General features: G+C 43.5%; 2 protein-coding genes across 4 annotated transcripts; both read left to right on the top strand.

The window, feature by feature from the left end:
* Positions 1-9,700: 9,700 nt before the first annotated feature.
* Positions 9,701-35,507, top strand: KPNA7 (karyopherin subunit alpha 7; the record flags this gene model as incomplete). Its single annotated transcript, XM_081091885.1, has 10 exons — positions 9,701-9,763; positions 11,656-11,784; positions 15,162-15,244; positions 15,677-15,945; positions 17,301-17,383; positions 20,571-20,834; positions 22,215-22,448; positions 23,856-24,038; positions 27,188-27,334; positions 35,469-35,507. 10 exons carry the CDS (start codon positions 9,701-9,703, stop codon positions 35,505-35,507), a joined length of 1,494 nt encoding a protein of 497 aa, XP_080948011.1.
* Positions 35,508-57,768: 22,261 nt separating this feature from the next.
* Positions 57,769-143,865, top strand: SMURF1 (SMAD specific E3 ubiquitin protein ligase 1). Of its 3 annotated transcripts, XM_081092133.1 has the most exons (19): positions 57,769-57,865; positions 114,166-114,204; positions 115,315-115,423; positions 117,126-117,259; positions 117,409-117,474; positions 118,736-118,811; positions 120,262-120,503; positions 121,240-121,324; positions 121,854-121,931; positions 122,840-122,986; positions 124,066-124,264; positions 127,907-128,010; positions 131,255-131,369; positions 132,545-132,723; positions 134,422-134,559; positions 135,515-135,635; positions 136,583-136,784; positions 138,080-138,164; positions 140,765-143,864. In XM_081092133.1, exons 1-19 carry the CDS (start codon positions 57,811-57,813, stop codon positions 140,862-140,864), a joined length of 2,274 nt encoding a protein of 757 aa, XP_080948259.1. In that variant the 5' UTR covers positions 57,769-57,810; the 3' UTR covers positions 140,865-143,864. The 3 variants fall into 3 exon arrangements, with proteins under 3 accessions (XP_080948259.1, XP_080948258.1, XP_080948257.1); XM_081092132.1 differs by lacking the exon at positions 121,854-121,931 and having other exon boundaries at positions 138,089-138,164; positions 140,765-143,865; XM_081092131.1 differs by lacking the exon at positions 121,854-121,931 and having other exon boundaries at positions 140,765-143,865.
* Positions 143,866-144,179: the final 314 nt, after the last annotated feature.

Here is a 144,179-nt window from a genome sequence, read left to right as displayed (position 1 = left end):
CACAGGGAGGACCAGCGGATGCCTGGCTTTGGGGCCAGCACGCCCACATATGCATTCAACCAAATAAGGAGCAATGACTCTTCCTGGCAGTGGGGATAAAACACAAGTGAGACAGATAACACCCCTGCCTCATGGAGCTTACATTCTACTTAGGGTGGGGGGACAAGCAGTAGTAAATGCATTGCATCTCATGCATTGACAATGGTGCTGGAGAGAAGAATGAAATGAAATAAGTCAGATGGGAATGTAGGGTTGGGGTAAGGTTTGATTTTAGACTAGGTGACCAGGAATGGTCTCTATAAACAGACCTGAATTTAGGAGGTGAGGGAGGCATGGGGAACAGCAAGTACAAAGGCCCTGTGGCCAGTTTGGGCCTTGGTGTGTTGAAAAGACAGTGAGGAGGCCAGGGTGGTTGGAGCAGGACAGTGTGGGAGTGAGGTCAGGAGGAACAGGATGGGGGGCAAAGCAGAGTATGAAGGGCCTCATAGCTGATTATAGAGACATTAGAGGCCCAATGCACAACATTCATGCACTGGTGGGGGGGGGGGGCGTCCCTCAGTCCAGCCTGCACCCTCTCATAGTCCGGGACCCCTCAGGGGATGTCCAACTGCCAGCTTAGGCTCACATGGGCCTAAGTTGGCAGTCGGACATCCCCCAAGGGGTCCTTAGTGCTGCCGCGGAGGCGGGAGAGGTTCCTGCCACCACTGTTGCACACACCAGCCATGAGCTCAGCTTCTGGCTGAGCGGTGCTCCCCCTGTGGGAGCGCAATGACCACCAGGAGGCAGCTCCTGCGTTGAGCATTTGCCTCCTGGTGGTCAGTGCACATCATAGCAACCTGTCGTTCGGCCATTTGGTCAATTTGCATATTAGGGTTTTATTATATCAGATTGGGGAGCACTAGATTGTTCAAGTAGCAAAGTAGTATAGCCTGACTTAAATGGAAAAGCCTGTAGGCACATGGGCCAAAGCAGGGATAGCTGTAATGAGGTGAGAGAATGCCATGATGGAGGTGGAAAGAGGTGGGCTATCTCAAATGCTGCGGGAAGAACTGGGGGGCCTGGGACAATCTCTCATGAGAGCCTTGGGCCCTGCAGAATCAGGCCTCCACAAGTCATCCCGAACTCCCCTCTTCTGGCACTACCTCACCAGCCACTTCGGTTTAACACCATGGCATCAGCCATGTGACTGTGTTATTGTCACCCACCTCCCCCTCCAATGGGTCACCGAGCCCTGCCCAGCTCTGACTGGCCTGTGCTGCATCCCCACCTCGATGTCCTTTAGGCACCTGAGTGTGAGGACCCATCCCTGAACTCCACGTTTTACCCTCTCAGAGCCCCCACTTCTCTGCACCCCTCACTTCCTGTGACCACAGCATCCTGGGGTCAGACCCTCCTGCTCTCCACTCTTCCCTCCAGCCACCTCTTATCTGCTCCTCCTCCACTCAGCCCCACCCCAGAAAGAGTCCTTCTCTTACCGCCCCAAGGCTAGCCTAAATATTCCAAAATGGTTTTAGTTTTTAAAGTCTTATCTGTTAGAGATTTGTTCTGAACATTTATGGGTAACATGATAGGATGTCTGCGATTTCCTTTAAAACACCTCAGCAAAAATCAAGAAGGTGGGAGGAGAAGGAAAAAGATGATGTTGGTTGGACCTAAGTGGCAAGTACTTGAGGATTTGTGCGTATTGTTCTCTCTGCTTTTATGGATTTAGTGGAAAAGTAAAAACAATGCAAAATAGGAGCACAACCCTGCTGAGGCCTTCAGGGCCTCCTGGTGCCCTCAGCACAAAGTCCAACCACCTTCAGAGAGTGAGGAGCAAGGTGGGTGCAGCTCGTCAATGCTGTTCATAATCCCTGGCTCCTGGTGATAATTAAAAGCGCCTACAGACAGCGCAGCCCTTCCTGCCTGGACCAGCATGGACAGCCCCCACCACCCCTTCCCCTGCATACCAGCCCATCTTTGCCCAGGCACCTGACCCCATTGTTTCTCTGGCAATCCTGAATGGCCTGTGTTCCCAGGGGAACCCTGGCCATTTTTCTTGCCTCAGTGCCTTTTCCTGTGTTGTTCCCTCAGCCTGGAGCATCTTTCTCACAGTTTTTCACCCACTAACTGCTTTTCCTGAGGACTTGGCTTTAGCACTGCCTCCTCCAGGAAGCCCTCCCAGACCTCCCTGGCCCTGTGTTGTCCCAGTTGCTGTCCTGTGTCCACTGTGCTGGGAGAGCCCATCTCTGCTCTGGATAGGAGGGCAGGGACCAGGTCATCTTGTCCCTATCACATGTCTGGGCCTGGCACACAGTGGGCACTCAATAAATATTTGTTAGAAAAATACATGAAAATGTGTTCCTATTTCCATTTCAATATTAAGCAAAACCACCACTCTCTCTCCTTGCCTACCATGGGAATAAACATTTGTTAACTGCTCAAAGTCAGCTTTAAGCCAAATATTCTGATTTTTGGAAGGGGCCTCTCAATCCAGCCATCCCAGAAGCCTTAAACACTCACAGTGCTACCGTTCCTGGACGGAGGTTCCCCTGCCCCTCACCTTTAATAGTTCGTCTGAGGGTCTGAAAAGGCTAAGCTGCGTCCTGGGCCTCAGTCTGGAGGCCCGGGGTGCTCTGAGGCTCCTGCCTGTACCTCACCCGGACATGCAAATCACCTGAGGCTGCCCCATCCCAGACCCACTCCGTCTGCGCTAAGGCCCCGGCGCAGAGGGTTCAGCGCCATCACGTGATTCCAATGCGCACCCAGCGCTAAGAACCATGGGCTTAAGTCAGAAACCAACCCCGTGGGGAAGGGCCAAACGCCTCAAAACACCTGCTGCCTGCTGAGGGCATTTAAGCCCCGCCCGGGGTGTGGGCTGCAGCTCCCTGCAGGTGAGTAATAAGCAGGCGGTGCCCATCCTGTGTGAGGTGCCCGGCTCCTGGTGTGGCCGTGTCCTCCCTGAGCCCTCTTCCCAGGGACTGACCAGACACCTTGCTCTTGTTCAGGTAATGAGCCACGAAGCCTTTTGGGGACCCTGGCAGGGTGCTGCCCTCTTCCCTTCCCAACGCCAGGGGCTCCCCGAGGGCCTCAGCGGGTTGAACTCAGCCTCGGTTTACAGAAAGTGTTGCCAGGATGGGTGAGGAGGCTGTGGCAGATGGCGGGTGTCCGTTTACTCTGTAGAGCCCAGAGGGGAGCTTACAGGTGCGTGGAGCCAGGTGTGACCACACCGCAGCCTGTGGATCTGTGTGCCCTGTGCCTTTACTTGTGTTCTCTCTTCCTGAAATAGCCCTCTGGGCGTTTTCACCCGATTTGGCACCTCCCACAAAGCCTTCCCAAGCCTGGGAGGTGGGACCACCCGGAAGAGGGCCTGGTCTCCAGCCTCCTTCTCTGCTCTGACACCTGCCTCCCCTCTGGGCCAGGGTGAGCCCTAAGGGAGGCCTGGCTGTGCGCCTCCCTGCATCAAACGTGGTGTCTGCGTGTCAGGCCCATGTCGGCAAAGCCCTGTGGGGAGCCAAAGTATGCCGAGACGGGGCCTGTTCCTGGGGCCCGCAACCCCTGCCCAGAAGTCCCACCCCAGCCCTGGCGGTGTCTGCTTGCCGGCCTGTGCACCTTGGAGTGTCCACAGTCCAGGCAAAGAGGAGAAACGTGTCCCAAAACTCTATCAACTTTCCCCTTCTGTAATTAGCCCCTTGGAGCACGTGCAGATCACTGGGGCAGGTAGAGGTGGTTAACTTGGAGGCGGAGTGGGGTTACTGGGAGTTAATGCTCAACACATTTCTGAAGGCTGTGTTAATTTAGAGTCAGGAAAATACTGCTTTAGAGGAGCCAGCTCTTGGATGGTGAAATATATCTTAATTTAACACAATTCTCAGTTCATGAAAGATGCTCAGAGTCAAAGATTGGCTCCATCGAGAAATTCATAGAAAGCAAAAAAAATGTCCTGCCCCTGGCCAGTGAGGCTCAGTTGGTTGGGTGTCATCCGTGCACCAAAGCATTGCTGGTTCAATTCCTGGTCAGGGCACATGCCTGGGTTGCAGGCTCCATCCCTGGTGGGGGCTGCAGGAGGCAGCCTATCGATGTTTCTCTCTCACATAGATGTTTCTCTCCCTTCCTCCCTAAAAATCAATAAAAATATTTTTAATGTCCTATAATGCCCCAGCTAGAAAAGGTAACTCGGGACCATTAACAAGACTTGGCCAGGGTCCCTTGGCTAGGTCTCTGCCACCTGACACCCAGGACAGGGGTCCCTGTGTGGGCAGCAGCAGGGCTGGCCTGACGCTGGGCGCGCGCGCGCTTGTGTGTGTGTGTGTGTGTGTAGATAAAGCCCTTTAGTTTGTGGCATTGGTGGCGTTTGCCTAAATAACAAGTGTGGTTTCTCTGGAACTCAAATTCAGAAGCTACTGGTGAAGAATGACAGGGTAGCCCGCCCTCCCGGCTGCTGCAAAGAGCACTGTGAGGGAAGGAAGCCCACTTTGAGCTGTGACTAGAGAAGCTTGTGAAAAACAGAAGGGTTTGCTTTGCAGCTGTTTGTGCAGGATGGCCCCCAACGGAGTGGTTTGGCCAAACCTATGACTTTCAAACTGTTCCCTCCAGACACCTCAGGGAGAGGAGAGGACCCTGTCTGATCTGAAGCTGAGTTTTCTCTGCTTGTGCCATCTCATCCTATATAATAAAAGCTTAATATGCAAATTGACTGAACAGTGGAACGACCGGTCACTATGACGCGTACTGACCACCAGGGACAGACGCTCAATGCAGGAGCTGCCCCCTGGAGGTCAGTGCGCTCCCACAGGGGGAGCTCCGCTCAGCCGGAAGCCCTGAGCCGGGCTCAGGACTGGCAAGCACGGTGGTGGGAGCCTCTCCCACCTCCCCCACTCCCCGTGGGGAGTGGCCTAAGCCATCAGTCGAACATTCCCTGAGGGTGCTGGACTGCAAGAGGGCACAGGCCGGGCTGAGGTACTACCTCCCCACCCCCGCCCAGTGCATGAATTTCGTGCACTGGGCCTCTAGTATTTGATATTTTATTTGAAGGAATGTGGCAGCCATCTGAACCCCTGGATCCACTTCCAAAGCTCCTTATGGCTATACATCCTGGAATGTGGCCGAAGGATGAATGGTCCTAGAGTTAGGCACTGCCTTGGGCCTCCTCAGAAGCAAAAGCATTTTATCTCCTGACACCAAACTGGCCTCTTATGTGCATTCAGACAGCCCCATGAACTGAGCTGGTTGGGTCTTACGGTGGATGAGCAGCAATGAGGTGGCAGCACATAGCCGAGTATTTTGGAGGTGACCGCCACTGTTTCCATTGCCTAAAACACATGCTTTTCTATTTTCCAACTTCTCATCTTACACATTAAGTGCCGGTGTTTTCCTAATCGGACCTTTTTCACAGGTTGTTTGCTTAGTGATCCAAAGCATTGATGCAGGAATCAGACAGATCTAGGATGAAGTCCTGGCCCTGATGCGTAACAGCTAGAGGAGTTCTGGGTGTCTGTGGGAAATCATGTCTGAGATGGTTTCCCCACCTACAAAATGGAACTGTCTCTACCTTACTATTAATGTTGCTTCATTTAATCCTACGTGTCCAACACTCCTGGCCGGTAATCAATGTGTTTGGGCCATTGCTCCCTGAAATGGGCCCATAATACTAGTGTACTCCGGACTTACAAAATGCCATATGTCTTCTGTCTTGGAGATGTAGGATATAGCTTCTCCTTAAATCTAAATCTCAGTTTCCTTTTAATAATCCTCTTCAAACTGGATATTACAACTAGGAAACTTTTTTGAGATGGTGTTTTAAAGGTAGCAATGACTTACCTTTCAGTCATAAAAAGAAACTCTTTTCTTTATGAGATTACTTAAGAGTAGATGAGAGCCCTGGCCAGTGTTGCCCAGTGGATAGAGCATCAGTCCATGTACTGAAGGTTTGTGGGTTCGATTTCCAGTCAAGGGTGTGTACCTGATTTGTAGGTTGCATCCCTGGCCCTGGTGGGGGTGCATGTGGAAGGCAACCAATTGATGTGTCTCTCTCACATCGATGTTTTCCTCTCCCCCCTTATTCCCTCTTTTCCACTCTCTCTGAAAAGCAATGGGAAAAAAATATCCTTATGTGAGGATTAACATTTTTATAAAAGTAGATGGGAGGATAGGACATGGTTACTCTCTGGCCTGAGCTTGCAGGGCTGAGATTGTCCTACAATACAGGTAAAGGTACCTCCTGCTTGAACTTTTAATTGAATTAACCTAAAGCCTGATATTGATTTAAGCCAGTTTCTGTGAGGTGTTTCTCCTGCTAATATACAGCAACTGAAGGACTATGGACATCACAGAGGCCCCTCTACCTCACATGGGAGGTGGGGGTTAGGGAAGTCGCCAACATGACCCTGTCAACAGAATGGTTGAGAGCTTCCTTAATGTCCCTTTGAATGGTTGTATCACAGCTCCAGATGGAGTGGTGCTGGGCAGTGTGGGAGGGATTGGTCAACTCCAAAAAGTAATTTGCATTTTTCATTTGCGGATTTACAGACAAATTGTAGGCTATTCTTGCCCATGCTCCTAAAGAGGCTAATGCTTTAAAACGGGTAAAGGCACCACAACAAAGCCTCAGTCAACATGTCTCCTATCTTGCTGTGGCTGGCTGGTGGTGCTTTGGTCTTGGGACTTGTCCCTGGCTTGGTAGCCAGCTATTACCAGTAGTGCCTATTTCTGAAACTATATTCTGTTGTTCTGTCTCCAAATCCATTCTTTCTCCTGGTCTTTTGCTGGTTCTTCATTCTCTTGGGCCCTAATATAATGTCACCAAGACACAATTCTTGTTCTGTTCTCACATAGAGTTCATCTCTCTTCTTAAGACATCAGTTTTGTCTCTCTACTCACTTATGGAATTCTTCAAGTTGTGTATACGATTGGTTCCAAATTGATATGTCTAAATTAGTCTTTCCTATCAATATTATTCTCTCTTCTATAGTGTAGTCATGCCCATTCTATATACTTGGAAACAATATTCATTACACACTTTTAAGAAATGTCATTCCCTGCGGCCTTGTAGAAAGTTCAAACTTGGGCCTGATTTTAATAACCTCCTCTAATTGAGGACCAACTCCCTTTGTGACCCTATCACCCACCACCCTCATCCAACAAATATGTGAGTACCTACTTAACTATGCCATGCATTGTGAAGGGCCTGAGAAACTGTACCTAAGACATACATAATCCCATTATCACTGGGAGTACTGGGAGACAGATACACAAGAAACAAGAAAATATTTGGTGGTGGTAAAAAGCTATGGAGAAAATAAAACAGACTGAGTGGGAGATAATTAGATTCTTGGGTGGGAAAGAGTTAGAGAGGGAGTGGGCTGGGACCAGCTCACTCAGGGCATCACAGGGAGTTTGGGTTTTCTTTTATGATCAACTAGAGGCCCGGTGCACAAAAATTTGTGCACTCGGGGGGGGGGGGGAGGGGGGGTTCCTCAGCCCGGCCTGTGCCCTCTCGCAGTCTGGGACCCCTCGGGAGATAACGACCTGCTGGCTTAGGCCTGCTCCCGGGTGACAGAGGGCAGGCCCAATCCCTAGGTGCAGCCCCTGGTCGGGCTCAGAGCATGGCTGATTGGGGAGTTGGGGCGCTGCCCCCTGTCATGCACAGAGCAGGGCAGATCGGGAGGTTGCGATGCCACCCTCAGTCATGCTCAGGGTAGGGCCAATTGGGGGGTTGGGGCACCGCCCCCTATCACACTCAAGGCAGGGTTGATGGGGAGGTTGCGGCGCCACCCCCTGTCAGGCACAGAGCAGGGCCGATCAGGGGGTTGAGGAGCTCCCCCCTGTCACGCACAGAGTAGGGGCGTTAGGGGAGTTGGGGCACAGCCCCCTGTCACACACCGAGCAGGGTGGATCAGGGGGTTGGGGCGCTGCCACTGTCACACTGAGGGCAGGGCCAATGGGGAGGTTATGGCTCTACCCCATCACACACAGAGCAGGTCCATGGGGTGGGGGTTGGGGTGCCGCCTTCTATCACCCACAGAGCAGGGCCGATCAGGGGGTTGGGACGCTGCCCCCCGTCACACACAGAGCAGGGCCCATGGGGGGGTGGGGGAGTTGGGGCGCCGCACCCTGTCACACACAGAGCAGGGCCCATCAGGGGGTTGGGGCACTGCACCCTGTCACACACAGAGCCGCAGGGTGATCAGGGGGTTGGGGAGCTCTCCCCTATCAGGCACAGAGCAGGGCTGATCAGGGGGTTGGGGTACCTTCCCCTGTCATGAACAGAGCAGGGCAGATAGGGAGGTTGTGGCTCCGCCCCCTGTCACACACAGAGCCGCAGGGCGATCAGGGGGTTTGGGCGCTGCCCCCTGTCACGCTGATCCTGGTGCCGGGAGGCATATTACCCTTTTACTTATAGGATAGAGGCCTGGTGCATGGGTGGGGGCCGGCTGGTTTGCCTTGAAGGGTGTCCTGGATCAGGTTGGGGGTCCCCACTGGGGTGCCTGGCCAGCCTGGATGAAGGGATGATGGCTGTTTGCAGCTGGTCACACACCCTTCAGGGTGGGGTTCCCCACTGGGGTGCCTGGCCAGTCTGGGTGAGGGGCTGAGGGCTGTTTTCAGGCTGGCAGGTGACTGAAGCTCCCAACCGCTCCTATTTTTCATTTTTCATTTTTTTTTTATTCTGGGCCAGCTTTAGCTCTGAGGCTTGCTCCAGCTCTTAGGCCTCGGCTGCTGAAAGCAGGTATCTGGTTTGTTTGGGATCTATAATCGAAACACTGTTTCAACTCCAGCTCTGAGATCCTGGCTGGCTGAAAGCAGGTTTCTGGGGTTTTGTTTAGCTTCTATATTTGTAACAATGTTTCAAACTGCAAGCTCAGAGGCCGGCAATGGCAGGCGGGGAACGTTGGAGTCCTCCATCACTGAAGCAAGCAAGCCTCATGTTCGCTTCAAGCTGCCTGGCTGCCGGCTGCCATCTTGGCTGGCAGTTTATTTGCATATCGCCCTGATTAGCCAATGGGAAGGGTAGCAGAGGTACAGCTAATTACCATGTTTCTCTTTTATTAGATAGGATGGGCATCCAGTAGAAGGTTTTTAAGTGGGAAAAATTACATAATCAAATTCTTGTCTTTAAAAGATCATGTGGTTTCTATGTCGAGAACAGATTAGAATAAGGCAATGGTAGAAGCAGGATGAATCATTGGGAGGTGGTTGCATAGTGAAAGTGAAAGATGGTGGCAGCCTGGTTCAGGTGGAGGCAGTGTACAAAAGAATTAAAAGGAGTGGGTCACACTTGAGACTGTCTTGACCCAATGAGCTGGTGGATTGGGTGTGGGAGGAGAGGGCCATCTGCCTATCATAGCCTGGTTGGATTCCTTACTGTCCTGCACATACACTCTGTATACAACCCTTTGGGCACACCCACATGGAAGGGTTCAGTGCTTTATTTCCATCCATCCTAGCCATCAAGGGCCCAGTTCAAGCCAAACTCCCTCTGAAAGGTTTCCCTTCCATATACAGCCTAGGACTGGTCCCCTCTGAGCTCCCACAGGGCTCATCACCTATTGAGCTGGTGTGGTGATGCCTGTGGAAGCAGACTTCCTGATTCTGCTCTCCATTCCACTGTGAGCCCTTTAAGGGCTTAGAACCCGGGTGGCTTTAGCATAGTAACCACACACTGGATACTGAACATCGCTTTGTGACTGTCCTACCTATAGGTGGTCTGCTTCTTCCAGTCAATATGTCGTTAGAAGCTCCAGAAGACAGGATGAGAAAATTTAAATACCGAGGCAAAGATGCATCTGTAAGTATGAGGCAACAGCTTCACTTTATCAAGGACTAGTGCAATAAAACTACGTGGTGGAAATGCATCAGATATAGAGTGGAGGGTGGGGAAAGGGGGTGACAAAGAAAATATAACAAAACGTTTCTTGTGGCCCAGCCGATGTTGCTCAGTGGGTATCAAACAATGAATCAAGAGGTCACCGGTTTGATTCCTAGTCAGGGCACATGCCTGGCTTGTGGGCTCGATCCCCAGTGGGGCACATGTGGGAGGTGGCCAATTGGTGTTTCTCTCTCATCAATGTTTCTATCTCTCTAGGTGCTGGGCTGAGCACAAGAGCCTGGGGCAGGGAGCCTGAGCTGTGTGTGGATTCTAACTCTCATTCAGCTTCTCTAGGTTCAGTTTTCTGGCTCTAGCTCTGTGTCCTACATCTATGTGCTTTCACTGCCATATCATACATGGTTGGGTATGCCTAACGAATCTGACAGGCAGCTGAGGATGGGAGAAGCCACCTGGTTAGGGCACTGTCCAGAGCCAAATCATTCTTACACCTTTTCCAACAAGCATGGCTGTCTGGCTTCCAAGATTAGTGCAGATTAAAGGAAACCAATTAGAACAAAGGAACTGAACCCTCTACATGGAAAGCAGCAGGAAGGGCTAAGAGATGAGAAGGGAGAATACACAGTGAGGGGCCACTTAGTGATGGGCAACAGTACAGTGGACGCAATGGACCTGACGGTATTCCTGCCTTGTCGTCTCACACCACAGGGACCCTGTTCTCCAGCAAGAATTATAAGGCTTGTTTAAGGATCATCTAACACATACATGTACATTTTCTTAAATTAAGAAAGTCTTCAACCTAAAACTCATCCGTCTGTATAAGTTAAATCATTTCTCCAGGATTCTCAATACTATGAAGCCTGAGTTTCTCTTGATATGAGAAAAGGGTTGTTTTTTACTTTAAATTTTAATCTCCCTCAGTTTGGTGGCCAAGTAAAACTCATGAGACTGGATTAAGATTTGAATGACCTAGCTCAGCTGGCATGGCTCAGTGGTTGTGCATCAACCTTTGAACCAGGAGATCATAGTTCAATTCCTGGTTAGAGCACATGCCCGGGTTGTGGGCTCGATCCTCAGTGTGGAGTATGCAGGAGGCAGCCGATCAATGATTCTCTCTCCCTCTCCCTTCCTCTCTTAAATCAAAAACAAACATATATTTAAATATATATTTGAATGACCTAGAGCAGTAATGGCGAACCTTTTGAGCTCGGTGTGTCAGCATTTTGAAAAACCCTAACTTAACTCTGGTGCAATGTCACATATAGAAATTTTTTGATATTTGCAACCATAGTAAAACAAAGACTTATATTTTTAATATTTATTTTATATATTTAAATGCCATTTAACAAAGAAAAATCAACCAAAAAAATGAGTTTGCGTGTCAGAGGTGACATAGGTTCGCCATCACTGACCTAGAGGGTGATTCCCTAACAGTGGAAATGGCCGGGGACACCTGGGCCTGGGCAGTCTGTTCATAGCCCAACTGGATCCCCATAGTTGGGAGTCCCAGGCCTTCTCCTCAGAATCTAATCAGCACCAATGAAGACATGCTCAGACTCAGGGCAGTGGGACACTTTGCTCAGATGTCACTACAGCTGATAGTCCTGGTCTGCTAAGGGCATACGTGATCTCCCTTCACTTTGGGAGGGAGATTGACTATCCTTTTAGATACGTCGTAGTAGAAGACGGCAGAGGAGGTCATCAAGCCGGGCTATTTACTAACTGTGATGTTAACTCTTCCGGCTGCTGAATCTGCAGTGAAGTCAGATGCTTTCAGTGTGTCCTGAAGGCTAACATGGTAACAGCCTGACTTCCCAGCTCTAAGTGCCCCGGTTCTTTCTTTCCCTCACTAGATGATTCGACAACACCGGATAGCAGTCAACGCGCAGCTCCGAAAGGCCAAGAAAGATGAGCAGGTCTTAAAGAGGAGAAATATCACCAATCTCTGCTCTCACTCCGCTTCTGGAGAAGAAACCAAAGGGGTACGTTGGGAATGTGGCGTTTAGAGCAGTTGTGTACAAAATACATCCTTCGTGAACTACTCTGGCTTGAAATGTTTGGTTCAGAACTTGCAAGCTCTAACGGAGGGTCTTGAAGGAAAGGGGTGGAGAGATCATGGTTAGAGCTACACTGGTGTTGTCAGAAAGCGAAGGGTCATTGCCTCTGTGGCTGAGAGTCGGAGATCTAGATTCTAATGGAGGGAAGTGCTGCTTCTAACGGAAAATCCACTTGCCGTCACTCAGCCAGAAGCAGGGAATGAGGGGTCATGCAGGTTACCTCTCGGCAGAGGCATCTAGTTACTCAACATGTAAAGTCTTGCCTAGGACTTGAATGCTGCCCTCTGTGTCCCTTCTCCTTCCACCCTAACCTTGCTCAATACATATCTTGGGTTGAGCCCTTGCTGGTTTGGCTCAGTGGCTAGAGCGTCAGCCTGCAGACTAATGGGTCCCGGGTTCGATTCCGGTCAAGGGCACATACTTCAGTTGCAGGCTCCTCCCCGGCCCAGGCCCTGGTTGGGGCTCGTGCAGGAGGCAACCAATCTATATGTTCCTCGCACATTGATATTTCTCTCAGTCTTTCCCTCTCTCTTTCATTCTCTCTAAAAATCAATGGGAAAATATCCTTGGGTGAGGATTTAAAAAAAACAACAACCAAAATAAAAAAAACACATTTCAAATCCTGAGTTGACTTTGAGGTCAATACTGTTTTTTTGTGACCTTTCCAGAATGCCCTGACCAGGAGGTTTCCCTGGAGCCCCAATAGTGTCGTATCTACATGCCTTTGTATCTGCGTGCCTTTTATGATCCGCCACTGTGTGTGTCATCACTGCACTCAGCTCAGCTAAGGGCTCTTAGAGGCAGAGTGGTTCAGTCCGGGCAAGTGGATTCAATGATGTGTTACCGGCCATCAAACAGAGGAGCTGTAACCATTCTCTGAATTGCCGTAGGACTTTGAACCATATCTCTACTCAGCTTCATTTATCTAGAATAGTCCCCAGGAGTCCCCCATTCAAGGAAGATGGAACTATGAAATGAGAGAGTTGTTTTCCTCTTATTCTATATTACTATGCCTTTAAAAAAACTAAAATATAATTCATGGACCATGGAATTCACCTTTTTTAAGTATATAATCAGTGTTTTTTGGTATACTCACAAGGTTGTACAACCATCACCACTAGCTAATTTCAGAATATATTCATCACCTCAAATAGAAACCCCATACGCACTAAGCAGTCACTCAATCCTCCTTCCCTCTAGTTTCTGGTGACTAAGAATCTTTCTGTCTCTGAATTTACCTATTCTAGATATTTCATATAAATGGAATCATAGAATATGTGGTCTTTCATGTCTGGCTTCTTTCACTTACCATACTGTCTCCAGGGGTCAGCCATGTTGTAGCAGGTGCCAGTCCTTCATTCCTTTTCTTGCTGAATAGTATTTCATTGTATGGCTACACCACATTTGGTCTATCCATTTATTACTTGGTGGGCATTTGAGCTATTTCCACATTTTGGCTGTTGTGAATAGTGCTGCTATAAACATTTGTGTGCGAGTTTTTCTGTGAACAGGTTTTCAGTTCTCTTGGGCACGTACCCGGGGGAAGAATTACTGGGCCGTATGGTAACTCTACGTTTCACTCTTTGGGGAACTGCCTGTGGTAAGCTGAATAATGCCTCCCCCCAAATGTCCCCATCTCCTCATCCCCATCATACTTTATATGATGAAAGGGACTTTGTAGACAGGATTAAACTAAGGATCTTGAGATGGGGAGATTACCCTTGATTCTCTGGTGTGTCCAATGCAATCACATCAATCCTTAAAATACGAAGGATGAAGACAAGTCAGAGCAGAAGGGGATATGATGACAGAAGCAGAGATTGGTGTGCTAGGCTTTGAAGATGGAGGCACAAGTCACAAGCCAAGGAACACAGCAGCCCTACTAGAAGCTGAAGGGCAAGAAAACAGACTCCCCTCATAGGCTCCCAGAGGAACCAGTCCTGCCATCACCGTGACTTTAATCCAGTGAAACTGATAATGAACTTCTGACCTCCAGAATTGTGAGAGAATAAGTTTGTGTTGTTTTAAGCCACTAAATTTGTGGCGATTTTTACATTAGCAATAGGAAACATGCTGCCAACTATTTACCGAAGTAGCTGCACCATTCATTGTACAATCTGATATTCTAACCAACTGTTATTATTGTCCATTTTGGGATGGTAGCTGTCAAGTGCATGCAAAGGGCTCTATTGTTCTGATTTTTATGTTTTTCTAATGACTAATGAACAGTTTTTTCATGTTCTTATTGGCTAGTTGTTTATTTTCTTTGGAGAAATGTCTATTCAAACCATTTGCACATTTTTTTTAAATCAAGTAATTTGTCTTTTATTCTTGAGTTGTAAAATTTCTTTATATATTCTGGATACTACACCCTTACCAGGTATATGATTTGCAAATATTTCATCCTATTTTATGAGTCATCTTTTCACTTTTGATAGGATCCTTGAAGCATAAAAGTTTTTAATTTTGAAACATTCCAATTTATCTACTTTTTTCTTTGGTTGCATGTGCTTTATTTTTTAAAACAATTCCTCTTATTTAATGTATTTGTATTGATTTCAGAGAGGAAGGGAGAATGAGGGAGAGATAGAAACATCAATGATGAGAGAGAATCATTGATTAGCTACCTCCTGCATGCCCCCTACTGGGGATTCAGCCCAAAATCCGGACATGTGCCCTTGACCAAAATCAAACCTGTGACCCTTCAGTCCTCAGGCCGACACTCTATCCACTGAGCCAAACTGGCTAGGGAGGTTGCATGTGCTTTAGATGTCATATTTATGACTCCATTGCCTACTACAAAGCTACAGTAATCACATCTATTACATATGTTAGACATGTAATTCAGTGGAAGAGAATGCAGAGTCCACAATAAACCATCACATTTATGGTCAATCAAAGTTTGACAAGGTATTAGGACCATTCAATGGGGAGAGAATGGTCTTTTCAACAAATGGTGTGAGGACAACTGAATATACACATGCAAAACAATGAAATTAGACCCCTACTTACACCATTTTTGGAGGTCTTTACTTTGTCATTTTTGCAGACATCCACTAGCACGTTATAAAAAGGTTCTGGGATCCAAGTGATGATAGGAATTACCTCACCCCCAGAGCATAAGGAATATCCCAGAGGTCTGTGAGACCAGCAAATACCCTTCTCTCCCTTAGTGTAGACCAGCATGCAGATTGGGACCTACTGTTAAAGCCAGCCTGTTTAAATCAAATAGATGGCTAACTAGATGACCTTCATGGTTCCTCTTAGCAGAGACTCTGACCTGAATGTGTGTCTCCTTGCAGGTCAAGCTCACGCTGGAAGAAATAATCAGTGGTGTGAATGCCTCAGATCCCATCATATGTTTCCAGGCCACCCAGGCAGCCAGGTATCACCAACCAGACCGCTGCTGTTTATAGGTTCATAGTTAGAAATGATCTCGAATGACCTGTTTGGTTTCTTGGCAAAATGCCCACACAATGTAAGAAAAGGCTTTGTAGGTGATGGTCCATCCAAAAGTGAGACTCAATATCTCCTCTATACTGTCCTTGAACACAACCTAAGATATACAAGTGTTGTCAGAGATGAGCTGCTTCATTTAAATTGGCCTCCACAGGAATCTTCGTGTAGATAATACCTGAAGGGGGAAATGTTGCTTCATCACTGCAAAGTGCTATGAGCTCAACTCTAGGATGTCACGTAGCTTTTCCCAGCTGTTTGTCTCATGTGATGGTTAGGAATGCCGGGAACATCTATAAAGGAGGTTCTTCATTTCTGCTTCACGTGACTTGCTTTTCCTTTTTTCTCTTTCATTGCGAAGGAAAATGCTGTCCCGGGAAAAGAACCCTCCTCTAAAACGGGTTGTTGAAGCAGGACTCATTCCAAAGCTGGTGGAATTCCTGACGTCATCATTGCATCCGTGTTTGCAGTTTGAGGCAGCATGGGCTCTGACCAACATTGCTTCGGGGACCTCAGACCAGACTCGAGCTGTTGTGGAAGGAGGCGCCGTCAAGCCCTTGGTTGAGCTCCTGTCTTCCCCCAACCTAATTGTGTGTGAACAGGCAGTGTGGGCCCTTGGTAATATAGCAGGTGAGACTCTCCCCTCAGGGGACTAAGAAAATAGTGGGCCAGGCGTATGGCATGCTATAGGAGTTCTTTGGGGAATATTGTGGACTTGATACTCTAAGTAGAAATGCCTAGAAATGCTGGTGAAAGTACAACAGGCTTTTCCAAAATTCAGAGCCAAGTTCAAAGGGCATAAATTGAAGCCGAAACAGGATAATGCAGTATGCCCTGAGGCTACAGGCTCCCTGGGGACATCTGCCAATACCAGGTCCTACACCCTTAGGTCTCAGTAGCTTCAGGAACAAAGGACAAGCTTTTTGGCTTATTCAGTGCAGGGGGTTTTAGCAAACACTTATGTAATCCAGACCCTAAAAGAAAATTCTGTCTCCAGAGAAAGTTGCCAATGGAACATACAAAAGTTTGGGGTAAAAGTTTCCCCTGAAAACACCCTAAGATTGGCCTTATAGATTTGGAACTTGACACTGTATTCCCTGTGAGGTCCAGGAAAGCAAAAGCTGGGGAGTTAATGCTGCAAAGTTGGGAGCTCCCTGATTTCTGGCTGAATAGAAATATAATGCTTTTGGGGGGGAACTAACTCAACTGGGTCCCTCGGGATTTTGACAAAGTAAGATCAGCCAAATATTAGCAATTTCAAGTTCAGAGAGCCAACAACCCACCGTGACTGAGTTAGCAGAAACCATCATTATAATTACACCCCCATGGACTTCAGATATTGGGATTAGCAAGCACCAAATATAAAATCTGCTTTTGAAATGCTCGCAGAAGTAAAGCACCTATTGCAGAGACTTTGTCTCTCATTTTGACTGGTTCAACAAGAAACAGGCAAAATTGGGTGGTATAATATAACTAATGCCTTGCCTGATGTTTAAAGAATTACAAATTGAGATTTCTATGGTCCAGAAATACGGTATTCTAGCCAAAGTCACAGACAGCTGATGCCTAACACCTGTGCATCTCCCAGACTTTGTTCTGAGTCACATCTGGAAGTTACTGCCCTATGCCAGAATCTTCTGGGAAGACAGTTTGGTCTGCAATGGCCTTGGTCTTCCTGAGAACCATGCTATAAAATTATATTAGCATTTAGAGCGCACTGCCTGGGCCCAGTTGGCTGGCTTCTTTATGCATCCACGACTACTTACGGCATTTGCTGCTGTGTGGGACCTGCTTTCACACCAGGCCTAGCCACCCAACCAACATGTTAAAGACTCAGGATCAAGTTCATGACTGCATTCTCTACTTGCCCAACCTGGGAATGTGTTTTGGCCTCTTACCCTTTGCACAGACTTTGAAAAATTAGTCACCTATCCCAGGATTCTCTTTGTTCTCTCTTTGAATGTCCTGTTCTTATCTATTTGTAGGTGATGGTGCAGAATTCAGAGACTCTGTTATCTCGAGTAATGCCATCCCACATCTACTGGCCCTGATATCATCAACCACACCAGTGAGTGTCTTTCAATTAGGAAACCTAGCTGGTAACAGGTTCCCAAAATTGGGAAATTGAGGAAGTACAGTGGGGCCTTGACTTACAAGTGTCCCGACTAACGAGTTTTTCAAGATACGAGCCGTCTCTCGGCTGATTTTTTGCTTTGAGTTGCGAGCTAAAATTCGGGTTACGAGCCAGCTTCAGATACACCACCACTAGTTGGTGCAGCGAACGTCACAGTGAATGCCACAACATCAGCCCAGCATCACGTGTCTCACTCGTTCACAATTGATTTGACATACGAGTAATTTGAGTTACGAGCTCCGTCACAGAACGAATTAAACTCGTAAGTCAAGGCCCCACTGTATTTCCAAATCAATGCCTGGCCCCTTATGATGGTCATTAAAAAGAAGGCCTAGAACTGAATATCACGTTGGGTGAGAATTAGTCCAAATTTGTCCTCAGCAGGCAGTAGTGCTGATCTTTCTTTTGAAAGCATTGGGGAAAAATCTGTGAAGATTTTTATGAGTTTACAATCTTGCAGAATTAGATGACTAAACCCTGCTCTTCAAGGAGCACAAACTGAATTAGTGGCTCGCCGGTTCTGTTCCTAGTAATAAAGTTTAGGTTTGAAGATTAGAGTCAAAGTCAGCTGATGTGGTGCGCTGGCCAGGTGGCTCACTTGATTGGAACCTCGTCCCAAATATCAAAAAGGTTGTGGGTTCTATTCCTGGTCAGGGCACATACCTAGATTGCAGGTTCAATCCACTGTCAGGGCGCACGCACGAGGCAACGGATCAATATTTCTCATATCAATCTGTCTTTCCCCTCTTCCCCTCCCTCTCCCTCTCCCTCACCCTTCCTCTCTCTCTAATCAATAAACATTTCCTCAGGTGAGAATCTTTTTTAAAAAAGTGGATTGATGTGGCAACAATAGAGGAGTCCCTGGATTAAAAATTCTATTTGGCCCTGACCGGTTTGGCTCAGTGGATAGAGTGTCAGCCTGCGGACTGAAGGGTCCCAGGTTCGATTCTGGTCAAGGGCATGTACCTGGGTTGTGAGCACATCCCCAGTCGGGGCTGTGCAGGAGGCAGCTGATCCATGTTTCTCTCTCATCAGTGTGTTTAACTCTCTATCCCTGGGTCCCTTCCTCTCTGTAAAAAAGCAATGAAATATATATTTTTTTAAAAAGAAATTAAATTTGGATTTTAGCTTTGTCTCAAACAAAACTGAAGAGAAACCCTGGCCAGTGTGGCTCAGTTGGCTGGGCGTCATCACATACACTGAAGGGCGCTGTTCGAATCCTGGTCAGGACGCATGCACGAGTTGCAGGCATCTATCCAAATGGGGGTGTGCAGGAGGCAGCCAACCGATGTTCTGCTTTCACATCGATGTTTCTCTTCTCCCTCTCCCTTCGTCTCTCTCCAAAAATCAATAGAAAATCATTTTTAAATGACGAGAAAATAGCTTCCAAAACTGAGGGAATATACACTCAGCCCTCAAGGTGGGATAAAAGCCTGACATGGTTGAACCAGAAAAAAGGCTGGCATGACCAAGGGAGTTTGCAAGAAGAAAATAGTGCAATATGAAGGTCGGGCAAGGGACCTAGACATCATCCTGCTGGCAAAGGGGAGCCTTTGGAGGATTTCAAGGCAGGAAACAAAGTGGTCCGATCTTTCAGAAAGACCCTCCTGGCTGCTTGTTGGAGGGCCGTAGCCCAGGGAGATGGTGAAGCAGATGGACCTGGGATGCTGCTATGTTGGACATGGAAGTGAGACAGAAAGAAGCCAGGATGCCCCAGGTTCAGGGTTAGGTTATTTTAGATGACTGTCCTCTTAGAGAAATGGGGACAATGGAGGGAGAAAGAACCAGAGTCTTAGTTGTCCACATTAAGTTAAAGTGATTGAGAGGCACCATTGCAGCAACGTCACGTAGGTGGATATGCGGGTCTAGATACTCATGGACACATATGTCATCCAGCTGGGCAAGGTCAAGAGCAGGGGTCAGCTGCTTGCTTTTGTAAATAGAGTTTTACTGGAGCACAGCCATGCCCATTCACTCACACGCAATTTCCTGTGTCTCTTATGGTGTTACAAGTACCACGTTGAATAGTTGTAACAGAGTCCCTGGGGCTCACAGAGCTGAAAATGTTTACTGTCTTTACTGTCTGGCCCTTGACAGAAAATGTTGCCAATCCCTGGCCTGGAGTGCGAGGCGAGTCCAGAACCAGGTTCTAGGGTCTCTGACATTCAGAAGTCAGGCAGCGCCAGCCAGGAAAATTGAGGAGAAGCATCCCATTTAGCAATTTAAAAAAAACCAAAAAACCCAGGTTTGGTGTCACAGGTGCCAGAGGGAACAACTGGCGACTAAACACAACGGAGAGGGACAGTAAAGAAGCAGCTATGGGGTTAGAGAGTTGGAAGAAGATGGTTTCGTCACTAACCATAGAGAAGCAGGGTCAGAACCAGACTAGGAGGAGGAGAAGCGCAGATGGGAAGCACACCGCAGAGAGGGAATACAGATGCCTCCTTGAGGATAGACTCTGGAAAACAGAAGTGAGGTGATGGCTGCAGAGGTGCCAAGGGTAAGGGGTGAAGGTCACAGGGTGTTCTGTGCTGTGGGAGTGATCCAGGAGAGAGAGGTGATGCTGGGGGCAGAATCTTTAAAGGTGGAAAGTGGTGGAATTCAGAGGCAAGGTAGGGAAGACGAATCCTCGAACAGAAGATCGGAAATGTGGTTATGACATGTTGGTTATAGCCTGGTGGGAGGAACATGAAACCTCTTTGTCTGGCCAGTGAAAAATGAAATTAGGTCATCAGTGGAGTCGAGGGGAAGGGTATTTTGAAGAATGTAAGGAAATATCCATCTAACATTTGAATAGGAAGCAAAAAGCTCATTCTCTCTGTCCCTAGTATACGGGGGGGGGGGGGCGGGGGGGGTGTATATACTTTAACAGCTGATATCGCAATTTTGAAAATGAAATGTATTTTCATAAACACTGCCTTTATAATTATTCAAAATGTGTATATACAAGTTTGAGGACACCCTATATATACATCACTACCTAGAACAAATTGTTGTTTGCAGCTCCAATTCTTTGGTTCGTGCTGGTCAATAATACTAGTGATCAATGATGGCAAGGACACACTGCCATTTGCAGTTTTTCTTCTTTGCACCTGATGCTAGAAGCAGTCTCTTGTTACAGATTACATTTCTGCGGAACATCACCTGGACCCTGTCCAACCTGTGCCGAAACAGGAACCCGTACCCCTGCAAAAAAGCCGTGGAGCAAATGTTGCCCGTCCTCTCCCAGCTCCTGCAGCACCAAGACAGCGAGGTGCTCTCTGACACCTGCTGGGCTCTGTCCTACCTCACCGAGAGCTGCATCGAGCGCATTGGCCAAGTGGTTGACATGGGGGTGCTGCCCAGGCTGGTTCAGCTCATGACCAGCTCAGAACTCAATATCTTGGTAAGTGCTCCAGGTCTTGTCTGTCTCTCTATGGGCCTTTCGAGTCGTAGGTACTTTAGCAAGTTCTACTCTTTCCTCACCCCCTGGTTTCCACACTCAGCTCTAATCCTTTACCTAGAACAAGGCTTAATCATCTGCATTTCCCTGGTCTCTGATATTCCCTAGCCAAACACTTGAATCTATTTTGACCCAAAATCCTAGTGGGTATTCAGTAACATATATTTTTTTTTTGTTAATCTGACAACTAGAAATATAGAGAGCACCAAATTAAAATTGACTATGATTCCTTCACCCAGTGAACTACCCTTTTGTGGCCTTTCCTTCTAGTGGTCTACGTGTGTAGATGTTAACAAGTTGGCTGATACAGAATGTGTGTGTATTAATGTAAAGCCCATGTAACATTTGAATTGCTTACTCAAATATAAAAGAAAATTCCTCTTATCCTCTCCCAAGTTTGTTCTCTAATACTATTTCAGATATAAGTGAAACGTAAGTAAAACCAACATGTCACTTACATAATATTCTTGAAAATGTCATTTAAAAGATGGGTGCCCCTTCTGATTTCTATGCCTAATACTATGTATTATGCAGCCTTAATGATCATCTGCTTTGAGATTAGCATAGTATTCCTCAGATGTCAAGGTTAGTTTGAGGATAATGCTGGTAGCATGCAGGATACAAAGAGAATATCTATAAGAAGTCGCTTATCCTGGGAGCTTCGGGGCAAATTGCCAGGTTTGGCAAGGCTGTGATTGGCCTATAGCACTACTTCTATATCTCACTGGATTAGCAGATACCCAGCATAATAGGCTAGGAAAATTCTATCACTGTTATTTCTCACTAAAATGCAAGAAAACCAAAATAAATCCTAAATCAACCCTCCAAGGACAGTTGTCTGGAGCCCAATCATAGACCCATCCTGGGAACCGTCAGAGTTATTGAGAAGGGGTTGTGAATATATCAAAAAGTGCCATTGGGGTCTCACTGGCTCCAATAATGTGTACAACAGAAACTTGACCCTGGTGCTAACTATAAACTCAGTAGACATAATTACGTTATAAACACTACAATCAACGTAGCAGTTTCCCCCAGTGTAGGGATATAAAGGGGAGAGCATCATTTCTTGATACAGGTATCCCTTGACCTCTATCCCACTTGAGCCACCACTGCTGGGAAGCTGGCAAGTACCTTCAAGCTATAGAAGCAGCCGTCCATGTGCCAAATGAATAAGGGCCATGGGTATCACCGTTGTTCCCAGGCTTCCAGAGAGCCGTCAGCAAAGCATGACTGACGTTTGGGAGGCACAGATCTTGTGTGACTGTCACTTCCACTGTGATAAGTTTGCAATACTCGGTTACACTTCTAGCCTTGTTCTTCCAGACCCCCTCTCTCCGCACTGTGGGGAACATCGTCACGGGAAGCGATCACCAGACCCAGCTGGCCATTGAGGCGGGAATACTGAGTGTGCTGCCCCAGCTCCTGCTGTACCCCAAGTCCTCCATCCAGAAGGAGGCAGCCTGGACCCTGAGCAATGTGGCCGCGGGGCCGCAGCAGCACATCCAGCAGCTGATCGACTGCAACGTCCTGCCGCCCGTGTTGGCTCTGCTGAAAAATGTGAGTGGGACACTCTGTGTCTACGGCAAAAGGCCACTTCCCAACTGGCCCGGTGTTGAACTCCTTCAGTAACTCACACACAGGCCCTGAAGCAAATTAACTGAGACCACAACAAAACTATGAAACATTAGTACCCCAGCTCTCCCTTAAAAAAAAAAAAAAAAAAAAAGGAAGGTGCATCCTCTTTGGACAACCCATGGAAAATTTGGAAGACTAAACAAGCGTTGTGTAATGAAAAGGTGGCCCACAGCTCAGATATCCAGAAAAATTTTGAGCTGGCAAATAGTGTTTAAAGAATGTGCCATCTACTCTCTACTTGCCAAAAGAGGTTTTGTTCTCTTTCAGGAGGAAAGCCATATCCGGTTATACTGATATTATACACTGGAGAATGGTGGCTTTTTCAGCACACAATCACGTTGGTTAAAGTGGTAATATACACAGAAAATCCAAATCTAGAAGCAGAAATACAATAAGCCTTCCTCTTTCCTCCTGATTCTCTCTTCCCTTCCCAAGGACAACTACTATCATCAGCATTTCTTTTTGCCACCTTTTAATGGACAAGCTATGTTTTTCTGCTTTTGTGTTTCTGCTCTGAGGTTGGATGGTTGGTTCCCAGGTTTTCATTAAGTATTAAAAGCTAGGCCAGGTGTGCAACCCAAATCATAGCATCTTCCAGTCAATTAGACACTTCCTATCGTGTTTTACTGTGAATCTGTATGTATACTATTCAGAAATATTCAGTCATGAATCAAGAAGTAATCTTAGTTCAAACTGTGCCTTTTGAACTATAACTTGCTTGGAGCCATAAGCTGTTTGGCTTTTTTATTTTTGTTTTAAACTGTGGTCACAGTTTCTCCCAGCCACAAAATAATGTCTCCTGCCCAGGGGCAGTAGGATCCATGATCAATTAATCCCATATCTCTGGGTCAAATGCCTTTTATAAATGCAAGGATGCATTGAGTGATATTTCAGTGGCCTTCCTCGGTAACCTCTGAGCTGTCTCAGTCCCTAAGATCACATCTGTGTGCTTAGCTTTGTAGCTATGGAGCTTCTTATCCAGATTTTCACTAGGGCAAAAAGACAAGAAATGTAAACATAGGCCCCTAAAACGTAAAATCCCAAGCGTAATTCCTAATCTATGTTGATTACCTGGATTGATTTATGTTGTTTCTGTTTTTCCCATAACCTGAGTTAATGAACTGAGTCTGTTGGAACTTAGGACCTCCCTCTAAAACCCCATATGAATCTACCTGCCTCCTTCTTGACTTCAAGTCCCCAAGGTGTTCTCTCTAAATTGCACAGATAGTCCTGGCTGTCCCCAACCTACCTAGAAACTGAACCAAGCTAGCATCCCTATATTTAAGTTCTTCAGGATCTGTAAAGAATGTAAATGTTCTCTTTCTGCAGGGAGAGTTTAAAGCCCAGAAGGAGGCTCTCTGGGTGGTGGCTAACTTCACAAATGGGGGCACCGTGCGTCAGCTGATCCACCTTGCCTATTCTGGAGTCTTGGAGCCACTGGTGAACCTGCTCACCATCCCAGATGCCAAATTTGTTGTCATCATCCTTGACATCATCTCTTTTCTCCTCCAGGTGAGCTGTTCTGGACAGGTTGGTTTCTCAGTAGCAGTCTCCAAACTTAAGACATTTCATTTCATTCTTAAAACCCAAGTAGGACTCTCTTTCTCCCCAACTCCCCTATCTCCTCCCTCTGTGCACACATTCTATGGATAATAATAACAAGAGGCTTATCAAAGAAGGTATTATCGTCATTTTCTCAAATGAGTGTCACTGTTATCGATGCTCAGGATGTGGCAGGTGAACGTCCTTGCTCGCACAGAGCTTATGTAGTAGTGGGGAGGAGAACAGACACATCAGGTAGGGAGGTAGAGGTAAATCTATCTGACAAAGAGGTAGTCACCGATAGCTCAGAGTGAGGAGGGGAAGGTGATCTCTTCTATTCAGTAGTCAGGAGAAACTTCTCTGAGGAATAACTTTTGAGTAAGGGCCTCAGAGAAGTGAGTGGGTCTTATGGCTATCTGGGGAAGAACATTCTAGAAAAAGCAAGGAAGCTGGTATGGCCAGAGCAGAGTAAATGGATGGAAAGTGGTGGGAGATTAGGCTCATGGCACCTAGGGGCCAGATCACATAAGGTCTGTGAGAACTTTGACTTATCCGAGTGAGAGGGGAAACCAATCAAAGGCTTGAAGGAGGGAAAAAATAGTCAGTGAGCCCCATGGCTGACTCTTTTAGAAGACTAAAACAGCCCTAACCGGTTTGGCTCAGTGGATAGAGCTTCAGCCTGTGGACTGAAAGGTCCCAGGTTCAATTCCGGTCAAGGGCATGTACCTTGGTTGCGGACACATGCCCAGTAGGAGGTGTGCAGGAGGCAGCTGATTGATGTTTCTATCTCTCTCCTTTCCTCTCTGTAAAAAAATTTAATAAGATATATTTTTTAAAAAAGAAGACTAAAACATAGGATATTTGAAGGAGCAGCAAGAAGTTAGCAGAGATATATGTTAAGAGGCCAGACTAGAATTCCTTTTATATTCAACTGTATAACTGGGAAAATAGACTGAAAAGCCTTGAATTACAATTCTAGAAAAGTCTTATTTCTGAAAGAAAGGTAAGGTAAGACACTATTTTTATACTATTTGTCTTGGTTCTGTATTGCTACATAACAAATTACCCTTTGGTGACTTAAAACAAACATTATCTCACGTAATTTATGGGGTTAGGAATTGGGGAGCAACTTCGCTGAATGGTTCTGGCTCAGGGTCTCTAATGAGGTTCAGGATGTCATTTGGGGGCTTCAATCTCATCCGAACGTTTGACAGGGGCTGAGGGTCAGCTTCCAAGACGGCGCACTCACGTGCCTGCCACGTTATTCTCACCACATGAACCTCTCCCGGGGACTGCCTGGGTGTCCTTGCATGATGGCAGCCGGCTTCCTCTGGAGCAAGGGATCTAAGGAAGCAAGGTGGAAGCCCCCATGTATTTAGGATCTTTAAAGGAGGTCATTTCAACAACATCCTATTGGTTACACACGTCAGCCCTGTTTAACACTCACACTAACACAAGGGCATAAACACCAGGAGGCAGGGTCACCTGGGACCATCTTGGTTAAGGTCTTTTTATATACAACTAAGCCATTTGGAAAGTTTCAAAGTAACACGAGGGAACCCCTTTTGAAAACTCACTCGAAGCACTCTTTTCATGTAACTGTCTTGGAAAGAACTGACCTGAGTCAAGAACAGATTTGAAACACAGCCCAGCTAGACACTAAGACTTGAGCAAATCACACAAACAAAGAGCAGAGACTTGACAGCCAATAGACGAAGTTGGACGTAACAAATCTGTAAAAGCAAATTTGGGATAGAGATGTTTAACTTCGTCTGCTTCATTTAAATATTTGGGATTTTTTTTCTCAGAAGAGTCTGGGCAAATCCCATCTGGTGGATCTGTGCACCCCCTGGATCAGACAACGGCCGTGGGGGCAGTAGGTTAGAAAGGTCAAGACGAGACAGGAACAAGTTCAAATAGGCAGCAGATGCAGTTGAGGTTCTTTGAAGTAACTTTGGGGCCATTTACTGTTCAGGTCCAAAATCCTGGGCCCGGGCTCCTGCTGCCCACAGCCCTGTTTTCTTTCTGAAGCTAATCTAGCATGTTGCCTCCTGCCCTACTTTCTTTACTCAAATCTACTGACTCATAGGACGAGAGGGCATCGAGGCTTAGACATACAGTGCAAACTGTCATCAGGTCAATGAGGTGGCCTAATGAATTAGTTGACCCAGAGGAGGTTATTTTATTACTGCTCACAAAATAGCAAGTAGAGCCCTTCCAGATATGACAGCCAAGTTTTTCATCTTCCTCCACATCCCGATATGCTGTTTAGCTGAACTGTTATTCCCTCTTCTCATAACATGCAGCCTTTCTTCCTTCAAAATGTTGTCCCCGATGTTCCTTCTTTTGGGAATGCCGGTACCCTATGGTTGACCCGGCACAGTACTGCTCATTAAGGACTCGTGTTACTTTTCAAGCATCCTGTGCACATCTGCTATAATTTAAACTTCTGATCATTTACTAAATTAAACTTTCTACACCATCACCTTTGTGTACTTGTCCCTCCTGATAGTGTGAGTTCATTACAAAAGGCCTTCTCTAAATCACGTCTGTATCTCCGTTCTGTGTGCCTCGCCCATCATATGTGTACACATGTGTGAGTGAATGAAGAGCCCTGGGTGGTAAATCCAGCGACCAGCATTTGGGTTAAATCCTCTCGTGTTCTCTGTTTCCAGGAACTTCATTACTTGCTGTGGGGGCTCTTGTGACTGAGGGTCTCTTGTCTTACCTTTCAAGGCTTTTAGGGAGTGCAGGGCCAGAACCTCTGTACTTACATAGCATCACTTAAACGTTCTATATTAAAACAATTTCCTTTAGAAGGGGATGTCTACTGAATAGTGGTAGTGATTTGTTTATGGATGACAGCATATTTAGCAAAAGAAATATTGTATTTTTGCAATGAAGAAAAAACCTACACACACACACACACACACACACACACACTTGTATCACATAAATATCCAAAGTGGAGGAAGAGCGTGCAAGTTGAAATCACTTTGGGAAACGTGAAGCTGCGCCTGCCCATCCGGGGACAGGGAGCCTTTGGTCGGGTTCCACTGGTGAGGCTCCCTGTCCCCGGGCTTTTGCCCAGGCCTCACTTTCGCTCCTGTTGCCCCCAGGCAGCAGAGAAGCTTTCGAAGAAGGAATGCCTGTGTCTTCTGATCGAGGAACCTGGTGGGGTTGACAGAATCAAAACCTTGCAATTTCATGAGAACCCTCACGTTGCCCTGACTGCTATGAACATTATTGAGAAGTACTTCTCTGAGGTAGGTGACTTCAAGTATAAAGTAGTGTCCGTACCTCCTGGCAGGCCACTCACAGGTGAACACCTGGCTGCCGCTGTTAAGGGGGGTGATCGGACAGGTGGGCCCCTGTCGGGACTTAGCCGTGGTGTAGGGGCTGCCTTGGAGTAGCAGCTTTCTGGCTCCTGGAAACTGCTCTAATCCCTTAGAAGTTTGTCCTGTTAACCTCTGGTTTCAAATATTACTCTTTTTTTCCCACTTGACTTTTTTGCGGGGGAGGGCAGTAGTACAGGAAGGGATGTGATGTTAAAGTGGCTCCTTATTGAAAAAATGCAGACAACTAAGGCAGGCCCCAGCTTCTGAAAAACCATTTTGCTGTTTACTGCATCTTTGTCTCTTTCTAGAATAGGGTGTTTGGGGATGAACTCTACAAAAGACTTCTAAGTTTTCTGCAGGAGCCAGGAATAATGATCAGATAACATTAGACATATTTTTGAAACTTTCTTTTATTGTGGTAAAATATGCGTAACATAAAATTTAGCATTTTAACCATTCTTAAGTGAACAGTTGGTGGCATGAAGTATATTCTCATTACTGTGCAACTATCACCCCTGTCCATCTCAGAACTTGTTTATCTTTGCAAACCAAACTTTGTATCTATTCCCCATTCCACAGGCCCTGGTAGCCACCATTTTACTTTCCAGACTACTTCCATTTTTATTTTTTTTAAATATATTTTGTTGATTTCAGAGAGGAAGGAAAAGGGAGAGAGAGATAGAAACATCAGTAATGAGAGAGAATCATTGATCAGCTGCCTCCTGCACACCCCCTACTGGGGATTGAGCCCGCAACCCAGGCATGTGCCCTGACCAGGAATCCAACACTGACCTCCTGGTTCATAGGTTGATGTTCAACCACTGAGCCACACCAGCTGGGCACCACCATTATATTTACTGTCTCTGTTTGACTATTCTAAGTACTTCATTTAAGTGCAATCATATAGTATGCATCCTTTTATGATTGGCTTATTTCACTTAGGATAATGTCCTCAAGGTACATCCATGTTGTAGTGTATGTCAAAATGTCTTCTTTTTTAAGACCAGAGAATATTTCAATGTATGGATATACCACATTTTGTTTATCCATTTATCTATCAATGGACACGAGTTATTTAACTTTCTGGCTATTGTGAATACTGTTGTTATGAGCAGGAAAGTACAAATATCTGTTCAAAGTTCCTGCTTCCAATTCTTTGGGGTATAAACCCTGAAGTGGAATTGCTGGATCATTTGGTAATTCTATTTTTAATTTTTTTTATGAATAACCTACTGTTATCAATAGTGGAAATACCATTTACATTCCTACTGGCAGTGCACAAGGGTTCCCATTTCTCAGCATCTTACCAATACTTATTTCTTTTTATTTTTATCATAGCCATTCTAATGTGTGTGAAGTAGTATCCAATTATAGTGTTGATTTGCATTTTTATTAGATATTTTTTATGTATGGAAGGTGCACTCAAAGTTCCTAAGTGGCCAGGTAAGCATGGGGCTAGGAGTTAACAGAGTGAGTGATACCCTGTTAGGTGTCAGACTAGATTCGTCAGCAAAATCAGAGCCTTACAATAAATATGACCATGGTGGTGGTTGGTGCTAACCAGAGGCAGCTAATCTTGGTTTGGAACCAAGAGGATGCTCTCAAAGCAGAGAAGACCCAGAACAATGATTAGCATCTTTTGAATTTGAAGCTTTTATGAAAAGCTTGTAATTAGGAGACTTGTCCCTTAAATAGGGTTTGTATCCATAGGACTCATCTAAGGGCTCCAGTTCAAATACTTCTGTTCAGGCCAATTACAACTCTACCCCTTCATGAGTGACACACTCAAGGTGGGGGGGGGGCGTGTGAAGGGGGGGATTCGATGAGCTACACCCATTGTATCCTTACTCACAGTAAAGCTAGTATCCTGTGTATCAAAACTTCATTTAAAAATAAGCCAGACAGGCTTCCAGGTCAAGATGGTGGCATAGGTAAACTTGGTACTTACTGCCTCCCACAACCACATCAGAATTTAAACTGAAATACAGAACAACCACCATTCAGAACCACATGAAATCTAGCTGAACGAACGTCTTACAACTAGGGAATTTAAAAAGAAGCACATTGAGACTGGTAGGAGGGGTGGAATTGCAGAACCAGCTGATCTCACCCCCACATGTGGCAGTTTAAAATTGGAAGGGATATCTTGGCTATGGAGGTTTCTCTGAGGAGCAAGGGGCTCCCTGTCCCACACCAGGCCTCCAGCCCAGAGTTCCAGTGCCAGGAAGAGAAGCCCCCACAACTTCAAGTTGTAAAAACCAGTGGGGATTGTGGCTGAGTGACACTGAGGATGTGAGAGTCCCAGGCAATTCCTATTAAAGGGCCCACACATGGGCTTACTCGAACTCCCTCTGAGCTCCAGCACTGGGACAGCAGCTTGAAAGGAACCTCAGGAAGGAACTAACCTGTCTGGAATCAGGGAAAGAGCTGGAGGAGCAGCTTTCTCCCAGACAGAAGTGCTGGCAGAGGCCAGTGTTCCTTTGCTGAGACCTCCCTGCTACAGAGCTGACAGTCTGTGCCATATGTAAATCTCCATCAACCTGGTTCACACTTTTCACTCTGCCCTGGTGATTCCCTGAGACTCTGTCCCTCCCTACTTGCAATTTCATCCAAGCCATTTCCAGTGGCTTTTCCATATAACTGGCTTCTTTTGCCTCATGCTTTGGACATTCCTAAAATCTCTCAAAGAAGCAGTAGCCAGCATCAATGTGCCCCCTACCTATCAATAAGTGGCCCCAGGTCTGACATTAGCAGTAGCCCATGCTGGTTCACAGTTTTGCCTCTCCTGAACACCTCCAAGCTCAACACAAGTAGCAGCCATCTGCAGAGCACTGTAGCTCAGGCTGGGTGGTTCCAGGCAGGGCACAGGCAGAGGCTGATTTTGCACCTCCTGGGAGGCCCCAGAGCCAATGTACCCAGTGGTTAACTTCAACCATGCCAATTACAACTCTACCACCTTCGTGAGTGACACACTCAAGGCAGGGATTCAATGAGCACCAAAGCCCCACTGAAGGAAGTCCTGTTCCATAGGGGCATCTCCTGCACATAGCTCTTCCGCTGTAGTTGCAACTAATCCTTGCAACTGATTGACCTGAGGGTCAACCCCTCCCAGTGATGCCAACATAAATCAAAGCTCAACTACAATAGGACAGTGCACACAGCTCACACAAGGTTGTACCAATTCACAAAGGAGTACCCAACTCAGGTGACTTGGGAGATCAGTGGGCCCTAAAGTACACCCACTACACAAGGTGACTCTACCAAATCCAGGAGACATAGCAAATCTACCTAATACATAGAAACAAACACAGGGAAGCAGCCAAAATGTGGAGACAAACAATTCATAAATGAAAAAAAAAAAAACAGGAGAAATCTCCAGAAAAAGAGCTAAATGAAATGGAAGCAAGAAAAATGCCAGATACAGAGTTCAAAACAATGCTTATAGGAAGCTCAAGGAACTTAATGAAAACTTCAAGGAGCTTAGTGAGCACATCAACGACATAAAAAGGGACCAGTCAGAAATGAAACGTACACACCAGCTTGGGAACCAAGATGGCGGCATAGGTTAATGCAGAGTTTGCTGCTTTGAACAACTACTTCAAAAGTGAAACAAAAAACGGAAGGTACATCACCCAGAACCACAGGAACGCTGGCTGAGTGGAAGTCCTACAACTAGGAGGAAAGAGAAACGCATACAGACACTCAGAGGAGGCGCAGTGCTGAAGTCAAATTCTGAGGTGCGGAGTGCGCGGAGCGGGCTGGCGGCAGAGGGCGCGGTTGGCGTTTTCAATCGGGAGGGAGTCGCAGACTCTGAGCTCCAGATACAGGCGAGTCTTTAGGGACCCAGACTCAAACGGGAGAAGCGGGACTGTCTGGCTTCGGTCAGAGCGAGTGCAGCTTTCTCTCCGAGGTTTGCAGCCGTTGCTGGGACTCAGAGAGGCAGAGCCCCTGGGGACAGGACTGAGAGCGGCCATAACTGCTCTCTCCGGCCCACCCTATTGATCCTGTGCGACCCGCCCCACCCAAGCCCTGCACAAAGGCATTTGCCGGATAGCCTCAGGCAAAGGCTAGATTAGCACCTCCCTAGAGGACAGAAGTTCTCTCACTGCTGACACAGCTGATTCTCATAGCCACTTGGCCTGGAGGTCAAACCCTCCCTGGTATTAACTACAAGACTGCACACAAAGACCACTAGGGGGTGCACCAAGGAAGCATAACAAAATGCGGAGACAAAGAAACAGGACAAATTTGTCAATGGAAGATATAGAGTTCAGAACCACACTTTTAAGGTCTATCCAGAACTGTTTAGAAGCCGCCGATAAACTTAATGAGATCTACAAGAAAACTAATGAGACCCTCGATCTTATATTGGGGAACCAACTAGAAATTAAGCATACACTGACTGAAATAAAGGATAATATACAGACTCCCGACAGCAGACCAGAGGAGCGCAAGAATCAAGTCAATGATTTGAAATGTGAGGAAGCAAAAAACACCCAACCGGAAAAGCAAAATGAAAAAAGAATCCAAAAATGCGAGGATAGTGTAAGGAGCCTCTGGGACAGCTTCAGGTGTACCAACATCAGAATTATAGGGGTGCCAGAAGATGAGAGAGAGCAAGATATTGAAAACCTATTTGAAGAAATAATGACAGAAAACTTCCCTCACCTGGTGAAAGAAATGGACTTACAGGTCCAAGAAGCGCGGAGAACCCCAAACAAAAGGAATCCAAAGAGGACCACACCAAGACACATCATCATTAAAATGCCAAGAGCAAAAGATAAAGAGAGAATCTTAAAAACAGCAAGAGAAAGAAACTCAGTTACCTACAAGGGAATACCCATATGACTGTCAGCTGATTTCTCAACAGAAACTTTGCAGGCCAGAAGGGAGTGGCAAGAAATATTCAAAGTGATGAATACCAAGAACCTACAACCAAGATTACTTTATCCAGCAAAGCTATCATTCAGAATTGAAGGTCAGATAAAGAGCTTCACAGATAAGGAAAAGCTAAAGGAGTTCATCACCACCAAACCAGGATTATATGAAATGCTGAAAGTTATCCTTTAAGAAGAGGAAGAGGAAGAAAAAGGTAAAGATACAAATTATGAACAACAAATATGCATCTATCAACAAGTGAATCTAAGAATCAAGTGAATAAATAATCTGGTGGTCATAATAGAATCAGGGACATAGAAAGGGAATGGACTGACTATTCTTGGGGGGGGGGAAGGGGAGTGGGAGATGCTGGAAGAGACTGGACAAAAATCGTGCACCTATGGATGAGGACAGTGGGTGGGGAGTGAGGGCGGAGGGTGGGGTGGGAACTGGGAGGAGGGGAGTTATGGGGGGGAAAAAAAGAGGAACAAATGTAATAATCTGAACAATAAAGATTTAATTTAAAAAAAAAAAAGAAAAAGAAATGAAACGTACACTAACTCAAAGAATAATTTTCAGGGGATCAATAGTAGAGTAGAGGATGTTGAGAAACCAATCAAGAATTTGGAATATAAGGAAAGAAAAAACACCCAGAAAGAACAGTAAAAAAAAGAAGAATCTAACAATATGAAGATAATACAAGGAGCCTCTCAGACAACTACAAACATACCAGCATTCGCATCATGGGGGTACCAGAAGAAGAGAGAGAGCAAGAAATCAAAAACCTATTAGAAAAATGACAGAAAACTTCCTTTACCTGGTGAAAGAAATAGACATACATGTCCAGGAAGCACAGAGAGTCCCAAACAAGAAGAGCCATACTAAGACACTTCATAATTAAAATGCAAAAGGTTTGTCCTAGGGGGTGGGAGTGGCCAGGGAGGGGTTGATGAGAGGAAAAGAAGACATATGTAATACTTTAAACAATAAAAAATTAATTAAAAAAATAAAATTCAAAAGGTTAAAAAGAAAGAAACTCTTAAAAAGCAGCAAAAGAGCCCTAACTGGTTTGGCTCAGTATCCATCTGCGGACTGAAGGGTCCCAGGTTTGATTCCAGTCAAGGGCATGTACCTTCGTTGTGGGCACATCCCCAGTAGGGGGTATGCAGGAGGCAGCTGATCGATGTTTCTAACTCTCTATCCCTCTCCCTTCCTCTCTGTAAAAAAATCAATAAAACATTAAAAAAAAAAAGGGGGGGGGGCAAGAGAAAAGCAGTTACCTACAAGGGAGCTCCTATAATACTTCCAGCTGATTTTGCAACAGAAACTTTGCAGGCCAGAAGGGAGTGTCAAGAAATATTCAAAGTGATGAAAAGCAAGGACCTACAACCAAGATTACTCTATCCAGCAAAGCTATCATTTAGAATTGAAGGCCAGATAAAGAGCTTCCCAGACAAGGAAAATCTAAAGGAATTCATCACCACCAAACAAGTAGATCATGATATGTTAAAGGGTCTTCTTAAAGAAGAAGGAGATGGGGAAGAAGGGGAGGAGACGACAAATAAAAGATCAAAAATATGAACAATAAAGTGTAATAAGTGCATATCTATCAACAACTAAATCGAAAAATCAAGATAAATGAACAAGAAATCTAATGAACAACATTAGGTAATGAATAAAATAGAACCAGAGGCATGGAAACATGGAATAGACCAATGAAACTCAGAGGGAAGGGGAGAGAGGGACCAGGAAGAGATTAACCAAAGAACTTATATGCATATATGCATTACCATGGATACAGACAGTAGGGTGGTAAAGGCCTGGGGCAGGGCAGGAACCAGATGGAGAGGGTCAATGGGAGAAGAAAAAAAGGGGGGGGGGGACTTCTGTAATACTCTCAATAATAAAGGTTTAATTAAATTAATAAAAACCAGACATAAAAGTACAAATACTGTATGATCCTGCCGGGAGCTGGTCCATGCTTGCTGTTTCAAGGGACCTGGCATATATGGCATACTGTTCTTAATGTTTGCTCACCTTCTAGGCACTATGTGTTTTAACCAAGGTCTCTGAGAAAGGTTGTTTCCCCAGGTAGGGATTTTCCCCTGAAGTTAGGGAGGGAATAAAACCTCTTAACTAAGTGCCAGGCGGGTAATTAATCACTTTAACTACGAACAATCATGCTTAAGCTACATAATCTTTACTCCCTGGAATGGAGATAAGAAACGCCCTAACCTTTGTAATAGAGATTGATAGGATTGAATCAACTGGTATAAATACAGATGTAACAAGACAGCAAGAGACAGAGAGAGACAGAACCTAGGCACTGAACCTACACAGAACGTTCTCTAGAGACAGAAGAACTTCGCTGGAGAGAACATGGCAAAAGATCCTGGACAGAAACTGGCCTCAGAACCTACAGACAGAACCTAGCGAGAGAACATGGCAAAAGATCCTGGACTGAACCTGACTACAGAAATTGGCAAGAGAACCTGACTAGAACCTGGTGACTGAACCTGGCTGGAGAACCTAGCAAGACAACATGGACACAGAACCTGGCTGGAGATCCAGAGCAGAACCTCTCTGGAGATCCAGACCAGAACTTGGCTGGAGATCCTGGCTAGAGATCCTGGCTAGGCTGCTGATCAACTGAACACTGTCGCCGTGTCCTTCCTTCTTCGCCGACTCCGTCCACACCTTTGGGGGCCCCTGGACCCGCTGGGGTTGGACCCCGGCATGATCCCACTTACATGAGGGATCTAGAGCAGTCAAATTCATAGAGGCAGAAAGTAGAGTGTTGGTTTCCAGGGGCCAAGAGGCAGAATGGAATGGGGGTTTTTAATGGGTACAGAGTTTTGGTTTGGAAAGATGAAAAAGTTCTGGAGATGGATGATGTGGTTGCACAGCCATTTGAATGTATTTAATGCCACTGAACTGTCCACTTAAACGTGATCAAAGATGTTAATTTTTCTGATATGTATGTTTTATCACACATTCCAAAAAACTGCATTTAAGATCCATCTCAAGAAATAGTTCATGCTTCCCTCCTTCAAATTATTCTCTGAGGGAACCGTGAGACTAATTTAGAGCAAATAATAATCCACTGCAGATATTAAGGAGTTAATGGGGTGGTAATAATGTATTGAGAGCCTGGAGGTGTAATAGTGTCTTTTCTCCCCTGAAGGAAGAAGATAGTGGACCAATATTACAATCCTTGGACTAAGATCATGAATGCATAAAGCACTTAAAATAAAACTACCAAAGCTCCACAACTTCTAAACCAAGGACCACACCCTAAAGGATAACTTCTTTAAGAAGCAGCACTCCTATATTTTGGTGTATCACGGGTATAATGCTTTTAAAACTGAATGCTAATAAAATTTTTCACACTCTCACCTCTATAAAGATAAGTGCAGTTAAACCACTTGTGTCTTAAAAATCCATGTGGAATTCATGTCCTAGAATATGTTGTTTAATGGTTATTTTTAAGGATCGTAAAGTAAGATTTTCAAAATGGAGTAGAATGGTCTATTGGCTATCTAGATGAACTTTGACTTGTAGATTTGATTTAACTAGTATTTCTTAAACATGTGGGCTCCCTTCCCTTTTCATTTTTATGTAATCTCTGTTGTTATCAGACCCCAATTGGGTCTAATTATTCAGTAGTTGCCAGCCAAAAGACAACTCCAAGAAGATTTTATGGGAATGAACTTTATTGCAAGCCAGCAAGCAAGGAACACACTGGGGATTGCTCCCAGAGCAGTGCGTCCCCAAACAAAGGATTGCATTTGTCTTTGGAAATCCTACATAAACACAAGGTAACCATCGTCAACACATGTATGGGTGGGGATATTCTTGCACCTATGCAATTAGCAAACATGCCTATACATACATCGCATGTTTAAAAATGGTGGGAAAATCTCCACCCCAGGAGGAGATTTTCACATTATAATGAAGGTATAATGAGGAAAGTTCATAAGGAGGTCAATAAAGGGTCTTTTAGGCCGCTTCAGCCCGTCCCGGGCAGTCTGAGCCAGATTAGCCCCCTGGTTCTGCAAATCACTCCCAGGAGTCTGCCTGAAAAGACAGGTCTGGTAATTGTCAAAGTCAGGGATAGTAGAAGTATGGAAGAAAATGTGTGTGCGCATCTACACAGCTTAGGTTACACCATTAACATAGAACCTGTTTCAGCGAAAGCTGTGTGGGCCATCTGAAGGGGGAGAAAAGGAGAGGGAGTGGCTGGGAGGAAATGGATCTAGAGACACACAGTACTAGGCATTGGTAATGGACATGGGGTATGTTTAAAGGAGGATTGGACTTGATTCATGTAATTTGAGTTGTAGGTATTATATCAAGTTATATAAAGCATCACACCAAAATGTCATACCCAAAGCATATCTTCACTGGTCCTTGATAACGATGAGGAAAGATGTGTGGGCGTCCATCTAAAACACTACTAGAAGACAGTTCATGTCTCACAGACTTCTCATTTAGTGGTGAGAACAAATCTACAATTTAGTGGACATTGGACCTTTCGATCAGTATTATCTCTTTTGGGGGTGATTCTCTGCCTGCTGCTGAGGGCTGCATTGGTGAGTTGGGGTCCTCATAGTGTTCTGCTCACCTACATGGAAATGGAGGGGACCTGGGAGATTCCTCTCAACTCCCTCTTCAGTTCATCAGCTCAGGACATGCTAGCATGGCACATCTTTTGCCAAGCAAAAATCTTATTCTTCAAGGATTTTGCCTCTTACACGCAAGGAGAGAAAACACAAATAGTTGGCTCATGTTCACTTACTCCAGTGGCAGGACCTTAGGTTCAGTGGAGAGGACGCTGTTAGAGGCTGCCTGCTTCCTGCTTCTTAAGGCCTCCCTACAGGTCCTATACTCCCTCCCATACTCTTTCAATACATTCTCTTCTTGTTTAACCAGTTAGTTTCTGTTGCTTGCAGCTAAAGAATCTTAACTGATACACATGAGGATGAAAATTTAAAATATAATTTTAAATATTTAAACCCAAAAAAGCTATTAGAGTTCATTCTGTCAAGACAGACATTGTATAAAATTTGAACTTTTAAATTAAAAACAATGTAAATATATAGTACAAATTACATATAAAATATGCTACCACATAGTATATCTATATTATTTATAAATATTTTTTAAATTAAAAACAAAACTAAGAATGGTCCTTATTAGTCCAATACAACTACTTCATGTTTGCACTTTCCCTTCCAGTTTGAGTCAACATCCATGTTTTTATTTATCTGGTTCATTTTCAACATTTTAAAACATCACTTTCTCCCCTGTCAGTAAACTGAAATTGAGGGGAAAGCAGAAGGTGAGGTGGTTTACCAAAATACAACTTTGAGGGGGAAAAAATTGTTTTTTAATTAAAAAGTTAATCACTGTCGCTCAAATGGTCTGCCCTTGTTGGCTCAAAATACTGTTAGCCTCTTTTTTCTCCTGTCAGTCAACTATTTTTTTTTTTTACTAAAATTGCATGACAAAGGAGTATTTATAGTTTAAAGATACTGATACTGACTTGCCTAGCAAGGTTTTAAAGAAAGGTGCTGTTTGCCTATTGTACAGGGTTTGGGTGCAAAGAGATGGTGTTAGTCACCTGGCTGGGTGCCCATATGCTTGGACTCAGCATGTTGGGATGACTGGCAGAGCAACAAAGAGTGGAAAGAAGGAGTAACTGGCTGTAGGCTGTCTTTATAATGGAACAACTCTGGCCCTCTTGCATGTATCCCACATTTGTTATATGCCATAGAGGAAATGCAGTTCTCTCAGTTAACCACATACAATGCATAATTTACTACTATTTTCCTGAAACGTGGAATGACTATTTAATGATAATAGCCTGTGATACTTCAGTCCTTGCTCCTTTTCTAAAGAGTTGAAGCCTGGCAAAGTCATGTAATTCCTCTGTACCTTAATGCCTCATCAGTCAGTTCTTTTCATTCCGTCTGGCTTCCCATTTTCATCTGTAAAATAGGGGGATTAGGCTTGAAAAATTAATAGTTGTACAATGTTTTATCTTATGTGAGATTCAGCAACCCTGAAAAGTAGATGGGGCAAAAATGGTCATCAATTTCCAAGTAAAGAAACTGGCGATCATGAGCTTATTCAACTTGTCCTGACTCTTTTAGTAAGTAGTTGAGCAGGGACCCCAATGTACTAGTTATCTGCTACATAACACATTTTCTCAAAACTAAGCAGCTTTTTAAAAATACTTAGTGCACCCCAGCCAGCGTGGCTCAGTGGTTGAGCATCAACCCAGGAACCAAGAGGTCACCAGTTCGATTCCCTGTCAGGGCTGATCAATGACTCTCTCTCATCATTGATGTTTTTCTCTCTCCCTTCTTCTCTGAAATAAATATAAAATAAAATAAAATAAAATAAAATACTTAGTGCATAGTTTCAGTGAGCCAGAATCTGGAGACAGCTGAGCTGGTGGTTCTGAAACTGCTGTCTCACCTGAAGGCTCAGATGAGGATTGCTTCCAAAGTCACGTATGTGATAAGTAGTAGGTTTCAGTTCTTCCATGGCTGTTGCCTAGAGACCAGTTTCCCACCACATGGGTGCCTCCAACGACTGCCTGAATCTCCTGACCACAGGGCAGCTCACTTTCTCCGAAAGCAAGCGACCTGAGCATGTTTGCATGGGAGAAAGAGCATGCCCAAGACAGAAGCTACAGTATTTCATAACCTAATCTCAGGAGTGATACGCCATCCCTACTGCCATATTCTGTTGGTTACACCAACTAACCCTGGTAGAATGTCAGAGGGGCTACACAGGGTGTGAAGACTAGGATGCAGATATTTCGGGGAGCCACTTTGGAGGCTGACTACCACATTCTGTCACTCTGCCATGCGTGCACATTTTAAAAGAAATCATTTAAATAGCGTAGGGTCAGTGAATCTCAGCAAAGAAATAGGAGAGATAAAGAATCAAATGGAAATTTTAGAACTGAAAAATACAATAACTGAAATTAAAACTTTACCGGATGGACTCAACAACAGAATGGAGTAGAGAGAGGAAAGGATCAGTGAACTTGAAGAGAGAACAATGAAAAAAAAGCAAACATGGATCCAACTACCAATTTACAGAAAATACAGAAGACAGAAAAATGATAATCAACACTTCAGAGATGCAATCAGCAAAATTCAAACTGTGAGAAACTGTTTAGGACAAACACATCTGTCTCTTCATCTAATACATTCCAATTTAAAAATTACACGTGGGCTATAGATTGAGACAGAAAAGACATATTGGCCAGCCAGAACGTGTGGACAGACTCTTATTTGTATTCTGATTGCAACAAACAAATGTAAAAATAAAACACATTAATAATGACATTAATGAGATAATTGGAAATTTGAACATTGAGTGGAGGTTTCATAATATTAAAGAATTGTTCATTTGTTAGATTTTATAATCAAGGTTACGTTAATTAAATATGTCTCTATCTTTAAGAGGTATGTACTGAATGACTGCAGATAAAATGATTTTTGGCATTTGTTTCAAAGTAATATGGAATAAGGAAAGTGGAAGAGATAGACATACATATGGGTCGGAACTAGCAATGTGATGATGGCAGGAGAAGGGTCTGTGGAGGGTTATTATACTTTTTTTTCCTACTGTGGATGTTTGAAGACCTCCCTAATTAAAAGGTAAAAAAAGAAGCCATTATATCTTTCTACTCCATGAAGCTGGTTATCTGCCCCTTTAACCTGGCAGTAAACTGGAATTTTGTTTTTGCAATTGGCTAAAAAATGTCTCTGTACTGAAATATGTACATTGGGCAAGGGTGGAAGCAGATTTATCATGCTGAATGCAAGGGGTTAAGTAAATTACATAAGAAATGGTGAGCTCCCCTCATCCCACACCCTACAGGGCAAATGGAATGCTGCCAGCCAGGTTTATATCCTCCAGGCAGGAGACTAGAAGATCTTTATCTGGGAAGTCTGACCACCCCAAAAGGAAAGACCTAAAGACACTGACATGGTGGGTTCCACCAGGAAACAACCCAGCCAGTTTACCCCCGGCTCACAGAGCTTCTGAGCAGCTCTTTGATACCTCACTCCTAAATGTACAAACCCACAACTGCCAGGCATTTGAGGAAGGCCTCTGACATAATAGAGAGAAAAATGGTGCTGGTGGAGGATTGGAAGGAAAAGAAAATTAAAAAACAATCTTAGCATACTTGAGAGATAAGAGGAGATATTGATTCCATGAAGCAAAAATAGAATGCTATTTTTTTTAAGTTTAAGAAAAGGACTTGGAATTTTTAAATATAACAGTAGAAATGAACAATTCTCCAGTAGAGTTGACAATGAAGTTGAGGAGATTTCCCATAAAGTAGACCAAAATGACAAAGGTATTTTAAACAGAAAAGATGAGATTATAAGGGTGGGGCAAAAGGAGGTTTACAGTTGAGAGTACTGTATGCAAAACACAGAGTTTATTCTCGTATTATGAATTATTGTATTATTTTCCATACAAATCACTGTAAACCTATTTTTGCGCTGCCCTGTATACATCTTGGAGTCCAAGAGGTCCAAAATCTGAATACAGGCATTCCAAAAGTAGAGATTGAAAAAAATAATGAGGAAAGAAAATGATAAAAGTAATAATTTGAGAGCATTTCCCAAAGCAAAAGAAAACATTTCCAAATTTAAAAGATCCAATGAGTGGCCAATAAAAACGGATGAAAATTAACCTATTCCAAAGCACATCATTGCCAAATTTCAAAACTCTGGTAAAAGAAAAGAGCCTACAAATCTCCAGAGAGTAAAAACAAGTCACATACAAAAGATCAAGAATCAGAATGATTTTTTCATACTCAGCTGCCAGTCAAGAAACCTTTTAGCACAAACATAGGGCACCCAGTTAGAGAATCTGGTCATGGGAGAATCCTAATAGGAATGCATAAGATGGGTATATGCAGGAAACCTGAACCCATTGTCCAGAAAAACTAACCCAGGCTTCCATTATTAAATATGCATGATCAGGCACAAGAAGAAAACCAGTCTGATAAAAGAGAAAGGCCAAGATGAATAAAACAACTATCCCCAGAAGAAACAGACGTAATTCAGAGAAGGTAGGGGAATTAACTCTATATTTTTAACAGATAGTGCAGCCATAACACAAGAAGATGCTACAAAACAAGAACAATCTCAGAAATTAAATGATTGTCAGAAAAAAATAAGAGAAGGTTTTGAAGATAAAGGTAAGGAAATCTTTCAGAATGTATACTAGAAAGTTACAAAGAGACAAATTTGGGAGAAAAAATAAGAGAGAAGATTAATTTGGGAAGTCCACCATCTGAGTACCTGGAGTTGCCAAAAAGACAAAAGAGGAAACACAGGGAAAGCATTAATCAAAGAAATCATAAAAGAAGATTTATCAGAATTGAAGGAATGTCTAGGCTGAAGGACTCACTGAATGTCAGAGTAAATAGGGAAAAGATTAATACCTACATTCCATGTTGTGACATTTCAGAACACCAAGAATACACAGAAGATCCTAAAAATTTCTAGACAGAAAAAATAAGTTACCTACAAAAGAATGAGATCAGATTAACACCAATTTTCTTCAGGAATATTGAATGCTAGAAGATAATGGAACAATGTCTCTAAAGTTCTGAGGGAAAATTATTTAGAACTGATAAAAGCTATATAAGGTATATATTTTTCAGATATAAATTTAGAATGATTATCTTTTAAGTACTTTCTAAGTAAGCGACTTGAGAATGTACTTCATCAAAAAAGAATGAAAACAATCTATCCCCCACCAAAAGAAAAAAAAAGCAAGAGAAAGACATAAGATACCAGAAATAGTGGAACCAATCCATAAATCCAGTGAAAAGCAGTCCCAAGATAAGAGTTGTGAGGTGAAGCTGGAAAGCTGTTTGTTCCATATTAGAACAGAAAGGCATTGGAGCCCCAGGTAGAATGTCCTCAGCAACAAGAATGAAACAGCTCCAACTAATAGAATAACTCAGAATCCAGATCATGTTAATGACACGATGAAGAAAACATGTTGGTTTCTTCCATTAATAAGAAGATAGTAAGGGAATTAGAAGCAATGGTGGGGTTGGGGGGGAGGGGGGCCGGGTGGAATTGTGTAAGAAACTCATGGCCAAACATGAAGAAAACCAAAGTGGTATGGTGGTGTTTTTTTTTAATTTTTCAATTACAGTTTACATTCAGTATTATTCTGTACTAGGGGCCCAGTACATGAAAATTCATGCACTGGAGAGGGGGTCTCTCAGCCCGGCCTGCCCCCTCTCACAGTCCGGGAGCCCTCAGGGGTGAGAGACAATGCCCCATCACAACTCTGCTGCTGCCACTGCTGGCAGTGCAAACCTCGGCCGGCCCTGGTTACCTGAGCTTTGGGTGGCCTTGGGAAGCTGGGCAGCTGCCATCAGAGGCTTGTCTGCACCTCAGTCCGGCCCTGGCGGCTGGGGAACTGAGGGGACTGGGGGACTCTGGAGGCAGATGCACAGCAAGGCCAGGCCCACCTGGGGCCGGACCCGGCCTTGCCGCGCACCTGTTGCCCCGGTGGGGCTGACGGGACGGTGCACTGCCATCTTGTGGCTGTGGCGCCGCCATATTTGAAGGCGTGGCAGTCCATTAGCATATTTCCTTCTTATTGGCTGTGGGTGCCGCCATCTTTGAGGGCAGGGCAGTCAATTATCATATTCCCTCCTTATTGGCTGTGGGTACTGCCATCTTTTGCGATGGTGTGAGAGTCAATTAGCATATTCCCTCTTTATTAGATAGGACTAGAGGCCCAGTGCACAAAGTTCATGCATGGGATGGGTCCCCTCAGCCCAGCTTGTACCCTCTCCAATCCAGGACCCCTTGGGGGATGTCTGACTGCCGGTTTAGGCCCGATCCCAAGGATATAAACCGGCAGTCAGACATCCTCCTCACAATCCTGGACGACTGGCTCCTAATCACTCACCTGCCTGCCTGCCTGCCTGGTTGCCCCTAACTACCCCCCCTGCCAGCCTACTCACCCCTAACTGCCCCCCGCTGCCAACCAGGTCACCCCCAACTGCCCCCACTCTGCCGGCCGGATCACTCCTAACTGCCTGCTCCCACCAGCCTGGTCACCCCTTAATGCCCCCCCTGCCGGCCTGGTCGCCCCACGCAACCTGCTGTTCAGTCGTTTTGTCATCCCTCACTAACCCCCCTGCTGGCCTGGTTGTAGGCAGCCATCTTGTGAGGGTGTGAGGGTTAATTTGCATATTACCTCTTTATTATATGGGATTCATTTCGGGTATACAGCATAGCAGTTATACAGTCATATACTTTACAAAGTAAGTGTTCCCCTGATATTTCCAATACCCAACTGGCACTATACATAGTTATTACAATATCATTGACTATATTTCCTTTGCTGTACTTTGTTTGATGTTCACCTTGATTCTGAAACAATCAACTCATGGAACCAACAATAAAACAGGGAAGTAGACTCTATATGCAGAAGAAAACGTGAATAAATGTCGTTGTCCTTGGCATTCTCGAAGTTCAGCTGACAAAGATGAAGGTGGGAGTGCAGAGGAGCAGAGCAGAAGGTAGGGGACGAATATCTTCATCTAACGTGGAGTGGTCACGAGTTAACCACTAAAGAGCAAACAGGTTAAAAAAAAAGTATTTTTAAGTAAAACTACTAGACTTAATACACGAATTTGGCAATGTAGCAGGATACAAAATTAACCCCAAGAAATCTGAGGCATTTCTATACACCAATAGTGAACTTTCAGAAAGAGAGACTAAAAAAAAATCCCATTTACCATCGCACCAAAAAAATTAAGCTACCTAGGAATAAACTTAACTAAAGAGGTAAAAGACCTCTGCTCAGAAAACTACAGGACGTTGAAAAAAGAGATAGAGGAAGACATAAACAGATGGAAGAACATACCGTGTTCATGGATTGGTAAAATCAACATCATTAAAATGTCCATACTACCCAAAGCAATCTATAAATTCAACGCACTTCCCATTAAAATACCAACGGCATACTTCACAGATCTAGAATGAACTCTCCAAAAATTCTTCTGGAATAAAAAAAGATCCCGAATAACTGCAGCAATCCTGAGAAAGAACAAAGTAGGTGGGGTCTCAATACTAGATATCAAGCTGTATTACAAAGCCACTGTTCTCAAAACTGCCTGGTACTGGCACAAGAACAGACATATAGATCAATGGAATAGAATAGAGAGCCCAGAAATCGGCCCGAACCAATATGCTCAATTAATATTTGACAAAGGAGGCAAGAACATACAATGGAGTCAAGATAGTCTCTTCAATAAATGGTGTTGTTTGCCAAACCGGTTTGGCTCAGTGGATAGAGCGTCTGCCTGCGGACTGAAAGGTCCCAGGTTCGATTCCGGTCAAGGGCACGTACCTCAGTTGCGGGCACATCCCCAGTAGGAGGTGTGCAGGAGGCGGCTGGTCGATGTTTCTCTCTCATCGATGTTTCTAACTCTCTATCCCTCTCCCTTCCTCTCAGTAAAAAATCAATAAAACATATTTTAAAAAAATAAAAAAAATAAATGGTGTTGGGAAAATTGGACAGATATATGCAAGAAAATGAAACTAGACCACCAACTTACACCATACACAAAAATAAACTCAAAATGGATAAAGGACTTAAATGTACGACGGGAAACCATAAAAATTCTAGAAGAATCCAAAGGCAATAAAATCTCAGACATATGCCGAAGCAATTTCTTCACTGATACAGCTCCTAGGGCACTTGAAACTAAAGAGAAAATGAACAAATGGGACTACATCAAAATAAAAAGCTTCTGCACAGCAAAAGAAACCATCAACAAAACAACGAGAAAACCCACTGTGTGGGAAAACATATTTGCCAATGTCATATCTGATAAGGGCCTAATCTCCAAAATTTATAGGGAACTCATACAACTTAACAAAAGGAAGATAAACAATCCAATCAAAAAATGGACAAAGGACCTAAATAGACACCTTTCAAAAGAGGACATTCAGAAAGCCAAGAGACATATGAAAACATGCTCAAAGTCACTAATCATCCGAGAGATGCAAATCAAAACAACAATGAGGTACCATCTCACACGTGTCAGACTGGCTATCATCAACAACTCAACAAACGACAAGTGCTGGAGAGGATGTGGAGAAAAAGGGACACTCGTGCACTGCTGGTGGGAATGCAGACTAGTGCAGCCACGATGGAAGACAGTATGGAGCTTCCTCAAAAAACTAAAAATGGAACTCCCATTTGACCCTGTGATCCCACTTCTAGGAATATATCCCAAGAAACCAGAAACACCAATCAGAAAGGATATATGCTCCCCTATGTTCATAGCAGCACAATTCACCATAGCTAAGATCTGGAAACAGTCTAAGTGCCCATCAGTAGATGAATGGATTAGAAAACTGTGGTACATCTACACGATGGAATACTATGCTGCTGTAAAAAAGAAGGAACTCTTACCATTTGCAACGGCATGGATGGAGCTGGAGAGCATTATGCTAAGTGAAATAAGCCAGTCAATGAAGGAAAAATACCACATGATCTCACTCATTCATGGATAATAAAGACCATTATAAACTTATGAACAATAATAGATACAGAGGCAGAGCTGCCTCGAACAGATTGTCAAACTGCAGCGGGAAAGCCGGGGAGGGTTGGTGGGCAGGAGGAAGGTGGGTAAGAGATCAACCGAAGGACTTGTATGCGTGCATATAAGCATAACCAATGGACATAAGACACTGGGGGGTAGGGGAGGCCAGGGGATTGTCAAGAGCAGGGGAAAAAAAGGACACATATGTAAAACCCTTTGTAATACTTTAAGCAATAAAATAAATAAATTTTTTTTAAAAAGTATTTTTAAGTACAAATAGAATAACCAAATATAAACACAAAAATGGAGGCTGGAGAAGGGAAGTGTTAGCTACCTAACTCCTCATCTTTCATGATGGGGAGCCAGTAGGCAATGTCTTAAACGGGTGAAGCAAGAAATATCAGTGCATATATACTATTATTTGTAAGAATATTATCTATCTGGTAGTATATGTATAGAAAAAGTTATGGGAGTCTCTTCACTCAACTGCCAATCTCTGACTGGTAGAGTGAATAGAGGGGAGTCAAATTTTGTCATTGATAGTTTTTTAGTAATAATTAAAAATGGAAAAACCCTCAAAGACATTAGAATTGTGTCATCTCATGATATATTGCATGACTGTGGATTTGAGTCCTACATTCCTAAAGCATAACTACATACAACGAAAGTCTGACAAATGACTTGGGAGTTACCAGTAATAAAAAGGTTGTTTCTGTGTGTGAGTCTCCCCTCACCCCCAAAGTCAACACCTTACTCAGTTTGGATGAGTCATAAATGGGAAAATATTCCATAACCCTCATTTGCTCATCTTTGAGAAATGTGATTGCTTAGAAAACCTTTAAGTGTGTGTGTGTGTGTGTGTGTGTGTGTGTGTGTGTGTGTGTGTTTGTTTCTGGGGGTGGAGGGGCAGACAGGGATGGAGTATCATAACATTTAACAGTTGTTAAAAATTATGGGAACTTTTATTATTTATAAAGTTCTGGTCACCACCTTGTATTCAGTTGAGTAAATACATGAAGGAAACACAATCCTTCTCTGGAAGCTTGCAGGTTTAGATACAAATACCTCTAGATTAAGAACAATCACTTATATGACACTCTTACCAAGTGTTTTTATGCCAACATTGTCTTCCATATCAGTAATGCCTATAATAACAGTTTGATGTTGATATTATATCTATTTTATAGATGAAGAAATTGAAGCTCAGAGATTTAAGGGCATCACCCATGCTCATCACAGAGCCAGCAAATAGGGGAGTATTTCAGCCCATTCTGCGGATGCCACATCTGCTCCAGGTTGTATCCCTAAGGCAGCGATGGCCAGGGAATTCATTGCTCTGGGGTTTAGTCTGGATCTCATATGCCTTGGACTTTTAGTTCCTTATGCATTTTGAGGGAAGGAAACAAATGATTGTTAAACAGTTGATAGCATGTCTCTAGGTTTGAGGAAAGGTGGGGAAAGTAACGTTTGGGTGATCAAAAAATCAGAATCCATGCCCTACCCGGTTTGGTTCAGTGGTTGGAGCATCCGTGCTCAGACTGAAGGGTCCAGGGTCAATGCTTGTCAAGGGCATGTACTTCAGTTGGAGGCTTGATCCCTGTGCTCCCGGGCACATGTGGAAGGCACCCAATCAATGTGTCTCTCTCACGTTGGTGTGTGTGTGTGTGTGTGTGTGTGTGTGTGTGTTCTCCCCCTCCCTTCCACTCTCTGAAAACAGAAAAGAAATTAGAATCCAACAGAAGCTTGAAAGCAGTTTTATGGGGCTTCTCTGGAAGGATTTCCATGGAGTGCACCCACGCTAAGAACCCTGGTGTACAGAGACACGGGCTTTCTCTCTGCCCATGCCATACATCCGGCTTTCTATATGTAGTTTCTCTTCTCCTGTCAGAACCCCAGGAATTTTCTAATCTGAGTGACCTAAGGTCAAGGCGGCAACTCTCATTTGAACTTTCAGGCCACCTCTCCCTGGTAAGAGGAGAAATAACTCTTCGGCAAAACAACCTGGTGCCACCCAAATACCATATTCCAGGCAACTGGCAGGCTCATAACTTTCCTGAGTGATTCACTGTTGGCACCCAGCTCCTGACACCCCTTGCCCCTCCCACTTATATAGGACTCATTCTGCAAAGGATTTCACAGGGAGTGGAAACTCCTCCAGGGGAAGGATGAGCTGTCCCATGGGTTCCGTGAAACAGCTCTAATGAGATGTTCCCCTTTTCCAAGGGAAGCATTCTCCTGAGACCAGCCCATCATTATCAAAATATTTCATTCAGACACGCTGTGGTTTATTTAGAATAACAATGAACATTCAAGTCTTTTAATTTTCAACAATGAGTTGAGAATCCAACCATAACTCATAAATTCAATGGTAATAAGTACAGTCTTTCTTCTTTGCAGCTAGTCCTTTCCTTAGTGAAAATAAAACATTTCCCATTTAATCAAGGACTCTCCCTTATTTGAGGCATGGTAGCCCTGTCCTGTGCTCACCGACTTTGCTCCTGAGCAAATTGCAATGCGTAAATTTATTGTACCTCTAAGGGACAACCTAAGATGAAAACTCACAGTGGAAATAGATGTGGCTTGTCTAACCCTTTTAAAAAGCAAAGGTTGGGCGCTGCCTTATGAGATATAAAATTACCAACTGTCTGTCCCAAGTATATTTAAATTGGTGATGCTCCTGAACTAATCGCTGCTAATTTTTGAACCTCTGTAGGAATTTGCTGCTTAAGATATGGAGCAGAAGTGCTCAGCAAGCAGTCACCTTCCACGTGCTTCCAGGTGCAGCAGTTAAACTCTTCCCTTTGTTCACTGATACCAATAGCATATTGGTGTCCATGAGGAAGGGAAGCCTTCCTCGGCTCTTCTGCCTCATTTGCGCACTGTTTGAATGATTTGCATATGTGCTGTTCCCCATGACTACATGTGAGCCGCAGAATGCAGGGGCCATACCTAACTGACTTTTAAAATCCCTTGCCAGACAACCCAATTCAAAAATGGGCAAAGGACTTTACTAGACTTTTCTCCAAAGAAGCTATACACATGGCCAACAAGCACATGAAAATGTGCTAAATGTCATTCGTCATTAAGGAAATGCAAATAAAAACTACAGTGAGTTAGCACTTCACACCCACTAAAGTGGCAACTGTCAAAAAAAAACCCAAAACCAATAAACAAACCAAGAAACAGAAAACAAGTGATGGCAAGGATGTGGAGAAATTGGAACTCTGTGGGTGGGAAGGTAAAACGGTGCAGCTACTATGGAAGAATATGGATGTTCTTCAAAAACCAAAAATAGAATTACCATATGATCCAGCAATTTCACTTCTGGGTATATAACCAAAAGAACTGAAGGCAGGGTCTTGAAGATATATTTGTACACCAATGTTCATAGCAGCATTATTCATAATAGCTAAAAGGTGAAAGCACCCTAAGTGTCTATCGGCGGATGAATAAATAAACAAAGTGTGCCCTATCTACGCTATTCAGCCTTAAAAAGGAAGGGAATTCTGACACAGTTTATAAAGTAGATGAACCGTGAGGCCATTATGTTAGGTGAAATAGGCCAGTCATAAAAAGAAAACTATTATATGATCATACTTATATAAGATTAGAGGCCCAATGCACGAAATTCGTGTAAGAGTAGGACTTCTTCTCCCCCCACTTCCCCCGGATGCTGGCACCGGCTTCCCTCTGGCACCCGGGACCTGGGCTTCCCTTGCAGCCCTGGCTTCATCTGGAAGGTTGTCAGGAAGGACATCCAGTCTAATTAGCATATTATGCTTTTATTATGATAGATAGCTCACATAAACAAATTCACAGGAACAGAGTGTAGAATGGAGATTGCCAGGGGCTGGGGGGAAGTGAGGAATGGGGAGTTATTGTTTAATGGGTACAGAGTTTCAGTTTTACAAAATCAAAAGAGTTTGGAGGTGAATGGTGTTCTGGTTATGTAGCACAACATTATGAATGTATTTAATACCACTGACTTTACATTTAAAAGTGGTGAAGATGATCATCTTTATGTTTATGTGTATTTTGCCACAATAAAACAATAGAAAAAAAGAAAACCGACAGAGAGCTCTTATCCAAACAACATAAAGAATGCCTATAAATCAGTAAGAAAAGCGAAAAATCCCATAGAAAAATGGATTTAAAAAACAACGACAACACCCCAAACTTCTAATATACCTTAGTGGTAATCAGGAAATGCAATTTAACATAATGTTTATAATTAGCCCAAAATAGGAATAACTGAAATGTCCATGAGTGGATAAATAGATTGACATATTGTCACACAATAGAATATTATACAAACAATACAAATAAATGAGTTATAGCCACAACCCCAAAATATGAAACTCAAAAACATAATGATGAATAATCATTTTTTTAAAAACAAATGCAAAACAGTGCATACTGCGTGTTTCCATTTATAGAAAGTTCAAAAACAGGCAAAAGAAAACTGTATGCTTAGGGGTTCATCCAGGAGAGTGGTTACCGGGGGGGGGGGGGGGGGGGGGGGGGGGGGGGGGGAGGAGGCGGGCAGAGGCTGGGGTCAGGGGAGTTGAGGGGAGCGCCTCCTGGAGCCTGGCAACGCTTTATTCTTTACCTCGTGATGAAGGCACAGGAATTTCACTTTCCGGGAAATGTGTCACATTTCACAATAAAAATAGTTTTATAGCAAATAAAATGTCCTTGCACATTAATATATTAATAAATGTTTGCTTAATATTCTACACTACAATAATGAGGAAAAGTGAACTTATAAATGGGTGCATACAAATGAAAAACTGTTTTCTAAAATTTTGTTCCTGGGAAAGAAAAAAAGAAGTCTTAAAAGCTGTTTTGTGGCCTAAGCCCCATTCATCTGGGGAGATGCTGGGCAGATAGATGGATGCACACTGGAGAGAGAGACAGGTGGACAAAGTGTTAGCTTTCTGCACACCACACCACCCCGACAGGCACCAAAAAACGGATAAACCTGGACCTGAGATCGCTATCCTTGAAAATCTGTATCATGTTCACCAAGTAGGAATAGAAGCTAATAATTATAGAGCAGCCCTTTCTCACACAAAGCAGAACCCCAAATTAACTTAATTTGTTTAGAGTCATGCCTTTAAGTAATGAGGTACAGCTCCCACCCCTTTTGGTGCGAGGGGAATCTTTGTCACTTTCATCTGCTCTTGTTTCTATTTTTGCACAATCAGGGTAAGATAAGAGCCTCGCTGGATCTCAGCAGAAAGACGAGCTCGATTTAAACTCTGGGCAGAATGCATAGAGCGTGGTTTGGTTACTGGTCGAGTGCATCTGCAGGACTGGGGATTGGGTCACCTCCTTGCCACCAGAAAGTACGGCTCATATTTGCCACTGTTGGGCACTTACTACAACTCTTTTTGGATAATTAGTGCAAGAATGTGTGATTCATGAGCTTTCCAGTTTGTTTTAAATCTCAGACTTCCTTCCGTCTTTCCTCTCGTTAGGTTGCCTCCATCATCACATTCAAGCCCATGTGTCCTTGGGGAACCAAACCTGAACTCTAAATTATTGGAAGCCATTTAATCAAATTATAGGAAATGTTAATCTGCTGCCCTCCTTCCCTCCTCACATCCCTGAGACAGACCTTCATTATTTCAGGACGGTTCAGTTCTCTTCCTATTACGGAGAAAGCCCTACTATGTGTAGTTTGGGCAGGAGGCAGGGCCCCAGTTCCCACTACGAAAATAAAAGGGGCTTCATCTTTCCTTCTTGCTGTCCCCAGGCAGTCAGGGCCTGGGGCCTGGACTACACTCAGCCGATGGGGAACTCCTCCCAGAGCTTACAATCTTGAGAGAGTGACCCTAAGGTGGCCGGATAGATGGCATTAATTCCTAGGAGAGCAGAGGTGGCCTCCTGGCCATACTGTTTCTGATAAAAGCGTCTGCTCCTTGGCTGTTCAAATGTGTTGATCACGGCTCCATCTCTATCATAAAATCTAGCAAGGATTCTGTGGTCCACTGAAGTTCTCCTAATATATGCCATCCAGGTATTTTTAACATCCTGGCCAAAATACCTTTGCTGTGTGCTTTGTACATTGCTGCACTTTTCCTGTAGTTAGGACAACAGGAAGGAAACGGTGTGCCTTCCACAGGGGTTCTCAAACAGAAGCCTGCGTCAGAAGCACCTGGAGGGCGTGTTCAACACAGCGTGTTGGATCCACCTCCTGAACTGCTGATGCACTGAGTCTGGTGGTAACTCAGAATCCGCATTTCAATTTCAAGAACCATTGGCCTGGCATATAGTAGAGTTTCCTCCAACGCTGCCCCAAAACTACCAAAAATATTTAGCCAATAAACAGTGATTCAGGGTCTCACTTGGAATTTTCTCTGATGTGTTGATTTCCCTGGTTATCATTGCTTATATATTATAGATGAGGCATAAAATTTTTGAGAAATTTTTATCTTATTTTTCTGAACCAATAAAAATTGTAAAGTCATGGCATAAGCCTGGACATGTCCTTTGTTTATTTTTTAAAATATATTTTTATTTATTTGTTTTTTAGAGAGAGAGAAAGGGAGGACAGATAGAAACATAGAGAGAAACATCAATTGGCTGCCTCCTGCACGCCCCCTACCCCCCAATCTGGACTGAGCCCACAACCTGGAATCGCCCTGACCGGGAATCGAACCAGTGACCTCTTGGTGCATGGGACAATGCTCAACCAACTGAGCCACACCAGCCGGGCTCGCCTTTGTTTATTTACAATAAAATGGTCATGTCTGAATTTTTTCAATTGAGCTTATTATATTCTTAATTCTATCTTAATTTTTTTATTAGGATAATAAATTAAATTGTTTAAAGCACTGCTCATCTGAGAACTGTTCTTTAAACAAAATTACATTTTTAATTAATAATAGCAGTTCAATAATTTTCTCATTTTCACTGATGACCTTAGCTATTTCTTAACATAGACTGTGGGGTTCAACTAGGATCTTTAAAGTAAGACTTAAAAAAAAAAAAAAAAAGACTAAAGAGTTCTTCCCGGCATGCAATGGATTCCTGACGTTCCTGTGGCAGGGGAACACATCCCCGTGCCCACATGGCTTATGGCCATATGGGGCTCTACACACAGACTAACAGACTTTAATTCGCATGGATGCTCTCAATAAAACCGGTTCTGCTAAAAAAAAAAAAAAAAAATTAAAAAGACTAAAGACTATTTTTCTAGAGTTGTCCCTAATTACCTGGCTGCATATTTGAAGAAATAATCTACCCCTCAAATAATTCCACAGCCATAAAACAGAACAACTACACACTTACCATGGTGGTGCAAAGAAAGAATAATGACAACACCAAATACTAGTAAGGTTGCTGAGAAACATTGCTGGGAGAAAAGTAAAATGCTGTAGCCACTCTGGAAAAGAGTTTGGCAGTTTCTTATAAAACTAAACATGTAACTCTCAATATGACTCAGCAATTGCACTCTTGGGCATTTATCCCAGAGAAATGGAAAACTTATGTTCGCACCAAAACCTGTACACGAATATTCATAGTAGTTTATTCACAATAGCCAGAAACTGGAGCTAGCCCAGGTGTCCTTCAAAGGGCGAATGGTTAAGCAAACTTATACGTCCATACTATGGAATACTGCTCAGTAATAAAAAGGAAAGAACCTGATACATGTAACAACTTGCATGACTTTCTAGGGAATTATGCCATTTCCCAAAAGATTCACATCCTGTATGATTCCATATCTACATATGAAATATTTTTGAACTGACAACGTTTTAGAAGTGGAGGACAGATTAGTGGTTGCCAGGTCTTGGGGGTGAGGCAAAAGGTACGGTTCTAAACATGAGGAATGCATGTGGTGTTGGGACTGTTCAGTATTTTTAGTGTGGTGGTGGATACTTGAACCTACACAGGTGTTAAAACTGTAGAACTTAATAAACACACACACATCAGTACAGTAAAAGTGGGGAAATCTGCATCTCATTGGATTGCATCAGTGTCAGTATTTTGGTTGTTACATTATACTGTTTGGTTGTTACATAACAGTTTTGCTAATTGTTATCATTGGGAGAAACTGGGCAAGGGATATCTTGGTATTATTTTATTTTATTTTATTTATCTATTTGTATTTATTTATTTATTTATTTGTTAATCCTCACCCAAGGATATTTTTTCCATTGCTTTTCAGAGAGAGAGTAGAAGGAATGGAGAGGGGGGAGAGAGAGAGAGAGAGAGAGAGAGAGAGAGAGAGAGAGAGAGAGAAAGAGAGAGAGGAACATTGATGTAAGGGAGACACATTGATCTGTTGCTTCCCACATTGAGCCTGCAACCAAAGTAGATACCCTTGACTGGAATCGAACCCAGGACCCTTCAGTCCGCAGGCTGACACTATCCACTGAGCCAAACCAGCTAGGGCTATTTCTTACAACTGCAAATGAATCTACAATTATCTCAATAAAATTTTCAATTTAATAAACCCAAGTAATAAACCCTACCAATGATAATGCTATAGTAAGACGTGCATATTGGTAGTATTAAGTTTAGGTTGGAAGTTAGAGGATGATGCTAAAGGCTTCCAGACATAAAAGAATAAATAACTATGCTAATTAATCACAATTGTGTACATCCAATTGTTTGGAAAACTTGATGTTCAGGTGAAAAGCAAAAAAAAAGGCTAGATTCTAGATCTAGAAAAGACCTTAAAGGCTAATCTGATCTAGCCACTGGCCGCCGAGGCACCAGCTCAGGTAGAGCAATATGCTCTCAAGAGGTATTTGTTACAGCCATCCACTCCCACCAGGGACGTTCTGCACGACATTCCCAAGCAGATTCCCCTGGTCATAGCACTAGTAGGTTTCCGCAAAGACTAGCACACGCATTTTACTGGTACTAATAACCGCTATCATGTATGGAGTGCCTGCTAAGTCTATGTCCATGGTCTAATTGAAACCCATGATTTCAGTTAAAGGAAGAATTTTAAAAATCCATGATTTATTTTAAATTTTGGGTGAGAGGCATTATCTCCATTTTTACAGTGAGGCTTGGAGAATTTCATTAACTTGCCCTAGTCCAGCTGGTAGTGTGATAGGGCTGGGGTAGAGTGTGGGTCTGGGTGGGTCAGAGCTGTCCTCTTTCCAGCATACCCACTGTCTTCAAAGGCGGCTACTGTTGCGCTGGCTCCTAAACAAACATATGGAACATTCCCAATGTTATTTGCTTGATCATTTCCTTTAGATTAGGAACTCCTAATCTAGGAGCTATGAGACTGTATGTGCGGGAGGGAATCAATCCATGTGCCTCTCTCACACAATGTTTCTCCATCTCTCCCTCCCACTCTCTCTAAAACTCAAAAGAAAAAAATGTTCTCTGGTGAGGATTAAAAAAAAAATCATATTTTTGATAAATCTGATACATGATGAAAGGATATGAAGATACACGCCTTAAGTTCGATGTAAGGGCTGTCCCACAACCTTAGCACAAAATTCTAATTTTTAAGAGTTAAGATGCAGGGATGGAAGATGCTTTTGTATAAGCCGTTCCCTCTTGTTTACAGTGCCCTTCCCCACCGCTTTGCCCAACGAACTTGAACTCTGCCTTTATGTCCTAGATCAGGTCTCCTATGGTTCTTCTCCGATCTCCCCATACCTCTGCTCCCAGGCAGAATTGTCCTGCCGCCTATGTTCCAGCCCTCTGTACACATCTCCATCACTGTATCACTGTCAGCTGTTCATGTCTGTTTCGTCCAGTAAACTGAGCTTCTGAAATGCTATCGCTATGACTGTGTTCCTTGCCCCCAGTCGCACAGTAGGTGGCCCATGTTTGCTGGTGAATAAAACATTAGCTTTCCTTTAGGAAGGTCCGGCTTGTGAAGGCTGTGTTGAAAGACACTGTTAGATGTACCTAGTTAAATGACAACAGCAATTACTCGTTAATGAGTAAACTGAAATGCCTTTTGGTAACTTCCGGAAGTGACCTCCTGACTCAGGATTATTAGAAATAATCCAGCAAAGGTAAGTACAGAAGTCTGGGCAGGAAAGAAAACAGGTTAATAGACCAAAGGTTTTTAGGTCAGGAAAACGGCTGGTTATCCGAACAGGGGCCAGAGAGAGGTTGCGTCTGGTTTAGAGAGAAGATACCTGAATATGGGGATAAAGAGGAGAGGGGAATACTACCTGGACTGAGAGAAGAATGGGAATTTCTTGAGGGCATCAGAGATCCCGAATGGATTTTTTCAGACTGAGACTCACTGTTAGGGAAACAGCTGGATTCTGGATCTGCTGTTCTGCTGCATAAACATAGCTTGTCTTCTTGGTGTTTCACTAGACCCATTGAAAGTCTGAGCTGCAAAGGGTCAGAGAAATGCCGTAGGCTGTGCTTTAGTTAATAGATTGAAGTTCAGGGAAGCCTTGAATCCAGCCCAGGAGAGACTGTTTTTACAGGACTGGGGCTCAGGTGGGCAGGCATGCCAAGGTGCGCTGGGGAGGGAGAGGGCTCTATTTATGCTGGACTGCGACCCCAGAAAAGGCCCACAGCTGCAGTGGGTGGCAGCAATGGCTCAGAACCTGGCTTCCTTCGGACACACACCAAATGAAGGCGTTGAACGAAGTAGGTAGTTGGTCAAAAACAAGTTTGATACTCGAACTCAGCTTTTCCTCTTTATTAGCGGATCATTTCCTTTCTATAAAGGTTAACTGAGAGAAGCTGGTTTGCTGGATAAAGCATCAGAGCTTTTCGTTTTATCCCACAACTCTGGGAGGAAGGGAAATATGAGCAGAAGACAGGGAAACGCTGGCTGTAAAACTGCTTTTTTTGTTTGAACTGTATGCGGACAGGATAACAAACATCAACCCCCACCCACTTTATTCTCTCCAATGTTGCTCACCTTGTTCCTGTGATTCTAGCAACTTTGTTACGGGTCCATCGAGAGCACAGAGAGAGCACACCTAGAGAGGACTGGCTCTTGGGGAAGTCACCCTTGAGATTGCACTATCTAAAGGCTCTCTACTAACATAAAACACAACATTAAAAAGGTACTGTCTGTTCGTGCAAGGTGCTTAGTGTGGTAACAGGCCACGGGTGCATGTAACCCTCTCTTCAGCAACTATCAGGAGCCCTGAGCCAGGGGCCTGGAAAATCCACGCGGTCCTCTGAACCTCCTCGTCCGCATCTGAAGGCCGGTCCCCTCCGAGAACGTGGCGAAGACCCAGGGGGCCGGCGACCCAGCGCGGGACGCGCCGTCCCGCCCGCCCCGGGGCACCCCTGGTGCTGGTGGGCAGCGGCCTCGGCTCCGTGCACCCGCGGCCGTGGTACTGGCCTCCGGGCGAGGCTTTTGGGGCGCGCTCCGCTCCCGAAACCGGGTAATCGCCTCCGGGATCCCAGGGAAGCCACCCGCACCCGGAGGAAGCAGGAAGCCGGGCCACCCGAGAGAGACCCCGCGCGCCCGAGGCTGGGCGGGCAAAGCAGCCGCGCTCCCCGCCCCGCCCCGCCCCGACGTGCCCCACGGGGACGCGCACGCTCGCAGGCGCGGGGGCGCACACCGGGGCGCGCGCGGGCCGGGCCGGCACGGCAGCGAGAGCGCGCGCGGCTCGGGGAGGCGGCGGCGGCGGCGGCGGAAGCGGCGAGGGCGGCAGGCGTCCGGCTCAGAGGCGGTGGAGGCGGCGGCGGCGGCAGCGGCTCCGGACTGGGCTGGGCTGGGAGCGAGCCAGGGTCAGAGGCGCCGGGTCCAGAGCGGATCTCCCTGCTCGAGCATCCGCCCGCCGCCCGGACGCCTGGGCCGCGGAGTTGGTGTCCCGGCTCGGACCCCGGCGCCCAGCCCGGAGCCGTAACCTTGAGGCGGCGGCGGCGGGGCCGGGCCGGGCCGGGCCGGGGGGCGGCGGCGCTGGATCCCCGGCTACCCGATCGTTGGCGGGAGATGTCGAACCCCGGGACGCGCAGGAACGGCTCCAGCATCAAGATCCGTCTGACAGGTACGGCGGGCGGGAGGCCCACGCCGCCCCCACGGCGCCCACCCGGCCCGCACGGCCCCTCGGCCGCCCGGCATTCCCCGCAGAGCGCCCTGCGGGAGTGGCCCTCCCCCACGTCGGCCGTTGTCCCAGGACCTCGTCACCCCCCTCGGCGAGTGCCCCTCGCTTCTCCCTCCGGCCCCGCCCCCTCGCTCTCCGGCCCCGCCCCCTCGCGTCTCCCCCTCCCCTCTGCCTTCTCGCCGCCCTCCTGCCCCCACCTGCCCCCTCGGTCCTCTCCTCCTGGCCCCGCCCCCTCGCCTCCCCGCCTCCATCCTTCTCGTCCCGCTCCCCCCTCCCTCCCCGGGGTCCCCCCGCTTCTCCCTCCGGAGCCCGCCTCCCGCGCTCGTCCCCCTCCTTCCCCTCCTCCCGTCCCCTCACCTGCCCTCGCCTTTCCCTCCCGGCCCCGCCCCTCTCCTCACCACCTTCCCGGCTTCTGGCTTCCCCGCCATCCCCCTACCTGCCGGGACGCTGCTCCCTCCCTCCGCCCCCCTCCCACCTCCTCCCGCACCCCCTCTCGGCCCCCCGGCTCCTCTGCTCCTGGCCCCGCCCCCTCCTGCTCCCCCAGTTTCGCCCCCTCACTTTCTCTCCCAAACTCCGCCCCTCATTTTCTCTTGGCCCCGCCCTCGCTTATCGCCAGCCCCGCCCCCGGCTTCTGTCTCGCGGCCTCCACCCTTTCCTTCAGCCCCGAATTCCTCCGTCCGCTCTCGCAGCTCCTCCCGGGCCCGTGCTCCTCGCCGCCCCTCCGCCCAGCCCGCTCCAGTCCCGTCCACTTCCTTTCGCTCCCAGGCCGGGCGCTCTCGGGTCCTGCTGTGCTCCCCGCATTCTCTCCTTCCTGCCTTGCACTTCACCATCGCCCCCCCCCCACGCCTCCCCATCCCCGAAGCCCCGTTAGGTGTGGATCCCCCTCTCCCTCTCCGCCGCACACACAACCGGCTTGGGCAGCGGCACCCCGCAGGCCCCCCGCTCCGCTCATGCAGTCTTCAGTGAAACGCCTGTGTCTCCTGGGCGGCTGGAGTGCCACCTTCCAGGGTGAGCGCCGAGCTCTGCCGCGGGCCTGCGCCGTGGTGGTGGGTGGGTGCACATGCCGGCGGGGTGCGCTGGCGGCGCCCCTCGCTCGCGGGCCCCGGGGTGCTGGACCGGTCCGCATCCTCATCCGCCCCTTCGCCTCGCCTCCTCGCTGTGGGCGGCTGCGCCCCGTCCCAGCGCCTAGCGGAGGCCGGACTGTAGTGTTGCGAATACCGTTCTGCTGGGGGACTTTCCAAACGCGTATATTTCCAGCTCTGAAGAGGAAGTGAAAAGTTTGGGCTGATCCCTGCAAGGGGGGTTTCCCCTGGATTTTTCTCTTCAGCGACGGGTCTGATGAGGACTCCAAAGTCAGAGTCCCTTTCAAAGAGACAAGTGAGCATTTTCGGGACACTTCATGGCAGATGCATAGCCCTAAATCATTGGTGAATCTGTGAAAACCGCAATGGGTGATCGTTTTCCTTTGAAAATCCACCGTTGTTGCATGATCCATTTTTTGTTTCAAGAAGAGGATCATAATTTTTTTGTAGGTATAAAAATCCCTGATCAGGTTATGATTAGATAATATGACCAGATCAGATGATTTGGACCCAAACCCAGACCCTGGTTTTCTGAAGTAACGGGCATAGCCCAGGGATCTTTGCTTCTGGAGAAACAATCCTTTATTTTAACACTTCTTACTCTGTAGATGCAGTGTATACATTGTTATTTTTATGGTTACATAAAAGCCACGTATTTGACTTTGTAATGCTTGTAAAACTTTAATTATTGACAACTTTAATTTGATTTTCATTTACAAATTAAATCTATAATTGCCATCAGATTGGTGGGGGTTTTTTTTTGTTAAAAGCAAAAGTAACTGATTTGGGGTAGAAATGTGATTAATGTTTTAGAAATAATAGGTTTTAATTACAATGTTTGTGTCAGGTGTATAATATGTATTAATCCTAATAGGCAGGTTGGGTGTGGGCTTTTTTCCTTGTGAAAGGGAGAGCTTGGTTTGTCCTCCCAAATTATTTTTTGATTCAGGAATTTAGATGTCATGGATGTAGAAATGCTTCAAAAATTATTCAAAGAGTTTTAATATTCATTTGATGGTAAAGGATCAGATGATGAGTGTTTTTTCCAAAACACCTTTTCCCGGGTGATGTTGTTCATGACAGGACAGAGTGTGGTCATTGCTGCAGCAGGATTCAGAGTTTAGGGATGATTGTGGACACACATGACGGCAGTTGTCTGTTGATATGAATGTACACAGAAACGTTGGAACTAGATATTTTTTTAAGATAGACTGGGTTTTGGCCTCATCTTTAAGTTTGTCAGGAGTTTGAAATATCTTCACTTTTAGCAAGTAGGCTAGCCATCTTTCAAGAGCATATACTTTTGTTACAAGTTTCAGAGTTTATTTCCACGTGTGATACCTGGAAATGAGACTTTTAGAAATGAGAGCTATTCTAACTAGTGAATACCACACAGGGTAATTCACTGCAACATATGTTATAAAAGAGCTTTTACAATTTTGGGGTCTACAATTATATTTGGTGGTGAGTAAAACATTGGATTTAGAATTAAAAGGCTTGATTTTGGTCAGACCTGCCATAAACTGCATGATATGGAACAAATTATGTAACCTTTCTGGGTCTCAGTTTCCTCATATATAAAATGAGATCTTAACTCCATTTATAACATTATTTGACTCTCCTTCTTACAGGATCTGTCAATTTGGCTTATTCCAAATTACCGTTGGGTGTTTATGTTTTCTGTTAGGTCTCAATCCTGATATTCAGAAATTTGTGTTAAAACACATGACTTGTGTTTGATTTATGCCAAGCATTACTTTTTTGTATTGATTACAATTATGATTTCTTCTTTTTTAAAAAATTCCTGTGGAATCCCTTTTGTTTTAAAAACTATTAGGTAGTCTGTGGAACTGCTTTGGAAATCTGGCCTAAACAGTAGAAGAATGTTTGAGTCTTCTTATATAAAAGAATATAATTTAAAAGAATGTCTTTGTGGTATTTTAGCAAGGTAATAGTTTTTAAAGGTATAAGTAGGTTTGGGCACAGTATTTTCAAAATAGAGAATCTTTGTTAAAGAGCATTATCTTGCAGACATTTTAGAGTTCACTGGCCAAACACTTGGGAAACTTTTTTATTTTAAATTCAAGCAGAATTTTCAAAAACTTTGTTCTTATGTGGTACATAAATGAATCCCAGATACGGTATTTAGGCCACTTGGGTAAAAGAATGGAATTTTGAGCTCTAAGGGTTCCACAGTGCTCTTCAAATTAAGTTGTATCTAATGTTAACCAGTTAGTTGAAATACCAAATGCCTAAACTTTTCTGTGCTTTTATGCCTTGAAATACTCTCAGACCTCTTTGTGTTTTTCTGTCTCTTGGATTGTGACTGTGTACTGTGAAGAGAGAAAATTCTAATTCCACTTAGAGGTGGGGAGAGAAACCTCCTGTGATAGCATATGGGAATGGAGGCTATTTTTTAAGTTGTAGCTCATGTGATGTCAGGCTGGCTTGTGTTTGTCCTTCAGGTGATGCAGCTTGGAGAGAAATAGTAGTAATAACTGTTAATAACGTTAATTGATCAATAACAGGTGACATAACTGATTTGAAATAGTTAGGTTGCTCTTAAGAAAGATAAAGCTGTTAAGAGTGTTGCATTTGTCCCTTTGTACCAGCAACGAACTTCCCTTATACAAGGCAGGCAAAACTTTTAACAGCGGCCACTCAGATAAGATGGAATTGCTAGCCATCAGGTCTTAGCCTTGCACTGCACCTGAGTTTACATATTTTCCTCAAGGTTGGCCTCAAGTTTATGAGGTACAGTCAAGGCACTTCTTTGAGCTGAATTGTTTAAGGCTGTGGAATGAGTTAAATCAAATCCTATTGCAAAACTTAAACTGCAGTTATACTTTAAAAGGAGTCACATTCTGCCATATACAGGACTATTATTGATTTTGTTATTTGATCACATTTGTGTTGTCTTAAGAAAAACCTTTTTTAAATTCATTTTCCCTTTTTCATTTTCTTGACCCAACTTACAGACTTGAGAAATGAAATATCTCATGTACTTATTTCTATCTGTACTTTTGCAGTAGTTGTGATGTGTCCCAGTAGAATTTTTTACTGCAAGTCCATTTATTGGTCAGATTTCAAAACTTCTATTTTGCAATTATGCCAGTGGTGTCTGAACTTCGAGTTTTCCTTCTCTTCTACAGGTTTTCATTTTCTCTGTTTGGTTACATTTTCAGGTTCTAGTCTGGAACATTGGGTGAACCGGGGAGGTTCTGGGGGCTGAGTGACTGGTGAAGAAGAATTTCCTCATGAATACAAAAAAGAAAGACTGACCCATAATATTTCAACATCAGCTTAATGATCCAGTTAACTAGACTGGTTGTTGTGTAACACATTTGGGGGCACTGGTTAAAAGTTAAAATAGCTGAATTATATATTTTAGTGTGTGCTAGCCTGAAAAGGAAGTACAAAAAACCTGACATGACGAAATAATTTTGGTATTTTCTAATTGAGAAACCCTAACTTTTAGGATTCTTATTTGAGTCAAACTTTTGTGATTTCAAAACCATTTTAGAGGTTAAATATTTTTTTTAACAAATAGAGAATTAAAATTGTGTGGGGTTAGGGTCACTGAGCAAGTTAAATTACTGATTGACTTATTGTAGGTGAGTTTCATTGAGAGAAAGCCCCTTCCTTAGGTTGGCTTGTTCTCCACAGCGCTCTGACTCCAACTGACTAGTCCCTAAGGCCATCTAGTCAAAGAAGAGCTGCAGAGCTATGTTGGAAAAACAAAAGCTCCTAGCCGTCTAGATCAGGCAAATCTTTTTAAAATGTTAGAATTACTGTTGTGTCTACAGATGCAATTTACTCCATTTAGATATTTAACTAAGTGGAATGACGTTTCCATATTTCTGGATGAAAGGGGGAAAATCCTTTTATTGTTTTAAAACAAGGCTTAAATAATGTACAATCAGTGCGGCTGGTGATGCACCCCACTCTGTAATTCCAGCTGTGTTCACCTCCATTGCAGCTGAAAGGAATTCTAATTGGCTGAGGAATGTCGGCAACATCATGTATCACTGAGCATGAACCTATTATGCCGGCTGCTGGGTGATGCATTTCAGATGTTTGAAGCTCCTGAGTCCAACTTGGAGGTTGCTTTCAGGAGCCTGGAAGAGGACGTTGTGAAGCTGCGGGTTGTAGATGGCAGCCTGCTTTCTTCTTCGTATGTTGGGCATCTGCTAAATTCTCTAAAGGCTACACTGCTTTCTTGTGGCTGAAACACTGGATTAGGAATCAGAAGGTCTGAATTCTACTCATAAACGTGCCACAATGAAGAGAGGGGGATGGGTGGAATTATAATATTTTCATGACTCAGTTTTTCTATCCAAAATGCAATATACCTGCCTTTTTGTATTGCACAAGGACTTGATATTAATTAAATAGCTTGATGAGCAGTTATGAATTATTTATAGAGCAGCACAATGTAAATACAGTCCTAGATTCCTTTTACTTCTTATTCCTAAATCATCATGTAAATGCTAAGGCTAATGATGAACATTGACACTGAAGAACAACTCTAGAACCTGTTGATAAGCACGGAAAAATAATGCTCAACAACAAATTGTTAAATTCTCTACGCATTCAGAGAGTCCATTAGAGAAATCATGTTGCAAGCCAAAGCCAGCATCATCTTCACTTATGAAATCTTGGAAGCATTTCTATTAAAATCAGGAACAGTACAGGGATGTACACTGTCACAGTTGTTATTAACTAGAGGAAGACATCAGAAAGCAAGCAAAATTGCTATTATTTGCAGGTGATATGATTTTATATCTTAAATGCAAAAGAATCAGCTGAAAAGCAATTATAAGTAATTTAAAAAACCTTAGTATAATAGTTGGATAGAAAATTTTTCCATGGAAAAATAAAATTGGTTAAAAATCAATATGCAAAAACAAACTCGGGAAAACAATTTGCAATCTGTATGAAAATGAAAGTCTAGCTTCCTTGATATATAAAGATCTTTCAAAACCAGTGACAAAAAGGCCAGTAACCTATTGAGCAAAGAATATGGATAATTCACAGAAAAGAATGAAAAGGAATTTTAAATATGTAAAAAGACACAGCCCTATTCACACTAAACAAAATACCAATTAAAACTAAAGGTGAAACAGTTTTTCATCTAATAGATTGGCAGAGACCAAAGAGTTTGAAAATATGTCATGATGACAAAGGTGTAGAAAGCAGAAACTCTTTCACACTGTTGGTTGAGATGTAAGTTGATACAATAGAATAAGGAGGGCAGTTTGGTACTGTCCTATATAATAAAAGCCTAATATGCACCAGGAGTTTGACCAGGGGGCGGGGCCTGACAGCTAATCGCCTGCAGTCCCTCCCCCAGTCTGGCCCCCAACCCTGATCGGGGCAGGGCCAGCCCACGGCCAGCCACTATGACGTGTACTGACCACCAGGGAGCAGACGCTCAACACAGGAGTTGCCGCCTGGTGATCAGTGCGCTCCCACAACCAACCTCCAGCAGCCTCTTCCCCCCCAACCCCCACCAGCCAGCCCCCTGACCGGCCAGCCAACCTCCCGGGGTCCCTCCCCACTGGCCAACTGGGCACCCTTGCCCCTCCCCACCCCCCACCCCCCATCCCCCACCAGATAGGCCTCAATCACTGGCCAGGCTGAGGGACCCCACCCGTGCACAAATTTGTGCACCGAGCCTCTAGTATTAAAGTAAGCCTAAATGATTCTTTTCAGGTTCAGAAATCTGGTCCCCCCTAGATCTACTTTCTATGGTGAGTCCTTTGAAAGACGGGTCTTGATTCTGAATAATGGTGCTGGTTTACATTATTTATTTGGAATGTCTTTTGGGGTTGGTTATCTCTTGCTTTTTCTATATCAGGCAGGTAATTTATTGCCTTTTTTTCTATTAAATCAGTGAGATAAAAGCCCTAACTATTACTGGATTGTATTTTTATATATTTTCCTACAAATTATAGATTTGAGAATTACTTGCTGCCTGTTTATATATGTCGGTATTATTAATGTCTCATATCTTATATTTTTCATAGTTTCCAAAGAGTTCTATATATTTCCTCACTTGAGCCAAAATATCAAGACAAGTTGAAAAAGGGCTTGGATTCTTTTTGAATGTGTTTTTATTTCTAGGTTAAAAAACAAACAAACATGTTAGCATGCAGTTTTTTAAAAAACACATTCTACAGAAGAGAAAAGAATACTTTCTCCTGTCTTAAATGGATAACCATTTCATGTGCAAATAAAATACTCAGAAGCACGTTTAATCCAACTGTAATAAATTTACATGCTTTCCCAGAAAATCAACAGTCATATGCAGGAGAAGGCTCACATTTACTCATGGGACATTAGTCGAACTCTTCTTAGGTTTTAGTGAAGGTAATTTACACTCATAAAATTAGACAAGCTTTCTGGGATAAGGTAACCTTTTTCCCTCTATAATTATGGAAGGTTGGAAACATGACATTGCTCTTCCCCGCCCCCCAACATGCCTAGTACACACCTTAAACTTAACATGTCCAAGACAGTCTTCTTGATTCCCCCCATGTCAGAAACCGTCCTCTCCCCAGTCTTCCCCCCTTCGTTAGACCTACCCAGTTGCTCAAACCAAAAATCAAGACTCATTGTCATTCATATCTAATTTATCCTCAAGTCATGTCATTTCTCCACCACAGCTTGTCTGGACTATGTCTTCTCTTACTGTCCATTTCCCCCATTCTAGTTCAAGCTGTAATCATCTCTTGCTTGGACAGATGCTTGCCTTCTTTTATTTAAATGTTACTTGTAACCCAAGCCACTTTGCTATAATAGTATTTATTTCTCTATTACAAAAATGTTAAAAGATTAATTATAAAAGTCCTCATTTTGGCTGGTTCTAAAGTGGAGAAGCAAAGCAACTTGCTAACATTGCCCTTTCTCCTGGCTGCTGCAGCCCCTCCACTTTCCTCTGTGCTCACGGCCTCTGGCTTCAGCTCCGGGAGCAGTGGTCAGGATGGCCAGGTGTCTGTCAGTGTAGCACGGAGCTTCCCAGGGTCTGACAATTTAGGGATGGCCAGTGACAAGTTCAGTTGTGTACAATGGGGAGAGAGATCGAGAAACCAAATTGAAGACTGACTATTTGAAAGAGTTGAGAGGAGGAAACCAAGATGGCGGCATAGGTTAACGCCGGAGATTGCTGCCTCGAACAACCACTTCAGAGATACAACTAAAGGACAGAACGGACATCATCCAGAACCACAGGAAGGCTGGCTGAGTGGAAATTCTACAACTAGGAGGAAAGAGAATATCATACCCAGACTCAGAGGAGGCGCAGTGCTGAAGTGAAATACTCAGGTGTGGAGTGCGCGCGTGGAGCGGGCTGGCGGCAGAGGGCGCGGTTGTTGTTTTCAATCGGGAGGGAGTTTCAGACTCTGAGCTCCAGATCCAGGCGAGTCTCTGGGGACCCAGACTCAAATGGGAGAAGCGGGACTGTCTGGCTTCGGTCAGAACTCGAAGGCAGCTTTCTCTCCGAGGTTTGCAGCGGTTGCTGGGTCTCAGAGGCAGAGCCCCTAGGGACGGAATTGAGAGCCGCCATAACTGCTTGCTCCGGCCGCCTTGTAGATCCCCGGGGACCCGCCCCGCCCAAGCCCTGTGCAGAGCCATTTGCTGGATAGCCTCAGGCAAACGCTAGATTAGCACCGCCCTAGAGATCCAGCACAGAAGCTTTCCCACTGCAGACACAGCTGACTCTCATAGCCAGTTAGCCTGGAGGTCAAATCACCCCTGGTATTACCGACAACAATCAAGGCTTAACTACAAGACTGTGCACAAAGACCAGTAGGGGGTGCACCAAGAAAAGATATAAAAATGCGGAGACAAAGAAACAGGACACAAATGTCAGAAATGGAAGATATAGAGCTCAAAACCACACTTTTAAGGTCTCTCAAGAACTGTCTAGAAGCTGCCGATAAACTTAGTAAGGCCCTCGAAAAGACTGGTGAGACCGCCGATAAATGTAGTGAGATCCTCAAGAAATCTAATGAGACCCTCGATATTGTGATAAAGAACCAACTAGAAATTAAGCATACACTGACTGAAATAAAGAATATTATACAGACACCCAACAGCAGACCAGAGGAGCGCAAGAATCAAGTCAAAGATTCGAAACACGAAGAAGCAAAAAACACCCAACTGGAAAAGCAAAATGAAAAAAGAATCCGAAAATACGAAGATAGTGTAAGGAGCCTCTGGGACAGCTTCAAGCGTACCAACATCAGAATTATAGGGGTGCCAGAAGATGAGAGAGAGCAAGATATTGAAAACCTATTTGAAGAAATAATGACAGAAAACTTCCCCCACCTGGTGAAAGAAGTAGACTTACAGGTCCAGGAAGCACAGAGAACGCCAAACAAAAGGAATCCAAAGAGGACCACACCAAGACACATCATAATTAAAATGCCAAGAGCAAAAGACAAAGAGAGGATCTTAAAAGCAGCAAGAGAAAGACAGTCAGTTACCTACAAGGGAATACCCATACGACTGTCAGCTGATTTCTCAACAGAAACTTTGCAGGCCAGAAGGGAATGGCAAGAAATATTCAAAGTGATGAATACCAAGAACCTACAACCAAGATTACTTTATCCAGCAAAGCTATCATTCAGAACTGAAGGTCAGATAAAGAGCTTCACAGATAAGGAAAAGCTAAAGGAGTTCATCACCACCAAACCAGTATTATATGAAATGCTGAAAGGTATCCTTTAAGAAGAGGAAGAAGAAGAAAAAGGTAAAGATACAAATTATGTGCCGGGGTCCAACCCCAGCGGGTCCAGGGGTCCCCAAAGGTGTGGACGGAGTCGGCGAAGAAGGAGTGACACGGAGACAGCGTTCAGTTGATCAGCAGCCTAGCCAGGATCTCCAGCCAAGTTCTGGTCTGGATCTCCAGCGAAGTTCTGTTTAGGATCTCCAGCCAGGTTCTGTGTCCATGGTCTCTTGCTAGGTTCTCCAGCCAGGTTCTCCAGGTTCTCCAGCCAGGTTCTGTAGCCATGTTCCCTCGCTAGGTTCTCCAGCCAGGTTCTCCAGGTTCTCCAGCCAGGTTCAGTCACCAGGTTCTAGTCAGGTTCTCTTGCCAATTTCTGTAGTCAGGTTCAGTCCAGAATCTTTTGCTATGTTCTCTCGCTAGGTTCTGTCTCTAGGTTCTGAGGCCAGTTTCTGTCCAGGATCTTTTGCCATGTTCTCTCCAGCGAAGTTCTTCTGTCTCTAGAGAACGTTCTGTGTAGGTTCAGTGCCTAGGTTCTGTCTCTCTCTCTGTCTCTTGCTGTCTTGTTACATCTGTATTTATACCAGTTAATTCAATCCTATCAATCTCTATTACAAAGGTAAGGGCGTTTCTTATCTCCATTCCAGGGAGTAAAGATTATGTAGCTTAAGCATGATTATTCGTAGTTAAAGTGATTAATTACCCGCCTGGCACTTAGTTAAGGGATTTTATTCCCTCCCTAACTTCAGGGGAAAATCCCTACTTGGGGAAACAACCTTTCTCAGAGAGGCGACCTTGGTTAAAACACATAGTGCCAAGAAGGCGAGCAAACATATTAAGAACAGTATGCCATATACGCCAGGTCCCTTGAAACAGCAAGGATGGACCGGCTCCCGGCAAATTCCCCCTTTTTTATTTTTTAAAAGCAGGCATTAAAAAGAAAAAACCCCAAATGCTCTCTTGTATCCATTTTAAGAGTAGGATTGGCGCTTTCCACTATTACCTGAGGCCTGATATATCACCCCAGGGAGAGCTTGCCAGTACTGCACTTTCCTGGGGTGGAAAGGCTGCAGTGGGGTTAAGGAAAAGGCTCCTTGGGCCTACCTTCTCCCATGCCATTACATTTACCTTTCCTTCCTCAGAAAAGCATGGACATATTTCTTGTATAAAACGTTCTGTCTTCCTGGGAGTAACCTGAATTCCTCTGCTAGCAAGCATATATGTTAAAAGATCAATACAGAGTCTTATTTCTTTAGACTCAGTATGGCACATCTTCTTAATCTAAAGATCAATACAGAGTCTTCTTTCTTTGGACTCAGTATGGCACATCTTCTCAATCTAAGTTCTGTACTATCCACCTTCTTACCCTACTTATCCTCTATAGGGGGGTCTGTAGCACCCTGGTGGAGTCCTATCCGTCCCGAGTGTGGGGGTTCTCAATGGGGGGGCTTACCTAGGGGAATCCTGTTCTAGGGCTTCCCAAAGGTGTGGACGGAGTCGGTGAAGACTATCCACCCTATTCCTACGGTGGAGTCCGATCTGTCCCGAGTGTGGGGCGCTTACCTAGGGGTCCCTGTTCGGGCGCCATATGCCAGGGTCCGACCCCAGCGGGTCCAGGGGTCCCCAAAGGTGTGGACAGAGTCGGCGAAGACTATCCACCCTCTTCCTACGGTGGAGTCCTATCCATCCCGAGAGTGGGGCTTACCTAGGGGTCCCTGTTCGGGCGCCATATGCCGGGGTCCAACCCCAGCGGGTCCAGGGGTCCCCAAAGGTATGGACGGAGTCAGCGAAGAAGGAGTGACGCGGAGACAGCGTTCAGTTGATCAGCAGCCTAGCCAGGATCTCCAGCCAAGTTCTGGTCTGGATCTCCAGCGAAGTACTGTTTAGGATCTCCAGCCAGGTTCTGTGTCCATGGTCTCTTGCTAGGTTCTCCAGCCAGGTTCTCCAGGTTCTCCAGCCAGGTTCTGTAGCCATGTTCCCTCGCTAGGTTCTCCAGCCAGGTTCTCCAGGTTCTCCAGCCAGGTTCAGTCACCAGGTTCTAGTCAGGTTCTCTTGCCAATTTCTGTAGTCAGGTTCAGTCCAGAATCTTTTGCTATGTTCTCTCGCTAGGTTCTGTCTCTAGGTTCTGAGGCCAGTTTCTGTCCAGGATCTTTTGCCATGTTCTCTCCAGCGAAGTTCTTCTGTCTCTAGAGAACGTTCTGTGTAGGTTCAGTGCCTAGGTTCTGTCTCTCTCTCTGTCTCTTGCTGTCTTGTTACATCTGTATTTATACCAGTTGATTCAATCCTATCAATCTCTATTACAAAGGTAAGGGTGTTTCTTATCTCCATTCCAGGGAGTAAAGATTATGTAGCTTAAGCATGATTATTCGTAGTTAAAGTGATTAATTACCCGCCTGGCACTTAGTTAAGAGATTTTATTCCTTCCCTAACTTCAGGGGAAAATCCCTACTTGGGGAAACAACCTTTCTCAGAGAGGCGACCTTGGTTAAAACACATAGTGCCAAGAAGGTGAGCAAACATATTAAGAACAGTATGCCATATACGCCAGGTCCCTTGAAACAGCAAGGATGGACCGGCTCCCGGCAATTATGAACAACAAATATGCATCTATCAACAAGTGAATCTAACAATCAAGTGAATAAATAATCTGGTGGTCATAATAGAATCAGGGACATAGAAAGGGAATGGACTGACTATTCTTGGGGGGGAAAGGGGTGTGGGAGATGCGGAAAGAGACTGGACAAAAATCGTGCACCTATGGAAGAGGACAGTGGGTGGGGAGTGAGGGCAGAGGGTGGGGCGGGAACTTGGAGGAGGGGAGTTATGGGGGGAAAAAAAGAGGAACAAATGTAATAATCTGAACAACAAAGATTTAATTAGAAAATAAAAAAAAATTTTAAAAAAGAGTTGAGAGTACATGTTATATTTTCTTGTACGGGAACAGCACATGGGTTGCCTCTGGATGACTTGTGATTTTATCCCCCTCCTTAACCATTCCCCAAGATGCTCCAACCCTAATTGCCCCATCTTAGTAAATGACATCATCAACCAGTCAGTTGCTTGGACAAAAAGCATTCCTTGGTTCTCTTTTTTCTCATTCTCTAGAAGTTGTCAACTCTTACCTCATATACCATATCCTGAATCTTTTTCCTTCTCTCCATCTCCGCTATTACCACCCTAGTCCTAGGCAATGTCACCTCTCACTGGGATGCCTGCGATAGTTATCTCCTAAATATTTTCCTGCTTCTGTATATTGAATATCAATACATACAGAAAAAAGCAGTGTACAGTTTGTTGATATTTCATGAACTGAACGTACCTGTGTAACTATATCATAGATCAATGATTTTCAACTGGGAGCAGTTTTGCCTCCCAGGGGACATTTGGCAATGTCAGGAGACATTTTTTATCATTACAACTGTGTGGGTGGTACTGGCATCTAGTGGGTAGAAGCCAGGGATGCCACTAAATAGCCTATAATGCACACTCAGACCCCCACAACAAAGGATTATCCAGTCCAAAATGTCAGTAGTGCTGGAGAAACTCTGACCTAGATCAAGAAATAGAATGTTATTAGTACCTGAAATACTCCACAAGCTCCCTTCCCAGTTTCTATGCCCCACTCCCCAAAGATAATCACTGTCCTGGCATGCTTTTGAATTTCATATTAATGGAATCATACAGTATGCATTCCTTTGTGACTGGCTTCCTTTGTTCAACATTCTATTTGTGAGATTTACCTATATTGTTGTGTTTGGTTGTTTATCATTCATCCTTTTTGCAGAACAGTGTGCTATTATGTGAATGTACCATAATTTATCCTTTTACTGGATGATGGGCAATTGGGTAGTTCCAAGTTTTTGGCTGTTATGAATGGTGCACTATGAACATTCATATGTGTGTCTTTTGGTGAGATATGTATGCATTTCCACTGGGTATATACTTAGGAATGGAAGTGCTGGGTCACAACGTAGGCAGCTGTTCAACTTTGACAGAACTGTCCAACACTTTACCAAAGTGGTTGTACCAATGTACATTCCCATCAGCGGTGTGCGAGAGTCCCAGTGGCTCCATATCTTTGCCAAACTTGGTATTTTCTTTTTCATTTTAACCTTTATGGTGGGTGTGGCATGGTATCATCTTGTGGTTTTGCTTCTACTTTCACTTTTCTCCAATCCATACCTTACATGGCAGCCGTAGACATTTTTTAACTTTATTTTTTAGGTAGGGTATAGCTTTGGTGTAAGCATTATAATACCTAAGGTGTTTTCCTCTCCCAGGACACAATTTTCAACTCCCTTCTAGGCAATGTTGCCCTGTTGAGAATGAATGTTCTGCCCTGGTGTGTGTCAGTCACCCAGGAGGCTTGTTGAAACTCAGATTGCTGGCACCCCCCCAGGCACTAGCAAATATCTTTATATAAAAAAATCTAGGTCTGTACTTGGGCGTAATATTAAAAAGGGTCAAAAAGAATTGTAGTCAAAACTTTAATAACTAGTTTCTAATTTATTATGTAGTATTTTGTTTACATATCAGGTTTTCTTCCTGAGATCTCCTGTGTAGATTCAGATTTGTTTTCTTTTCAAATAACTAGTACTCTTATTAAAATAATATGAACAGAGAGTTATATAGACTATATTATAAACCTAAATTCCATATATTTGGTCCAAAAAGAAATAGATGCATACTTTTCACACACCATGTGAGTTTTATCTATTTAATTTATTATTATTTTAAAAACAATTGTTATTCTGCTTTTGTGTGTGTTTTTTAATTGAGATATCTTTTACATATAACATATTAATTTCAGGTGTACAACATAATAATTTGATATTTGTATGCATTGTGAAATGATCACCACAATGTCTAGTTAACATCTATCATATTACATAGTTTAAAAAAAACCTTCTTTTCCTCCTTGTGATGAGAACTTTTTTTTAATCCTCACCTGATGACATACTTAGACAGAGGAAGGGAGAGAGAGAGAAACACAGATAGATTGGCTTCCCTATGTGCACAACTGGGGATCGAACCTGCAACCCAGGTATGTGCCTTGACCAGGAATCTAATCTTGGTGCACAGGACGATGCTCAACCAACTGAGCCACTCCTGCTGGGCTTGTGATGAGAACTTTTAAGATGTACTTAAGCAACTTTCAAATATGCAATATATTTTTAGCTTTTAATTTTGAAGTAATTATAGATTCACAGAAAGTTGCAAAGAAATGTGCAGGGAGGTCCTTGTGCCCTGCGCTTACCCTCCCCCATTGTGAACATTGTGCGTAACTATGGTATAGTATCAAAACCAGGGGCTTGACGGTCGACATTGGTACAGTTGGCAGGGTTTATTCAGATTCAGGAGTTACATGTGCATGGCAAGAAGCTGGTCTCCCTTCATTTCACAGTGACCTCAGAGCCACTTTTGGCTCTTCCCTGTGTGTTCAAAAGGTCACTACCAGCAGCTCCCGTGGCTATCTGCTTCTAGCGCTAACCAGCAGAAAGACTGTAAGTCCACTTCTTGAACAGCTCGCTCCTGGAGTAGGAGTCCTGGAGTTGAAACCTCTTGTCTGATTGACCTAATTTGGGTCATGTGTGCGTCTCTGAACCAGCCACTGTGGCTAGAGTGATGGGACGTGCTGGTTGGACAATTAAGGTCCACCATGGAATCTAGTAATGGTGGTAGTACTACCCAGCAAAGGACTGGGGCCTGCCTGTGAGGGAACAGGAAAAATGGATGTTAGGAAGGCAGCTAACAAATAAGTAGACAATACTGTTTTTGTTGTTGTTGTTTTTAAAGTATAATGATAGTTTTGTATATGCTGAGTGTAAGAATGGTAAAGCTACTGTTTAATGAACTTCTGAAAAAGGAGTACCTTCTTTGTAGTAGTGTGAAACAAAAGATGCATTTTTGTAAAAGTGCCAAACATTTTTGCCAAGAGTTAGGAATGGTGGCTTTATATATAAACTAACCCCAACAAATTCCATTGTCAATTTGTATTATAGAATGTTTCTGGATTGTTGTATAGTGTTTTTTTTTTGGGGGGGGGGATTATTTCAATACTAAGATTTAAACAGAAATTCAGATTGTAGGAATGCATTCTTACATCATTTCTCTAGAGATAATAAGGTATTTTAAGAAAGAAACATTCATGTTAATTGTTTGTAAATTGAATTCAGATTGTGTAGAAAGAGAAAAAATTGGCTTTATGCAAGTATATAATTTTTTATTAGATAGATGATCACCAACTCTTCCCTACGCTAAAGTCTTTGAATTTATATATCTGTTCTTGATATTTGGAGCTCTGTATTTTTGCTCCTATATTCATTTTATAAAATGTGCTTTTAGAATGCTTGGCTGAGCTTTGAACCCATGCTTCAAGAAATGATTGGCTCTCTCAGACCCCAAAACTCTTCCCTCCATAAAGTCAGTGGCCAGGGTGGTAAAAGCTGGGATGGAGCCAGTCTGTGCCTTCAGACAAGTGACCTCACCTCCTCGTCTCCTTAGCTATAAAAACGGGTAAAATAAGTGTTATGGATGTGAAATGAAACAATCCACATGCAATATCTGGTACATAGTGTTCAGTACATGTTAGCTATTAACATTTTCATATTTCAGGTAATCTAAGTTGACTCTGATAGAAAGTCATACCATTGTTTTATGTACCACTAAAAAAGAAACACCAGTAATTACAGTGTAACATATGATTCATTTGAAGACTTCAGAGATGTTAACATATCAAAAAATGTGTCTTAGTGGTATTTGGTATTACGGCAGCCTCTGACTTGGAAGTCCTGGAAATTGTTTGCATACCCACAGAATAATGCCATCTGTCTTCAGTTTATACATAACACAGTGTGAACTAAAATTTCTTTTCATTTTTGTTTTTGTCCTAAACTCATGTTGGATTTGGTCTCATATGTTGCGATATTGGCAATGTAATAATTACTGATTCCCCGTATAGGTTTAATAATGGATTATATAAGACAGTGATAGGGTTGGCAACTTCGGTTATTTGCTTTACCTCAGTGATTTAGGGGGGAAAATGAGATATGGTTTTGGAAATCACTAACATTGGTTGAGTAAACCTATTTGGAAGCTAAAGGCAGGCTAAATGACAGTGCCTGTGACCTTCCAGAAGAGCCCAAGTTGTCAGGAAGCCTGATAAGGAAAATGCTTTTTCATACACCCAAACACATTCAGTTTAGAAAGCACAATACTTATATTTGAAAGCTATGTGTGGTAGTTGATTTTCCACTAAAATATAAATGTGGACAGTATATTGTAGTTCTTGAGACATACTCGCAGGCTATTTATGTACCAACTTGGTGTAGTAAAATGTTGGCTGTGTAATATGCTTAGCATAAATTTAGAAATAAAACCTGTAAGGATATCACACAACCTTGATAGAGCGCTATTTCTCTTGGAGCCTGGTATTTAGAATATTGTGAATGGGATATTATGAGCCTGGGTTTTCTTTTTTTAGTCCTGTTAGTTTTTCTAGAGACTTGACTGTTACTTATTGCATAATTTATGGCTTATTTCATATGCTGAATGTCAGCAGGATCCCACTTTTGTTGAAGACAACCGCATGAATGGAACAGATATGCGGTTGGGTTATCTTGTCATGAGCTCCAGAGCTGTCCCCTGGCACATGAAGTACGTAAATATTACTTGATGGCGTTGATTATGACTTTGGAAAAGACTATCTGAGTGCATCCCATATTCTAATGCATTCTGAAACAGCAGTGTTGTTTTTCTTTTTGGAAACCCAGGAGGGTTTGTTTGCTGTATTTTGTATAGGGTTCAGCTTAGCAGACAAAAATATATACTTTTAGAAGAGGAGTTTTACTTTAGAAAGTGGTTGCTAAATTGAATTAACAGTAAAATAACTTCCAAAAGGAGTCATTTTTATCAACTTTAGTGCTTTTCTCATTACCTGCTTAGTAGTGACAGACAGAAGCCAGCCAAGATCACCCGGCAGGCTTTACAAAAGGGTGTGATGATGGCGCTGCTACTCCAGGTGTTTAATTTCACGCAGGAGGAGTCAAGGATTTGGAGTTTCTTACATTAGAATAGGTTGCACTTTATTCAGAAAAACAAACAAACAGTTCATTAATTTGAAGCGTGTACATCACAGCCTAAAAATTATTTTAGTTTTAAAAAAGATAATGCATGCATATGATATGAAAGGATACCCATTAAAAATGTCTCCCTTTCTCCCTGTCCCTTGTCAACCAGCTTGCCTCCAGAGAGGAAACTATTATTGCCACAGTATTATTAGTTTCTCCTGTATTCTTACAGAGGTTTTCTGTCCCCCTTTCTCCTCTCTTTCACACAGGTGAGAGCATACTGTGTGCACATAATCAGGGATTGCTTCATTTTTGTATCTCCAGAGCTGCCTTTGTGGCAGAAACATCACTGCTCAGTGACTGTGTCTCATTTCCCAGCTGCCTTGCCATTAGGTGGGACCATGATTGGTTCTGGCTAGGAACTGTGAGAAGTGATTTGCCCCACTCTGCCACTCTGCCATGGAGCACCCTGAACTGGGTATCAGTGGGTGGCACCTCTATTAGCCAGAGGGTCCCCTTAGGCCCCAGCCTGCCCCACCAGGCCCAACCTGTGTTGAATGTGTCATGATAGCAAGGAATCAACCTCTGAGAGGTTCATGTGCTTCTGCATCATATCAGCCTCTCCTGATTGATGTAACCTATTTCTCTTGATAGTGGTGAAATGCATGACACCTTAAAGGAGCCCAGTTCAAATGAACTGATTGTTTGTTAAAGACCAAAAAGGTATCTAATTAGAGAATAATCATTTGAATTAATTATCAGAGAAATACATTTTACCCCAGTTGTGTCACTGTACAAATGTAGCATATCTATCTCTCTAGTTTCTTCTTAAAATGTAACTATTGAAAAATAGAAAGAAAAAATAATCATTTTGTTATTTTAATGTGGTGTGTTTCTTTATAGTTCATACTTTTTGCATTCGAATTTGTTAATAATTTTCTAAAATTATTTCTAAAGCAGGATAAGTGCCAAAGCCATATACACTGGCTTCATCCAGTATTGAGCAGGAGACCTAAAGATGAAAGGAGTATTGCAAAAATATAGTTGTCTCTACTGGGACCTTAACAGCACAGGGCAGTGAGACATTCATGAAGAAAAGTGCCGGATTGAGAAGGCAGCTCCTCGTGAGCCAGAGCAGTCTGCCGTGGAAGCCGAATTTGAAGTGGCTCTGGAAAGGGGGGGGGGGGGGGGGGGAAGCACATGGTAATAACGTAAAGGCAGAGTGGAGCAAGAGTGTGGCCTTTTTGAAAGTCACACTGAATGAAGTAAGAGATGCCAGGCAGGTAGAGGGAATAGAGGACACAGGCTTCAGGGGAGAGCTGAGGGGTCTGTCTGGATAGCAGTGGTGAGACGTTAAAGAGATTTGATCAAGAAGTGAGATGATAAATTCTTGGTTTTGAGCCTGCCGTGCAGAAGGGGTTCTTTTGTACTCAGAGGGCAGCAGCACAGCAGCCAGTAAATGGAGTAGCGTAATGGCCGAGAGCCTGGACGCCGGGGGCCTGGGTTCCAATCCTAGCTTTACCACCTTCTAGCCGTGGAAAGTGCTGGGAAGGGTGTGCAGGTAAGTGCTCAGAGAAGTTAGTGGTGATGTCTATTGCTGATACTATTTGGAAAGGAACTTGGTAACAGTGAAAACTCTCTAATGAGGGAATAAATTAGGCCCCTTCACAAAGTAGTAAGTGTTACATTACTGTGTTTATGCAAATGATGAATGGTAGTCTTACTAGGGTGCTTTACAAGGCATCCTTTATTGGGGCCAAGTTTAGACTAAATGGTCTTCAAGTGTCTTTTAACAAACATTTATTGAATAACTACTAAGTGGTAGGTTGTCTGGCAACTAGCATACATCATGAAGTGGATAAAGACCAGAGGAACAAAATACTGTTTACCTGGTCTATGCATTGTTACAAAGTTAACATCAGATTCCCTAATAGACCCTTGAAAAACCATTCCAACCAGAGGAGATGAATGTGTTTGTAAAGCAAGTTAAGTATCGTTGTAAGTACCAAATGGTGTTGGACATTCTGGAAAAAACGCAGCAGGCATTCAGGGGAAGTTGACGTAGCCCTTCCTCCATTGTACTAGCTTTAATATCTTGCTGGTTGATTGCAACATGCTTACTTAAAACCATGTTAGAAGTTCTCATTGAAACCCAGCTGCCACTCCTCCAGTCTCGATGGGATGTCGGTGTTTGTGTAGTGAGTTTTTTGACCCCAGGCCTACTTCCATTGATGGGTAATATTTAAAATCTTTTTGTGGGCAAAGTAGGTCACATGTAAAGCGCACACCAGGGAATTGCACAGGGTGGGGAGGCAGTTCTCGTGGAAGGTCCCGTACTGTTCGTCTTCCCTTAGCCCTGCCCTGGATCACTTATGAAGACTGTGCAATCTTCGCACCCAAAGTTTGGAGTCTTCCCAAAAATATTTTAGAATGAGAATCTGCCAGGTGCTAGCTTTAAAGCTGCAGTGTTGGGACATAATTTGTTGGAGTGCCCCTTCTGTCCTGTGGCCTTTATAAATGGAAACGAGGTCAGGTACGCAAGCTCCACACTGTAGATAAACACTATGGTTAGAGTATGGGTTTTAGAGTACAACTGACCTGGGTTTCAGTTCTAGCTTTGCTGCTCAGGAGCTGGGTGACTTGAGACAATAAACATAAAGATATTTGTCAAGATTGAAGCTCTTCCTCCTTGCAAAGGCAGGCACTATACTAAATACTTTTTAAAAATATATATTTTCTTGATTTTTACAGAGAGGAAGGGAGAGGAGTAGAAAGTTAGGAACATCAATGAGAGAGAAACATCAATCAGCTGCCTCCAGCACACTCCCCACTGGCGATGTGCCTGCAACCAAGGTACATGCCCTTGACTGGAATCGAACCTGGGACCCTTCAGTCTGCAGGCCAACGCTCATCCACTGAGCCAAACCGGTTAGGGCCTAAGTACTTTTTACGAATTATCATATTTCCTCCTGTCAATCAACTTACGAGGTAAGGACTATTCTTTGCCCCCATTCCCAGGACAGTGGAATCAGCTGACCCAGTTCCACCACATACCGGTAGCCTTGGGCAAATCACACATTTCATCTAAGCCTCAGAAAATACCTATGTCATAAGGTTGTTGCAAGGAATAAGCGAAGTCACTTGGCAGCCAGCTGTTGGCCAGCATCTGAGAGGGGCTAGCTTGTCCAAGGCTCACTAAAGTTTAACTGTCTTGTGAAGTTACTTTGTTTCTTCTTTTATAAATTGGTGTAAACATTGTTTCTGAATCTACTTCTTTTCTTTTTTTCTCCAAAATAAAGTCTTCATTAAACATCATTCAGTTAGAAGTTCTCATGTTCAGTCTGCCATCCCAGAAAGCACTCACATGGATTGTTACACGGATGAGGGGAAATGGCACTGGCATGTACCAAGGATGAGTAAAAATATAAAAAGGAGAGAAAATATGTGTTCTCTCCAAATTTCCACCACTTCTTACCAACCTAGTATTTTTTATTGCTACTTCCTACTTGACCTATTGATTATTTTTTTAAAATTTTTTAGTAATCTGTGCCTTATTATTATTTATTACATATATATTACATAAATGTTACTCAGTAATTATGGTTCCACTAAAAAAAAAAATAAAATAAAATGTTGGTGACTTCCAAGAGTTTGAAAATTCTCTGTTTAGTCTATCCCTGTGCTGTTGTTTTTCTTTGGTTTGGTCTTCAGGCCTGCTCACCACCCTCTCTCTGAAATAACTTTACATTCTATTTAGTGTCATGAAGTTGGTTGTCACTTTGAGATAGAGCATTTTGTGGTGTTGTTAATCAGCCTTTAAACTCATGAATCAAGTTTAGGAGAGAATTTGCTAGTGTAGATAATTGTTGACTTGGAAGCATTTTAAGCAGTACCCAAATACAGCCCTAGTGGTTATTCAAAATACACAGAGAAATGACGTGAAATTATAATTATGTAAAAAAAATGTATGGTTGATATCAGTGTGATTGAGTCAGTGTTCTTAGTAGTACAGGGACAAGGACTTAACATTTCAAAAATATTAAAAACAGGCCGTTCTACAGTAGTGGCTTTCACTGTGTCCTAATAGCATCAAGCAGCTAGGAAGGCGGCCAGCGAGGGGAACAAGCACAGCGGCACAGGCCAGGAGGCTGCGCCCCTCCCGACACCCATTCCCACGGGAGCAAGTACTGTTGGGAGCTCATTTGAACAATAGTTTTCCCCTGAAGTTTGAGGAGCTTGGTCTTGGGTGTGGTGCTTCCCTCTACCATTTGTCTAATTTCCAGCCTGCTATGATTTTATCTCTCAGCAATGTTCTAGGAGGTTTTAGAGAAAATGTGAAACTGCCAAACCGCCTATCAAACTGAGCTTGAAAAAAGACCTCTTGGGAAAGAACAAACTAAGTATTCTAAGTGGTCTACGATGCAAAGCATTTCCTGGGCTGAGTGTTTATCAAGGCTGGGCTTGACTTCCAAATGGAGCTGGAGAAGAATCTGGGACTGTTTCCCAGCTGATTGGGGGTGGGGAGAGGAGGAGGAAGCTAGTCTGGGAGAAGGGAGAAAATCTCACTCTCTTTTTATCTTTTACACAGTTTTCTGATGAAATCTGTCTATAGATATGGCTTGCAAAATAGAACCATTTGGAGTATGAAGTGGGAGAGGCTGTTAGATATTTTTTTTAATTATATATAATATTTTAATTATATTTTGGGAATGGAACATTGGGTCAGATTAACTTTTTATTGGATCAGTCTTATTCTTCAATAAATGCAGAGAAAAGATCATACCTCCCTATTATTTGTCATTAATCTCACATCACACCAGTGTGTTTTGCTGTGCTGTTATCATCTCAGAGTTCAAGGTCTACATTGACACATTTTGGAAGAGTGAGGTGATGAGGAAGTAGAAGTGGTAAGTATATGATTTTTTCCTTCCTGTCTGACTCAATGTTAGAGAACTCTTTTTAGATAATATGTTGATTTCAATTCCTCGACGCCAGATTATATCATTACAAACATCCTGGTATAGAGACTACTTCTTGCTCTCTTAGTAGAAATCTTATAAAGAAAACCTAAATCCCTTATTTCACTGTTTCTTTGCCTAAATGTTTTTGTAGTCACTACTCCTTTATTGAGAAGTAAGATGGTGGTGGTACCAGAAGAAAATTTCTTTGGCCTGAATAGTACCAGCTTCACTTCCCTCAATGATGACACATTTATGTGTATTTTAAAGTTGTCCTCACTACCCCTTCTCCCCCTCTCACCCCCATCCCCCCCCCCCACACACACACACACATATAATGTGCTGCTTTGTGTGTGAGTTCCCTAGCAAAGGAGGCTGGCATTGGTGGTGAAATACTTCAGTCTAAATGAAGATTCTTTTCTGAGGTTTCATAGACTACTTCCTTAAATTAAGCCTCAGACTGCGGATGCGCTGCACTTCCAGGTTTATTCCTTTTTTCTGCTCTAGAAATAAAGATGATGGGACAGGATGGGCTGGCTCTCACTCCCAGCTGCTTCAGAAGGTTCTGCCCTGGTAGCAGAATCACTAGCAGCTTCTGTAACGAATTTAAAGGCTATGGGGGGAAATCTGGTGGTGATACGACAGAAATGGCAAACCATCACTAATCTGAGGGACTGTGGGTAAAGCAAGCACTTGGGGTTGTATTGTAAGCTGAAGGTAGTCCTGGATAAAGATAAGGACTTCTTTATCGGACACCTGTAAATGTACCTGGAATCTAGTGAACCATGAGTTAAACCAGTACATTTAATGTTTGAGGGTAACAATACAATCGAAGATCTTCATAGTCAAGAGAAAGAGTTGAAAATGGGCCGTTGGACCATGATCATGGATGTTTTACACAATCTCCCTCTCGCTCCTTGAATCGTTAAGGTTATTTGAGGGCTTCATGTGGAGAACTCCCTTGCCTGTCAGTGCCAAAAGGCCCAGACAAGAGAGGTGAGAAGTGCAGTGAGGAAGGGGCCTGTCGGGAGTCAGGTGTCCTGAGGACTGCTTGCAGTATTTCATTGAGGAGTGTTTGCATCGGTAGTCAGAAGGGATGTTGGTCTGTGATGTCTTTGCTTTGTTATCAGGTTGATAGTGGCCTCACAGAATGGGTTAGGAAATGTGCCATCCTCTTCTATTTTTGGAAGCAAGTATGAAGGTTGGTGTTAATTTTCCTTTAAATGTTTGTAAAACTCAACAGTAAAGCCATCTGGTCCTGAGGTTTTGTTTTGGAAATGTTTAATTATTGAATCAATCTCTTTACTTGTCATAGGTCTATTCAGATGTTCTGTTTCTTGAGTCAGTTTTGATGGTTTGTGTGTTTTAAAGAATTTGTCCATTTCACCAGATTATCTAATTTGTTAGCATACAGTTGTTCATAATATTATCTTATACTTCTTTTTATTTCTGTAAGATTGGTAGGAACAATCTCATTTTCATTTCTTTTTTTAGTGTTTTTGTCATTTCTTTTTTTGGTCATTCTAACTAAAGATTAATCAGTTTTGTTCATCTTTTCAAAGAATCAACTTTTGGTTTTGTTGATTCTATTGTTTTATTCTCTATTTCACCTATCTTTGCTCTAATCTTTATTATTTTCTTCTATCTGACTTGGATTTAATTTGCTCTTGTTTTTCTAGTTCCTTTAGATAGAAGGTTAGGTTGTTAACTTGAGTTATTTCTTTTTTCTTTTTCTTTTTTTGGTGTAGGCATTTACAGCTATAAATTTCCCTCTTTGTATTGCTTTTGCTGCATCTCATATATTTTGAGATGTTGTGTTTTTATTTTCATTAATCTCTAAATATTTTCTAATTTACCTTATTTTTTCTTGACCCACTGAGTTTTTTAAGTATATTGTTTAATTTCAACATATTTGTGAAATCCAGATTTCTTTCTACTATTGATTTCCAATTTCATTCCACTGTGGTCAGAGGAGATACTTTGAATAATTTTAATCTTTTAAAATTTAATTGAGACTTGTTTTATTACCTAATATGTGGTCTATCCTTGAATATTCACATGTACTTGAGAAAAATGTGTTTTCTGCTATTGTTGGATGGAATGTTCTGTATACATCTGTTAGATTGAGTTGTTATAGTATTAATTTTTCTATTTCCTTGTTGATCTTCTGTCTAGCTGTTCTATTCATTTATTGAAAGTGAGGTAATAATGCCTCCAGCTATTATTGCAGAACTATCTATTTCTTTCTATAATTCTGTCATTTTTTTCCCTTCATATTGTTGAGTGCATATAATTGTTATATCTTCTTGATGAATTGACTCTTATTATTCTATAAGGGCTTTCTTTGTCCCTTGTAATTTTTTGTCTTGAAGTTTATTTTGTCTGATATCAACATAGCCAATCCAGCTGTCTTTGGTTTCTGTTAGTGTGGAAAATCTGTTTCTATCCTTTCACTTTCAACTTATTTATTTATTTGGATCTAAAATGAGTGTCTTATAGGCAGCATATAATTGGATCATGTTTTGTTATCCATTCTGTCCATCAATGCCTTTAACTGAAGAGTTTAACATATTTGCACTTATGTACTTGCTGATAAGAAAGACTTTTACCATTTTGATATTTGTTTTCTATATGTTTTATGTCCCTTTTTTGTTACTTTATGCTTCCGTTACTGCCTAGTTTGCATTAAATCAACCAGCCCTCTTTGGCTGACATGTAGGTGTGTTGCCAGTCTAGCATTTTTACACCTGATGCTGCAGTGAATATCTTTGAATATGTGTTACTTTACACATCTGCCAGCATCTCTGTGGGTATATTTCTACAACTGGAAATGCAGCTGCAGCTGGGATGATGCTGACAGAAATAGGAAGCCAGGAAGGAAGCCCCTTTTCTCTCCTCTCCTCTTTCAGACCCTCTAGGACTTCTCATTGGCAGAAGGGAACAGGGAGCCAGCCCTCATGGGGTCTGGGAAATGCAGTGTGCAGAGTTCTAGCCTCAGATCACAGAGTAGAGCAGAGTGGACTTGGAGAAGAGAGAACAACAGGGAATAAATGCACATAAGAAATCATCATATTCCCTTAAACTCTTATTTTCAAGTGTACAGTCTAATTTTCAGCTTCTTAAAATTTACTTCTTAATATCATATTAGGAGAAATCAATCTCTTCTGAATTACAGGTCACATAACACATTTGTTAATCTTATAGATTCTGAATCCCATTCAAGGTTCTTACTAACCTTCTCCCTGGATTTAAAGTGTGCATATTACTTTAGACTTGCAGTTGCGTCTTTAGTGACTAAGTTGAAAAAAATGGCTCTGGAAAGTGCTGTGCATCTAATAGGCAATGCTTCGTGTCCTTTCAAATCTTGGATGAGTAAGAATGCCATCAGCTCCTGCATTTGTTTATTGGACAAACAGCATATTTCAAGTATTTCAAGTCTTAGCCATATCTTATCTTCCTTTTCTCCCATAGTTCCTATTATTTTGCCATTATCAAAGAGCATACCCACGAGGAGGTGATTGAGTGCATGTTTTGGCATTTATAGAACAATAGAAATATCTCTTGGAACTGAAAAAAAACGTTTTATTTGGTGAGCATATTCTAGAATGGCCATGTTTTCTGCTTCTGCCTGGAACAACTGTTTGAAGCCTGTTGTCCTGGCATAATAATAGTATCCTTTCTTTTTCTAAAATGTGCCCTGGTTTGGTTAATATGATCACTTTTATAAAACTTACTGTCTGACTATTCAAGCCATCTTCTCTGGTATAGTCCTGTTCTTAGACTTTCTAAAACTTAATCTCTCAGATGTTTAGCAGTGTTGTATGTCACCATGTGAGGAAGTTGTACAGAGGGAGGCTAAAGTCTGGAGTTGGGGTTGGCAAAGGGGCCTGCAACTGAAGGCAGATGTAGATACATAGACGTAACACATACAGAATCTTCAACGTCCGTGCTTTTGCAGGATGTGTATACTCATACATCCAAACACATGCACATCTCTAAAGAGACTTTTCCCTATTTAAGTGTTATTATTCTTCATTAAATGAATGATTCTTTTCAAGATGAGAGATCCTATCAATCTTTTTAAAGTTAAAAGTCTTAAGTGCAAGGGCGTAACAGGGAATGCCTGGTATGGTAAGTCTCCACACAGCAACAATGACCAAGTGTTCTTCTGGTTGTGGCAGGATGTGAGCTTCACTATGGTTTCATTAGGTCGGCCCAGTTAGTGCCTTCCACATACTTTCAAGGGGTTTTCTTAAACGTTTGAGTGAGTGGCAATGTCTGTTATAAATGATTTTTTATTTTTATTGGTTTCAGAGAGGAAGGAAGAGGGAGAGAGAGAGAGAATCATTGATCAGCTGCCTCCTGCACACCCCCTACTGGGGATCGAGCCCCCAACCCGGGCATGTTACCCTGACTGGAATCAAACTCAGGACCCTTCAGTCCACAGGCTGACGCTCTATTCACTGAGCCAAATCAGCTAAGGTAAGAAGAATAAATTTTAAAAGCGTTCTCACATAGGCAAATTAGGTTAACAACTGCACTTTTCATCCTTTTGGCACTTTGGGGATATTTGTCACATATTTTCTGGGTCAGGTGTGCATAAATGCAAATAAGCCTGCTGTTGACGTGAACAATAAAATGTCTCACCACATTCATGTTGTTACTCAAAAGAACAAGTGTGATTTTGTTAAGGGTAACAACCTCTTTCCTATGGGAATCCTATTTGATGCCACTTTGGAACTGGCTGTGAGAAAGTTGAGTCCAGGTTAATGTCTTGTTTCCTATAACTGCATGCTGTGTGGCACAGGGCAGCCCTGCAAGTAGGGCCTACAGGTCATTTCCAGTGGGGACTGTTAGAGGTTGATGCCAGCTTTCTCTGTGGCTGAGAATAGTTGTTTTCCTGTTGTTAGTTGTGTTAGGTACAAAGGGATTTCCAGGATCACAGGAATCAACCGAATGAGGCTGGATCGTAGGAAGCAAGTCCAATCAGAAGGATCTCTATGTAGATGTTATATTTTTTAAGTGATACTGTAGTTTTCTGAAAAGAATGTATTCTTTGAGATATTCTCATTGTTGAGGGTTTCTCATGGTGACAGAGGAGGTAATGTGCCATGCGGTACAGGTGGGTTGCATTTCCACCCCTCTTCCTGCAGGTGTCTCCTTCTGTGTTTGATCTGCAAGGGGGTGTGAGCAGTGAGTGGTCTTTGTTCAAATTTATTTCCTCTTCTGCCTTTCTTCAATCCTCATCCAAGCATATGTTTAAAGAAAGAGAGTTCAACCGGCATGGCTCAGTGGTTGAGTGTCGACCTATGAACCAGGAGGTCACGGTTCAATTTCCGGTCAGGGCACATGTCCAGATTGGCGGCTCAATCCCCAGTGTGGGGCATGCAGGAGGCAGCTGATCAATGATCATTTCTCATCATTGATGTTTCTGTTTCTCTCTCCCTTTCCCTTCCTCTCTGGACTTATTTACTTAAAAAAAAAATATGTTAAAGAGAGGAAGGGAAAAAGAGAAACATTGATGCGAGAATCATTTGTGTCCCATACTTGCCCCATCAGGGATCAAACCCACAACCATGGTGTGTGCCCTGACCAGAATCAACTGCAGCCTTTTGGTGTACAGACAATACTCCACCCAACTGAGCCACTTGACAAGTCTCCTTTCTTTTGGTGACACAGTAAAAAGTTGTCACAGAATCTGCAGTATATTATTTCCATTTGGTTAATAATTGTAACTACATTTGGATTTCTTTCTACCATTTCCATATTTACTCATCCAATGTGGGAAAAATGTGAGGAACTATTTCATCTTCTGCAGTAATGGGCAGGTAACTTAAAAATGCAAAGAGCTTCTTAGCTTTGATTTAATTCATAGATCACTTGAGGAAAACCAGCTGAAGGGAGAAACCAGATCACTGAAGGCAACAGGATTCTGAAGTGAGAGCTGGCCACCTGTCAGAGCTGCCGGCAGTTATTACCCTCGCCGCTGGCTCTGGTGGCAGCCAGAGTTTAGGCTTTTTCCTGTGGTTCCTGTGCCCTTGTGTTCCCAGTGTTTACCAAATGTCTTAAATAGTTTTCCAAAAAGTTTCCTTCTTCATTTCCCACAGTGTATGCACATTCAGACCATAAAAGGAACTATTGAGATAAATGTTAAAATTCCACAAATGATAGTGTCTCTTAATGATAGGCTTTTTTGGATTACAGGGACTTAGATTCGTTTAATGATAGGCTAATTTTTTTTAAAAAAAAATCTTTGATATTCTCCAGTTTGCTTCCTTGGGATTGTCCATCTTGATAGCAAAGTCTTCAACTCCTCAATATCCTTAGCCTCAATAGACATTAATTGAGCAAATACTTCTTGCAATTACTTTTTTCTATACAGTGGAGAATTCCAAATAGAAGAAGGGAATTTATTAGATGTAGTCAGTTTTCTAGAACCTTACATTGGGAACGGGGTGATGGGGGAAAATATTAGCAGTTTGTAATGCATGCTCTACCGGAGGTAAACAGAATCACAAGAGTATAGAGGGCAGGCAGATTCAGTCCATCTGAGCGGGTTTGAGGAAGGTTTGTGGAAGATGTGGCTTTTGAACTTGGCATTGCAATACTGAATGGAATCGACATATGGGTAATGGTTTGGCAGGATATTTTAAATAACAGAAATAGCTTAAATGAAGGCTTAGAAGTAGAACAGCACTTGGCATTTATTGGGGAAGGTGACTGATAACTTGTCCGTGTGCTGGGATCATGGTCTTAGTGGGAGAAGCTATAGTAGAAGATGAGGTATTTATTGGAGTCCATCTGTGTGGTAAATGCCCTCTTGCCACTTAGACACCAACTATGACACAATAAAAATTTAATATATGATCAGAAATCAAAAATCTGTTATTATAAGGTGAAAAGCAAGAAGCAGTATTATGGTAGTAAAGAATACAGATTTGGCCCTGACTAGTGTGGCTTGGTTGGTTTGAGGTGTCGTCTCACTTACCAAAGGTGGCAGGTTCGATTCCCAGTCAGGGCACATACCCAGGTTGTGGTTTCTATCCCTGGTCAGGGCACATGTGTGTGTGGGAGGAGGGGGGAGGGCAACTCATCAATGTTTCTCTCTCACATCGATCTCTCTCCCTTCCTCTCTCTCCAAAAATCAATCAAATTTTTGTTACAGATTTTTTTTTTTTTTAAGGAACAGTTGGAAGCTGGATTGCATGGGTTCAAATCTTGAATTGCTGTGTAACCTTGGGTAATTACTCAGTCTCACTGATGCCTCAGTTTCCTCACATACAGCTTGGGGATAATACTACCTACTTACAGGCTTATTGCAAGGATTAAATGACTAATATGTAAGGTAGTTACAACAGTGCCTGGCACATAGAAGAGTGGTATATATATATATATATATATATATATATATATATATATATATATCAGTAATTAGTAGTAGTAGTTGTAGTAGTAGTAGTAGTAGTAGTACGTGGGTATTATGTGTAATTTGATTTTCTCTGAGTTAGATTAGATTCATCTTTCTGTAGGTTATACTAGTATTGTCTATGTAATGTTGCATTAGTGAAATTGTAGCAACCCAGGCCTGTAAGTGCATGAAAACTCTCATAGCAGAATTTTCATTGGAATAAAAATGTCTTTCTTTTTGAGAGCCTTTGTGCTTTGCATTGCAGCTGTCTAACTGCTTCCTGGGACATAGGAGATTACAAAGGTTGATTGGTTGTGTAGCTTATCATTCATGTGTGTATGTGCGTGTATCATAGGTTTTCAATGACTAGAAGTTTGGGCACCAAACTTGAGAAAAGGCAAGAACTAAGGTAGCTTAGGTGGCCAGGAAATGCCACAGCTGTCTCACTGCAGTTTAAGACATCTACCATTTTTAGTCTCCACTGTAAATGCCTCACTGTAATAGCAAAAAATGGAAACAGTTTAAATGCCTGGTGATAGGGATCAGAATACATTATGGAACAGCCATATAATGGAATACATTGTGGCCCTTAAACATCTATATCTGTATCCTAAAAAGCTGTGGCTGTCATGCCCTAACGTGGAACAACCAAACAACCAGTCACCAGGAGGTGCATGGAGCACCTCTCGCGGGCTGGGACTCACGGCTTGCATGGGGCTGGAGGGGCAGGTGTGGCGGAGGCAGGGCCCGCAACTCACGCAGGGCGGGTCTGGGGTCCCACCAGCGCAGCGGGTCTGGGTCTTGCACGATTTCACACGCTGGGCCTCTAGTCTGTATATAAAAGGCTAATAGGCAAAGTGTTTCATCGGGAGTTCGACCAGGAGACTGGGAGTTTGATGGCTCACTATGACGTGCACTGACCACCAAGGGGCGGCGGTGAACAAAGGAAGGCCCGGGCCAGCAGCTGGAAGGCCCCAATGGGCCCTGATCGCTGGCCAGGCCTAGGGACCCTACCAGTGCATGAATTCGTGCACTGGGCCTCTAGTTTTATATAAGAATATTTAATGACATGGGAACTGTCCACACATTCTGTACAGTGAAAATAGCAGGTAGCAAACTATATGAGAGAATAATTATATTTAAAAATTCAATGAAGTAGCCACTATTATTCCTATTTGACAGAAGAGCTTAGAGCTATTGACTGTTTGCTCAAGGTCACATGGCTAGTAAGTGGGATAAAAGATGGTGCTTTTATTATTTACCTTGATTTCTATGATGAGCATATGTTACTTCTATAATGAACAGATTCTTAAGTTATTATAAAAATGTAAAGTTTTAGAATACTTGTTTCCAGTTGAAAAGTTATGTTCAGAGATTTCCATTGCAAATTTCTTTTCATATATACAAAAAGTCCCAATAATTAACTCCATTAATGTATGAATTTCTTGTTTGAACTTGTATGTGTCATACAGTATATTCTTACCATTAATGGGAGAAATGATTACCATCATCAAAAACAGAAAATTTTATTGGAATTTTAAACTCAGTGTTGTTGCATTTTGAGGATTACATCAAAGCCTTAATAAAATAGTTTGTGTTTTAAGTGGAAGATTTAAATCTGTGAAGCTTTTTAAGATTTGTGTTTGTCACATTTTGGCACAAGTTTCTCATTTGTAAAGTATGGTTACAAAAAGAGTCTGGTTTCCATATGGAATATTTAAATTACTCTGAGTCATGGACTCAAATGAGTAATAGACATTATACCTATACTAGATTTCTGCTTTGTCGTGCCTTAGCATGAAGGTAGTACATTTATTTTAGTACTTGCAATAACAAATACATCGAATCGACAAACTTGTTTTTTAATTCTCTTCCCCTGTTTTTTCACTACTTTCCAGAAATTACTTTATTGGACTGAAAACTTGTGTTTGATTTGACAAGAAGGTTGGGGAAAGGGCCCACATGTGTATGCACACAGGCATATGTATATGGTGCTGTGAGTGGTGTATGCATTGATATTTGGAAATGAAAAACTCCCTATCTCCATTTCTTCATCCCTTTTACTAAGTCTCAACTCCAATCCAAAACCACATTGATTGTTAAGATGTGCCATGAGATGCACTGCTAAGAGGGATGATACTATGAATTAAGTGATTGCAATGCTTTCTTATTACCTATGATTTTTATTTATGCTATTGAAGAGCAACTTATTTACATATAGGTTTTTATCTTGCAGTATTCTTGTGCAGATGTAATTAAAATCTATAAGCAAAATAGATTAAAGAATTCATTCTCTCCTCTCAGAAGCAGATTATTATTATAGATGATGCAGGGAGAACAAAGGGTAAAATATTTAACTACAGCAGTGTTTGACTATATTCTGCGCAGGGAGAAAACCTGAAGTCATTTTCAAGGTCCACCATTTCTTACTTCTTTTCAGTCAGGTCAAGTTTCTAAACTTTCTCAATCTCCATTTTCCAGAAAATGAAAAGAAAATAGGATTCCACCGAGTCTCCTACCTACTCCAGGACTTCTGTGAAGATCAAATGAGATGAGGCACATGAAAATGCTTCACAGATATTTGGTTGAAGTGTAAAATGTTTGCACCTGGCTATAAAGCAAGTCATTTTCCTGGGCTAAAGAAACTCCAAGGAGGCTAGTTAATAGGGAGAGGAAGCCGGGTGTTGCTATGTGACCTCATTACCTGGCACCCACAGCCACTGTTGCTAGGCTGGGTTGGGCTGTGGGCCACATTTGACGCCATGGGGTCTTGGCAGCATCAGCTGTGATTTGGTGGGGTGTTGCTCCGAGGTGGTGGCAGGGCCTGTGTCCCACTTGAGGGAAGCCAAGTGTTGCTTTGTGGGCACCAGATCCACAATGCCTTTTCTCTGTTAATGGCCAGTGCGCGTCACGGCAGCTCCTGCATTGAGCATCTGCCCCCTGGTGGTCAGTGCATGTCATAGTGAGCAGTTGGACGGTCAGACACTTAGCATGTTAGTCTTTTCTATATATATAGATTGTTATGGAATCATATAAACATTGTTTTCTAATTTGTTTTTAAATTAGAAACAGATCTATATGTCAGGAAACCTAGCATCTTCATTTTATTTTATTCTCAATTGAAATTTTTATTATTGAAAATTTAATAACTGCATATTAAATTTCTCCATTTCCCTGTATTTCTGTTTTTACTTTGTTTGGTAACTCCAGATAATACAAATAGACTTCTCAATCTTTACTTAATTTTGGAGGACAGTGTAACTATGCTGTGAGACCTTCAGGTTTGCATCGGTTATTAGAAGATAGCTGACAACTATAGTTTTTATTTTGTATGACTGTCCCCAACTGACTTTTATTTATAATATCACATCTGCACGTTAGACAGGTTATAGTCCCTGCCCCATTACTGAATTTCTATCAGACCTTTTTCTCCCTTTTCTTTGGTTTCTTTAACCAGTGAATCTAGGAATATACGCACCGCCTCCATCATAGCATGCCTTTATTTATAATAATGATATAACTATTTAGGAAGTAAATTCTCTTTCAGAATTCCTTAGAAACAGATGTATATGATGTTAGTAATATGTACAAAGAACAAAATATTGAAATGTATTAAAATGTTACAGATTTTAGAATAACATAAAAATGTTAAATTACTGTTTATAGAAGATCATATTTTGCCTACATTTTTGTTCAGAGCATAGATTTAAATGAGATCAAAATTCAGAATCCTGAGTCCCAGTATCCTATATAATAAAAGCCCAGCAACCGAAATGGCAGAATGACCAGAGACCAGAATGACTGCGGCCCCTCACCCCAGCCGTCCCCGGCCCCCTGCGGGGACCCCCACCCCAATTGGGGGCGTGGCCAGCCTGCAAACCACCTGCAGCCCCTTGCCCCAGCCAGCCCTGCCCCTCATTGGGGTTTCCCATCCTGATCCAGGGCCCCCATCAGGGCAGGCCGGCTGGCCCCCACACCCATGCACTGGGCCTCTATCCTATATAATAAAAGGATAATATGCAAATTGACCCTAATGGCGGAACAACCAGAATGACCACTCGACCAGTCACAATGAGGCACACTGACCACCTCTCAGTCCCTTTCCCTGGCCAGCAGACTCCAATCACCCGATGGAGAACGGGGAACTGGGGGTGGGTGGCGGGGGACGTGGGTGGCGCCAGGCCCAGGCTTCCGCCCCACACACAGAGGGCAACTGGCAGCGGGGGAAGGGCTGACAAGCAGGTGGGAATGGACGACCTCTCGGTCCCTTCCCCCAGCCGTCAGGCTCCTATCGTCCAGTGGCAATGGGGAACTGGGGTGGGTGGTGGCAGGGGCAGGGCTGGCTGTGGGCAGCCAGGGAAGATGGTCCTGATCATAGGCCAGGCCTATGGATTGTACCCACTCACGAATTTCATGCACCGGGCCTCTAGTGTGCCTATAAAAAGAGAGCTAACTTACAATGCCTTGTCTTTTTTAATTTATTTCAAATGCACACCATAATATCATATATTTTATCCCTTTCTCTGATAATATCATATCAAAATAGTCTTTGAGCTTGCCTGGACATGGATTTGCAAAATAAGACAAACTAAATTATTGTGTATTTTTGTATGTAAAAATTTTTCCCCTTCAGTAAGATCAAAATGCCTGGACCTTCAGATGTGGAATTCCCACCTCTGTTTACAAAAATTTATTACACATCCTATCATAAATTAAAAATATGTATTGTATTTTAGTTTGAAATGTATGTATGTCTCCTGTAGTGTATTATTTGCATGTCTAACCCTCCTTGCCAAATATGAGCCAGAAACACTCTATCGCAGTTTTTAAATGAGAGGAAACTGCATGTTATATATTCTTACCTCTTAACCCCCCCCTCCCCCAACCAGATTTCTTCAGGACACAATAACAGCATTGCTCCTTACCAAGAATAACATTCATTGCTAACTTAAGACAATTGAACTGAGTTATAAAATGAAAACAAATGGCTGAAACATTTATTGTGTGATTAAAATTTGGTTACCTCTTCCTATAATTATTATTAAAGTAAAAAAACTGGAGTAATTACTAAGCGTTCTTTTTCCTGCCAGGTTTATCTCTGCCCATTGTTTCTTAGATTTGGATTTAAATTTTGATCAAGATTATCTTGTATCTCTTTTTGACTCTACTCTGAATATTTTTGTTGCGTCACTGAATATGTCTAAATTTTATCATGAAATCTTCCTATTTCAATCTCAGTTTGATCATTGATAGAATGTTTTTAGTATTAACCTATAAAGTATGACTATGAGTTAATGATCGTCGTTCAAACAGAGATATAAAATTTATTCAAATAAATGTGATTCTTTACACAAATCACCTGAGAGGGCTGGATATATATTTCTATAACATTAGGCTCAGAACTTGCAACTGCATTCTTAAATTGAGGTGCTAGTTTCTCTCTTTCTTACTAGATAGTGTGAAAGTGCAACATTTTTCTAGCACTAAACTCATGGATTTCCTGCCATCTGGCCTATTATTAACCTCAGTGTATTTACAGGAATGTTTGAGTATTTATTAAATATGATCCTGGACCAATTGTTTAAGATAAAAAGCAGAGTCGCGTTTAGTTTCAAGCATAATCTGCTTCGAACCCATTGAACACAAGAAATAAATGTCTGTATGTCCATTCTGTCCCGTCTGATTAAGTTGTTACAGCCCATGTGTTTACCGTGTACTCTTTTCCCTTTGGTGTTATTTAGTCCAAATGCCTGAGTAGCTCTGGACTTTGTAGAAACCGGGATTGTGGGTCAAACTAAAGAGGTTAACTTGCCATTTTTTAAACAGGTCTTACCCTATATACTTAGAAAGAGTACACTTGAACTTGTCCCAGAGACTTCCTACACTAGCTTTATTTTTTTGGATTCTTTTTTTTCTTTTCCATTTTGATTGGGTGGTTTGTATTTCCTTATATTTTAAACTGCTGATTTGATTATCTGCCTCATCTAGTCTACTGTTGATTCCCTGTAAATTATTCTTCATTTCAGTTAGTGTATCCTTCGTTTGTGACTGTTTTGTTTTATGGCTTCTATGTCCTTTTTCATGCTGTTCAAGTTTTCACTAAGTTCCTTGAGCATCCTTATAACCACTGTTTTAAACCATGTCTGGTAGTTTGCTTGCCTCCATTTCATTTATTTCTTTTTCTGGAGATTTCTTATTTTCTTTCATTTGGGACCTGTTTCTTTTTCTTCACATTTTGGTTGCTTCCCTATGTTTGTTTCTATGTATTAAGTAGAGCTGCTATGTCTCCCGGACTTGGTAGAGTGGCCTTGTGTAGTAGATGTCCTGTAGGGCCCAGTGGTACAACCTCCCCAGTCACCTGAATTGGACCCTCCAGGTGTGCCCCTGTGTGGGCTGTGTGCACTGTCCTATTGTAGTTGAGCCTTGATTGCTATTGGTGACACCCCCAGGCCAATCAACTGCAAGCACGGGCTATGACTGCAGAGGAGGAGCTGCTGTGCAGGAGCCGACCGTATGGAGTAGGACTTGCTTCAGTGGGGCTTTGGTGCTCACCAAGTCCGCCCCTTGAGTGTCACTCATGGAGATGGTAGGATTGTAATCCAGTATGGTCTGAAGCTGTCCACTGGATGCACTGGCTCTGGGGCCTCCTGAAAGGTGCAGAGTCAGCCTCTGCCTGTGCCCTGCCCAGGGTGACCTGGCATGAGCTACAAAGTGATCTGTAGATGGCAGCTAATTGTGCTGGGCTTGGAGATGCCCAGACAAGGCCAACCTGTGAACCAAAGCCACCTGCCGCTAGTGCCACACCTGGAGCTATTTAGCAAGAGGTACAGACTATGCTGAGGCCAGATGCCAGCAAATTACCGGAAGCTGGGAGACAGGCATCTCTTCGCAGCCCTCAGGAAAAACCAACTTTCTTGTCACCTTGATCTCAGACTTCTAGTTTCCAGAACTGTGAGACAATAAATTTTCTGTTGTTTATGCCACCCTGCACCTGCCACTTGTTACGGCAGTCCTAGCAAACTAATGAAGAGGTGTTCATTTCTCTAATTTGAGATCTTTAAGAAAACATATTCTTTCAGGTCCTGAATATAACTGAGTATCTAGCCCATTGCCTGTATGTAGTAGTAGGTAGGCACTTGATAAGTATCTATCTATCTATTTATTTATTTATTTATTGGTTGGTTGGTTTTTAATTGAATTTATTGGAGTGACATTCGTTAATAAAACCATACAGGTTTCAAGTGTACAACTTAAGAAAACATCATCTGCACAGTGCATCATCACTTAAAATCAAGTCTCGTTCTGTCCTCATCTATCCCCGCCATGCCCACTTATACCTCCACCAACCTCTTTCCCTCTATCACCATACTGTTTTCCATGTCTATGTGTCACATATATATATTGCATGATCTCTTCACCTTTTTTCACTCAGCCACCCAGTCCCCCTCCGCTCTGACACCTGTTAGTCTGTTCTATGTATCTATGCTTCTGTTTCTGTTTTGTTTGTTAAATTATTTTGTTTATTAGATTCCACATATAAGTGAAATCATATGATATTTGTCTTTCTCTGACTGGCTTATTTCACTTAGTATAATTTTCAGGTCCATCCATGCTATCACAAACGTAAGATTTCCTCCTTATGTGGCCGAGTAGTATTCCATTGTGTAAATATACCACAGCTTTTTATCCACTCACCTACTGATGGGCACTTGGGCTGTTTCCAGATTTGGGCTATTGTAAATTGTGCTGCAATGAACATAGAGGTGCACATATTCTTTTGAATTAGTGTTCTGGGTTTCTTCAGGTATATTTCCCGAAGTGGGATTGCTGAGTCAAAAGGCACTTCCATTTTAATTTTTTGAGGAAACTCAGTACCGTTTTCCACCAGTCTGCATTTTCACCAGTAGTGCATGGGGGTTTCCTTTCCTCCACATCCTGGCCAGCACTGCTGTTTGTTGACTTACTGATGGTGTCATTCTGAGGGTGTGAGGGGATACCTCATTGTGATTGTAGTTGCATCTCTCTGATGATTAGTAACGCTGAGCATCTTTTCCTGTGTCTGTTCCATCTGAATGTCCTCTTTGGAGAAGTGTCTCTTCAGATCCTTTGCCCAGGTGTGGGTAATACCAGCTACATCAGTAGAAAGAGGACTATTCAGTGGATTCTTGTTATTCATGGCAGCTGTGTTCTATAAAGTCGCCACAAATACTAAACCATCGTTCCTAAGGAATACAGGATTTGGTTCCTGTGAGCCTTTTCCCACATTTTCACCAACTGATCAATACATAAGCCTATTTCATAAGTGCATCTGTTTAAAGGCATCTTATTTAATATGTGTTGTTGAATCATTAACATTTAACTCAAAGCCAACAGCACTGTAAGTCATGCCTGAATGAAGTGTATCTGACACGTGTATTTTTTTCCGTAAGGCCCAGCAGGGCCTTCTTGAGTTTAGGAATAGTAGATTGCACTTCAATATTTACTTAGGGGCTATTTTCAAATAGCAACAGCACCAATAAAAAGTAGCAAAATTGAAAAAGGTGGCACTAACTAAACCTCAGGAAGGACACTTGTTTATAACATGAGATTTGAAACAATAAGGCAGAATGTCACCTTGTTCAACCATAGCTGAGACTGTGTACAGTGAGTAGGTAATTCACATTTCTTGTCACTCTGCACATGTCTGTGAATGACTAGGAAAGTGCCATGAGTGTTGATTTGGGGCTTGCAAGTAAATTTTAACAAGTGGGCAAATTCACAAATTCAGAGTCCCTGAATAATGAGGATCAACTGTACTTGAAAGCCTGGGATTAGAGTCCTGAACCCCACCCCACCCCACCCCCCCACACACACACACACTCAATAGTCGTATTATCTTAAGCAAATTACTTAACTTCTCTGTCTGTTTCCATATTTGTAAAATGAAGGTAAATATTGCATACATCAGAAGTTTGTGAATTTAAATGAGTAAAGTTGTTATCACATTGCCAGGCATTCTTGATAAGTGGTATTAGTAATATTAAGATAAGTTAATAATAGCAACTATTTTTTGAGTACCTATTTTGATGCTCCTAATAACCCTGAAAAGAATGAAGTCTTATCTCTATGGTACAGATGAGCAAAATTAAGGACCAGAGAGATTGAGTAGTTTGCTCCGTGTTACCCATTTATATAGCTGAGTTGGAATTTGAACGCAGGATTTGATAATTTCAAAATCATTTGGCCCAGTATAGTGAAGAAAGATTATATATGGCTTCCAGTCCCCAGTAATCCAATTGGGATCTACACATCTAGGGGAGGACGGAAGATAGGTAGGCAAAGAGAAATGAGTTCTGAAGGACAGAGGTTATACTTGCTGCCCAGAGTGGGAGAAATCAGGGCAGAGGAAGAGCCCACAGTGATCCAAGTAATAAGTCGTGGGATGCAAAGTCATAGACATATGGTCATTTAGATTGGAGTAGATAGAAGCCAAGGGTGGCTACAAAGAACAGAGGCTGTAGTTAGGGTTCAGCTGGAACAGGACCTGGGCGCGGAACATTTGTATTTGAGGGAGAGGGTGAATTTGAGACTCTTTGGTATCAAATCAATTTCTGTTGGTCATCTTCCCAGCTCTGAAACTGGACTTGTAAAGAATAGCACTTATCATTGCTTTCCCATATGTATTTCTGACCTTCGTAAGTCCTTACATCCAGGAAAGTTAGCATTTTGTGAAAGTTCCTTGTTTCTTAAGTACTCAAAGGACTGATTTACAAGTGTTATTTGCTTCAAAGTCTTATTCCAGAGACGGGTCCTTTCTTTGGGTGGTTTTGGAGAAGGGCTTCTCATACTCCCAGTGAGAGTTTGTAGGTGGAGTGAATTGGGAACCATCCCAGTTCGCATAGAGCATTTGGTAATAAAAGCCTCCCAAAGGCACTTTCCACTCGCCCCTCCCATCAGTGGCATAGAGACTTTTCTGAGTCAAGGCTGAGCAGTGTTGTGAATGCCCAAACCCTCAGGGAGACACATGGAAGTTTTCTATGATTTCTGCTTGTAGTCTGCAAATATTTTTCAGTAGACTACAACATAGCAATTTGAAAGGAATGCTTCATGGTTTTATTCTTGTGGAATGATTATTTCTTACATCTGGTTCAAGCTTGGTGAGTATGCATTGCATGGATTTCACCAAATTTTGTTTATATTAATATCCATATAAATAAATGAATAAGTTGTCAAAAGCTAGGATAGTATTGGGGGGATATAGTTTTCTTACTTCATGAATCTCCAACAAGTTTTTCCATTGAGGTTATTATGTATATACAGTTTGGGAGCAGGAAGGAATTTGTATTTCATTTTGTAAGTGGTGCTGAGCTCATAGGTTTATGTGTAAAAGAGTTACAAAATGAAGAGTGTTTTATTCATTGATCCAACAAGTAATCATTTCATAATTAAAATTAATTAGAAAAGAGATGCCTGACCCCATTGTAACTCAGACATGACACAAGAGCTGCCTGGAATTGAGCAATAGCAGTGGGCCTGGAAAGAATAGATTTAAGCTGCTACAAAAGATGAATTGATATGACTTGATGACTAATTGAATGTGGGTAAGCAAAAGTGATCTGCTAGGCACTATTGTTTGATTTCCTTATTAATGCATCCTGTTTGTCGCACTACACTGTAAACTCTTTGGGAAAGACACTACATTTTCTGCTCCTTTTGTAATAGATGCCCATTATTTTTTTATTCCTGTATAAAGACTTTATTTAACACATCTTATTCAACACAACATGGCAGTTTAAACAATGACCTATAACTCCCTAATAAAATAAAGCTAAGACTGAATGATTTGTCTTATGAAAAACAAACACCACTCACATTAGTCTTCAAATTACTGTTGCATTTTATGTCTTACTTGAGATGTAATTATTATACTATAAACTTTACCCATTAAAATGTACAATCCAGTGTTGTTAGTCTATTCACAGGATTGTATAACCATCACCATCTAATTTCAGGATATTTTCATCACCCTCAAAATAAACCCCACACACGTCAGCAGTCCCTTCCTATTCCTTTTATCACCCATCTAAGCTGCTATCCCCCATCTACTTTCTGTGTCTATAGATGCTTTTTTAGTTTATTTGGTCTACTATAAAAAAATGCCACAGACTGAGTGCATTATAATCAAGAAACATGTATTTCTCACAGTTCTGAAGGCTGGGAAGTCAAAGGTGCTGGCCTTTTGGTGTATATTCATATAGTTGAATAGTAGTTGGCAACAAAAAGAAATAAAGTCCTGATACTTGCAACGTGAATGAACCATAAAAACATTATGCTAATTGAAAGTCAGAAGGTCACATATATTATATGAATCCATTTATATGAAATGTCCAGAATAGAGAAATGCATAGAGACAGAAAATAGATTAGTGGTTGCCTTGGGGCTGGAAAAGGGGGGAATGGGGAGTGGCCACTAATGTAGATGGGGTTTCTTTGGGGTATTATGAAAATGTTGTAAAATTAAATGGTGATGATGGTTGTACAATTCTGACTATACCAATAGCATTGGATTATATTCACATTTTAAAAGTATGAGTTTTATGGTTTGTGAATTATCTTAACAAGTTGGTGTATTTGAAAATGTGTATTTAACGAGATACCACAACTTTACAATTTTTTTCATTCTCTAGTTAGAAGCAAGATCTGGCAAATTTCTCTTTTTATTTTTTTTAAGTCATATTTGCTATTTTAAAAATATATATGTTTCTCTGGATTATTCTGGCTTCCTTATGTTGCATGTCAATTTCCCAACATAATTAAACCTTTTCAAAACATACTGTATGGGAGTATGGTACAGTATATGGGAGTATGGCCTTGGGCTCTGGAGTCAGTCTTGAGGCTGTGTGGTCTTGGGCAAGTAATTCAATCTCACCTAACCATGATTTCCTTATCTGTTGTGAACACTAGATAAGGTATAATTTGTATCCAACCCAGTGTTGTTTTATATCAGCTCTGCTTGTGGATGCTTGTACAGTAGCCTTAATCTATGGAAGGGAGTGAGCTTGATGAGCTGGAAGGAATGCTTACCTTTTGATATGCATGATTACCCTGGAAGAAGGTTTTTGCTTACTCTGGGACTGACATCAGAGAAGTGGCACATGAGAGATACCCTTGGTCTCTCCCACTGAAGTTTCAACAGTTGGAACACCTATAACTTAACAAAGGATTCCCTGCTTAATGCACAAGCAAGCCTGAGAGATCCATGCAATGAAACATCTAAATGTGTGCAAATGGGAACAAAAGGGAGAGGCAAGAAAGGAAAGGGACTCAGATCACCCACAGACACAGCCCTGCAGCCAGGAGTTCAAGGCAGAGCCCAAAGAGGAGAGAAATCTGGTTATGCCTGGTGCTCCCTTCAGCTGGGAAGAGCAAAGAAATTTGGTAAGCATTCCTGCAGGAGTGGGTAGTACAGGCTGCAGTTGAGCCCACAGACCTGGGAAGGACACAGCATGGAAGGACACAGTTCTTAGGTGGTCAGTATTTCAGGCAGAGAAACAAAGCTACAGCTCCTTAGCCTACCAGAGCTCGCCTCCCTTTGCCCTTGATGTCAGGTTGTTTAGTACATTATCTGCAAACCCAAGAACTGGTACTATGGAATCACTTTCTTTCCTGAACAAAGGGTGCACTCTGTGACCAGTCCTGGGTCAGGGTGCAGGGGGGACCCAGTGGAGGTCTAAGGCCACCAATACCAGGAAGACAAAACAACAAAGAAGCTGGCCAGTTCCCCAGCCCAGCCCAGCCCAGCCCACCCCCATGCATTGGGCTACACTGACAGCATCATCTGGCTGGGGTGGGGAAGAAGCACTGGAATTTCAGAAAGCTAAAAACTTATGATTCAGTGCCACCTACTGGAAAATAACAGAAAGGCCTCTTCATATTAATCTGTTAGAGAAATACCTTTCATAAATAGATGCCTAGACAAAGAAGGGATTCATCAAATACCATGAATAGTCAGGTAGCCAAGCAGCTCAAAAAGAAAATGAAAAATCTCCAAAAACAAACTAAAAGACATGGATATCTATAATAATAAAAGCGTAATATGCTCATTAGACCAGACATCCTTCCAGATGACCTTCCAGACGAAGCCAGGGCTATGAGGGCCGAGGTAGAGGCGGCCACCACAGCAGGCAGGGGCCAAGCTTCTTGCACCAATTTCGTGCATCAGGCCTCTAGTATGTAATATAAATGACACAGAATTCAAGATTGCAGTTTTGAAAATACTCAGGAAGATGTGAGAAAATACAGACAGGCAATTTAATACACTCAGAAAACAAAACAAGTACTTTATCAAAGAGATTGAAACTTTTAAAAAGAGCCAAACAGCCTGGCCAGTGTGGGTCAGTGGTTGAGCATTGAACCATGAACCAAAAGGTCATGGCTTGACTCCTAGTTAGGGCACATGCCCAGGTTTCAGGTTTAATCCCCAGTTAGGGGGCTTGCAGGAGGCAGCTGTTTGATGTTTCTCTCTTATATGATGTTTCTCTTTCTCCCTCTCTCTAAAATTCTTTAAAAAAAAAAAAAAAAAGAACCAAACAAATTACGGAGATGAAGAACTCAATAATAGAGAACGAGAAAGAACTGGCACCCTGGCCAGTATGGCCCAGTTGGTTAGAGCATTGTCCCATGCACGAAAGGGTTGCAGGTTCATTTCCCAGTTAGGTTCCAGGTTTGATGCCCAGTCCAGGCATGCTTGGGAGGCAACGGATTGATCTCTCCCTCTCCCTCTCCCTCTCCCTCTCCCCCTCCCCCTCCCCCTCCTCTCCTCCTTTCCTCCTTTCCTCTCTAAAATCAATAAAAATATATCCTCAAGTGAGAATTGTGTGTGTGTGTGTGTGTGTGTGTGTGTATATATATATATTTCTAATATGTATATATTAGAAATCTAAGAATGATGAAGAGGGAAGAGAGAGACTTGAGAGAAAAAAAAGAACCCGGCTGGTGGTTTAGTGGTTGAGCCTTGACCTATAAACTAGGAGGTCATAGTTCAATTCCCAGTCAGGGCACATGTCTGGCTTCTGGGCTTGATCCCCAGTAGGAGGCATGCAGGAGGCAGCTGATCAGTGATTCTCTCTCATCATTGATGTTTCTATCTCTCTTTCCCTCTCCCTCTCTAAAATCAATAAAAATATATTTTAAAAAATAACTTTATGAGAACCATCTGACTTCATCAGAAATAGCAATATAAAATAATAGGCATACCAGAAGAAGAAAAGGAGAAAAAGGAATAGAGAGCCTATTCAAACAAACAGTTGAGAACTTGCCAAACCTATGGAAAGAGCTAGATCCTCAAATCCAAAACACAAACAGAGTACCTACTTATTTCAATCCAAAAAGGCCTTCTTCAAGGCACATTGTATTAAAACTGTCAAAAATCAATGACAAAGAATTCTGAAGGCAGCCAGGGAAAAGAAGAAAGTAACCTATAAAGGAAAGCCATTAGATTATCATTGGATTTCCCAGCAGAAACTCTACAAGCCAGAAGACAGTGGAAACAAATATTCAAACTACTGAAAGAGAGAAACTACTAGCCATGAATAATACATCCAACAAAGTTAACCTTTATATATGAAGAAGAAATAAAGACTTTTCCAGACATACAGAAGCTGAGAGAATTAACCACCATAAAATTTCCTTTGCAGGAAATACTCAAGGGGGTTATTCTACCTGAAACAAAGAACAAAAGGTCACAAAACTATGAGTAAGATCACCAACAAACTTACAACACAAATGGATAATTTGTGATGACAAAAACATGAAAGGTTTGGTAATAAAAGTCTGAATTTGCTAAGGAGGATGGAGAGAGATGTATTCAAAATAAAAGGGACTACTGTATATATGAAACTTTCTTTTTCATAGACCTAATGGTAAACACACACACATACACACACCAAAAAAAAAAAAAACACAAAAAAACCCCCTGAGGCACAGAGCTACCAGAAAACAAAAGATAAAATGGCTATAGGAAATCCTCATACATCAATAATTACCCTAAATGTAAATGTACTGAATTCAGTGTAGCAGAGTGGATCAAAAAAACAAAACCCAACCATATGCTGCCTTCAGGAGACATATCTAAGCTGCAAAGACAAAGTTAGACTCAAAGTGAAAGAGTGGAAAATGATTCTCCAAACAAATTACATCCACAGAAAAGGAGGTACAGCCATACTTATATCTGACAAAACAGATTTCAAGCTAACAAAGGTTATGGGAGACAGAGATGGACATTTTATAATGATAAAGGGGACACCACATCAAAAAAACATAACGCTTCTTAATATATGTGCACCCAGTCAGGGAATACCAAAATATATAAAACAATTCCTAACAGAACTGAAGGGAGAAACAGACAAAAATATAATCATGGATGAGACCTTAATACTCCATTGACAGCTCTAGATAGATCATCCAAATAGAAAAATCAATAAAGAAATATTGGCTTTAAATGACACATTAGACCAAATGGACATAGTTGACATTTATGGAGCCTTTCACCTCAAAACATCAGATTATGCATTCTTCTCCAGTGCCTATGGAACATTCTCAAGGAATGACCATATGTTGGGTCACAAAATTAGCCTCAAAAAATTCAAGAAGGTTGAAATTATACCAAGCATATTCTCTGACCACAATGCTTTGAAATTAGAAATCAGTTATAAAAAGGAAGTAAAGAAACCCACAGATATGTGGAGATTAAACAACATACTACTAAAAAATGACTGGGTCAAAGAACAAATGAAAGGTGAGATCAAAAGATATAGAGAGACAAACAAGAATGACAATACGACATCAAAATTTCTGGGATGCAGCGAAAGCAGTAATAAAAGGGAGTTTATATCATCACAGGTCTATCTCAGGAAACACGGGAAATCCTAAGTAAACAATCTAGCTTTATATCTTAAAAAACTAGAAAAAGAACGAAAGCAACCCCAAGTCAGCAGAGGAAGAAAATAATAAAAATTAGAGCAGAATTGAATGAAATATAGAACAAATAACTATAAAAAATTAATACAGCAAAGAGCTGATTCATTGGAAAGATTAATAAAATTGACAAACTCTTGGCTAAGGAAAAAAGAGAAAACACTCACATGAACAAAATCAGAAATGAAAGGTTACCACAGGCCTCACAGATATACAAAGGATCATACTAGAATACTATAAAAGACTACATGTCATCAAATTGAATAACTTGGAAGAGATGGATAAGTTCCTAGAAATGTATAACATTCCTAGACTGAATCATGAAGAATTAGAAAATCTAAATAGACTGATAAACAGTGAGGAAATTGAAACAACCATCAAAAACTCCCAAAAAATAAAAATCCAGGACCAGATGATTTCACTAATGAATTCTAACAAACATTCAAAGAAGATTTGATACCCATCCCCTCTCAAACTCTTCCAGAAAATTAAAGAAGGCAGTATCTCCTAACACATTTTATGAGGCCAACATAACCCTGATACCTAAACCTGGCGAGGATAACACAAGACAAGAAAACTACAGACCAATATCTGATGAATACAGATGCAAAATCCTAAACAAAATACTACCAATTGAATACAAAAATACATTAAAAAAATAACACATCTCAATCAAGACCTAGATGTTATCTCTAGGGAGGTGACCTTATGTATCTGCTATAAATTGCTTGTTCGTTCAGCCATCTGTCTCAGTTTTCCTATTCCACTTGTCCTGGCTTACTGACCTGTCTCAATATAACAGTAACCAGCTCATGGAATTGTGGTATTGAATAAATGCAGTCATGCATGTCAGATACGTAGCTTAGTTCCTAATTAATTACCTTGTAAAAATATTAAGTAAATTTTAGCTGCTGTTATCACTTATACTAAAGGGAATTGTATTTTTAAAGTTTCACAAAACAATGGCAAAGTTTTCAGTCCTTCCAAACTGTCCACTGTGATTCCATTGATAGGTTTCATCAAACGTTTTGGCAGAGGTGTTGGTCAGATGGTTGCCTGGGAGACAGTCTGCTTTCCAGGGTGCTTTTAGAAGCTCAAATTGCAAACTGCTCCTTAGTTCCTGGTTAAAAAATCTCTGTGAGCTTTTCAGGAGAAGAAATACTAGACATCTGGGGCTGAAGTGCTGGAGTTAATAAACATGGTCTTTGCATATGGCATTTGAATAAAAAAATAAACATGTTTAGGGAGAAAACATTGATAATTAACTGATCTAGGAACTGATTAATTTTTGGAATGTAACAATTTTTTCCCTTTTTTTAAATTTATTGGGGTGGTACAGGTTAACAAAATTATATAGGTTTCAGGTGCACAATTTCACAACACATCATCTGTATACTATATTATGTGTTCACCACCCCAAGTCAAGTCTTCCATTTCCATTTATACCCCTACCAGAGGCCCAGGGCATGGGATTCGTGTACTGGTGGGGGTGTGGGCTGCAGGGATCAGCCTGCTGTGGGAGCACCAGTCATCCTGATCAGCCTAGTGGCTGTGGACCCACCCTCTGAGTGGCTACTCCTGCTGTGAAACGGCTGCTCGTCCTGGTAAGCTGAGCGGCATTCCCATTGTGAGAGCGTACTGACCACCAGGGGGCATCTCCTGCGTTAAGCATCTGCCACCTGATGGTCAGTGCACATCATAGCGATTGGTCGACCGGTCGTTCTGGTCATTCCGCTGTTCGGTCACTGGGCTTTTATTATATAGGATACCCTCCTTCATCTCTCCCCACCTCTTCCTCCCCACATTGTTGTCCGAGTCCATGAGTTTTTCTTCTTTTTTCCTTTTTGTTCAATTCCTCCACTGCTCCCACCCCACCCCACCCCCTCTGCTCCCCCCCCCACACACACACACACAGCTGTCAGCCTGCTCTCTATATGAGTCTGTCTCTATTTTGCTTATTAGTTCACTTTGTTCATTAGATTCCACATAAGAAATCATACTGTACTTGTCTTTCTCTGACTGGCTTTTTTATAATTTTAAATATTTAAGTAAAACTTTTTTTAATGAAAACCTGAATTTTCTTTCCTATGTTCTAAGGCAAAGAAATGTGCTTCCACCTGTAGAATCACTTGTACTCTTGATACGTTTGTTCCATTCTCGCATGGTTGAAAAGCATTCCATTTGGTCAATTTAAGACAGAAACATGATCTGGACATAAAAGTTATTCTAAAAGACAGACTTTAAATGAGATACTTTTCTTATCTTCCTATAATACTTGGGAGGAAATCAAACGACAGGAAATTGCTTTCTGTGAGACCTGTTTTCTTCCTTCACCCAGGGAGAAGTCAGTCCTGCAGGTTCTGCAGGGCAAACTCAGGGTGTCAAGAAAAGCAACATTTAAGATTAAAACATAAAAATTAAATATGCCCCTTGGTTATAAATTTTTTGGAATGTAATGACCTAATCAATCCTTGGAAATAATCCCTCAAGATGTAAAAATGACTGTTCATTAATGAGGGCTTTGTTCAAACAAAAAGTTCCAAATGCCCTCTGGACTTGACTTTTTTTTTGACATGTACTTTATTTCTCCTTCATTGTACCATTACTTCCAGTTTGAAACTGCAGGGGAACATTTTGTTTTCTTAGAGCTAACCAAATGTCACTAACGATACCATAAGGAGTAGCAAAAACCCTTTCTGAAGAACAGGATCTGTCAGGCAGCAGTGTGTGTGCAAAGCTGCCAGGCCTGGACTCCTGGTGGAATGTGGGATAGAGTGAGACACACCATGGTGGAGTGTCTAGCAAAATTATCTCAATCATTCATTCATTCAAATACTTATTTCAACAAATATTGACTGCATTTAATTCCTATGCTCCATGCTAGGAATACAATGGTTCAGAAGAATAGCCTCTGCCTTCTTGGTGCTTATGTTCTAGTGAGTAGTTAGTTAAAAAGAAAAAAGGTTATTACCTAGTTCGTTTATTCAGCAAACATTTTTAAAGTAATCTGGATACAGTAGGGAATGAGAGAGAGAGAGAGAGAGAGAGAGAGAGAGAGAGAGAGAGAGAGAGAGAGAAACATCAATGATGAGAGAGAATCATTGGTCAGCTGCCTCCTGCATGCCTCCTAGTGGGGATCAAGCCCCCAACCTGGGCATGTGCCCTAACTGGGAATCAAACCGTGACCTCCAAGTTCATGGGTTGATGCTCAACCACTGAGCCACACCAGCCAGGCTCTGTCATACTTCTGAATGCAAATAAATTCCCACAGTTTTGTCATTTATTTTTTAATTTAATACTTTTATAGAAAATGAAGCTATAACACTCATTTTAAGCAACCAGTGTTTGGAAAACCAGTCTAAGGGTTGTCAGTTTAGCAGAGTCTCCCTTCCCCTCCCCGACCCCATCCCAACCTCAAAGACAACCAGGACAGCAGGTGGTTGCTAACATATGTTTTGTTAACTTAGACAATTTTCCCTGGCAAAGGAGAAACCATTTTATCATCTAAAGGTGTCTAAATACTGAAACGTGTATGTGTGTTATGTATAAACTTACTGAGAAGGATTGGGAAAAATTGTTTATTTCATTAGGCAAATAATGGAATAGATTTAAAGATATATGCCCTAGCCAGTTTTGCTCAATGGTTAGAGTGTCAGCCTTTGGACTAAAAGGTCCCTGATTCGATTTCAGTCAAGGGCACCTGCCCAGGTTGTAGCTCGATCCCCAGTAAGGGGTGTGCAGGAGGCAGCCGGTCAGTGATTCTCTCTTGACGTTTGATGCTTCTATCTCTCTCTCCCTTTCCCTTCCTCTCTGAAACAATAAAATTATATATTTTTAAAAGAATACAAATACATATATTTTTAAAATATTTAAAGATATATGGATTTAAAGATTTTGAGTATGTTGATGTAACTGAAATATGGATTTCTTTTTCCCTCTTAAGGCAAATTTGAGGATTTCCTAAGTTTGTATGAGAATTGACAGATGAGTGACTCTGGTACAAGGCGTAGAAGATGGCATGCTAGGAAACCTGACTTTGCCTTTAACAGGGATTCTGTTTTTCCCCCTTTTGTGGCTTGAACAATTTTTCCCTAAGTAGATAACAATTTGAGTTTTAGATGTAAAAGTTGGATGAGGCAGGCAGCTAATAATGTACATTAAGTGCATATGATGTGTTGGCCGCTATCCTAGGTGGTAAACTATATTTTCTAATAAATGAAAATTTTATTTAGGTGTTTTAAATTATTGAGATACCTTAATTGTCTATATTTTATATTACTGTTACTCGCTTTGCCTTACTTTTTGTTTCTTGTTCATCATAGTCTGTGTTGCATGCCTGTTGTGTGGCCAGCACCTAGGAAGCCCATGTCTGAGTGGGTAGAAGATGGGGTTGCTCCTTCAGAGGAACTGAATTTAGCTGGGGACAAAGCCGCCGCATGAAAAAGTACTGAGTGCTCAACTATAGGTCTCAAAGAAAAGAGGAGTAAAAAAGAGGGAATAGATTGCTGGTAATTAAGAGTAGAGAGTCCCAGATTAGTCAAAACATTTATGCAAATGTGGCTATCAATCTAAAATTGCCAGCTTTTATTTTTGCCAAGTCGTTGTTGAAACTATTTTTTTACCACATTTCAGTAAAGAAATATTTTAACATGAAAAAAATAGAAAAGACATATAACTCTAGAACAAAAAGACATTTAAAATTAATTAGTTCAGTTTTATGAAAACCCCACTATACGGTCCTTATTTTTTAAATTTTGGCACAGAGTGGCAGTTGGGAAACAATGGCCTGAATGAAGCTTCACTGAGAAAGAGGGACTGGCCTGCCCACAAAGATAGATACAAAAAGAGAAAGATTGCTAAGTGGATTGAGTAGCAAGAGTAATTGCCTAGAGGTATTAATGGTCAGGGCCCAGAGGAGGGGGGACAATGAACTGAACTATACTTTGTTTTTTATTTTGTATTTTTTTTAAATTAAATTGATTAGGGTGACATTGGTCAACATGAACATACAGGTTTCAGGTGTGGGTGTCTATGTTACAAGATCTGTCTATTGCACCGTGTGCCCACCACCCAAAGTCACATCTTCTCCTGTCGCCTTATATTAGGACCCCCTTCCCCCCCACGCCTTCCCTCTGGCAACCACCACACTGTTTGTGTTCATGAGTTTCAGTTTTATATCCCACATATGAGTGTAATCATATGGTTCTTAGCTTTTTCTCACTGACTTATTTCACTCAGCATACTCTTCTCAAGGTCCATCCATGTTGTTGCAAGTGGCACTATTTCATCCTTTCTTGTGGCTGAGTAGTATTCCTTTGTGTACATGTACTGAGCTACACTTTAAAGAATAGTGAGAGGTAAAAGTGATTCTAGAGAATGGGACGCTTGGAAACCCAGGAGAAATTTAGATTTTCAGTAAAATACAGTACAGAGCCATTGAAAATTTTGAGCCTTAGAACACGAAAACGTCATGTCAAAAGATGAATCTGGTGGCTGAATGTAGTTATGAGTTAGGGAGGGCACTGTTGCTCTTAGAATAACTGCAAATAGGTGAAGCCCAGAACAGGAGAATGAGTACAGAATAAAGGGCAAGGACAAGATCAAGAGACTTTTAGTGAAAGAAAAGATAGGACTTGGTGACACATATAAATGTAAGAAAAGAGGAGTTAAAAGTTACAGCCACAAGAAGTATTTGGGGGTCCTGTGCTTTTATCAGGGGCCTGGTAAAAAAGCTTGCCTTACTGATTGAATGTACAAGTTAGCAAAACACCGCCCTTCCGTGTATTTTGAGATGCTAAGTGAACATTACATCATTTGCTCTTACTCTCTCTCCAACATTAGGGATCTCTGGTATGTGATTATAAGAAGTATCACTTACCAGAGTTGGAACTGAAGCAGCCATGCAGTGGTCTACACTGAAAAACTGAGCTTCCCTTTCTATAAATGTCTCTTTTGTTCATTGTTGTATCCCCAAAACTTAATTTATAATTGTGTATAACATATTTGTTTAAAAATTAGTGGTAGGTTCAGATAGTGTTGGATTTTATGCTGTGTAATAAATTGTCTTTTATCGTGACACCCCTTAGAGTGGAAAAAGAGAATTCTATCTCAATATCACAAAATTATTCTAGCAGGAGAATCATATGCCATTAACTAAACTAGAATTAGTATGACCCTAAATGATCTTTGAACCAAATTGAGGCAAAATTCTCTTTGTGCTGACACTACTGAGAGCTTCTCCACCTTGCGATAATAACCGAATTCCACTGGAGTGAGCCTTAAATGAAAACATGGCTAGTCTTGTAAATATGAACAAAGATTAATCTTTTTGAGATATTTTGAGAATTTTTCCAGTTAGAAGCAATCTAGCCGCAGCATCTCAGAAAAACTAGGGCCCGGAGCTGGTGGATAATATTTGAGGCTGGAGAGGTGAGGCAGGTCGGGTCAGAGCATGACATCTAGAATTTCGCAATGTGGAATTTTTTAAAAAGGAATGAGACATGAGATTTAAATTTTAAAAAGTACTTTGTGATAGCTAATTTTGGGAGCTTGAACAAGGGTGGAGATGGCAAAAAGTCAACATATTTGAGAGATTGAGAAGTACAAGCATGGCATACAGATTTCTGGCTTGTGCAGTTGTGGGTGTTGCTGCCGATCTTTGACATGAATCTTGGGGGAGGACCAGGTTTTTAGGCAGAGAGGGAAGGTTTCAATTCCGTTTTGGACAGTTTGGGTTTGATATGAGAGTCTTTGAGACATTCAGAGCTGTGGGAAAGAAAAGGGAAGCTGAAGGAAACATCATCGCAGGTCCATTTGAGGAGAGTTGCAAAGATGGCTGATTTAAAATTAATGTAAGAAAAGGCTTTCCTATAATCAAATAACAATTAGAAAATGCAATGAAAGGAACACTTGCATTCACAATAGTATCAAAAAACAAAACATTCAAGAGTAAACCCAATTAGAAATGTGGAAAACTTTTATGAAATACAGTAGAACCTCATTTCTCAGCAAGGGTGGCAACACAGGTCAATGGGGAAAGAATAGTCTTTAAAAACAAATGGTGCTGTACAATTGCATATCCACGTACAAAGGAATGATATGAACCCCTTCTCACATCCCACACAAAAATAAACTCAAAATAGATCATAGACCTAAATGTCTGTTAAAGAGTAAATTAAGAGTAGTCAGAGTAGCTAGAAGTATTAAAAAAGCTAAAAGTATGAAACTCTTAGAAGAAAATACAGGATTAAATCTTTATGAGCTTTGATAAGGCAGAGCCTTCCTAGACATGATACCAAAGCACAAGCAACCAAAGACAATAGATAAATTGGACCTTATCAAAATTAAAAACTTCGGTGCTTCAAAGAACAACATCAAGAAAATAAAAAGACAACCCACAGAATGGGAGAATATTTACAAATCTGATAAGTATATTTTATCTTTAGATGAAAAGGCAAATAATCAATTAAAAATAGGCAAAAACACCTAAATAAAAATTTCTCCAAAAAGATATACCAGTAGCTAATAACCACATGAAAAGATGCTCTAATGAAAAGTCATTAGAGAAATGCACATTAAATGCACATTAAAACCACAGATATAAAACCACAGAGGCAGATGGTAAGTATTAGTTGTGGATGCAGAGAAATCAACACACTAATAACTGCTGGTGGGAATATAAAGTGGTGCAGGTTCTATGGGAAACACTGACAGTTCCTCAAAGTGTTAAACATACAACTCAGCAACTCCACTCCGTCCACACAGCAACTTGTACAAGCACCATTCACAATAACCAGAAGGCAGAAACAACCCAAATGTCCATCTATTGATAAATCGATAAATCGACAATGGAATACTACTCAGTTATGAAAAGAAATGGATTCATAGTACAACATGAATAAACTTTAAAAACATGCTAAGTGAAAGAAGGCAGTTACAAAATACCACATATTATATAATTCAATTTATATGGAATGTCCAGAATAGGCAAATCTACAGAGACCTCGTAGATTAGTGATTGCCTTGGACTGGCGAGATTTGAGGTTGAATGAAAAGTGGCTGCTAATAGATGGGTATGGGATTTCTTTAGGGGATGATGAAAATGTTCTAAAATTGATTGTGGTGATGGTTGTACAAACCTATAAGTATACTAAAAACCACTAAATTATATTGTATATACATTAAATGGATAAATTGTATATTATATCTTGATAAACCTGTTATATAAAAATATAGTAAGTGAAAAGTTTGTAGAATATATGTATTATATGAATATATTTTTTAAATAATATAATTATAAGTTCAAAGCAAAACACTGTATTCTTTAAAATTAGCAAAATTGCCCTGGCCAGTGTGGCTCAGTTGATTAGAGCATTGTCCCATACACCGAAAGGTTGCGGGTTCGATTCCTGGTCAGAGCACATACCTAGGTTGCAAGTTCAGGGATGTACAAGAGGCAACAATTGATGTTTCTCTCTCTCTCTCTCTCTCTCTCTCTCTCTCTCTCTCTCTCTCTTTCTCTCTCTTTCTCTCTTCCTCTCTCTAAAATCAATAAGCATATCCTTGGGTGAAGATTTTAAAAATAGCAAAATTTGTGAAGCAATGTAAAAGGGACATCAGTGTATATTCCCTTGCAATAGTAGCTTTAATCATGTAACTGATCTGGTGTCAAAATTTCTTAATAGTAATTGATACCACCTAATTAATAAGATAACAACAATAGCATTTATTGCATTCTATGTGCCAACAGTTTGCTAAATTCTTAACATACGTTTTGTTGTTTGTTTTTTACAACACCATGTTTTTTATTACTCTACCCTTTCTATTCTCCAACATACTGAAGTTTACACTTACAAAATTGTATTATTTATCAGAATATCAGAAATGCACAATTTCTTTTGTTTTTAATAGTAGCTAAAAAGGTATTTATGTGACCTTGAGCAGTTATAAGAGCATATTGATAAATCTGTATGTGTTTAAGTAAGATTTTAAGAAATTCAAACTAAAACATTTTATTTATTATAGTTGATTTCCTTTTTAAGTTGATAACTTAAACACTTTTTAAATTATTTTATTATTATTTATTTCAGAGAGGGAGGGAGAGGGAGAGAGAGAAAGAAATGATGAGAGAGAATCATTAATGGGCTGGCGCCCTCACTCCCCCCACTGGGGATTGAGCCTGCAACCCGGGCATGTGCCCTGACTGGTAATTGAACCATGACTTCCTGGTTCATAGGTCGATGCTCAACCACTGAGACATGCCAGCTGGGCGAGAAAACACTTTTTAGTTACTTGACAGGTGTTTTTTTGTTGTTGTTTAATGTAGTATTAAATTTGAAAGGCAATCGTTGGCAAAGATAATTTTTAGAATCTTTTTTTTCATTGTCTATATAGACCAGGGGTGGGCAAAGTTTTTGACTCGAGGGCCACAATGGGTTCTTAAACTGGACTGGAGGGCCGGAACAAAAGCATGGATGGAGTGTTTGTGTGAACTAATATAAATTCAAAGTAAACATCATTACATAAAAGGGTACGGTCTTTTTTTTCAATAGTTTTATTCATTTCAAACGGGCCGGATCCAGCCCGCGGGCCGTAGTTTGCCCACAGCTGATATAGACTATTGTCTCAGTCAGTTTGGGCTGCTATAACAAAATACCATAGACTAGATGGCTTAAACAATAAACATTTATTTCTCATGGTTCTGGAGACTGGAAAAGCCTAAGATTAAGGTGCCAGCAGAATTGGTTTTTGGTGAGGGGCTTCTCCCTGGCTTATAGACATCACCTTCTTGCTGTACCCTCACATGGAGAGCAAACTCTGTGGTCCCTTCTTATAGAGACACTGATCCCATTATTAGAGCCCTAATCTCATGACCTCATCGAAACCTAAGCACCTCCCAAAGCCCCATATCCAATGCCATTACATTGTGGGTAGGGCTTCGACCTAGGAATTGGCGGGGTCTGGGGGCAGTTTAGTCCATAGCAACCAGCTATGATGAAAATCTTGTCCATAAATGCTAACCCTAGCATTTTTTGTTTGTTTTTAGTATTATGTGCCAAGAACCTTGCAAAGAAAGACTTCTTCAGTAAGTAAACACCCATTTTTGCTCTCTTACAATATTAATATTTTTCACATATTTCTGAAATGTTAAACTTGTTAAAAACACTGGGTGTATTCTCCTAAAAATCCTGCCCTTACTGGATAGAAAGCCATGGTCTGACAAACTTCATTTCCCAGTTGACTACAACACAGAGAGAGTCGGCTCCAAGGCACAGAATTTATAACTCATACAAGAAAAACTCTCTCGTCCCCTATTTCAGCCACACCCTATTTTCTCTGTCTTTCCACCCATTAATACATTACTTTCTGCTGAACAAAGTGTTCTCAGCTCAAATACAGATGAGACATTTTTCTATAAAATAGCCGGGATTAAGTAAAGTTGTTAGTCAAATTTTATAAATTACATCATATTCTAAAAGCCTTGTAATTAAAGGAATTATGAAAAATAGAGGATCCTTTTCTAAAGAAAGACTCACCCCTTAACTCAAGAAATTCACCTACTATAAAGTAGGTGCCTGCAGCTTAAAATTCTTCTCTTTTTTCCTGATCCTCACAAGGACACTGCTCAGTTCTTAAGTAGTGTTATTCACACTTTAAAGATGAAGAAACCTAGGCTCACAGGCTTTATTCAAGTGGCTGGGAATCTTCCAGAGCGCTGGCTCCATCCAGGTCTGGCTCTAAAGCCTTTCCCTTGCCGCCTCTCTGGTCTTATAAACCTGTCTGATTCATTTAGGACTCGCTGAGTTCTTGCTTCCAGAGTTAAAGTTGACAGTCAGTAAACAAGATTTCTAAGTATTACTTTTTAGAAAGTATAAGTACAATTAATTATAGATATCTTTTCCTTCATTGAATTAGCCCCCCTTAGTGATCATCAAAAATGGAAATTTGAATTTAAGCCTATTTTTAATAGGGTGGGGTGTTTTTTTTCCCCTAGCCTCTAAAAATCTGGGTGTGATGTCATCCTGGGTTGCCATTCTTAGAAAGCTAAACAGATCAAAACTGACCTTAAAGTAGAGAATAAAATCGACTAATGTGATCTTCTTTACCAAATTAGAGGATTCGAAGCTCCCGTTAACCTGTAAGACTATGTTCTAATGTTACACTGATTGATCTGTGGCTGTCCCCTCTTCTCCAGGACTCCCCGACCCCTTTGCAAAGATTGTTGTGGATGGATCTGGGCAGTGCCACTCAACGGACACTGTGAAAAACACATTGGACCCAAAGTGGAACCAGCACTATGATCTGTGAGTTGAATATTCTGTAAGCCATTTGGGAGCAGCAGGAAAGTAGGTATCTAGCTTTTAAGAGAAGCATTTCTTTTTCTTTTTTTTTCTTTTTTTAAGGGATTTATAACTTGTTATTGATTAAAAAAAAAAAAAAAAAAGTATGGCCAAATTAATACTGCCTCATTTTAGAGTTCATGTACTTGGAAGTTCTTGCATTTGACATTTTTATAGATTTTTATGGTTTGCTTCTGTAACTGTGATCTTCTGTGACTTTTCAACCAACTGGCCATTCTAGCAGAAAAAAAGAGCATAGTTCGGGTCCTCTATATACTTTTTCAGTGAAACCCTAAACCTGGGTTTAGAATTTTTATTTTAAAAATACATTATTATTATATTTATCTATTATGCAAATACATATTATATATATTTCTGTTTATTTTTTTTAATTCTGCTTTTTAGTTCAAATACATTTTCTGTAAGAGAAAATATAGTTTGGTATGATGGGATGTATATAAACCTATGTACCATCAAACAACTTCTTATATTTGTTCATAAAATGGATTGCACTCTGCTGAAACCAGTTTGGCTCAGTGGATAGAGCATCGGCCTGCGGACTGAAAGGTCCCAGGTTTGATTCTGGTCAAGGGCATGTACCTGGGTTGCGGGCACATCCCCACTAGGAGATGTGCGGGAGGCAGCTGATCGATGTTTCTCTCTCATCGATGTTTCTAACTCTCTATCTCTCTCCCTTCCTCTCTGTAAAAAAATCAATAAAATATATTTTTTTAAAAAATGGATTGCACTTTGAAAACCACTATTTTATATGCACTTATGTTTTCATGTTCTTGCTAAGAAATTTTTATCAAAGTAATACTGAATGATTATTGTTTTTTTATTAACACAAATTATACTGGGTTTGGATGAAATTTTTAATAACTGGATTCTAAAGCTCACTTTCAGTGATACTGAGGTGCCATAAGTGGCCTGGAAAGTGGTTGTCAATTCTTGTCCTGAAAGCTCCCCTCTTTGGTTAACTTGCACTGAGAGTAAGTGGGGGGATAATGTCTGAGTTAGTACCCATTAGTGATCTTTAGATGGATCTATGGGTTTATAGGTAGTCCTCTATTGCAAACTAGTGTTCAATAGTAAGCCTAACACTAGTAGGAACTTATAAATATGTCATTGTCCTTTGGACCTAAGAAAATATAATAAATCTCACCCCAGCCTGGTGGCTCAGTTGGTTAGAGTGTTGTCCTATACACCAAAATGTTTTGGATTCAATTCCCAGTCAAGGCACATACCTAGGTTATAGGTTCGATTCTCAGTTGGGACTGGAACACGAGGCAACCAATTGATGTTTCTCTCTCTCTCTCTCTCTCTCTCTCTCTCTCTCTCTCTCTCTCTCTCTCTTTCTTTCTCTCTCTCTCTCAACACATCCTCAGATGAGAATTTTAAATAAATATATATGATAAATCTGTCATAAGATTATAACTTTATGTGGTTATCTATATTTGCTTCTTACATAACTGTTGTAGTTCTTTTCCCAGCCCATTGAGATTACTAGACCTATATTTATTGAGTGCCTGCCACATGTGGAATATAGAACCAATATTATTTTTAAAGGATTCTTCTGTGCTAACAAGTCAATCAGATAAAATCTCAGTGGGCTATATCATAATTCAGAAATACAATTAAAAGTGAGTTTGCATGTTGTTTTTAGATATGTTGGGAAAACTGATTCTATAACCATCAGCGTGTGGAACCACAAGAAAATTCACAAGAAGCAGGGAGCTGGCTTCCTGGGCTGTGTGCGGCTGCTCTCCAATGCCATCAGCAGATTAAAAGATACTGGATGTAAGAAACTAATGCTTTTCTGCCTCTTCATGCAACTGAAGAAGGCTTATGAGGCATCTTTTTTTTTTTTTTAATACTGAATACAGAATTCCTGCCTTCCTCCCTAGTTAACATTTCGCTGGGTTAAGTTTTGAATTGTTTGTTTGCAGACCAGCGTTTGGATCTATGCAAACTAAATCCCTCAGATACTGATGCAGTTCGTGGCCAAATAGTGGGTAAGAACTTTCTCATCTGTATAAAGAGATGCTTTTGCTCAACTTAACATTCAACTCTCCATCACTGAGGAAACACATACAGGCACTGGCATGGTGACATACTTCGAAGGACCATCTCTTACAGGGGCCATCTCTTCAGCACTAAAAAGTTTCATCTTGTGTAGTTTTGATTATTTTATCTAATTTATCTCTTCAACCTATCATTCAAAGTTGAGTTAAAATCACTAAGGTACAAAAATATTTAGGGTTATAATTTTAAATGTCATTTTAATCATCCCATTATGGATAATTAATTTGTCATTATATTATCCAGAGGTAGTTAAGAACGGTGGCCACATAATGCAATAGTTGAGAAATAGTTTCTTCAGGAAAACCCATCAAATATGTAAAAAGCAAAGATGATTTCTGAAGACTTCCATGTAATATGATTTGATAGAGTTATAGAGGATTGAATTATTTAGACTGAACAAATAAAATGTGCTAATGTTACAAAGTGTTGACTGGCAGTATTCTCTTGGAAGCGATTTATCTGTTAAGTAGCTCATCATATTATCCATTTTTTATCAGCATTTTAGGGTAACTGTGATCTTCTGTGTTTGCTGATTGTATGCATTACAAGGAATCAAAGAAAATGTAGTATTTCAGCAGCATACCAGAGTGACCCCAAACCTTTTAGGTATTGCCTTGTGTAGACTTGACCCAAGGTAAATGAACAGTGGGTATAGATCCTAAAACTATCAAAGTGAAAAAATTCTCACTGAATGCTTTCCTGTTTCTGATTTCTTCTTTTCTTTGTGGAGAGATGTGCCAGCAGGAAATGAATAGCTGGGAGCAGCTTTATAATTGTCTTTGTTGTTCATAGTAGCCACTGAGAATACATATTTGGATGCATCTAGACTTTACAAATACTAAAAGTGCTTTCTGTGTCCTTATTAAACATGTCAAAATCTCCTTAAAGGATAAGGTAACTTAGAGGAAGTGAATATTGTGTTCTGTTATGTTTATGGAGAGCACGAGAAACACAGTACCTCTTTCTGCTCCACATTTTAAGGAATGTTCCAGGCAGTGTATGGTGGTATGCAGCTACTGGAATAAAATACCTCTTGCTTGAAGGCATAAGAATATATGTGTCTTTGTATATGCACATGCCTCGCTTTTAGAAAATAATATTGTGCATAAATTATGCATCCGCAACGGCTCACTGTATTACAATTGTATAAAACCACTGGATTTTAATGCACGACGTTCTCTTCTGTTTTAGTCAGTTTACAGACACGAGACAGAATAGGCACTGGAGGGTCTGTGGTAGACTGCAGAGGACTGTTAGAAAATGAAGGGTACGTATCACCATGGCAATGCCTGCTGACTTCTCTGCTGCCTTAGGCTCTCGCTCTATATGAAAGTGTCCTTCACATCTTTCGTTGTGCTGAATGCTTGAGACACAGGAAAGAACTTTGGGATAAAATTGGCACCCAGTTTCCTTGTTTATAAAGTAAGCTGTAAAGACTAGTGGGGTTGTGCCCAAAAGACTCAGGATCCAATTTAAAGAGGTTCCCACTGGCCAAAGATGGAACAGTTTGAGCATCAGTAAGAATTATAACTAATGGATTGGAACACATCAAATATGTTAAAAATGAACAGTATGTGTTCATAATGACACAGGAAGAGAAAAAAGAACCCTAAAATACTTTTCTTTTAAATACCCTGAAAACTCTCATTGGTCGCTATCACAATTTTGCAATTGCCAATGAATTAATGAAGCTGGTTGATAATTATTAATAGTTGTTAGCGACATCGCAAAAGAGAGGTAATCTGGCATTGACGTACCTCTTGGAAATCGAGGGGACTCCCAAGGGAATGCAACCAGCACCATCTGGAAGGGGGGTTCTCAGTAGCGGGTAGAAGACACAGCCCAGTGTCTTCACAGATACATGCTGGGAAAATACTCACAAAAAAAGGAAGAGAACCTATAAATTAATAATAAAAGACTTAAACGCATCCCTACTAAATGCAATGTGTGGACCTCGCTTGGATCCTGAAGGAGACAATTGACTGGAAAAATTGAACACTGACTGTATTTGATGATATTTTTAAAAATTAATGTACATTTTTTAGTCATGATAATGGAAAAAGTCTTTATCTTCTAGAGGTATGTGTGAGATATTTAAGGGTGAATAGGAAGTTGTTGGGATTGGCTTCAGACTAATCCAGTGGAGAGGAAGGGCAGCCACAAGGCAGAGGGAGAAGTCCGGAGGGTCGTCTCCCGAGTTGTGAATATATTTTAAATTTTTCAATGTAAAATGTTTTTCTAAAAGTACTTGCTTATAAGAGAAAATGGCCTATCAAGGTAAATTGTCTTCAAAATTATCCGGGGCGGAGATCTATGTTAAAGAGTACTTAAAGTCACTGTGGTATTTTATGTAGCCAGGAGTTTTATGATAGAGGAAAATAGAAAGGGAAATGGAGTGTTTGGATTTGACTTTAAATTAAGAAAAATCAAATCTCATTTCATGTCCAAGGTTGATTTTTCCAATCCCTACCTTTACCCGAGGATGAAACCCGCAAGTGGCTTGGATGGCACTTTACCTGTGGCTCCCTTTAGCTACTTGTTTCTATGAAAGTCTTTCTGTGTAACTAGGACAGGATGAATTGTATGAAACTGAGCACTTGGGACACTGTATATTGCTCAAGTAAAGCAAAATAAATGGATATAAGAGCACCGCGTTGAGTTTTCAGGCTCTTTCCTCGACTGTGTGCCCATGCGCGCTGTGCTCTGCCCCCTTTCAGAACCGTGTATGAAGACTCCGGGCCTGGAAGGCCACTCAGCTGCTTCATGGAGGAACCCGCCCCTTACACAGATAGTACCGGTGCTGCTGCTGGTGGAGGGAACTGCAGGTTTGGGGAATCCCCAAGTCAAGATCAAAGGCTTCAGGCACAGCGGCTTCGAAATCCCGAGCTCCGAGGGTCCCTCCAGACGCCTCAGAACCGCCCCCATGGCCACCAGTCCCCGGAACTGCCCGAAGGCTACGGTGAGAGAATTCGCCCGCTTTTATGCGCATTATCTGCAAGGTTTCAGAGAGCTTTAATTTTTAAACCTTTTTGCGTAACTTGTGCATGCCGCAGCTGCTGATGTTGGCAGGGCTGTGCTGTGGGATGGTTGTGTCGGTGTAAGACGGGTAACCAGAAAAAGATGGTGATAAATCTTGCTCATCATGAGTTTGTCAGCACTGTACCAGTCTCCCAGTTCAGCAATTGTGTGAAAATTTCAGGCAAATGAATATCCAAGAAAACCAGGATGGTGGTGGTAGATGAGGTATTTGTAGTGCTCTGATCGGAATGTGGAAAGGACAGTATGGGATAGGATTGGAAAGGGATCGTTTGACAGCCGAGAGCCTAATGCAGGAGGAATGTGGTATGGATGTGGCACATCATTACCGGCAGTAAGAGCAAATGGAAGTCACAGAGATCAGGTGAGGTCAGTCCTGGGGTGGTGGATACACAAACAGGGGCTGGTCCAGGGCTGACCAAGGAAGGAGAGCACCGCCTGTCCAGGTGTGAAAGGGGAAGGGAAGAAGGCCCAAACGTTTACACAGGGCTGGTGACATGAGGAAGTCCGGCAGAAGTTCACCACTGCCCTCTTCATTCCTTTTCTGGGTGATTTTAAACAATGTTGAAAAGAAGCTTAGACTCTGTGCTTAGAGGACTGGTTGAAAAAACTCCTTGGAATTGAATTTAACTGATTGTATCCCCCGATTTCTTGCACAGAACAAAGAACAACAGTGCAGGGGCAAGTTTACTTTTTGCACACACAGACCGGAGTGAGCACGTGGCACGACCCCCGAATACCAAGGTAGGATTCTCAGATGCGCACCAGAGGCAGTTTTCCAGCAGTTGCTGGGACCCCTGGCTGGATGAGAGCCCTTAGGCTGAAGATGTAAACTTGGAAGAATGGCAGCTCAAAGAGGATGTCTGCCAGGGGGTCCTGGGCGGCAGCTGCCGGAACCGAGGGTCCTTAGAAAGCAATCGTAGACCTTGAAATCAGATCACATAACCAAAAAGGCCTCACCCCTGGGTTAAATCAAATGTGCTCTGACTTGGAAAGCCAATAAGCCCTTCAAGATGTGCTCTCATTTTAACTGAAAATATTAAAATGGATGAAATCATAGGATGCCTGGGACTTGGCTTCAAATGATTGGAGTGGGGTGGTGAATATAGGGGTATATCTGAAATAGGTCGACTGGGTAATTGTTGAAGTTGGCTATTCATTATGGTTTCTCTACTTTTTTACATGCTTAAAATTTTCCATAATAAAGCATTAAAAGGAAATATAAAGACTATTACCCTTTCTCTCTTCTACTTTACTGTCCCTATTGCCTCAGTCCCTTGGGGACCATTCCTGGGGGAGATGAAGCTTTACTATACGAATTCCTTCTACAAGGCCAAACATCTGAGCCCAGGTCAGAGAGAGCCCCACCCCACCCTACCCCATAACAGAGTTATGTTTCTTTTCTTCTTTGCTTTGCTTTTCTCCCCTTTTTCTTTTTTCTTTTTTTTTTAGAATAGCATTACTACCAAATAACATTTTTAGTAATGCTCATTTCCTTTTTATTCATAATTTGTTTCATCTGAGAAGAAGCTTCCTGTCTTTGATTTTCCAAGTCTGTTAAATTTCTGATTCAGTGTCTATAATTAGATTGGAAATATTACCTGCAAATGGATGAGGTGTCTTGTCAGTACCCAGTATAAGAAATGTCAGGCTTTTGTGCTAATTAGAAAAGCATCTTGGTCAGTAATGCTGTGTTCCCACCTGACTGTGGATTGTATTGAAATAATTAAGAGGTTGGATTAGAAACAGGTACTTAATGAAGCCAATAAAAAATGAGAATGCCTCTCCCGGTGCCGCTGTTAGAATTGTGGGCGTTCAGATGCGTGTTAATACATCCTATCAGCTTTAAAAACTTGTGTTGTCGGGGGCTTTTTGACGAAGCAGCCTTTCTGGCCTTGAGCACTTCATTTACTGTAACCTGTGAGTTCAGATAGTTTTCCAGCAGCGTTCAGATACTTCCTACCGTGTGGCCCTCTGTGGTATAAGAAGTGATGTTCCCTGGGTAGGCCACGTTCCCTGTCATGGTTATAGGCTCTGGAAGTTTCCTTGTTATCTGTTGGATTTGCTGCCACTTGCAGCACAGAAGCCTGGATTCGGTGGGAGTTTGGCGTAAGTAGCACCATGACTGTCCCGCTTAGCAGAACTGGGACGTGGCCGCATTGATAAGGAAGGGACTCCTGTGGTTCCTCTTGCTGAAGTGTTAGTTTCATGCCTCCATACTCAGATGGACAAACCTCTCTGTGTCTTCCGTTTTGATAGAGACCTTAACAGTGTGAATTGTGATGAACTTGGACCACTGCCACCAGGTTGGGAAGTCAGAAGTACAGTTTCTGGGAGAATATATTTTGTAGATCATAATAACCGAACAACCCAGTTTACAGACCCACGGTTACACCACATCATGAAGTAAGTACAACTTTTACACAGTCCTTGTTGACTGCTGACGTTTACCAATTCATGTTTTCTAATATGTTTTTTAATTTATCCTACTGCATTGTTTGTTAGCGGAGAAGACACATAAGCAAACATAAGTATTTGGTGGACAGTTGCATGTGTTAAACTCTCAGGTTAGCTGTGAGCGCACTGAAGCCATATCTTGTTGCTGTTGCCACCCTCTTCCTGCCTGTGGCTGAGATTAAATTCACGGAGTGGGCAGTATTAGGCAGGTGCATTAACGAAGCGTCACACGCAGCTCCGTGATGAAAGGCGTGGCTCTTAAGTGAGAAGCAGTAAAATGCCCGCCCGTCACAGTGTAGGAGGACTGCCACAGTCACGGATGCCACTTGCTGAGCCTTGTCCCGTGCCTGTCATCCTGGATGACTTGGAATTGGGAGTTCTCTCGGCTCCTGCCGTGTGTTCCGGGTTTGGTGTGTTCTCAGGACATCAGAGCCCACGAGGCTCTTCTCACTGGCAGCTGACATTGGCAGCAAAACTTGAACAAGAGAAATGTCACTTTGTCCTTCTGCTGGTCCTAGTCCTTTTCTATTACTGGAATCTCGCTTTTAATGAGTGGGCTTAATAATCTGTTGGTTCTGAAAATGAGGATTGGCTGCCATTAGACTTCACTTGAGTTGTTTGCTCTTATGCATATTGCCCCTCTCCACTATAATCTGTTTTTCAATGTTTCACGTCAACTCCATTTAATTCTAGCCACCAAGGTGCATCTAACAGTGTGTTGGTCAGTCTCGGACACATACTAGATGATAAATGATAGCAATTGCTGTTTTTATTTATAGCAATGAAAATGTATGAGCTAAGCTGTTGCTTAGAAGTGGGGTAGCTCCCTTATTGTATCCTAGGCCTATATTTGGGCTAATGGTGACCACCAGCAATTGTTACATAGCCACGTCATCAGAGAAGAAAATGTCCACTTGAAGTTCTATTTAACGAACTCTCTTCTCGGTCCCTTTGGTGTAGGGGGCATTGCTTGCAGCTCCCTTGGCCGCTGCTTTTGGAGTGATTTTGATGCTTCTGTTCTTCTCAAGTCACCAGTGCCAACTAAAGGAGCCCAGCCAGCCGCTGCCGCTGCCCAGCGAGGGCTCAGTGGAAGACGAGGAGCTTCCCGCCCAGAGATACGAAAGAGATTTAGTTCAGAAACTGAAGGTCCTCAGACACGAGCTTTCACTTCAGCAACCCCAAGCTGGTCATTGCCGCATTGAGGTATCAAGAGAAGAAATATTTGAGGTATGGCATTTAGTGCGGCAGGCAGGCAGGCAGGCACAGTCTCTGCATTCATGTTAATAGACAAGTGAGGTGATTCAGCCTGAGGAGCCGCCCTGAGCAGCCTTTGTCTGCGAGGCGGTGCTCTGAGGGGACTGCTCTGTGAGCGGCTTCTGCATTTCCGTGAGCTCTTCTTTCTGTTTGGCATTTCAGGTGTGGAGTTTATTGCTCAGTGAAATGCAGGGTTGTGCCCAGGTAGAGAGGGCACTGTATTTACTCCTGTGTTAACAGTTTAAAAACACAGATGGTTTATGAGGTGGAAACCTAGAGATATAGGCAAAAGGGGAAAAAAGCCCTTTGCCTACATTGTGCAGATTATATATTCCTGCAATCTTCTGTGTCCTCAGAACCAGTCATTTCTTCTGGCCTCTCATGACATTTGATGTAATAGCACAGCCTCCTCAGAGGAGCTCAGTGGCCAGGCGGCCACTTGTCTCTTCTGGAAACAGGATGATCAGGTGGTTCCTGGGAAGGCCTCCGCCCCATATACAGCCCCCTGCGGGACCAGGGTCCCTAACCAGGCAGGACCCTCTTGTGGACAGAGCCCTTTCTCAAGGAACGTGAGCGTAAATTGAAATCTCGGCTGTGTTTGGTCCATAGCCTGCCTGCCTGCCTTGGTGGAATCCTTGGCAGACATGAGCCAATGAGGGTGGGTAAGAACTGGACACAGGTTCTTACGGGGCTGCAGCCTGAGGGCCCAGCACCTCCACAGCGAAGGGCACAGGATGCGCCAGGGCCGTGCGTGGTCCTCCTTGCAGCCAGCGCTGGACCAGTGGGGCTGCTGAAGTGCTCGGCTCTGCCCGTTGAGCAGTCTTAAGTGCTTGCCAAGGTTAGGAAAGAGCGGAACTACTGTTATTTTGATGCCAGATCATTTCCACTCAACCTCCTCTTTCCCTCTTGGGATGGCAGAGTTTGAATTACATTAAACTTAAAGCATGAAATGATTTTTAAGTGCCTTATCATTTGAAAATATTTATCAACACTTGGCTGGTTCTACTTAAATGCTGAATCTGAAGGAATATTGGGCTGACCACGTGTTTTCTGTTTTGGCTGAGCTGCAGGTATAAAAACAGGCTCAGAATTCTTTTAATATCAGACTTTCTAGTGATGTCTTCATTTTGGTTAAAATATGAAGCCTGGCCAGTGGCTCAGTTGATTGAGCATCATCCCAGGCACCAAACGGTTGCCGGCTTGATTCCTGATCAGGGCACATACCTGGGTTTCAGGTGTGATCCCCCGTCAGGATGTGTACAGAAGGCAACCGCTCTATGTTCTCTCTCTCTCCCTCTCTCTAAGCATATCCTCGGGTGAGGATGTAAAACACACACATACATACATATAAAGTGCTTATAGGACACATTGAAATTGTGTAGGGAAGATCAGCTCTACAGAGGACATTTGTTCTGTTGTTAGTGATTATGCTGAAAATAAGTGTTTCCTTTAGGTACAGTGTTACCTAGTACACGTTTATTTTGTTGTGGTTTCTGAACTAGAAACAGTGGGAGAAAAGTTGATACAGGGTGGAGCAAAAGTAGGTTTACAGTTATGAGTATGCAAAACACAGTTTATTATTGTATAATTATTTATTAATTATTGTATTATTTCCATACAAACACCTATAAACCTACTTTTGCCCCACCCTGTATAAACATGCTAAATAGGAACCAGATAGAACTTGGATTTGAATGGATACTATTTTGAATCAGGTTCCATCTATATCCTATCTAATAATAGAGAAACATGGTAATTAACCATAACTTTGCTACCCTTCCCATTGGGTAATCAGCAAGATATGCAAATTAACTGCCAGCCAACATGGCAGCCGGCAGCCAGGCAGCTGAAGCGAACATGAACATGAGGCTTGCTTACTCCAGTGATGGAGGAAGTCAACGTTCTCCGCCTGCCGCAGCTCAGCTCTGAGCTCCGGATGAAACAATGTTGCAATTATAGAACCTAAACAAACCCAGAAACCTGCTTTCAGCCAGCGTGGCCTCAGAGCTTAGAGTGGCCAGTGATGGCAACAGAGTTTCAATTATAGAATCTAAACAAACCCAGGTACCTGCTTTCAGCCGGCAACGGCCTCAGAGCTGGAGCCTGCTCTCAGCTCCAGTGACAGCTATAGAAGGTAAATTAATCCCAGAATAAAAAAAAAGAAAAAAGGAGAGGCTGGGAGCTTCAGTCGCCCACCAGCCTGAAAACAGCCCTCAGCCCCTCACCCAGACTGTCCAGGCACCCCAGTGGGGACCCCCACCCTGAATGGGGTGTGACCAGCTACAAACAGCCATCATCCCCTCACCCAGGCTGGCCAAGCACCCCAATGGGGACCCCCACCCTGAAGGGGGTATGACCAGCTGCAAACAGCCATCATCCCATCATCCAGGCTGGCCAGGCACCCAAGCAGGATGCCCACCCTGATCTGGGACACCCTTCAGGGCAAACCAGCCGGCCCCACCCGTGCACCAGGCCTCTATCCTATATAGTAAATGGGTAATATGGAAACTGACCCTAACAGCAGAAGGACTGGGAATGACTGACTGGTCACTATGACACACACTGACCACCAGGAGGCAGACGCTCAGTGCAGGAGCTGCCATGATGCACACTGGCCATTTAAAAAGAAACAGCACCTTGGACCTGGTACCAACAAACCATCACTCGGCTTTCCCCAAGTGGGACACAGGCCCTACCACCACCCCAGAGCGACAGCCCACCAAATCGCAGCCAACACTGCCAAGACCTCATGGCGCAAAATGTGGCCCACAGCCCAGCCGAGCCCAGAAACAGTTGCTGTGGGTGCCGGGTAATGATGTCACATAGCAACACCCGGCTTCCTCTCCCTAGCGATTAGCCTCCTTGGAGTTTCTTCAGCCCAGGAACATGGCTTGCTTTATAGCCAGGTGCAAACATTTTACACTTTAACCAAATGTCTGTAAAGCGTTTTCCCCTACCTCATCTCATTTAATCCTCACAGAAGTCTTGGAGTAGGTAGATAGGGGACTCGATAGACTCCTATTTTCTTTTCATTAGCCAGAAAATGGAGATTGAGAAAGTTTAGAAACTTGACCCGACTGAAAAGAAGAAATTGTGGACCTTGAAAATGACTTCAGGTTTTCTCACTGCGCAGAATATAGTCAAACACTGCTGCAGTTAAATATTTCACCCTTTGTTCTCCCTGCATGATCTACAATAATAATCTGCTTCGTGTTGATATTTACTGCTGTGTTGCAGACAATTACCTGAAAGAGAAGTTGGGGTGCTTCACTGGGCTGGAAAAAGTTTAGCTAAATTAGAAAGGAGGTCTAATTAAGCAAGTTTGTTCTATATATATAAGAGGCTAAGTTGACTCACACATGCACAATACATATAAACCTCTCACTGCTGCCAATTGCACAGGTGTGTTTCAATCTGTCATTGTCGATTGTGAATTTGGTTGACACTTCTATTATAGAGAAAGGGTGAATAGCAATATTAAAATATTTCTTCTAATTAATTTCATTTCAATGTGCACGAATCCATGCACCAGGACACTAGTTATCAATAACCTTTCATCTTTTTATTACTTTAAGAAAAGTTCTTCTCTCTAAAACTGTTAATTTTTACATATAGGAGTCTTATCGCCAGATAATGAAGATGCGTCCAAAAGACTTGAAAAAACGACTAATGGTGAAATTTCGTGGAGAAGAAGGTTTGGATTATGGTGGAGTGGCAAGGTGAGAGGCTAATTTATTCACCCTTTCTGCTGCATGCTCTTCAGCATAGCTATAATAAAACACAATCCTGCATTCCACAAAGTAATAAACTCCATACCTGAAATGCCAAACAGGAAGAAGAGCCAGTGGAAATGCAGAAACCGCTCACAGAGCAGTCCCCTCAGAGCACCGCCCCTCAGACAGAGGCTGCTCGGGGTGGCTCCTCAGGCTGAATCACCTCTTCCTTTACCACACCTCCCCCCCTCAGTTCTGAATCTGTCTGGGGTGCGGGAAAGCCTGCATTTTCTCTCCTGTGCTCACATGGTGCTGCCTCTCCACAGGAGATACTTTTCAAGATTGCCCCAAGTTTCTTCCTCAATCTAGAAACCATCTTTCTTTTGGCCAGTGTAACTTCTGTTGGCTTTGATAGCACTAATTCCATTTCCTGGCAAGAGGCTTAGGCTTCCACTCCCCTTTCCAGGTGAGAATCTTCCTCCTCAGTCCTTCACACTTGTTCTAGCAATGCAGGCCTGACTGCTTCCACTTTCTTGTCTGTGCTATTTCCCTTATAGTCTCAAGAGTTCAGTAGCTCAGACTGTTTCAGTTTACCATTATTTCTTTGCATAGCTGGTGTTCTGTATTCCGAGGCACACATGTGAATAGCTTGATTGGTTTGGTGGTTCTCTTCTGCCTTTTCCACAGTTACAAGTCTCCCACGTGGAGCTGGCTTTGTGTGGCTCCCTTGAGTAACATGGTGCTTGAGAGGAGGTCAATGTGAACCCTTGCTCTGCCACCTCCAGTTTGATCTCACGTTGCAATTTCACCCCTCAGATTCTTCCTCGGGTCCAGATGGGATCATATCCATCCAGACATGAAGGAGAAATTGAAACTATTATAGGCACAGGAATAGCACTGGGTGTTAGAACCGTGGCAACCTCGGTACTTGAGTTCTGACTAGGAAAGAATTCAGAGCCAAGACCCAAACTATAAGAGAACATTTATTTATAAAATCACAGAGGTAGTAGAAGTAATTAATAGAAAAAATGGGCTTAGGAAACAAGTTATAGAGGCAAAGGAAGGGCCCTTGGAGCTTATAAGTGAGGAAGGCAATGGTAAGGAGCCTGGGGTGGGGGAGGGAAAGGCGAGAGCTTGCTGGGTCCTCTGTCCCAAGGGTTTTAAGGGTGGGGTTGAGAGTTTAGGGGAGGCCCCAGGGGCTCTTAATAGACTAGTTAGCAGCTTTCCAGGTGTGTCCATTCAGGGTTTAGGTCTCCACTGATTGATTGGCCAGCACCAGGGTAGGGGGTCAGTGCAGCTGGTCCTGAGGTTAGCAGTGGTGTTGCTGGTCTGGTTGTGCTGCTTTTCTGGGCCTGGAGCTCAGGCCTAGATGTTATCTCCAGGGAAGAAAGGTCAGGGCGTCCAAACCAGCCATGTGCTAGGGGAGGAAAGGTCATCCTGGGGACGAGGTCCCACCCTACAATTGTCCTTCGTTAGGCACCCAGCGCTTTTCACCCTGGTGACCTTCTGTACCTGACCCATCCTTGCTCTGCTCATGTCTGTCTAACTGCCTACCACAAAACCACATGTGTGTGTGTATTCATCATCTGCTCACTGAGAATCAGTCTATACTCATTTTCCCAGTTTTTGGTTCTGAACCATTGCTGTTCTCTCTCTTCTGCCTGTATTGCTCTTCCCTTCCCACTTCCAGAACATTCCTAGTATGCCTCTTTCCCTTGTCCCTGGCTTGGTCAGAATGTTTGCTTGTATTTTAATCACTTCCTGTCTAGACGGTTGCAGGTCCCTGGTTTTTATGAAAAAGATTCTTCTCAAATCCAAACTCCCAAACTTGGGGATGAATCAATGTTGGGAAATTTTGCCTTTCTAGTCAAGAGACTTTACAAGATTTGGAGTCTCATCTCCCTGGCAGTTGCTTTCTGTTCTTTGGAGTTTGATACATTAACTTTGTTTTGGCTTGGTTGTTTTTATGTATTCTCACAATTCTCTTCGATTATTTGCATTTGTACTTATCCTTTCCTAGTCTTTCTCAATTGTCTGTCTTTTCTATTTGAAAGAGTAAAGACTTCGAGAATAAAATTTGGGGCTGCTATCTTAATGAGATGTATCTATTTGAAAGGAGTTTGAATAGAATAAAAGGCTGTGTGTGTGTAGAACTGCCACAGGTGTTTGTATGAGGTTCCCCATCCTTGGGCTTCTCACAGCCCAGTCGTAGCAGTCAAATCATACAGCTTCTATTTAGAGTGCTCTTTAAAGTTTGATATTTTTTTTCATAGCGAAATAATTCAAACAGAAAGGAATTCAGAGAATAATTCATTCTTATACACCCCATCCAGATTTTTAAATTCTTAGAATATTTTTAAGCTTTAAACTAGTTTTTAAGATTATAAACATGATAAATGTTTATGCAAAAAAAGTAATTCAACAGAAACTTATGAAGGGGAAAAGACAGTCTTAATCCCTGCCTCTCTAGGTTGTGACATATTTTCTCATTATTTAAATGTTATTACATGTTACAATTGATCAGAAATTTAAAAACTAGAAAGCAGAAGAAATGAAAATGCCCCAGAATGATAATTCTCAGGTTAACCACTGTCCCCGGCTGGTGTAAGGCCTTCCTGTCTTCCTGTGCTCGGCATATACGTCTGTGCTTTGTGTGTGCGTGTATGTACACACACTTTTTAAATACAAGTAGGATCAGACTGCTCTTTATTGCACTTCTGTCAGATATTACCACACCTTTAACACCATCACCGGAGGCTCTGATCTTTGCAGAGCAGCAGAGAGACCCTTAGCTGAGGGCCAGGAACACTGGCCAGTGAACAGCTGCAAAGACTGGACTTGTAAGGCGATAGTCATTCTTTTAATGTAGTCCCGTCTCAGGGTCCTCGATTTAATTCCATCTCAGGGTTTCTGTTGCTATGGAAGATGTTGGGATTCCGATGTAGCATTTTGGGGGCCACGATTTAGGCCGGCACACGTCCTTCAGGTCACCTTCTCTACATAGTGTGTCAACCACAGTTCTTTCTGAGCTTCAGAGTAGTGGGCATTTTGGCCAGAAAAACCATTTCTGATACTACCAGCCCAGTGCTTGCTTCTTCAGGCTTGTTTTCCCAGCATGTTCAGATCACATGCTCACAGCCAGGTATTTGTCCCAGTTTGGCCTCTAGTGGTTCAGTCCTTTTGTTATGATCTAAAACGAGGAGTTTTCGCACAGATAACATGTTTTGGTGTCTGTTGTTGTTGTCCCCAGGGAGTGGCTTTATTTATTGTGCCATGAAATGCTGAATCCATATTACGGGCTCTTCCAATATTCTACGGACAACATTTACATGTTGCAAATCAACCCAGATTCGTCCATCAACCCTGTAAGTATTGATGAGTGAATAAGCAGGGAATTAAGTTGGGGAATTTTTAGAATGGATTTTCATTTCCATCTCAATTTTGGGTTTATTCACTGTAGTCTTACTCAAGTTCTGTGGTAATAAAAGGTGGAGTGAGAACCGGATTAAGATGGGTGATTTCAATCCTGTGCTTCTCTGGCTGGGATCACTGGGTGTGCTGTTTCCAAGGACAAGAGGGACTGAGCTGCTCATCTACTCCGCACTTTATTGCTATTTGGGGGAGCCCCGCGCGTTTGTTGGCAGGATCATTCTGAGAAGCGGGTGACGAAGTCTGTCCTCCTTCCAGTCAAAGTCGGAACATTCCCATAAGTGACCTTTTTGGCACCGGTGCTAACACCCTTAGTTCTTGTTTTAGAGAAGAGTGGCCGACCCACGGTTGGACTCTCCTGTGGCCGCGTCCTGCCTCGGCGCCGCCACGTGCACGGCCCCCACGCGGAGTCCTGGGCCAGTGCCCCTCCGCAGGCATCGGTGTGACAACCTTTTACCAACATGGAAACTAAGTTTTGACTAATTATCTGATTATAATCCCAGCCTGAAAGTAGAAATGTGAGGTTCCCTTTTTAGTTAAAAACCAGACAGCTCTGGTTTTAAAATGGTTCTTTTACTTGGGTTATTGATACTTATTTTCCTCGGTGTTCCTTTTGTTTTTCTTATTTTTTGTGTGACTGGGGGAGGCATGGCAGAGGAAGAGGGGGAGTTGCCCTTTGCTCTTTATTTCTCTTTAGTCCAATGGCAAGAAGCGTAGCCCGTGGCCTGTACAGAGCTCAGAGCCCTGCTCACAGAGGGCCCGTGCTTGGTTTGCATCTCTGCTGTTGCCATATTGGAATTCTTAATGTTTGTTAATAAGGGGTGGTGCATTTTCATTTTGCACCGAGTCCCACAAATCATGTAGCAATTCTGAGGAAAATGTGTTTGAACTACGAGCAAATAAAATGTCCCGATGATCTGTACAAAAGATGTGCTCTCGGTGCTGCCTAACCGCGCAGCCGTCTTCCTGTGGCCATGAGCACAGCCTGGGACTGACCCACGCGGTGTTGCTGCCTGTGGGACAGTTCTCCGAGAAGCTGGAGAGATCGCAGGATAGTCAGTCACCTTGACTGTTTTCAAAATGAATTTATGTTCTCTGGTGCCCCCTACAGGACCATTTGTCTTATTTCCATTTTGTTGGTCGGATCATGGGTCTGGCTGTGTTCCATGGACACTACATAAATGGGGGTTTCACAGTCCCCTTTTATAAGCAGCTACTGGGGAAGCCCATCCAGCTCTCTGACTTGGAATCGGTGGACCCAGAACTACATAAGAGCCTAGTGTGGATTCTGTAAGTATTGACTCACTGTTCAGTTCATTGAACATTTATATAGCCACTTGTCTTAGTGTACGCCCAGTACATTTGTGTATGTGAGCGTGTGTGTGTGTGTGTGTGTGTGTGTGTGTGTGTATTTTGGGGATAGGTGTGAAATTTGAGAAGAGAAATAAACTATTGTTTTATGACCAGAAATATAAAAGCAGTCCAGCTAGCATGGTTTAGTTAGTTCAGTGTCATCTAGTGCACCAAAAGGTTGCTGGTTCCATTCCCGGTCAGGGCACATGCCCGGGTTTCGGGCTTAATCCATGGTAGGAGGAATACAGAAGGCACTGATCAATGTTTCTCTCTCTCTCTCTCTCTCTCTCTCTCTCTCTCTCTCCCTCCCTCCCTCCCTCCCTCCCTCCCCGCCCTCCCTCTCTCCCCCTTCTTTTCTCTAAGCATGTCCTCAAGTGAGGATTTAAAAAAAATAAATATAAAAATAGATTTAACAAAAAAACCAATACTTAATTAACTTTTCCTCATTGATGTTTGGCCAGTTTCTTTTCATGGACTAGTTTCTTTTGTTATTTCCTTGAATTATTAACATATAACAAATATTAATCCCCAGGCCGGTGGTGGTTTGGGTTTTGTTTGTTTTTTATTGATTGATTTTAGTGAGAGAGGAAGGATAGGAGGGGGAGAGAGTGAGAAACGTCAATTTGTTGTTCCATGTATTGATGCATTCATTGGTTAATTCTTGTATGTGCCCTGACCGGGGATTGAACCTACAACCTTGGTGTATCAGGACGATGCTCTAACCAAGTGAGCTTCCCAGGTTGGTTGGTGGGTTGGTTTTTGACACTCTAAGACAGGGGTCCTCAAACTTTTTAAACAGGGGGCCAGTTCACTATCCCTCAGACCGTTGGAGGGCCAGACCATAGTTTAAAAAAAAAAAAACTATGAACAAATTCCTATGCACACTGCACATATCTTATTTTGAAGTAAAAAAACAAAACGGGAACAAATACAATATTTGTATTTGCATGTGGCCCACGGGCCATAGTTTGAGGACCCCTGCTCTAAGGTGTCACTAGTTGATCTCTAGAGGGAAAGTATCAAAAACAAAATTAGCATCAAAGTATCTTATATATTGTATTTTGATACGAGAAAGTATCAAAACAAAATTAATATTTAGTCACCTTTTTTTAGAATTACCCTGAACACTCTCTTAAAGGCACAGGCACAGTGACAGGGTGAACCACAGGCTCTGGCAAAGGGAGAGGCTGACGAGCTGACAGGAGGGGGCCTCTCGCCTGTTCCTGCGTCTAGTCAGCCTCATGTCACGTCATCTTGAAAGGAACAGTGTGCGGGCCAGGCCTCCTCCTGCAGGAGCTCTTCCGCTCCGTTTCAGGAAATATGGCCGATCAGGGGCCAGTTCTCACTCTCCAGTGCAGCTTTGACCTGATGAGCTCGGAAAGGCTGCCTCACAGGGGGACAGTGTTTCCGCGGAGTGGCTTCCGGCAGGCGGGTTTCCCCTTTATGACTCCTTCCTGCTCAGAGACGCCGTTTCTAAGGCACCAGCTGTCCCGTAGTCGTAGCTGGGAGTGCTGTCCCTCCTCGAGCGCCTCTGGTCTGGCAGGCAGTGACGCGCTCTCCCAGCTGCTCCCTGAACGTTCCGTTCGCGGCTGCGTGGTCGCGAAGGGGTGACTGACACCGTCCCCTGTCCTGCAGAGAGAACGATATCACGCCCGTGCTGGACCACACGTTCTGTGTGGAGCACAACGCTTTCGGGAGGATTCTCCAGCACGAGCTGAAACCCAACGGCAGAAACGTCCCTGTCACGGAGGAGAACAAGAAAGAATACGTCCGGTAATGTTGTGGGGGCCCGGGTGGTCGCCGGTGGGGACACCCAGGGGCCTGGGACCGTCCTGGGCGTGGCTGGGTTCATGTCGAGCTTGTGGAGGCCCCTTTGCTGGGTGAGGTTTTCTGTCCCCACCAGCGCTGTGACCAGAATCGCGTTATAGAAGAGACTTCCCAACATGGGGTTCAGCAGTAGGAGCTCTTCCTGGGGAGACCCGGTGACGAGAGAATGGCCCCCGAGTCCCAGAGGGGAAGGACTGTGAGGCCACCACCCAGTCTGACTAGTGGCCATGTAGAACCATGGGCATCTTGCTGGCCAGTGGGCTCAGTGGTTAGAGTGTCAGCCCATGCACCAAAGGGTCACAGGTTCGATTCCCAGTCAGGGACATGTACCTGGGTTGCAGGTTTGATCCCTGGCTCTGTTCAGGGTGCATGCGGGAGGCAACCAATCGCTGTGTCTCTCTCACATCAATGCTTCTCTCTCTCTCTCTCATAGATAGATAGATAGATAGATAGATAGATAGATAGATGTGTGTGATATAGATATCCCTTCTCCCCTTCCTCTAAAAATCAATGGAAAAAATGTCCTCAGGTGAGGATTGACAAAAAAAAAAAAAATAGAAACATGGTCCTCTCTGTGTGCTCCAGCTGCCAGACTGGTGTGTGGTTCTCACCACATCCTGCACTTCATTTTCAAGTATACTTTTAAATTGTGCCAGTTGCTGGGACAGTCAGGGTAAACCTACTGCTGTTTCTAGCAATGAAGCAGAACATACCAGGCACTGGTATATTTTAACCTGTGTGGTTTATTTTAACCTGTAACTTAGGTCAGGGCTCCCATCTGGCGGGTGTCAGGGCGGCCAGGTGGCAAGGTGCGAAACAGCAGATGTCAGAACCTGCTCATGGAGAAAAGTTTTTTCATGAACTATTGGAATTGCTTCCAACCTGTGACTTTTCCTTCCAGGTTATACGTAAATTGGAGGTTTATGAGAGGAATCGAAGCCCAGTTCTTGGCTCTTCAGAAGGGGTTTAATGAGCTCATTCCTCAGCACTTACTGAAGCCCTTTGACCAGAAGGAACTAGAGGTGCGTGCTCCACTTGCTGGGCCAGGGCAGGGCTAAAGGCGCAGAGTGAGGCTGCACCGGAGTGTGTGGGGGCTCCCGGGGGAACACAGGGCTAGTGCGAGAGGGGCGCGGAGGGTGTTTGAGCGGGTTAGAAGGCCAGGTGTCTCCGTGGTGGCAGCGAGTCGGACAGCCTGGGGCCTGTTCCAGGTGCACTGTGGCTTCTGCGATCTCGGTCTGTAGCAGTGAGTCCCCGCAGAGCCAGGAAAGTGTCTCGTTGCCGCCAGCTTCTCCCGCACGTCAGCTTTCTGCTTCCACTCTGCTGTTATTAGACTCAGACAGTTTACTGTCTTCTGGTCGTACTTCCCGTCCTCGACACAGCACGGCATTCATCACTTACCTTCTCTGTTTGGTGCCAAATAGCTCCAGGCTTTAAAGTGATTCTCGTCTCTGCCCCCAGGCGGTGCAGGAGCAGCCTCCTCGGAGGAGCAGCTGCAGGAGAGGACCTTGTACTAGTTACGCAAGTGGCAGAAGCCGCGCACACCCTTGCTTCCGCCCCTCTCAGGCTTCAGCTCCCATGTCATTGCCTGGGGGCCACGGAGACATGGCCCACCCTACACTCAGGTCCGGGCAGTCTTGCCAGTGGTTCTTGCTCCCCACCCCCCCCCACCCCCCCCCCCGTGCTCCCCCAGGCAGTGCAGAACCACACCCCACAGGGCGGAGAGAGAGCGCCCATCGGGAGCCGCCAGGTGGTCCTGGGGGTTGGAGCCCAGCCGGACGGCGGGAGTGCGGTGCGTGGGGCCTCCTGTTGGTCTGCCTGTATTCTGTCTCAGTGTGTGTCTAGTGTATTTGGACATAGTTGCTTCTTTGCACTGGAAACCAACTTTAACTCCTTTCTTGTCCTGGGACCGCGGAGGCCTGTCATGGTGCCCGTTACACATTTAGAAATGACCGCCTCTACCTCTCCCCAGCTGATCATCGGCGGCCTGGACAAGATAGACCTGAGCGACTGGAAGTCCAACACGCGGCTGAAGCACTGCGCGGCCGACAGCAACATTGTCCGGTGGTTCTGGCAGGCGGTGGAGACCTTCGACGAGGAGAGGAGGGCCCGGCTCCTGCAGTTCGTGACGGGGTCCACCCGCGTCCCCCTCCAAGGCTTCAAGGCTTTGCAAGGTGACTGACGTGGAGGCGGGGCTACCGGCACCATGTGGACACGGCGTGTAGGGGGACCTGGGGTGTGGGGCGTTGGCTTCCTGAAATGCCACTAGGAAGCGGTGTGACCTGCGTGCGTTCATAGCCAGTGGTCAGCCTGGCGAAGGGCTCCCCTGGTGGAGGGGCACTCGCTCGCTCCCGGTGGCGGGCTCTTGGTTGCCGTTGTGTCTGCTGTCCTTCCCCACGCTGAAAGAAAACACCCACAAAGAGCAGGGGAGGCTGTCAGCCAAACAAAGCCCAGCTCTCACACCCTGTCCAGCCCTGCAGCCCGGACTCAGCGGTGGGCGGGCCTGGGTGCCCAGGTCTGTGCAGCAGCAGTACCCACTCGGGGCTGAGCCAGGACGGCCGCAGAGCCCGATGCTTTCCCTTCCCCCACAGAACTGATTGACAGGGAGCGCACAAAGGATGGATTTGGGGGAAAGAAAGCGGTTTTGACGTGTGCTGTGGGCAGGAGCCAGGGCCTGGCCTAGCACAGCAGGCTGAGCCCCGTGTGGGTCGTTAGCTCCAGCGTCCCCGGCCCTCAGGTTCCTGAGCTACAAGTGGGCGGCCGTCGGGCAGCTCCCTCGTCGGGCCCCGTTCACCCGTCGGAGTGGCCGTGGATGGAGGGGGGGCTGTGGACACAGGCTGTGCCTTGGGAGGAGGCTGGCGGCCGTGGTCAGCCCGAGCAACAGGAAGGTCCTCACAGGCTGTCCCTGGGGTTTGTATGACTTTAGATTTTTGTCGCTTGATAACCCCGATAGCCAGAGGATTAAGGTGAAGAATATAATAAAATTTAGAAAGTTGAACTTCGCATATTAATAGTGACAGCAGATATATTTCATTTATAAAACAGTCTCTGCACTTTTCCGTATTTTACGGATTTCTGAGTGAGAAGTCACTTCCATTCCCTTGGGCTTGGTCCCAGGCAGTTGTGTCTGTTCCTTTCTCCGCCGGGAGCCTTCCGGCTGCACATCTGCTTTCTCACACCACTGCTGCCCTCCGCCCACGGTGGGCCTTCTTGCTGAACATTCCTGTTAAACGTAAACCCCTGGTGATTTAGGGTTTTATCCTTCAAATACCCCCCTGGGGCTTAGGGGGTTCTCCCAGGCTTTGCTCCCTGCCTGTGACGTTCTAACGCCAGGCGTTAGTCACGGGAGGGCTGTGCAGCTTCCAGGGGGCTCGGTGACCCCAGGGAGGACAGCGCCTGGGCTGGCGCACAGGCCCAGGGGGTCGAGGCTCGGCCTCTGACGCGCAGTAACTAGAATGTTGTCTGTAAGGTTCTACAGGCGCCGCAGGGCCCCGGCTGTTCACCATCCACCTGATCGACGCCAACACAGACAACCTTCCGAAGGCCCACACCTGGTAAGGACAGCTCCGGGCCGTCGCCGTGCCGCAGTGCGCTCTCTGCACAGCGCTAAGCTGGGTCTTATTGGTGCACTCAGCGCTTCCTTTGTGCCAAGTCCCAGGGACCGCGGGCAGTGGCACTGCGGGCAGGGACAGCGGGCAGTGGCACTCAGGCAGTGGCACCTCGGGCAGTGGCACCGCGGGCAGGGACAGCGGGCAGTGGCACTCAGGCAGTGGCACCTCGGGCAGTGGCACCGCGGGCAGGGACAGCGGGCATGGCACTCAGGCAGTGGCACCTCGGGCAGTGGCACCGCGGGCAGGGACAGCAGGCAGTGGCACCGCGGGCAGGGACAGCGGGCAGTGGCACCGCGGGCAGGGACAGCGGGCAGTGGGACCGCAGGCAGGGACCACGTGCAGTGGCACCTCGGGCAGGGACAGCGGGCAGGGGCACTGCAGGCAGGGACAGCGGGCAGTGGGACCACAGGCAGGGACCACGTGCAGTGGCACCTCGGGCAGGGACAGCGGGCAGGGGCACCTCGGGCAGTGGCACCGCAGGCAGGGACCACGTGCAGTGGCACCTCGGGCAGGGACAGCGGGCAGGGGCACCTCGGGCAGTGGCACCGCAGGCAGGGACCACGTGCAGTGGCACCTCGGGCAGGGACAGTGGGCAGGGACCACGTGCAGTGGCACCTTGGGCAGGGGCGCTGCGGGCAGGGGCACCGCGGGCAGTGGGATGAGCACTTGGCAGCATCCACTTGCGAGGGTCATCGGAAGCCTCTTCCGTGAGACCAGTTCTGTCATGAGATGTGATGTTGGCTGTGACTCTGACGGGCTCCCGCCTGCTCTTCCCTGGTCTCGCTGCTGTGTGTGCGTGTGCACACGTGTGCCTGTCAGCAGGGAGAGTGTAGCCTTTAAGTTGGACTCACTGGCCTTCCCTTAGCTGACATCCCTGGGCCCAGTTTCTCTCTGAGCTCTGCCCGTGACAATGCACCTGCACTGAAAACTGTAACCTCAGCATGAACCTTCTGTGCGATGGATTCTTTCCTTTGTGGCTTAAAAATCAAAGGAACAGTCACCTCTGGGTCAGGAGGGCCAGTCCCACTGTTGTTGATGCCTCGGATGTGCTGGCAGGGTCGGGACTGGGAACCCCAGGAAGTGGGTTCGGATGCCGCTGGCGCAGTGCCTTGGGGCCTCCGCGTGTGCGAAATGGCTGAGAGCTGTAAAGCGGGGCCAGGGCTGTGAGGCTGCCGAGCCCCAGCAGGGGGCAGGATGGCGTGCGGGGCCCCGCGCTCCTCCTCGGAATGCGTTTCCTTTAACAGTTTAGTGCTTGGAGCAAAACGGATGTGAAAAATCTCTGATGCTAAAGCCCCGAGAAAAGGCTGCAACACCATTTCCCGGACTCTTTCTTGACAAAAGCCATCCTCAGTTGCTCAGCCCTTAGTAACTCAACAGGCCACTCACTCTGTGTGCTCTGGTCACATTTTGTATTTTTTTATTTGTTGAGATAATAGCTTCTTAGAAGGTGTTTTTTTGTGTATGTGTTTTTGCACAAACATTGGAAATGAATTTCCCCATAGAAATACTGAGTCAGAAATGTAAGGCTCATTTGATCCATCAGAGATTTGACATTTTATTAGTTTTGCAGGGAATTTCCAGGCTGCCCACCTGGGGCTCCGGTCGTCACAGAGGAACGGACATGCGGCAGGTCGTTAGTGGTGCTTGGTTTGACTGCCGGCCGCGGGGCTGGTCTGCAAAGGTGGCGTTCCTGGCACTGCGTCGTTCCTCCCCAAGACGAACAGCAAACAGGACCAGCTGAGAGCTTTGTCCTGATATCCCCAGGAAAGAGTTACTTAGCTCTGCTTTGGTTTTAAAGATCTTAAGATTTATTTTGCTGTATGTGTGTGTGTGTTTAATATATATATATATTTAATATATTTTATTGACTTTTCACAGAGAGGAAGGGAGAGGGATAGAGAGCCAGAAACATCGATGAGAGAGAAACATCGATCAGCTGCCTCCTGCACGCCCCCCACTGGGGACACGCCCGCAACCAAGGCACATGCCCTTGACTGGAATCGAACCCGGAACCCCCCCGAGTCCGCAGGCCGACGCTCTATCCACTGAGCCAAACCGGTTCTGGCGTAATATATATTTTTATTGATTTCAGAGAGGAAGGGAGAGGGAGAGGGAGAGATAAAACACGAACGATAAGAGAGAATCATGGATCAGCTGCCTCCCACACGCCCCCTGCTGGGGATTGAGCCTGCAACCCGGGCATGTGCCCTGACCGGGAATCGAGCCGCAACCTCCTGATTCATAGGTCCTCACTCAACCACTGAGCCACGCCAGCCAGGCTGCTATGTGTTGATTTTTAAATCTTTGCATTAGAAGCAGAAAAGTACAAAGGGGAAGTGTCCACGCACCACTCCCCACCCCTCAGAACCAGGGAACAGGGCCTTCCCCTCCTCCTCACCCCACCCCCACCGAGGTGCACACTGGCATGAACTCACAGCTGGCTGGTGGCGAGGATGCTCTGCCTGCCTGCCCGCCCGCCCTTGCAGCAGGACCTAGGGCCAGACTCTCCCAGCAATGACTCTCGCCCTTTTGTCCTGTTCCAGCTTTAACCGGATCGACATTCCACCTTATGAGTCTTATGAAAAGCTCTACGAGAAGCTGCTGATAGCGGTGGAAGAGACCTGTGGGTTCGCTGTGGAGTGAAGAGCAACCAAAGGCAACAGATTCTAGCTCACGACCACCAGACCAAAGCCTGCCGCTTTCTGCGCGCCGCCTGCCAAGCGGGCCGAGGCACGGGATTCTCGAGGACCTGGGGGGGCGTCTCCCCGCCGCGGTGTTGGGGAGCGAGGGGCAGGGGACTTTGGTTCATGGCTCCCACCCACCTTTCCTCCTTATGACAGTACTCCCACCCCTCCATCACCCATCCAATAAAATGCAGCCAGGTTTAGCCTGGCTTCGCTCACACAGGATATTCTGCTCCAGTTGTAACATCTGGCCATAGGCTCACTGCCCTGTGGTGTTTACAGGAGGATCTCCCCGAGTCATGAACTGAGCTCAGCCTTCTGCGGGTTTGGACCTGGTAGCTACGCTAGCGATTCTGCCTCAGAACAGTCCTGAGGCCCCTTTCCAGTTCAGCAGCTCAAATTCCAAATCTCACGTCCTGGCAGCCTGCTCTGGTCACAGATTAACTCCCACCTGAAAACTTACTGTAATATACATGCTCCCTGCGACTCTGCCAACGCAGGAGATTCAGTCCCAAACGTGCTTCCCTTTTTGAAAGTAAAGGGACAGGGGCGGCGTTAGCTGGAGGCCAGGGCCTTTCTTTCCAGCGTGTCCTGGTTGAAAATTTTGTTTTGCGGAGAGAAAAATGACCTTTCCTTTTAAGAGTCCTTTTTGCCACATTATCTACCCAGTTTGAAATATTTTCCCAGTAGAAACACCACGTAACAGAGCTCCCAAGCTGTGGCTCCTGCCCCGCAGAGAGTTCAGCTGGGCCATTCGGATACTAACAAACTATTATGCGGAAATTGCTAACAGCTACACTAATAAAGCAAAATTCTGTTACAATAGCTGCTGGTTTGGTGCAGACGAGCCTAAAGAGGAGCGAGGGAACAGGTAACCTCAATGACCGAAATCCACCCCAAGTTACTGTTTTATAAAAAGAGGGTGTGGATGTGACCCTGACAGCAGAGGGAGACCCGCCCTGACCCATTTCCCACGCCAGGTGGTGCGGCTGACAAATGCCACTTGATTGACTTGCCCTGATGTCTTCATGTCATGAGCAAGGCCAAAGCACGCCGAGACCCGAAGTTCCTAGCGCCGTTTTCCAATTTGCACAAAAGTTTGGACAGTGTTTTAACAAGCAGCTTGGTTCCAGAGAGCTGAGCTCCGTGAAGAACGGCAGCGGCCTCCGGTTTTCCCGTCCGGTTTTTGTTTTTGTTTAGGGGCAAGTGCAGGGTCATTCATTAGCGAGACGTTTCCCTGTTGAAACTTCGCTGTTGAGGCTTCTGAATTAGCCGTTGGGATCCGGCTGTGGGTCAGTGGGTTTGGAAGGAGCGTTTGGCCAGCTGTCCCGCTGTTCTGCTGTCACTGATGCTGGACCGTGGGGTGTGGAGGCACACCTGCTTCTGCATTTTGCGGGGTTCCCTTGGCTTGCCCTAGAGGCAGTCTGTCATTTGATGTGGGCGTGCGCAGACCCTCCCCCTGCACAGAGGTTTGTCCAGTTTGTGGGTTCTGAGAGCTGAGCCTCTGGGCTACTTTCTGGGGCTCAGATAGAAGGGATGTCACGTGTGACTTGCTGTAGAAGGAAAACGTAGTCCAGTCACTAAATCCCGGCCGGACTGTGGGCTTTGTCTCCAGGAGTCCGCTTGGTCCCAGTGGGGCCTGTCCTGTGCCTCATTTTCCACGATGCTTTCTGAGGGCATCCTAGACGCTAGTGATTCCCTCCGGTCCTCATAATCTTCTGGAAGGAGGGAATGGAAAGTACAGACCTCCACCAGCTAGGTCCTCTCTCCTGTGAGCCTGCCCGGTGGGAGGAGGAGAGGACATCCGTCAGGGCTGGCAGGCCTGGCGGCGGAGGTAGGACCTTGCCTGTGGCGGGAAACGAGGGTCCAGAGGTGGGAAGGACTTGGAGGCAGGAAGGTTGCATTTGACTCCTTTATAACCGCCTTCCTGCCGTGGGAAGGAGCCAGGGGACCATCCTCCGAATCGGCACCTGCCGGCCCCGCCTGTTCTCGCCGGTCAGGTGTCGCCTCAGTGAGATCCAGAGGGTCATGTCTGGTCCTCCGGGAGCTGCTTGGGACCCGTGAGGCCTGGGTCTCTGCTTTTGTACTTAAACTTGCCCGTGGGCGCCTCGTCAGCTGTGTGCTACGAGAAGCCTAGAAAGCAGACCTGCCCAGAGCTCCAGTTTACTCCTGCCAAACAGGCCTACCTGTCCGTGGCATTGCACTTCTAGAACCTTAAATATTGACAACTGTTTGGGCCTTTCGAACCGCCCCAAAGAACAGTGTAGCACGCAGTTGGTCAGAGCTCCCACGACGACACTGGGTCTGCGGGAGCCCCTCACCCGCCCGCTCTCCTCTGTCCCTTCTCGGCCTGCCTCTGCCCAGACGCTCCGCCCGACTCTCAGGCTGGCCCTCACCAGCCGTCAGCAGCCGACCCTCAGGGATGTAGCAGACCACCCCCTGCCAGCGCTTTAGGTGGGAAAGCGAGGGGGTTGCTGTGGGGAGAACCCGCCTGCCCGAGGGGGTGGTGGCCCCTGGGTCCCCATTCAGGTGCGATGGTCCTCGAAGCGGAGCGTCAGGAGGGGCCTGTGCAGAGCCAGGGCCCACCCCACCCCGCAGCCAGGTGCGCGCCGCACGGCAGCCTTCCCGAAACATAGTATGAATTTTTAAAATTTGTTTATTTTTGTTTCTCAACCACTTTATAATGTATTTAATTTATTTTGTAATGTCTTGTTTTTAAGTATTGCTGCTATCCTTGTTATTCTTCCCACTGTTTTTATTGCTGATTTATTTTGTGAAAGTTGTACACTAATGTTCTGTTTTATGTCAAAATCGAAAGTATTTAAAGAAATACTAGTTCTATTTAATGTGGTTATGGAACCAGCTGGAAACACGAAACAAACAGCGACTGTACAGCAGGCTGGACCCGGGAGGGTAGGTCCATTTTGTTACATATGCAATAAACTCACGACTTTACATGATCGGCATCTGTTACTTTGCTGTGGAAACGAGATTCCAGTCTCTTGCCCGCCCCTCGAGCAGGGAGGTCAGTGGTGAGAAACACAGGGAGGGCCTCCTGCAGAGGCAGCGAGGGCCGTGCTGAGCGCGCACGGCAGGCGCGGCCGAGCGTCCCGGGCTGTTGACTTCTCTTTCACAGCTGGTCGTGTGTGTTAGTTTGGGTTTTTATTTTTATTTTTAATATATTTTATCATGATAAACTATGCATCGCATAATATTTATCAATTTAAGCATAAGTTCATGAATATATGACCCAGTAGCCTTACATACATTTCAC

This window comes from Myotis nattereri (assembly GCF_964212035.1).
Source record: "Myotis nattereri genome assembly, chromosome: 5".
NCBI lineage: Eukaryota > Metazoa > Chordata > Mammalia > Chiroptera > Vespertilionidae > Myotis > Myotis nattereri.
The sequence above is the reverse complement of the archived record's forward strand: the minus strand, read 5'-3'. Positions and strand labels throughout refer to the sequence as shown.

Bases quoted from the DNA above. Each gene is read 5' to 3' on its own strand.
- SMURF1 (XM_081092133.1), top strand. From the start codon at position 57,811: ATGTCGAACCCCGGGACGCGCAGGAACGGCTCCAGCATCAAGATCCGT. The intron at 117,475-118,735 runs GTAAGAACTTTC...CTTCTGTTTTAG, and splicing joins AGTTCGTGGCCAAATAGTGG to TCAGTTTACAGACACGAGAC. The intron at 132,724-134,421 runs GTAAGTATTGAC...CCTGTCCTGCAG, and splicing joins AAGAGCCTAGTGTGGATTCT to AGAGAACGATATCACGCCCG.